Source organism: Epinephelus lanceolatus, chromosome 20 (genome assembly GCF_041903045.1).
Source record: "Epinephelus lanceolatus isolate andai-2023 chromosome 20, ASM4190304v1, whole genome shotgun sequence".
Classification (NCBI taxonomy): Eukaryota; Metazoa; Chordata; class Actinopteri; order Perciformes; family Serranidae; genus Epinephelus; species Epinephelus lanceolatus.
Window position 1 is genome coordinate 20,225,009 of NC_135753.1, and position 121,896 is coordinate 20,346,904.

Below are 121,896 nucleotides of genomic sequence, written 5' to 3' on the forward strand. Positions count from 1 at the left end.
AAAGTAGTCGCAGACCAGCTGTGTGATTTTCTCCATGATAATAATTTATTTGAGGAATTTCAGTCAGGATTTAGAGTGCATCATAGCACTGAGACAGCACTAGTTAAAATTACAAATGACCTTCTGATTGCTTCAGACAAAGGACTTGTCTCTGTATTTGTTTTATTAGATCTTAGTGCGGCGTTTGACACAATTGACCATCAAATTCTGCTACAGAGACTGGATCACTTAATTGGCCTAAAAGGTTCTGCACTAAGCTGGTTTAAATCTTATTTATCTGATCGTTTTCAGTTTGTTGACGTTCATAATGAATCATCCTTACGTACCAAAGTTTGTTGGATTACTGTAACTCTCTATTATCAGGTAGCTCTAGTAAGTCCTTAAAAACTCTCCAGCTAATTCAGAATGCAGCAGCACGTGTACTAACAGGAACTAAGAAACGAGATCATATTTCTCCTGTTTTAGCTTCTCTGCACTGGCTCTCTGTAAAATCCAGAATTGAATTTAAAATCCTACTGTTAACTTATAAAGCTCTAAATGGTCAAGCTCCGTCATATCTTAGAGAGCTCATAGTGCCATATTATCCCACCAGAACACTGCGCTCTGAGAACGCAGGGTTACTCATGGTCCCTAAAGTCTCCAAAAGTAGATCAGGAGCTAGAGCCTTCAGCTATCAGGCTCCTCTCCTGTGGAATCATCTTCCTGTTACGGTCCGGGAGGCAGACACCGTCTCCACATTTAAGACTAGACTTAAGACTTTCCTCTTTGATAAAGCTTATAGTTAGGGCTGGCTCAGGCTTGCCCTGTACCAGCCCCTAGTTAGGCTGACTTAGGCCTAGTCTGCCAGAGGACCCCGCTATAATACACCGGTTTCTTTTCTCTCTCTCTCTCTCTCTCTCTCTCTCTCTCTCTCTCTCTCTCTCTCTCTCTCTCTCTCTGTCTTATCTATTACTGCATCTTGCTAACTTGGCCATTCTGGATGTCACTAACTCGGCTTCTTCTCCGGAGCCTTTGTGCTCCACTGTCTATCAGATTAACTCATATCGCAGCGGTGCCTGGACAGCGTGACGTGTGTGGTTGTGCTGCTGCCGTGGTCCTGCCAGATGCCTCCTGCTGCTGCTGCCATCATTAGTCATTAGTCATACTTCTACTGTTATTATACACATATGACTATTGTCACACATGTATACTGCCAGATATTAATATATACTTTCAACATATTGTACCACAGTAGCCAGAACTATAACTATAATATTATTACTTTCAATAATGTTGTTGTAAGCTACTGTCATGACCCGTGAACCACCAGTGTGTTTGTTGGATTGTAAATAAAAAACAAACAAAAAAATAACTTTTGCTTTGTGTGATGCCACAGTACTTCACAATTAAATTATTTTATATAATCTAAAGACTTGCATTTATTACACACAGGGTGATGTCACATTATATTGCATCTCATCACGTAACTGTTCGTTCATTCATTCATTTTCCGTAACCGCTTTTCCTGTTGGTGGTTGCAGGGGTGCTGGAGCCTATCCCATCTGACATTGGGCGAGAGGCAGGGCAAATCCTTGACAGGTCACCAGACTATCACAGGGCTGACACGTAGAGACAGACAACCATTCACACTCACATTCTCACCTATGGACAATTTTGAGTCACCAGTTAACCTGCATGTCTTTGGATAATGGGAGGAAGCCGGAGTACCCCTAGAAAACTCATGCTGACACAGGGAGAACATGCAAACTCTGCACAGAGGGGCTCCCACACCTCAGGGTCCAATACAACACAATCTTGCCATAACCCTAGGGGAGCTCCGTAGTCATGCTACTTTGCATGTAGGATACACCAGTGTGTCCTCGCTTTAAGCTCCTCCAAAAGACTCCTTTCTCCTAATCTCCTAGAGGTGCAATCATGGAATTGGAAGATCCTTCATGATCGGGGATTGATTTCAGGGTCACGTGGGAAGAGAGGAGGCGAGTAAGCATAATTAAGCATAATGAACAGGACTGTTTGTCTGTCATCTGGCAGGTTTGTCCCACGCTCCAAGATCCAGTCAGTGTTACAGTGGTGTGGAAAGCTCATTCCTGTAAACACCTGACCAATCTTGTTAAAGCAGCAGATATGGTGGGGATGCAATGCAGCCAATAACCGTTTCTGAAACAAACCGAAGTCCCCGACCTCCTTCAGGATCTGCCCGAAGCTGCTCATAGCTGCTGAGAGTGCTCAGGGCCTATAATAAGGACCTCTGTTTTAGAGGCGTTCAGTTGGAGAAAATTCACTGCCATCCAGTCCTTAACTGCAGCTAGGCAATTATGCAGGGCAGATAATTTAGCTGATTCTGATGGTTTGCAGGACAAGTACAGCTGAGTGTCATCAGTGTAACAATGAAATTAAATATCATATTGTCTAATAATGTGGTCCAAGGGAAGCAAATACAAAAAGAATAAAATTGGACCAAGAATGGATCCCTGTGGCACTCCAAACATAGACCGGGCTTGAGATGATGTGAAACCATTGACAGACAGAAAATTTTCTATCTGAAAAGTATGAAGTGAACCACTGGAGGGCAGTTCCAGAGATACCAACCCAACCTGTTGTCTTTTAGTACGGTTGGCACAGGTCCACTGACTGTAAAAGCTGGTCTGTATAAAATAAGAAAAGTGGCAATAACATAGATAACGATAATATATGTAACTCTACATAACTTATGTAGCCATAAAATGCAGTCAGACCACTATAACTACCAGATATCTGGAATAGAGTCTATAATGGGAAAACAAAATGTGAGGCACAGTTAAAAGTCCAAGAGCAAAATATGCTTCAAGTTTAATCTTGACACCGATGACTGAGATCAGATGATACAACAAATGATTTTATAACAACTACACATATGCAGAATTTTATATATAAACAAAGTCAAATTATGAAAATATCAAAATCTTCTGTACAGGCAAAATAAATCTGACAGACTGTAGATAACCAACAAAAAACTTTATTTAATAGCTTACAAATGAAAAAGTTATTTATTTGAAGCTTTAAATTTTGGTGACTGCAGACTGATAAATCCATGTTAAATAAATCAGTTAGAAATCAGTTAACTGAAACAACAAGAAATTATAGTTGATAGTTTCATACCTGATTATGAATCAGGAAAAATAAACGATTACGATATTAAATGATTTCAGTACAAATTAATGCTTGTGTCCGTCGGTAGCACTGTAGCACTGTATCTGTTCGCAGCAGGTCCAATACCTGGTTTCCTAAAATTAATCAAAGAAAAAAGGATTATTAACACATAGAATAAACTTAAAATAGTTAATGTAATTTGAAGATATATGTATATATTTTCAAATCCAGCATAACTCACTTGAGCTCAGCGTGGTCCTGCAGTTCAACATTGAGGGTTTCAGGCAGTAGTAAAGAGAAACCTGCAGCAGCAATGGGGACGACACCGTATATCAGCATGGGGATGGTGTGATGGTAGACGCCCAGGAGCCTGATCAGTGGCGCAAGGATGCCCGCCACACGAGCACACGTGGAGTTTAGACCTACACCATTCTGCCTGAAAGAAGTCATAATGGACTCGTCAGGAATCAAACACTGATTGGGATGATTTTAGTAACTATAGATGAAATTTCAAGAAAATACATAGTGGGTTCCTATACAAACACAGATATGTACAAGGGGAAGAAGATAACAGATAAGAAGAAAAAGGCAGTAATAACTTTTAACTAACAATATCTTTTAAATTCCTGAATATTAAAGGATAACTTTGGCACCTTCTTAACCTGGACCACATTCCCTCATTCATCCTCATTCACATCAGCCTCTTTGATCAATCTACATGGGGAAACAGGCTCCAGCTTGAAAAATGCCAAAGTTATCCTTTAATTAGGGACCAAAGTGATATCATTACTGCGTAAAAAGGAGATTCGGGAAATTCAGGTGTAGGTTTTTAAATATGGAGTATTCATTGTTGTTAATGCAGTGTCCAGTGTTTAGTATTTACAGTGTAGTTACACAATATTAAAAAAGCAGTCTCTTGTTCACCCTCTTTTTAAGATACTAAGAACATCACTAAGTATTGGAAATGCAGTCTAGCGTTGCTATTTGTGGTATAATTACACATTTATCACAGTAAATGTCATTTAATAGAAAACTAAATGTATCTCAGTATTTAGACAGATATCAGTGTTACTATTTTTTGATGTAATCATCACAAGGAGCAGAAAAAGTGGCATTACCTTAAAATGGTTGGGTATAACTCTGCAGTGTAAACATAGGCTGTGTCGAAAGAGGCAGTAGCAGCAAATTTCCCTATTACGGCTATGATTGTTACCACCACAGGAAGATCTGATGGGTAAATAATATGTTATAAAACCATACACTGTACCTGTCAGATAAACACTGAAAAATTCACACCTTTATAACAAATGTTTTCAGATCATGAGAACATATCTGAGGTTTCGAACAAACCTTTTGGGATAGCAAGGACCAGGAGGCATGCAGCACCCCCAAAGAACAGGTAGCCTACTTGACATTTTCTCCTTCCAAGATGTTGAACTAGGGTCAAAACACTCAGGTTTGCTGGTACTTCGACAACACCAAAGATGAACTGTGTGAGGTAGATATTCAGGCCAAAACTGCCAACATTCAGGCTCAGTCCATAATACAGAAGACTTATTGAGAACCTAGTGTTGGAGAGTCAGAAATACGTTCAGTTAAACAGTATCATTGTGACAAATGTGTGCTATTAAACCTGTAGCTATTGCATATCATTGCTAAACATGACTGATGTATCTGTATAATGATCGCCAGACTGTCAAAGACAGTGGCATGAACAATAATCCTAATTAAAGAAGACGTACCAGTTGTAGCCCATTATGAAAGTACGTTTTCTCAAATACGATATTCGGAAGATGTCCAACATGTTTCTTCTCTCCACTGTTCCCTCCATTTCAAGCTAAAAAAGTAAGAGTTCAGTTTTTGAAAATGTTTACATATGACAAAAAGGTTTGTTATATTTTGGCAGAAGTCAAGGTGTGATGATGCAGCTCACCTTGTCCAGCAGATGTTCTGGGACCGTCTTCCCGTTAACCCTGGCTGCCCTCTGGAGCTCCTTCTGTGCCTCCACCTTCCTGCCATGGGTCATCAGCCAGCGAGCTGACTCTGGGAGAAACCTGATGGAACACAAGTTCAAAATGACAAACCATGACTGTGATGTTAGGCCCAGTTCAGACCAAAGATTCACGATGAGACAAAACCATTTTGGAATGTTGGAGAGAAAAGTTGCAGCGGTCTGAGCTCAGCTTATTATTGACTAACTTATTGGCACTTCTTACAGTCCATCTGATGCCCGTTTTGTTTCTGTTTTTCACCATTTCATCACTACTACAAATGCAACTGTAGCCAGTCCCCCAATCCCAAATGGATCCCTTACAGACTTGTTGACTCAAGCCCTAAGCCCTTACACACCTAGGACCAATTCCATTTCTTCCCTTTAGCCCTTGTCTTGGCCCTTCCCCTTGGTTTTGCACATTCACGTGAGGGGAAGTGGTGTCCCAATTCTCCATCAGGTTAAGAGCTAACCTGTCAGAGAATTGGGACACCACTTCCCCTCACGTGAACGTGCAAAACCAAGGGGAAGGGCCAAGACCAGGGCTAAGGGGAAGAAATGGAATTGGTCCTAGGTCTGTAAAGGGATCCATTTGGGATTGGGGGACTCTCACTATCACTATCCTCATTCATATTTTAAGAAGTGACAAATTATATTTAGCCACAAAATAAGCCTGAAAAGCTGGAAAGCAGAACAGAAGTACAGAGAGTTGTTGCATAGAGATGATACACCGTCTTATCTAGTTGCATTGGTGTGAACCAGCAGATTTTTAGAACTTTTCAGAACAGAACGTTGCAGGTAGTTGCATGTTTCAACTTGTCTCATTGCAAAACTTTGGTCTAAACTGGGCTTTAGAATTAAAACCTCTTTGTTTTGTGCTTGACGCACTTTATGAACTTGTTGAAGTATTGCACTCTGAGAGGCTGCTCACCAGTACAAGAATCCTAGGAGGAGGAGAATAGGACTGTAGAGCACCAGCTGCAGGATCCTCCAGTTGGGGGTTAAATAGGCAATGCCAGACAACAGCATCAGTCCAGCAGGAAAGAACAAAATGATGGACATTGTGCAAAGAGCAGACTTAGATGAGTGAGTCCACTCCACTCCTATAAAACAGATGATCACACATTATTTTATTTCAGTGGTAACAACAGTGTTGAGTTAATAGCCTTGCACTGATATGAATATTTATATATTTTTACAAATGTATGACTAACGGTTGCCTGCTCAGTGTCACAGTCATGCAGTGTGGAATTGAAGCTACTGATATAAAAGATGAAGAGGTGGAAGACATGATTCAAATCTTCCAGGTTTACTTTATATGCAGATGAGCTACAGGTGTCTCGGATGATCCTGATGTTAGGCATCCATGTCAACCCCCCCACCACTATCATCTCATTAGTTCTGATTTTAGCATTTCTATTTCATTCAGTGAGTGTCCTTAGTCACAGATGAACAGTATACTTACCCATCACAGATGTGTTCATTATAATGACACCTCCTGAACTCCCACAGAAAAATTTTAAGACCATGTAAACATAGATGTTTGGTGAGAAAGCAGCACCCACACCAGACAATAGTAGGACAAAGAGGCAGAGGAGGATTGCAAAGCGTCGCCCGAACCTACAAACAGAGAAGAGTATTTGTTGTAAAGGATACAAGGTGAATCTAAATACTATTTATCTTTCACTGTTTGCTTATCATAGAAGGAGATAGATTATTGGGTAGATGATCCCTTAAAGAAGTATTTCACCACTGAAAACACAGCTTTTCATGAAACTATGCTGTCTATGCAGTAAAAAGATGTAAATACTTTTGAAATTAGAGCTACTAAGGTCACCGACGTCAGAGGTGTATACTTAACATGACGTCAGAGGTGTATACTTAAAATTAACTTCACCTCCTTGTGGAAAAGATATTATGACGCCAAGAGAATGATCAGCTTGCTCCTCTGATAACAGGCATTGGTTGTGAGTCAATATGTGGATGGATGGTGAAGTAAATGCTAGACACAGTGGTTCTTGGGTAGGGTGTTTCAGGAATGTCAGGAAACCGGCAGGCAGAATTCAATGCGATCAATGTAAAGCGAGAAACTATAAATGAGGTGAGGTGACATTCCAACGATCTAGTTACATGATGTAACTAGATAGTTTTACAGGTAGACTGTAATTCAGTGTTATTCATCCACAGTCATTTATCATTTGATGAGAATTATTACAGCTCCTCCTGCGCTGCTGTTGTGCTTGTGCAGTGAACTAACCCTTTGCTGCCTAGAATAGTCAAATATCAATTGACCCTGCTTATCCAGGCCTAGTCATGGGGGCAGTAGGCTTAGCAAGGTAGTCCAGACGTCCCTCTTTGCAGCAATGTTTTTGAGGTGTTTTTAGGCCAGATGAGACATATATAATCCCTCTAGCATGTTCTGGCTCTACCCGAGGGTCTCCCACCTGTTGGACACGCCAAGAAAACCTCTTACAGGCATTGCCCAGGCGGAGCCTGGTCTGGGAGATTAGATGCCCAAACCACCTCAACTGGCCCCTTGCAATGTGAAGAAGCAGCGGCTCCACTCTGAGCTCCTTAGTCTATCTCTAGGGCTGGGCCCAGCCATCCTACGGAGAAAACTCATTTTGGCCGTGTGTACCCGCTATCTAATTCTTTTGGTCACTACCCAAATCTCATGACCATAGGTGAGGGTGGGAACATAGATGGACTGATAAATTGCGAGCCTTGTCTTCCAGCTCAGCTCCCCCTTCACCACAACAGTCTGGCGAAATACCTGCATCAATGCTGACACTGCACCAAACTGCCTGCCCATCTTGCGCTCAATTATACCCTCCATTGTACACAAGACACTGAGATACTAGAACTCCTTCGCTTGTGGCAGTAGGTTACTCCCAACTCCAAGGGGGCAGTCCACTTTTTTTTCCCAGCAGAGAACCATGCCCTTAAACTTGGAGACACTGAAGATCGTGGTTTAGGTTCAAATAATGTTGACTTTTGGTTTCACGAAGCCCAGTCTCACTCCCAAGTCTTTGAAATTCGGTGCTTGGGCAGTGACTTGCGGCGTCAGAAACCAACCAAAAAAGGCATCCATGAACTTTTGCCTGATATGCAGCCGGTTGCCATTATATTTTAACAGTGCTTGGCGGCATCAGGGGGGAAACGCGGCAGGACGGGGATGAAATGTCGCATCCCGAAAGAAACCTGTTCTACTTTACAAAGCCTAACCAAGCGTTTTTGTTGCCTAAACCTTATCACATGCTTTGAGGGAAAAAAATGTCAATTCATGGTGTTGTAGCAACGTAGTGCAAACGATAAATTTCCTGTGAAGGGGTAGACAATGCATGTAACAGACAGAACTTGACACAGCGTCCCACAACATCAACAACCAACACACCCAGGGTATCTTGCACATCGTATGTGGAAGTGGAAAGTCCATGACCAAGCACGTCAATATGTGACGAGGTCGGAGTGAGAATGTGTTGTTTCACATGGAACCTCCTGGGCTAAAGTCCTGTGTTTGTTTGTATGTTTTGTTTCTAGCTCTTCATACTAAGTCAGTCACTCTGAGCACCTAATATTGCTGACAATGGGTTTACATTGGGCTTAACCAAAAGCCAGGGTGTCTCATACAAATGCTAGAGAGTGTCTTGTGCATCTATATGTGATGCCGAGGGCCACTGACCAAGTTATTGTATTTGACAAGCTGGGAATGATGACGCGTTGGGTGACACCCACAAGTCTTGTACTTAACACAAATTATAATTATCAAGGTGACAGCTGCTGTGAAATCAAAATCCCCTTCAGTCATACAAAGAATGACAACTATTACTTACGTTGGAGGTTAAAGTGTATATGTTATTGGTCCTCACCTGTCAGAAATTGCCCCAAACGTCAGCGCTCCAAACAGAAAACCTGCCATGTAGATGGACTGTGAGGCCTCGATCCTACCGTTCTTGTCACAAACCAGATCAAACTGAAAAAAGAAAATGATGTTGAAAAGAGGAGAAAGGACAGTGGTGGACCAACATGAAAGTTCATGAAAGTGTCACCTGAGAAAAGTACAGATATCTTACCAGAAATTGACTTGAAGTTAAAGTCACCTATTAGAATATTACTTGTGTAAAAGTCTCAAAGTATCTGATATATATTGTACTTAAGAATCAAAGTGGTTTTGTGATATTAAATATACTTAAGTATTTAAAGTAAAAGTACAAGTGCTGTTAATAAAAAGCAAGCGATCAGAATTTTGAGAATTCCGAAGTTTATTTTCTCTTAAAATATAAACCAACTTAAAGGATTTCAAAAAACCTTTGACCTCTAGCACTGACACACAAATCTGTATCTCACTGAATTACTACCACCCTCTCTGCTGTGGGACTCCACTTTCTGCATCATGCAGTCAGCCTCATTGGCGAGTGAAATTCTACTCACATAGTTGCTAGCATGTAGCATCTAATCCAACATGCAGCCTGGTCTTGACTTTAAATGGAAAATTAACTGCTGCTTTGAAAGCACTTGTTTGTACTTACCCTTACATCATGAACCTATGACCTCATTTGCAAGCTAGGACCACTGATTCACCAAACCTGATTTTACTTTGTAGTAACGAAGTAATGAAGATGCTTAGGGGAAATGTGTTAGAGTAATAGTATATATTGTACTTCAGATATGTAGTGGAGTAAAAGTAAAAGTTGACAGATATTTAAAAACTTACATAAAGTACAAATACTTCCAAAAACATTTAAGCACTGTAACTATGTATTTTTCACTTTGTCTTACTTCACAGATCTTTTTTTTTTTTTTTTTTTTCCTACTTGTCTGCATTGGTCTTCATAGCTTAGCGCCACAAAAGGGTGTAAGCTTCTTGTGAAGACTGATGCACTGTTAATCTTGCAGTCAAGTATTTTATACCCATAATGCGTGGTTATGACCGTCACCCACCCTCCCTGGAGACTAGCCTAACAGCCTTTATTGGAAAAACTTCCTAATTTGAGCAAGAGAGGGCCGTGATACACCAAAGTGTGTCAAGGGGAAAGTAAGGAAACAAGCAAGGGGGAGGGTGCAAGTGCTTAAGTCCTAAGTTATATAGTGACAGTGCATGCGGAGAAGAAGGAGGAAAAACAAACAAACAAATAAACAAACAAACAAAAAAAAAAAAAAACGGGAGAAACAGGCAGTGTAGCTGATGTATTGTGGCCTTGAGGTGGTTGTGCTCCATGCAGATTATCAAAAATAAACATACACATGTCTACTATACTGTACTGAAAAACAAAAACAAAAGAGAAGTCTATACTGAACACCAAAAATGTGAGAGTCTTGGTGGAGGGGGAAAGCCCGATTGTAGAGAAGAGTTGCCAGCGCGGTGTGGTAGGTTTGAGAAGCAAGTGGGCCCCTTTGGAGTGATCCCATCGGTTCTTTGCGATGCGTCACGGAGCTGAAGTTTCGAACATGCATGCGTGTATTTGAACCCTCCCAATGTGTTTATGAAAACCATCACCAGGGTCCAGGGCCAGCCCTGCGGGGGAAGGGGGGCGGTAAGGCACCCCAAGACCGCAGGAGCACCCAGACCCCAAGACCAGGGAGCTGCAGAGGCCGCAGGACACCACGCAGGCCCAAGGACCCGGGGCGGCAATGGCCGGCACCCCCAGAGAGCCAGAGACACACCCTAGACAGGCTGGGCAGGAGGGCCCGCCCACCCACCGCCTGACGCAGACCGCCCCCAGGTGTATGTGGTGCTTTAAATTGGAGAACAGATAAGGATGGTCCAGGGGGCAGCATGGAGGGCTACCGGACACCACTGTCCCATAGCCTGCCCCATCATGAAGCCCCCCAATCCATCAGTGGTCTGCACCTCGAAGAGTGAGTGTATGTGGTGCATTAAAACTGTGGAATGTGTGGTAAGTGAACTAAATGTGGTTTAGGAGGCCAGGCCAGTGTAGGCCCGGCCCGAGGGCTGGAGGGATGGATGGGAGGGGCAAGAAGGTGGCGCCAACCAGACCCCGGCGCCGCGAGGCCCCCAGCGCCCATGGACAGCGGGCCAGGCGGGCCCCAAGGAAACCCAACGGGCCCCCACCCAACCCCGCCCCCCAAGCAACTGCAGCATCAGGCCCCCGCAATGGTCCCGACCTGGGCCACACCGCCCGCAGCAAATCGACCCCCAGCAGAAGAACGAGGCGCGCCACCAGGGTGCACGGACGACGGGCCCCACCCAGCCCCCCCGAACCCTGATGCGCAGGAACACAGGCCAACCCGCAACCCCGCCAGTACCCCCCCAGACCGCCACAGACCCAAAGCCAGACCCCCAGCCCATCCGACCCGCCCCCCACCGCCGGCCGCACACAAACGGGCAGGCCCACACTGCGCAGCATCAGAACACCCCCCGCGGGCAGCACCCAGACCCCACACCAGGCCCCCCAGCCTGGGGGAGGACCCCGGGCCCGCCCGAGGCCGGGAGAGAGGAGCAGGGAGGGACGGGGAGAGGGGGGAGGGAGGAGGGAGGGGGAAGGGCGGGAGCAGAGCGAACCACCAGGGGCTGAAACAGCCCCCCAGGGGGGACCGGCCACACCACCCCAGGCCCAGGGAGCACGAGGAGACCCTGCCCCCCCCCAGGCACACAGAGCGAGCAGTCCAGATGCACCCGCCCCCAGGGGAAACCGCCCGGCCCCGCGATCCCCCACAGAGCCAGGGAGCAGGCCCGGATTCAAGGGGGAGAAGGTGCACCTAACACATGCTTAAGACCTTGAGTTCTGATGAACCGCTGTGGTATATTGTGGTGAGAGAGATAGAGGGATTAGGGGTTACATCATTAACAGAAACACGTTACATATTACACAACTTTCTTTCACAACTCATCTTTCTTGAGTTGTAATATTTATATGTACAGGTGGCATATGCTCACAGGCTGAGTGGCACTATACAGACACGTTTAGTGAGTGAATAAATGGTGACCATTTTTCTGTAAAGTATGTTAATTGGTTTCTGTGGCCAGCAGATACTTTCTCCAGCGAAATATGTTCTACAAGGAGATTCAGCCAATGGTTGATGTTGAGGGTCTGTTTATCTTTCCAATTGACTAGGATTGTTTTCTTGGCGATGGCGAGAGCTACAAGAAGAGAGTTGCAGTGGCTGTTTGGGAGGTCAATTGTCATCAGGTCACCAATTAAGCACAGGTTGGGAGATAATGGGATCCTGCAGTCCAAAATGGAGGAGAGTTTTTGAGTGACTGTTGACCAGAAGTGCTGGACGGGTGAACATAACCAGAGTGCGTGAAAGTAGGTGTCTGCAGTGTTCTGAGTACACTGAGTGCATGTGTCAGATTGACTAAAGCCCATTCTATTCATCTTTTGTTGGGTGATGTGTGTTCTGTGGAGTACTTTAAATTGGATAAGTTGTATATTAGTGTGTCTTGTCATCTTAAATGTATTTTTGCATATCTGAGTCCAGAAGTCAGGGTCCGGTGATACACCCAGCTCTTTTTCCCATTTTAAAATTGGTAAATGTATAGAACTGGTCTTTGACAGTAATTTATAAATCTTAGAAAGGTTCTTCTTATTACTCGGAAAAAGCTTTGTAATATGTTTGGCAAATTCTGGTGGCTGCAAAGTGTCCTGAGGCGCTGGAATTCTCCTCTTGAGTGTTTTTATCAATTGTAAATATTGTAGAAAATTGCCATTTCTTATTTCAAAAGTTTGAAATAAGTTTGTGTATGTCATAAGTATACTGTCTTGGAAAAGGTGATGGAGATGAGTAACTCCCTTCATCTCCCATGTGCTAAAATGGAGAGGTCTTTTGTTAATTTCAAAATCCAGATTGTGTCAAATTGGAGAGAGCAAGCAAGGTTCTATCAGAGAGTTTGTGATTTCTAGTGTTTTCCACCAGGCTGATAAGGTGGAAGCAATCATTGGGTTCTTAAAACAGTTATGACATCTGAGTGTAGTGGTGATAAACGGGAGGTCAGAGAGTTTTATATTGTTGCAGTCCGCCTGTTCTAGTTCGAGCCAGGAGTTGTAGTCTTCGTTAGGATATAACCATTTCAATAGGTATTGTAGCTGGTTAGCTAAATAGTAATGTTTAAAGTTAGGAGCGTCCAATCCCCCTTCCAATTTGTTTTTCTGAAGGGTGCTTAGGCTAATTTTTGCTGTTTTGTTCTTTGAGTAGAATTTTATAATTGCAGAATCTAATGACAGGAACCATTTCGATGTGGGTGTGAATGGAATCATGGAAAAAAAATAGTTAATTTGGGGTAGAATTTTCATTTTAACTGTGGCTATTCGTCCCAGGAGGGAGATGGGAAGATTATTCCAGCGCTTCAGGTCACCACAGATCTTATCTAGCAGCGGGCTAAAGTTCAGGTGGACCAGGTCTGATAGTTTGGGTGAAATATTTATGCCTAGATATCTTATGTTGCCCACAGGGAGAGAAAATTTTTGGTCTGCAGGATTCCAAGAGTTCTCCGTTATTGGCAGTATTGTCGATTTGGACCAGTTGATGGAGTAGTCCGAAAGTTTAGAAAAATTTGTTATGAGATTAAATACTTCATGTAAAGACGATTTCGGTTCTTGTAGATAAAGTAAAATGTCATCGGCATATAGATTAATTTTATGCTCTGAATTGGCGGAATGGATACCTATGATCTTGCTGTTCTGACGGACTGCCATAGCCAATGGTTCGATGAATATTGCAAACAGTAGAGGTGAGAGTGGGCACCCTTGTCTGGTTCCTCTCTGCAAAATGAAGCTTTTAGATGTGATCCCGTTGGTGGTGACTGTGGCCTTAGGGGAATTATATAAGGCTGATACACAGTGGATAAATGACTCTCCAAAGCCAAATCCACTCAGGGTGGCAAATAGGAAGGACCAGTTGACCTTGTCGAAGGCTTTTTCTGCATCAAGTGACAGAATAATTGCTTTTGTATTAACGCGTTGTGCTTTACTTATCAGATTAAGAACTCTTCTGACATTATTACTTGAGTGTCTGCCATTAATGAAGCCCGTTTGATCATTATGAATTATTGATGCGATTATTTTCTCCAGTCTAGAAGCAAGTGCCTTTGAAATAATTTTGATATCACTGTTGATTAGTGATAGAGGACGGTAGCTAGAAGGAAGTGTGGGGTCTTTGTCTGGCTTTAGTAATAATTTGATTGATTTTTCTTTATTGCGTTGGAGCTGATTAGCCAAAAATTTTCCTGATTTGTTACTGTGTTCAAAATTATTATATCTTAGTTGCTGTATGATAAATTCAGTTTTCTTTGATAGAATATTGTCCAGTTGCGATTTTGTACACTGTAATTGGGTCCATACTTGATCACTTGGATTGTTTGCATATTCCTGTGTTAGTTGTTTAATTTTTTCCTCAATGTTTTTTTCTGCTTGCAATTCCTGTTTCTTCTTGTAGGAGGAGTATGATATAATTTTTCCTCTGATTACTGCCTTCCCAGTTTCCCATATTAAAGATGGAGATAAAGTTGGAGAGTCATTGTCTTCAAGAAAGTTTGCCCACTCCCGTCTCACCATTTTGTCAAAGTCTGGGTCTTTAAGTAATGAGATATTAAAGCGCCATGTTGGGGACCGTTTATGGATGGTTTCTGTTTGCAGATTGAGTGATATTGGTGCATGATCGCTGATAATGATCGGGTGTATTTTTGTGGTAATTTTTTGTGAGATGGAGTTATTTAAGAGAAAAAAGTCAATTCTTGAAAATGAGCGATGCACAGGAGAGAAGAAAGTATATTCCCTCTTCGATGGGTATTTGTGTCTCCAGCCATTGCCAAGCCCAAAATCATCCATGTATTCCTGTATTACCTTAGCCGATTGTGATTACTTTGTGTGTACTGAGTTACTAGATCGGTCTAATGAAGCATTTAGGACTGTGTTAAAGTCTCCTCCAATTATAGTTGTCGAGCTGTCTGATAGGTTAGATAGTAGAGAGAAGATTGTGTGAAAGAAGGCTGGATCATCATTATTGTATATAATTTGTTAAAGATTGTTGCCTGAATAAGGCAAGATTGTTGCCTGAATAATGATGTAGCGGCCTTCTGGGTCTGTTACCGTGCTGTTTAAAGTAAATGGTAGTCTCTTGTGGACCATGATAGAGACACTTCTTTGTCTGTTGTTATAGCAGGATGAAAAAATTTGATTAAAATTTGGATCTTTAAGAGATTTTTCTTCTGACTTTAGCAAGTGGGTTTCTTGTAGGAGAAAAATATCTGTTTTCAATTTTGTGACAAAGTCCATCACTTTAATTTTTTTCGCCTGTGAGCAGATGCCATGTACATTCCAGCAAACCAAGTTTAGGTGTGACATTGACAAAGTGGGGGTTTTATCATACTGTGTGTGGGTATGGAGAATAATCTGTGTGTGTTTCTATGTGAGTTTCTATCTGCGTGGATTTTGCATGAGTATGTGTAATTGTTAAGTGTATGTATTACAGTCAACCGATGTGTCATGGTGAAGCATCGCAGAGTTATGGAGCAGAGCATTAGAATATATACAAGCATGTTCAACAACCAGAAGCGCCTGTGCCTTGAGGTATTCACAAACCTGAAAAACAAAGGGGTTACATGGAGTGTATTTGTGTGTGAGGTTAGGGAGGGGGAGTGAGTGAGAGGGAGAGGGGGAGGGGGGGGGAGGGACATGAAGGAGGGAAAAAAATAGAGAAGTAAAGGGAGAATGCTGGGTGGGGTATGTGAAGTGTACATTCACACCCTGTGAGATTTTTTTTTTTTTTCCTTTTTTTCCTTTTCACTAAGTCAGTGTTGTATTCATTATATATACATATATATCCATATATCCACATGTACATACATATACGTCTGCATATATACATACATACATACATATATACCAGGGCCGCACGATTAATTGCATTGCAATCGCAGGAATGCTTAATTATCTGTTGCAGGAGAAATGTGTCAGAATACCATTTTGAATGAAATATACATACATATATTTATTTATTTCAAGAATAGTGCAGCCCCAATATATATATACATGCATACACACATCTTTTGGTCTTTTTTTTTTTTTTATTCCTTTTATAATACAATTAAGCTATGGTTCTACTTTGTTTTGTGGTTTTAGGGGCATTTATCTCACTTAGAAGAGCCATGGGGTGGTGGTAGAGTGGCGGAACAGCTGCCCATCTATGTATAATTTGTCGACCACAAGAGAGGTTCTATTTCCCTTCTGCCTGTGCTATTTTAAAATGGGATATAACACTTTCCGCCTCTCGTTGATTTCCCTGGGGAACTGATCGTTCATACCGAATGATGTGCCTTTTAGCTCTCGTCCTTTACTCTTAACGAGCATTTTCTGCTGATAATGTTCGAATTTGGCGATGATAGGACGAGGACGCTGACCTCCTCGGGGTCCGAGCCTGTGGACACGGTGAAAGGTGATGTTGTTGACAGTCTCCGTCGGGATACTTCACAGATCAAAGAAAGAAAGTAGGGGCATGGCAAGGAATTACAGTCTTATTACACAGAGCTGAGAGACTGAGGGTCTTGAGTCTACTAGGGGCCCTTAGCTGTTAGCTTGCTTACCTCTGACATAATGCTCGAACCACCTACGGGAGTCTCATAGTCCCATCCATTTATGCATCCTGTTGTAGTGTTAATCCCATATGCTTCAATAGTTTCCAAATCCAAATCCACAGGTGTGAACATTTTACAGCTTTCATACTTCCCATCCTTATTCACTGGGATGGTGAGATTTCTTCGTCTTTCATCCGTCAGGTTTGGCCCACGCTCCAAGATCCAGTCAGTGTTACAGTGATGTGGAAAGCTCACTCCTGCAAACACCTGACCGATCACATCAAAAGCAGCAAACATGGTGGGGATGCATAATGCAGCCAATAACCGTTTCTGAAACAAACCAAACTCCCCAACCTCCTTTAGGATCTGCCCGAAGCTGGTCATAGTGATGTGCAGCTAAATCTACCAATGTTCTCCTTCAGGGTGCAGTGTGGGAGATGGATGTGTCAGGTTTAACATGCAGTATATCTTATCTAATTTATTAATAGTTAACCCAGCACATTATGATTTTGATATGGCACTGGGTTTAACTCATCTTTTATCAGGGAACAACACTTGTTACAACTCCATCCAAGTTCATTTGGATAAACTAATAAAATGAGAAATAACACAGATAAAGGCAATACAGGGTAACTTTACTCACCTCAGCTTCAACTTGTAAAGCCATAAAATGCAGTGAGGATACTATCATTATCCAATATCTGGTATGGAGCCTTAATCAGGAGGGAACATGAGGTCAGGCATTGTCAAAAGTTAGAAAAATAAAACCCCCAGTTGGTAACAGAAGTTAACTGGGTGGGCCTCGACAAGGCTGCTTTTTCAAGATAAGAGCTCCCAGTTGGTAACAGGAGTTTCACAGGTGCTCCTATCAACATGTAGCTAAATTTGCAGTGCTTCCTTTTCAAAGGGCAATGTGAGAGACACTAACAGTATAACTGACCTTGGTCATTAATATTTAACTTATGTGTTATGTGGTACTTGCATTCATCTTTTAGTAGGAAACAACAGCTGATTCACTGTCCCGCCAATTGTAAAATTTGGTATAGTGTGTCAATAAATGAGCACCAATACAGATAATGACAATAACACCACTTAAGGGGAAGCACAAATTACATAACGCACTGGTTCCCAAGTGGAGGCTTGCGGTCCAAAAGTGTGTTGCGGATCCATTCTGAATGGACCACAACTGATTGTAAACGTGTCATATTTCTAAAAAGACACACTTTATTTTGAAGTATGGTGAATTTCAGGCACAAAGATTTTATTTTGAAGTCCCGTTTCCTGCTGTAGAGTGAGTGAATAACAACTACTTAACAGAGTCAGCAAACTAGCTCAACAACATGGCAAAACACAGTTCTGACACTGAATATAATAAACTGCGTGGACCTTGAACAAATAACTAAGGAGAAATCTGGACCCCGTGGCTGGACCAGTTGGGAACCACTGACATAAGATGCTAGCAGAGGGACCACAATGACATACAGGAGACAATGACAGAGGAAATAGTACAAACATAAATCAGACTACCAACACATTCAGACCTATAATATGTAGCCTATAACAGTAAAAACGAAAGGTTCAGTACAGTCAAAAACCAGAGCAGAAGAATCAATGAAGATGTGAAAAGACTGCTGAGGCTGCCACAGTGAAATCCCAATTGCTTAGTACAAAGTAGTCAAAAGCCTAGAAACATAAGGCCTTTCGAAGATCAGAAGATCAGCTGACAGTGGAGTTCAGAAACTGAAACATGAGCAAGACATAAAGACAAGAAGGTCAACTGTACACATCCCAAAAAAGTTAGAGTAGACAGTTCAAGCTTGAGAATATGATGTGAAAAGATACAATGACAAGGAAATTTCGTAGTTTTCTGGATAGTGAAGTGGTAAAAACGATGTCTGGAGTTGGGCCTGATGACTCCGGACCTCGCCCCATCGCCTTTGTTCAAACTCGTCTTCTTCCCTCAAATGTAACTTAGAATCAAGAAGGCAGTACTCAAGGAGTCACTGGAGACACTCAGGAACAGGTGCAATTGAGTTTAATTCATAGGCAACAACCCATACAACTCATGAGTCTGGCTCCGGAACCAGACTGAAGACTAGCTCTCTGCGCTTTTTCTTTTATGCTCGTGGAGATTCTTATGAGTCTCCACCTCATTTCCTTAATCCTTCCCACATGAGTTAGAACATAATGGTGTAATGCCCAGGCATGTCTGGATATGACTTCATAATGGATGAGTCAGAGCATAATAGTGTAATGCTTTGGGCCATCTGGACATGCACAGTCATGGTCTAACTTCCAATATGTTCGGTCCTAATCCTACCATAATTTAAAAAAAAAAAAATTCAATCACAGTATACCTAATAATGTTACCAGATCAGAGGTGACATATATTCAACACAGACTAAACATGTGGATGAGTGCATTGGTATGCATGAATCACAGTATGTGGTTGTTTTACACAATAACTATGGAGAAATCGGTGAAATATAACTTAGTACATTTACATTTACATTAACTCACATTAACACGATATTAGCCTATCAACATTAAAAATAGGTCTATATGAGCATCCGAAAATCTGTTTTACCACAAGATGGCTCCTCTGCAGTGGGCTTTCTTATTATTGTTTGACACTTTAACTTTGCAGTGCTGACAGTGAAAGCAAACGAATATGTCCACTCAATATTAAAGTCTGTATTTTCCTGTGAGACTTTTACGTTTATGGATTTGGAATCCATTGCTAGCCTAGGTGGGGAGGCTCAAGACTAGACTGAGGTACAACTGGAGAATGAAAGAATTTCTTTATGCCTACAACAATGATAAAGAAAAAGAAAAATGTATATAAAAAAAAAAGATGTTGATTTTCATGTGATTTTTTTTTTTTTTTTTTTTTTTTGTCAGAGCCACAAAGCCTTAGCCTTAACACGGCTAATCTTAAGTGCTGTATCTTGAGCAGCTGGACTTGCTTGAGTTTCTTGAAGACGTTTCACCTCTCACCCAAGAGGCTTCTTCAGTTTTAACGGACTGGTGGTGATTTCACAGGTTTTAACCCTGTGTGTGGGTGTGAACACATACAGAGTCGCTGAGGTCACATGTGAGCTCTGAGTTTCTCAGTTCAGTGCTGCTAGAAATGCTCAAATGTCTACATTGGGCAAACAAAACATCCACCCTGTAGGTACATGGCACAGCACAGGAGAGCCAGCTCCTCAGGTCAACACCCAGTGGTCCATTTACAGCTAAAGGACTGGGGCCAGGGAAAACAGATGGTACAAAAGAAAAGCTGGCCTGTGACACCACTTACAATTCAGTCTTGAGATCTCTCCCCAAACAGCTTAACACCCATTGACACCTGACCCTAATGACACACACGATGGTCAGGTGCGTCAACGACTCACATGTGACCCTAACGACTTTGAAACTCAAGAGCTCACAAGTGACCTCAACAACTCTACAAGGGTTCACACCCACACAGAGTTTAAAGCCTGCAACTCTGCACCAGTCACAACTGAAGAAGTGTCATGGATAAGAGGTGAAACGTTTCAAAGAAACTCAAGCAAGTACAGTTGCCTACAATATAGCACTTACGATGACCATGACCTAGATGAATCTTCATTAACACAGCTAATGTTACCTCATGGGTATTAACAAGTTTAGTTGTTTTGATTTAATTGTGAGTTTGTTGTGACCACTTCACAGTTGCTGCTGTGTTAGCTCGTGCTAACGTTTAACTGACCGTTCACTATCCCAGGGTGAATGGCTCTGGATACAGTCTTCCAGTGCTGATTCTGACCTGCATAATGGCAGCAACAGACATTGTGAGTTGGATAAGCTAGGACATCAGCTGAGTAGGCGGTCCTTCTATGTGGCCCAGGACACATGAGCAAACACACTGAAAGAATGTTGCAATATACGACCCAGAGCACCTTCCATTGTGGTCTGAGTGATTGGACTCATGATGCATTGAGGACACACTGGGTGCATTCCCATCTGTACTTAGAGCTGTCCACTTGTGATCTGATCACCCAAGACGCACGTTAATACGAGATGTATTTTTACGACTGTAAAAGCTGGTCTGTATAAAATAATAAAAGTGGCAATAACATAGATAATGATAATATATGTAACTCTACATAACATTTGTAGCCATAAAATGCAATCAGACCACTATAACTACCAGATATCTGGAACAGAGTCTATAATGGGAAAACATAAGGTGAGGCACAGTTAAAAGTCCAAGAGCAAAATATGCTTCAAGTTTAATCTTGACACAAATGACTGAGATCAGATGATACAACAAATGATTTTATAACAACTACACATATGCAGAATTTTAAATATAAACAAAGTCAAATTATGAAAATATCAAAATCTTCTGTAGAAGCAAAATAAATCTAACAGACTGTAGATTACCAACAAAAAACTTTATTTAATAACTTACAAACAGAGAGATATTTATGTGAAGCTTTAAATGTAGGTGACTGCACACTGATATATCCCTGTTAAATAAATATCTGTTAAATAAATCAATTATAAATCAGTTAATTGAAACAACAACAAATTGTAGTTGACAGTTTCATACCTGATTATAAATCAGGAAAAATAAACGATTACGATATTAAATGATTTCAGTACAAATTAATGCTTGTGTCCTTCGGTAATTTGAGTAGCACTGTATCTGTTCGCAGCAGGTCCAATACCTGGTTTCCTAAAATTAATCAAAGAAAAAAGGATTATTAACACATAGAATAAACTTAAAATAGTTAATGTAATTTGAAGATATATGTATATATTTTCAAATCCAGCATAACTCACTTGAGCTCAGCGTGGTCCTGCAGTTCAACATTGAGGGTTTCAGGCAGTAGCAAACAGAAACCTGCAGCAGCAATGGGGACGACACCGTATATCAGCATGGGGATGGTGTGATGGTAGACGCCCAGGAGCCTGATCAGTGGCGCAAGGATGCCCGCCACACGAGCACACGTGGAGTTTAGACCTACACCATTCTGCCTGAAAGAAGTCATAATGGACTCGTCAGGAATCAAACACTGATTGGGATGATTTTAGTAACTATAGATGAAATTTCAAGAAAATACATAGTGGGTTCCTATACAAACACAGATATGTACAAGGGGAAGAAGACAACAGATAAGAAGAAAAAGGCAGTAATAACTTTTAACTAACAATATCTTTTAAATTCCTGAATATTAAAGGATAACTTTGGCACCTTCTTAACCTGGACCACATTCCCTCATTCATCCTCATTCACATCAGCCTCTTTGATCAATCTACATGGGGAAACAGGCTCCAGCTTGAAAAATGCCAAAGCTATCCTTTAATTAGGGACCAAAGTGATATCATTACTGCGTAAAAAGGAGATTTAGGAAATTCAAGTATCAAACATGGAGTACTCATTGTTGTTAATGTAGTGTCCAGTGTTTGGTATTTACAGTGTAGTTACACAATATTAAAAAAGCAGTCAAAACTAAATGTATGCAGTATTTAGACAGATATCAGTGTTACTATTTTTTGGTGTAATCATCACAAGGAGCAGAAAAAGTGGCATTACCTTAAAATGGTTGGGTATAACTCTGCAGTGTAAACATAGGCTGTGCTGAAAGCGGCAGTAGCAGCAAATTTCCCCATTACAGCTATGATTGTTACCACCACAGGAAGATCTGATGGGTAAATATTATGTTACAAAACCATACACTGTTTACACCTTTACAACAAATGTTTTCAGATCATGAGAACATATCTGAGGTTTCGAACATACCTTTTGGGATAGCAAGGACCAGGAGGCATGCAGCACCCCCAAAGAACAGGTAGCCTACTTGACATTTTCTCCTTCCAAGATGTTGAACTAGGGTCAAAACACTCAGGTTTGCCGGTACTTCGACAACACCAAAGATGAACTGTGTGAGGTAGATATTCAGGCCGAAACTGCCAACATTCAGGCTCAGTCCATAATACAGAAGACTTATTGAGAACCTAGTGTTGGAGAGTCAGAAATACGTTCAGTTAAACAGTATCATTGTGACAAATGTGTGCTATTAAACCTGTAGCTATTGCATATCATTGCTAAACATGACTGATGTATCTGTATAATGATCGCCAGACTGTCAAAGACAGTGGCATGAACAATAATCCTAATTAAAGAAGACGTACCAGTTGTAGCCCATTATGAAAGTACGTTTTCTCAAATACGATATTCGGAAGATGTCCAACATGTTTCTTCTCTCCACTGTTCCCTCCATTTCAAGCTAAAAAAGTAAGAGTTCAGTTTTTGAAAATGTTTACATATGACAAAAAGGTTTGTTATATTTTGGCAGAAGTCAAGGTGTGATGATGCAGCTCACCTTGTCCAGCAGATGTTCTGGGACCGTCTTCCCGTTAACCCTGGCTGCCCTCTGGAGCTCCTTCTGTGCCTCCACCTTCCTGCCATGGGTCATCAGCCAGCGAGCTGACTCTGGGAGAAACCTGATGGAACACAAGTTCAAAATGACAAACCATGACTGTGATGTTAGGCCCAGTTCAGACCAAAGATTCACGATGAGACAAAACCATTTTGGAATGTTGGAGAGAAAAGTTGCAGCGGTCTGAGCTCAGCTTATTATTGACTAACTTATTGGCACTTCTTACAGTCCATCTGATGCCCGTTTTGTTTCTGTTTTTCACCATTTCATCACTACTACAAATGCAACTGTAGCCAGTCCCCCAATCCCAAATGGATCCCTTACAGACTTGTTGACTCAAGCCCTAAGCCCTTACACACCTAGGACCAATTCCATTTCTTCCCTTTAGCCCTTGTCTTGGCCCTTCCCCTTGGTTTTGCACATTCACATGAGGGGAAGTGGTGTCCCAATTCTCCATCAGGTTAAGAGCTAACCTGTCAGAGAATTGGGACACCACTTCCCCTCACGTGAACGTGCAAAACCAAGGGGAAGGGCCAAGACCAGGGCTAAGGGGAAGAAATGGAATTGGTCCTAGGTCTGTAAAGGGATCCATTTGGGATTGGGGGACTCTCACTATCACTATCCTCATTCATATTTTAAGAAGTGACAAATTATATTTAGCCACAAAATAAGCCTGAAAAGCTGGAAAGCAGAACAGAAGTACAGAGAGTTGTTGCATAGAGATGATACACCGTCTTATCTAGTTGCATTGGTGTGAACCAGCAGATTTTTAGAACTTTTCAGAACAGAACGTTGCAGGTAGTTGCATGTTTCAACTTGTCTCATTGCAAAACTTTGGTCTAAACTGGGCTTTAGAATTAAAACCTCTTTGTTTTGTGCTTGACGCACTTTATGAACTTGTTGAAGTATTGCACTCTGAGAGGCTGCTCACCAGTACAAGAATCCTAGGAGGAGGAGAATAGGACTGTAGAGCACCAGCTGCAGGATCCTCCAGTTGGGGGTTAAATAGGCAATGCCAGACAACAGCATCAGTCCAGCAGGAAAGAACAAAATGATGGACATTGTGCAAAGAGCAGACTTAGATGAGTGAGTCCACTCCACTCCTATAAAACAGATGATCACACATTATTTTATTTCAGTGGTAACAACAGTGTTGAGTTAATAGCCTTGCACTGATATGAATGTTTATATATTTTTACAAATGTATGACTAACGGTTGCCTGCTCAGTGTCACAGTCATGCAGTGTGGAATTGAAGCTACTGATAAAAAAGATGAAGAGGTGAAAGACACGATTCAAATCTTCCAGGTTTACTTTATATGCAGATGAGCTACAGGTGTCTCGGATGATCCTGATGTTAGGCATCCATGTCAACCCCCCCACCACTATCTTCTCTCTCATTAGTTCTGATTTTTAGCATTTCTATTTCATTCAATGAGTGTCCTTAGTCACAGATGAACAGTGTACTTACCCATCACAGATGTGTTCATTATAATGACACCTCCTGAACTCCCACAGAAAAATTTTAAGACCATGTAAACATAGATGTTTGGTGAGAAAGCAGCACCCACACCAGACAATAGTAGGACAAAGAAGCAGAGGAGGATTGCAAAGCGTCGCCCGAACCTACAAACAGAGAAGAGTATTTGTTTTGTTTTACAGGATACAAGGTGAATCTAAATACTATTTATCATTCACTGTTCGCTTGTCATAGAAGAAGATAGATTATTGGGTAGATGATCCCTTAAAGAAGTATTTCACCACTGAAAACACAGCTTTTCATGAAACTATGCTGTCTATGCAGTAAAACTTTTGAAATTGGTGCTATACGACCGAGAAAACAGAGGACTGTAGCATTTGCTTTCACCCGAGTGGTAGAAAACCCACAACTACCAAAATGCACTGCCCCAAGAGAGACCACCTGGCCACTTCAACACAGGAAACACATGACCACAGCCGTACCAACCATTAAGGTCACCGTCGTCAGAGGTGTATACTTAACATGACGTCAGAGGTGTATACTTAAAATTAACTTCACCTCCTTCTGGAAAAGATATTATGACGCCAAGAGAATGATTGACTTGCTCCTCTGAAAACAGGCATTGGTTGTGTGTCAATATGTGGGTGGATGGTGAAGTAAATGGAAACCGGCAGGCAGAATTTACTGCGATCAATGTAAAGCGAGAAACTATAAATGAGGTGAGGTGACATTCCATTGATCTAGTTACATGATGTTACTAGATAATTTTACAGGTAGACTGTAATTCAGTGTTATTATCCACAGTCATTTATCATTTGATGAGAATTATTACGGCTCCTTCTGCGCTGCTGTTGTGCTTGTGCAGTGAACTAACCCTTTGCTGCCTAGAATAGTCGAATATCAATTGACCCTGCTTATCCAGGCCTAGTCATGGGGGCAGTAGGCTTAGCAAGGTAGTCCAGACGTCCCTCTTTGCAGCAATGTTTTTGAGGTGTTTTTAGGCCAGATGAGACATATATAATCCCTCTAGCATGTTCTGGCTCTACCCGAGGGTCTCCCACCTGTTGGACACGCCAAGAAAACCTCTTACAGGCATTGCCCAGGCGGAGCCTGGTCTGGGAGATTAGATGCCCAAACCACCTCAACTGGCACCTTGCAATGTGAAGAAGCAGCGGCTCCACTCTGAGCTCCTTAGTCTATCTCTAGGGCTGGGCCCAGCCATCCTACGGAGAAAACTCATTTTGGCCGTGTGTACCCGCTATCTAATTCTTTTGGTCACTACCCAAATCTCATGACCATAGGTGAGGGTGGGAACATAGATGGACTGATAAATTGCGAGCCTTGTCTTCCAGCTCAGCTCCCCCTTCACCACAACAGTCTGGCGAAACACCTGCATCAATGCAGATGCTGCACTAAACTGCCTGCCCATCTTACGCTCCATTCTACCCTTAATTGTACACAAGACACTGAGATACTAGAACTCCTTCACTTGTGGCAGTAGGTTACTCCCAACTCCAAGGGGGCAGTCCACTTTTTTTTCCCAGCAGAGAACCATGCCCTTAAACTTGGAGACACTGAAGATCGTGGTTTAGGTTCAAATAATGTTGACTTTTGGTTTCACAAAGCCCAGTCTCACTCCCAAGTCTTTGAAATTCGGTGCTTGGGCAGTGACTTGCGGCGTCAGAAACCAACCAAAAAAGGCGTCCATTAACTTCTGCCTGATATGCAGCCTGTTGCCTTTACATTTGAACAGTGCTTGGCAGCGTTGGGGGGAAACGCGGCAGGACGGGGACGAAATGTCGCATCCCGTAAGATTCTAAAGCCAAAACCTGTCCTTCTTTACAAAACGTAACCAAGCGTTTTTGTTGCTTAAACCTTATCACATGCGTTGAGGGAAAAAAACATCAATTCATGGTGTTGTAGCGACGTAGTGCAAATGATAAATTTCCTGTGAAAAGGTAGACAATGCATGTAACAGACAGAACTTGACACAGCGTCCCACAACATCAACAACCAACGCACCCAGGGTATCTTGCACATCGTATGTGGACGTGGAAAGTCCATGACCAAGCACGTCAATATGTGACGAGGTCGGAGTGAGAATGTGTTGTTTCACATGGAACCTCCTGGGCTAAAGTCCTGTGTTTGTTTGTATGTTTTGTTTCTAGCTCTTCATACTAAGTCAGTCGCTCTGAGCACCTAATATTGCTGACAATGGGTTTACATTGGGCTTAACCAAAAGCCAGGGTGTCTCATACAAATGCTAGAGAGTGTCTTGTGCATCTATATGTGATGCCGAGGGCCACTGACCAAGTTATTGTATTTGACAAGCTGGGAATGACGACGCGTTGGGTGACACCCACAAGTCTTGTACTTAACACAAATTATAATTATCAAGGTGACAGCTGCTGTGAAATCAAAATCCCCTTCAGTCATACAAAGAATGACAACTATTACTTACGTTGGAGGTTAAAGTGTATATGTTATTGGTCCTCACCTGTCAGAAATTGCCCCAAACGTCAACGCTCCAAACAGAAAACCTGCCATGTAGATGGACTGTGAGGCCTCGATCATACCGTTCTTGCCACAAACCAGATCAAACTGAAAAGAGAAAAGGATTTTGAAAAGAGGAGAAAGGACAGTGGTGGACCAACATGAAAGTACATGAAAGTATCACCTGAGAAAAGTACAGATATCTTACCAGAAAATGACTTTGGTAGAAGTTAAAGTCACCTATTAGAATATTACTTGTGTAAAAGTCTCAAAGTATCTGATATATATTGTACTTAAGAATCAAAGTGGTTTTGTGATATTAAATGTTCTTAAGTATTTAAAGTAAAAGTACAAGTGCTGTTAATAAAAAGCAGGCGATTATTTTCTCTTAAAATGTAAACCAACTTAAAGGATTTCAAAAAACCTTTGACCTCTAGCACTGACACACAAATCTGTATCTCACTGAATTACTACCACCCTCTCTGCTGTGGGACTCCACTTTCTGCATCATGCAGTCAGCCTCATCGGCAACTACTACTCACATAGTTGCTAGCATGTAGCATCTAATCCAACATGCAGCCTGGTCTTGACTTTAAATGGAAAATTAACTGCTGCTTTGAAAGCACTTGTTTGTACTTACCCTTACGTCATGAACCTATGACCTCATTTGCAAGCTAGGACCACTGATTCACCAAACCTGATTTTATTTTGTAGTAACGAAGTAATGAAGATGCTTAGGGGAAATGTGTTAGAGTAATAGTATATATTGTACTTCAGATATGTAGTGGAGTAAAAGTAAAAGTTGACAGATATTTAAAGACTTATGTAAAGTACAAATACTCCCCAAAATATTTAAGTACAGTAACTAAGTATTATTACTTTGTCTTACTTCACAGATCAAAAACAGAGAGCAGGGGCATGGCAAGGAATTACAGTCCTAATACACAGAGCTGAGAGACTGAGAGACTGAGGGTCTTGAGTCTACTAGGGGCCCTTAGCTGTTAGCTTGCTTACCTCTGACATTATGCTCGAAGCACCTACAGGTGTCTCATAGTCCCATCCATCTGTGCATCCTGTTGTAGTGTTAATCCCATATGCTTCAATAGTTTCCAAATCCAAATCCACATCCACAGGTGTGAACATTTTACAGCTTTCATACTTCCCATCCTTATTCACTGGGATGGTGAGATTTCTTCGTCTTTCATCCGTCAGGTTTGGCCCACGCTCCAAGATCCAGTCAGTGTTACAGTGATGTGGAAAGCTCACTCCTGCAAACACCTGACCGATCACATCAAAAGCAGCAAATATGCTGGGGATGCATAATGCAGCCAATAACCGTTTCTGAAACAAACCAAACTCCCCAACCTCCTTTAGGATCTGCCCGAAGCTGCTCATAGTGATGTGCAGCTAAATTGATAGAGGTTCCGCATGAGAATGCAGTGTGGGAAATGGTTGTGCCATGCTCCATGTGCTATCAGTCAATGCACAGGCTAATATACCCCATCTTACTTATTAATATTTAACCCAGTACATTACATGAGTGTGATACAGCGCTGGATGTATAGCTGTTATCTCTTAGTACAGTTGGCTGTAAAAGGTAGTATGGGTAAAGTAATGAAATAAGCAGTAGCACAGAAAATGACAATATATCACTTCACTTACGTAGTTATAAAATGCACAGAGACCATCATCACTAACATATCTGTTATGGAGCCTAAAACAGGGGTAAAGACAAATTGAGGCCCAGTTGAAAGTCAGAGAACAAAATGTGTTTCAAGCTAAATCCTGACAGCACTAATCGAGATCAATTAAACAAATGATTTTAAAATATGCACATATGCAAAAATTTAATCCAAAATTCAATTATCAGTTTTTCTAAAACTTCTGTAGAAGCAATATACATCTTAAACAGACTGGAGAGAGCCAAAAAAAATCTATGTTTAATAGTTTTAATTCAGGTGACAGTAAAGAATCCCTGTTACCACACAGTGGATAATAAACACACTATTTCTCCTGAAAAACTAAAAAAAAGTATGATGTCTTTATAAATTACACTTACTGATTGACTACACAAGCACAAGGGAAATATTTAATAATTACTATATAAGCTTGATTTATGTCTTTTACCAGCTTTTTATTTCTTAAAAGCATTAATTAGCAATTCTATCTGAGGTAATGGCTTTTAAGTTACAGCCTACTATCAGGACAAAGCATTAAAATGTGAAATAAAGCTTTCTTATAAAGTAGTCTCTTCTAAATCACAATAATAAACTAGTAATAAAAGTAGTTATGGTGTTAATATTTTTAGGTGTCTCTTAAATCTATTATATATAAACTTTTCACCAGTGGTAAAACTTTCAACAAACAAACTGATAATAACTTAGCCTTGGTAAATTTAGCTTCATTTATGTAGCAGCTGTACTACAACCCTGTTCATACAAAGACCTTTACAGTGCAGGAAAAAAAGGATCACATGTTCAGCAGCATACAGAAAACTACCAGCTACACACATGTAGGTTCAAACACACAGCAATAAACGTAGAGTCAAGCATGCCCTTTTGGACCTGTTTGCCTGTAGTGACTGTCTGCACGATGCCGAAACCTGTTATGATCATGACCCGTAAACTTTGCTTAACCTGAGCTGCTGCGTCTGCAAGTTATGTGTTTTACTTTAACTGACATCCCATGATATACAGTAGATCAGGCCAGCCATTAGGAACTATGGAAAAAGGAGCAGTGTCCAACATTATGGTGATTATTAATACATAACATGTACAACATTTAAATTCCTTATAGATTTTATTGTTTTCCTTTAGTTACTGATATGTAATGTTACAAAACTGTACAAAACATACCACGCTCCCTGTTTTCCATTTCATTATAAGCATCATTTACATTAATTTTAAACAGCCGCATGTGTCACATGGAAAAATAGACAACATGCTCGATGAGCCGCACTGCTCATACGGGCTGTGTGACTGTTAACATGAGCAACAAAATTAAGAGGTTCCATGGCACACATATGCTGCTCAGTTAGGCCGTGTGTCCTGTTCACTGACATTTTTTGGGAGAACCGTTAGTAATGAAGCAAAGATGCTCCATCCCCATGTGTATTTCAGTGAATCACAATTTCATTTAATTTTCATTATCATTTTCATACAACATTTGCTGCCTAAGCTGCTGAGTGGCCAATTAATCGGTCATTTTTGAGAATAAATCAATTTCTAATAAACTTCCAGCTATGAAATGCACTAAAATGAATCTTTAACAGATCATGACATTAAAATAAATAATGTTTGACACTTAATAATTATGATTAGTTTGATTTCTGCATCCCAAACTATAATTAAAAACAGCAAAAATTGTAGTGTAATCTGTGTAGTTGGTAGACAGTTCATATATCTGATTATACATGAGGGGAAAAAAAAAAGATTATAATTTCGGTACAAATTAAAGTTTGTTCTCTTCAATAATTTGTTCAGCACTGTAACTGTTCACAGTAGGTCCATTCGCTGGTTTTCTAAATTTAAAAAAAGAAAAAATAATGATTAATAAATACAGTTGGTATATTTTGTATGTGTAGATTTATGTCAAATCCAGCATTTATACTCAGCTCACTTGAGTTCAGCGTGGTCCTGCAGTTCAACATTGAGGGTTTCAGGCAGTAGCAAACAGAAACCTGCAGCAGCAATGGGGACGATGCCGTATATCAGCATGGGGATGGTGTGATGGTAAACGTCCAGGAGCCTGATCAGTGGAGCAAGGATGCCCGCCACACGAGCACACATGGAGTTTACACCTACACCATTCTGCCTGAAAGAACGCACAATGGACTCATCAGGAATTAAACACTGATAAAGATGATTTTGGCAACTTTATAGATTAATCTTTAATTATTATGTAAACATGAGATACCAGTAGAATACTTGTGTACCTATACCAGACAAATATGTGGGCTACACACAGGGGAGGAAGGAGCAATATCAGGCAAATAAGGCAATGATATCAATATGCAAACAGATGAGTCACCAAGATTTTTTGTGTAATAAACACGAGGAGCAGAAAAAGTGGCATTACCTTAAAATGGTTGGGTATAACTCTGCAGTGTAAACATAGGCTGTGCTGAAACAGGCAGTAGCAGCAAATTTCCCCAGTACGGCTATGATTGTTACCACCACAGGAAGATCTGATGAGTAAATAATGCATGAGAAAAGCATGTGCTGTACCTGTCAGATAAATTGAAACCTTTATCACAAATATTTTCAGATTATAAATACATATCGGTAACACTTTTTTTTGAAGACCACATCATTAATGCGCTATGAGGGCATTTATAGTGAATTACAATGCCTTTATAATGCTCTATGACTGCACTCATAAACACACATGATGCTTGCTGGTGCACTACATCAACAGTCATAATGAATTATAAGTGTCTTATGGATACTCTTGACCAGTTATGAAGGTACACACCTCAACAATACCCTGTAGTAAGGACTCACAGTGTAACAGTCCATGCAGTGTTATAAGCTATCATTTTACGTGTTAAAGCGACACTTATCTTTTTGGAAATTTTACGCTTTTCTTTGTTTCGATTAAAATGCTATTAATAAGCTGATGGCACACTAAAATGTAAGTGAATTCCACCAGAAATAAAAACTCATAATTGTACCATTCTCATATGGTTGTAAGAAAACTCCAACCAATCATTGCATTTGGACTGAATGCAATGATTGGCTGAGCGTCCTGTCTGTTGTCCCCACGTGGAGGCCTCTGACTGATGTAACCGCTCACGTAACAACATGGACAGACATTTTTAGTTTGCCTCTAATGTAACATAGGCTATAACGTTATATGACAACACAGCATTCAGTTGCTAACAGTTAGCCTACTGTAGCCTTTTGGATAAAAGTGATTCGAATCATTGGGAAATGCACATTAAAAGAAATACAATTCCTGTGTGTTTCCATTAAATATACGGACTTTGGTGAAAACTACGAACTCGCGCAAGTTTTCCGCAGAACTGGAAACAAAACAAGTCTCGCATTCTTCTTCTACATTTTCTGGCGGTTGGCAACCAGCTTGTAAATGCATTACTGCCTTCCCGACCCGGAGTGTGGATATCACGATGGAGAGAGGTGCGCTACGTCAGACTTAATTCGAACATAACTGTTTCCATCCCCCATTTTGCGAATCAAAATTTTTTCGAATCAACCAAAACCCGGCTAAAGCGAGCATATTTTAGTTTGTGCGAATCAGGGGATTTTAATTCGAATTTTGGCGTTTCCATCATAATTTTCCGATGCGATACATCTAGATGCGCGTCTAAACAGGCTGATGGAAACATGGCTACTGACTCACATTGAGTTTTTAAAACTCCGGGGTTGCATTTGACAGGAACTGCCCATTGGTCCGACAGCCCATTGGTCCGACATCCCATTGTTCCAACCATATTAAACCCATTGTTCCGAAGTCCGTTCCGAAATCATCATGACGCCTTGTGCTTAAGGTCTGGTTAGTTTTAGGTACAAAAACCACTTGGTTAGGGTTAGGAAAAGATCATGGTGTGAGCCTGCTTCGCCTCAAGCCTTTCCCAGCTGACCCAGAGCCGGTTGCAGCGCACCATCAAGGCAGAAATACGCCCGCCGGGAGCCATTCAGCACCGCGGACCGTCAGACTAATGGGATGTCGGACCAATGACATGGACCCGCATTTGACTGTCTTGGTTGTAATGTTACATTCACGCTCCTCTTCCGTGTATCTAACGTTACCTTGCCAACACCTATGTCTATCATAGACTTAATGAGGACATAATGGAGGAGGGGGGAGTAGGCCTTTGGAGGGAGGTGGAGTTGCAGGAGGAGGGTGATGGGACTTTGGAGGGAGGCGGGAGTTGTGGATGTTCAAATTTTTTCTCAGTGCTATTGTGTGAAATGCAAGAAAGGTAAGAGTATCTTTAAGTAAAGTGACATACATGTCACATGTATTATAGACACATATTGATGTGTCTATAATAATGCATGCTTCAACATAATGTTTCATTACTGGTGCTACGTGTGATGCATTTTCATGTATTTAAAAGAATCCATGATGCATCATAACTGATTAATGTCTATTATACAACAGTTAGTTCCGGCCCTGCAATCTGATTGGTCGAGAGACAGTAAAACCGTGATGATATTGGAGTACAACATCACGGTTATTTCACTGTGTATGTATCACTCCGCCTCACAGCTGATTGCAATCAACAATCAAATCAAAACTGACGGTTAGTGTCAGTTAGGTCAGCAGGTGTGTTGTAGGCTAATTAATTCATCCACTGCCAAACAGCCAAAAATATGGATTTATTTCCTAAAATAAGTTTTGAATTGAACTATGAATGGTCATCAGAGGAAGATGAGGGAGAGGAGAAGCTGAATCCATCTGAGCACACATCCAGGTTTGTCAGTGTTTCATCAGCGGAGCTCAATGACTTGGAGAAAAGCAACATACTGTCAGATCAGAAGGCAGAGTTGTCTGTGCCTGTGAAGCGACAGTCCACCATGCAGTCACCAGAGACTTATTTCACTGGCTGCACAATTAATGGAAACGTGCAGATAAATGTGTGTAAAGAGTAAGTGCCTGGCGCACCATGTCTGCGTTACATAGCAACGGTAACAGCGGAGTCCTGAAGGAACTATTTTTGTTGGCGGAAGACAAATGAAATGCTTAAATTATCTATTTTGTCCTCATTTTTCAACATTTCTTAATCAGTTTTGCTTATTTAACTGTTGAACTGTTGTATAAAAGCAATATCACACTCTAGCTCGTGATGTTGTACTGTGATATCGTCACAGCTGTGTACAACATCACTCCCTCTCGTGTGATATTGCTTAATTGCACACTGGAGTAATTTGACAGTGTATCATGAGTCAGAGAGCTTTCGGTGAAAAAGATTTTGCAAAGACTGGGGATCTTGCAGCATCTCTAGTTGCAAGATCATTAGCTTCAAAAAGAAAAAAAATGGACAGAAATTGCTGCAGCCTCTGAAATCCCTGACAAGTATGCTATATGCTTTAGCTAGCTAGCTAACCACTGTCCCCATCAATCCATTAGTCTAATTGTAAGCTAACGTTAGCTACTTTTATGTTTGCAATTAGCCTACAAGCAAACCCAGAATTTCAGTTTAAGATTCCTAGCTTCACACACAACCACAAGTGGTTGCATAATGTGATTTTTTAAGTTAGCAATCTTTAGTTGAAACATAAGATAAGGACTTGGGCTAAGAGCAAACCTTCCAGTCGCCTAAATTAGTTTGCAAATAGCCTCTATGGTGATTAGCTTGCTGGCTATAGCATACTTACAGGGGATTTTGAGGGCTGCAGGAGGAGAAAGCAAAGGTGTGGAGTGAGAGAGTGGGGAATGAAAGAAGTGGACAGAAATTGCAGCAGCCTCCGAAATCCCCAGGACGTATGCTATATGCTATAGCTACCAAGCTAACCACTGCAGGGGCTACTTATGAGCAAATGTTAGCTATTGGAATGTTTGCTAGTAGCGTACGAGCTACAGCAAACTGTATGTTTCAGCTGAAGCCGGCTAGCTTCAAAAATTACGTTGTGTAACCACTTATATGACTAAAGCAAGAAATCTTAAGTTGAAATGTATGGTTAGCTTGTGGGCTGTTGCTATTATTCCAGTAGCTAACGTTAGCTTACAAGCAGCCTTCTTTGAAATGATGAAAAATGGTTAGCTATCCAGCCAGCTATAGCATATAGCCTATTTTTGAGGTGTATAGTATAGGTGTTTATAATGCATTACAAGCCCCATCAGTCAATCTCTAGTTTGTAACTAGTCAGGAGTATCTATAAGACATCTATAATTTTTATAACTGTTGATGTAGTGCATCAGGAAGCATCGTGTGTTTATGAGCACAGTCATAGAGCATTATAAATGCATTATAATGCACAAAGAATGTTCTTAGAATGCATTATACATGTGGTCTTCATAGAAATTGTTAGCAACATGTCTGAGGCTTGTAGATACCCTTTGGGATAGCAAGGACCGCGAGGCAAGCAGCACCTCCAAACAACAGGAAGCATGATTGACTTATTCTTCTTCCAAAATGCTGAATAAAAAACAAAACGCTCAGGTGTGCAGGAATTTCCACAGCACCGAAGATGAACTGTGTGAGGTAGATATTCAGGCCGAAACTGCCAACATTCAGGCTCAGTCCGTAATACAGAAGACTTGTTGAGAACCTATACCAGAGGTGGAGAGTCAGAGATGTGTTCAGTTACCCTACTACTTATAAACAGGATCACTGTGACAAATGTGAATTATTAACACTGTAGCTATTGCATATCATCGCAAAATACTATCTCATGTATAATGATCAACTGACAAAGACAATGGCATTACCAATAATCTTAATTAAAGAAGACGCACCAGTTGTAGCCCATAATTAAAGTACGTTTTCTCAAATACGATATTCGGAAGATGTCCAACATGTTTCTTCTTTCTAATGTTCCCTCCATCTCCAGCTAAACAAGTAAAAGTTAAGTTTCAGAAAATGTACACACATGACAAGAAGGTTTGTTATATTTTGGCAGAAATCAAAGTGTGTTTGATGCAGCTCACCTTTTCTAACAAATGCTCTGGGACCATCCTCCCGTTAACCTTGGCTGCCCTCCGGAGCTCCTTCTGTGCCTCCTCCTTCCTGCCGTGGGTCATCAGCCAGCGAGCTGACTCCGGAAGAAACCTAGTGGAACACAAGTTCAAAAATACAAGGTATTATTTAGATGTTATGATCAATACCTCCCCATTTTTATTACGTTCTGAGAGGCTACTCACCAATACAAAATTCCCAGGAGGAGGAGAATAGGACTGAAGAGTACCAGCTGCAGGATCCTCCAGTTGCGGATTAAATATGCAATGCCAGACAATAAAAGCAGTCCAACAGGAAAGAATATGAACATGACCACTGCACAAAGAGCAGCCTTTGATGGGTCAGTCCACTCCACCCCTGTAAACCAGATGATAATACACATATTTGTGTTATTTTATTTCAGTGAAAGACAGCCAGTTCTATACTCTCAATGCAGATGAGCAACAAGTTCGTGATAACCTTTAATTTGACGAGGTTTCTGTGACAGATGGACCAAGGTGATTTTAGCATTTCAGCAACCCCCACCCCTACCCCACCACCACCACTGCTGTACTTCTACTTTCTAATTCTACATACATTCTAAGGGTCTTTACTCACATACCAGCAGTGTACCTACCCATCACAGATATGTTCATCATAATGACACCTCCTGAAGTCCCACAGAAAAATTTGAAAACCATGTAAACGTAGATGTTTGGTGAGAAAGCAGCACCGACACCAAACAACAGTACGACAAAGAGGTCGAGTAGGATTGCACAGCGTCGCCCAAATCTGCAAACAGAGGAGAAAGAGCATTTGTTTTGTTTTGAAGGACACAAGGTGAATCTATAGACTGTTTATCATTAACTGTTTGCTTATCACTGAACAGTTTTGGTAGATGTCCACAGAGTTAACTGTTTTTGCATCTACTGTAGGTGTGTGTTTTAGGTATCAAGACACAGCAATTCTTTGCACTTGCAAAAGTGTCTTTCACTGACCTTTTCTTAAATGTAAAACGTCTCGATATCACAGTCTTTTATTTAGACTCTGAGGAGACCTTTCCTTAAGTTGATGATGCAACACATTCTCACCCCAAATTCGTCAATTACAGCAGCTTGGTTGCTAGCCCAACACACTGGTAACCCCAGTGCATGGCCCCTCAGCATTTTGGCCTTTGTCATCTTGGTTCTTTGGAGCCAGGAGTGACTGTATTTGGACAAAGCTGTGGAGGAGTGAGGGGTATCTGACTGACATCCTGTAGTGATGCCTCACAGACAGCCTGTCACTCAGGCCCCCCACCCTTAAATATGCATAACTTTGGGTCTTAATAAAAAAAACATTTTTGAACCAGGCTGTAAATATGTTTATTTCTGCTGTAAAGTTGGGCATTGTAACATAGGTGTCTATTAGGATTTACTTTGTTTTGGAGCCGGCCTCAAGTGGTCATTTGATGAGGTGCAGTTTTTGGCTCTTTCATATTGGCTTCATTTTTCAGCCTTGGAGGTTGCCACTTGGAGCTGACATGGACCCTCAATTGTACTATGAATAGAACAGCATGTGCGTCCACGTGATTACAGCTGTCCATGAACATTCAGTGTGGAAAGTAATGTCCAAGCCTTCGCAAGAATTAGAACTATCACATATACTCACCTCCACTTTATTGAGTACACCTTGCTAGTACTTGGTTGGACCCCTTTTGCCTTCAGAACTGCCTTAATTCTTCGTGTCATAGATTCTACAAGGTGCTAGAAACATTCCTCAGAGATTTTGGTCCATATTGACATGATGACATCATGATGACATCACACGATGCGAATCTCCTGTTCCACCACATCCCAAAGGTGCTCTATTGGATTGAGATCTGGTGACTGTGGAGGCCATTGGAGTACAGTGAACTCATTGTCATGTTCAAGAAACCAGTTCGAGATGATTTGAGCTTTGTGACATGGTGCGTTATCCTGCTGGAAGTAGCCGTCAGAAGATGGGTACACTGTGGTCATAAAGGGATGGACACGGTCAGCAACAATACTCAGTTAGGCTGTGGTGTTTAAACCATGCTCAGTTGGTACTAAGGGGCCCAAAGTGTGCCAATAAAATATCCCCCACACCATTACACCACCACTACCACCAGCCTGAACCCTTGATACAAGGCAGGATGGATCCATGCTTTCATGTTGTTTACACCAAATTCTGACCCTACCATCTGAATGTGGCAGCAGAAATCCAGACTCATCAGACCAGGCAATGTTTTCCAATCTTCTCTTGTCCAGTTTTGGTGAGCCTGTGTGAACTGTAGCCTCAGTTTCCTGTTGTTAGCTGACAGGAGCGGCACCCTGTGGTCTTCTGATGCTGTAGCCCATCTGCTTCAAGGTTCCATGTGCTGTTGGTTCAGAGATGGTCTTCTGCCTTGATTGTGACGAATGGTTATTTGAGGTACTGTTGCCTTTCTATCATCTTGAACCAGTCTGGCCATTCTCCTCTGACCTCTGGCATCAACAAGGCATTTTTGTTCAGAGAACTGCCGCTCACTGGAGCAGTTGTACAGGTGTAGCTAATAAAGTGGCCGGTGAGCGTACAATGGAGAGAAGGTGGAAGTGTATGTGTTATTGATCCTCACCTGTCCGAAATTGCCCCAAATACCAGTGCTCCAACCAGATAACCTGCCATGTAGACTGACTGTGAGGCCTCAATAAAACCACTCTTGTCACAAACCAGATCAAACTGAAAAGAGAAAAGGACTGTGAGAGGAGGAGAAAGGAAATTAATCAATCAAAGAAAGAGAGGAGGGCCATAGCAAGGAATTACAGTCTCAATACAAGGAACTGAAGAACCATAGGCATCTAAGCAATGAAGGGGGAGTAAAGTTATGGTGTTGCTGCCCTATTTTTCTCTTTGAAAGATTAAACTTATCATGATACAGTCCCCACAATCAGGTGATCTGAGGTATCTAAGCAGCCTATACCAATGATAATTTTATGATTTCAATAACCTATACATTTTTGGACCGCCCATTGAGTTGTTTCAGTTCCAACCCGTTGCTGAGCTTGCAGATGATCAATTGATTGGAGCACACTGACAACACAGAGCAGTGCAGGAGGCAGACAAACAGAGCTGAGCCTTTCCTCACAGTGCCAAAGTATCTTATTTGCACTTGTGTTAGTCTGACTCATTGAATGTAGACTGTGGCTATGAGCCTGCCATTGGGGCACTGATTTTGGCTGGCATTCCCCTGTCCTTCCACAGTCTCCATGTTACCATTTCAAAATCCCCTTCGCTACAGGAAACAACAACCACCACCTCAAATCTTACAACTTACACGCTAAAAAGGCAAGATTTGATAATGATTTGCATTGTGCAATAAGGCATGCTGGCTCTGTTCTTTCAGAAAATTGTTGTTAAGATCTACAACAAATAAAGCGACTTTCGTCTCTCAGGACTCTCACACCCGATGTTAATTTGTTTACTGGCACAGATAGTTTATTTGTTTATTTTAGAGTTTATTTGCTACGTCTTTTAACTCTAGCAGTGGCATGCGGCAGTGGAAATGAAAACTACTACTCATTTTTTTTCTTAGGTAAAACTATTAAATGAACACAGCACTTTAAAACATAATCAGGCACCCATGTGAGCAACAATTTGGACCCTATGGGTCTGAGTCTAGTAGGGACCCTGGTGTGGTTGCTTGCCTACCTCTGTCACAATGCTGGAAGCGCCTACGGATGCCTCATAGTCCCATCCATCTGTACATCCTGTTGTAGTGTTAATCCCATATGCTTCAATAGTTTCCAAATCCAAATCCACAGGTGTGAACATTTTACAGCTTTCAAAACTTCCATCCTCGTTCACTGGGATAGTGAGATTTTTTTGTCTTTCATCTGTCAGGTTTGGCCCACGCTCCAAGATCCAGTCAGTGTTACAGTGATGTGGAAAGCTCATTCCTGTAAACACCTGGCTAATTATATCGAAACCACAAAACACGCCGCAGATGCATAATGCAGCCAATAACTGTTTCTGAAACAAACCAAACTCCCCAACCTCCTTTAGGATCTGCCCGAAGGTGCTCATAGTGATGTGCGGCTAAATCTACCAATGTTCTCCTTCAGGGTGCAGTGTGGGAGATGGATGTGTCAGGTTTAACATGCAGTATATCTTATCTAATTTATTAATAGTTAACCCAGCACATTATGATTATGATATAGCCCTGGGTTTAACTCATCTTTTATCAGGGAACAACACTTGTTACAACTTCATCCACCGTAAAAGTTAATTTGGATAAACTAATAAAATGAGAAATAACACAGATAATGGCAATACAGGGTAACTTTACTCACCTCAGCTTCAACTTGTAAAGCCATAAAATGCAGTGAGGATACTATCACTATCCAATATCTGGTATGGAGCCTTAATCAGGAGGGAACATGAGGTCAGGCATTGTCAAAAGTTAGAAAAATAAAACCTCCAGTTGGTAACAGGAGTTAACTGGGTGGGCCTCGACAAGGCTGCTTTTTCAAGATAAGAGCTCCCAGTTGGTAACAGGAGTTTCACAGGTGCTCCTATCAACATGTAGCTAAATTTGCAGTGCTTCCTTTTCAAAGGGCAATGTGAGAGACACTAACAATATAACTGACCTTGGTCATTAATATTTAACTTAGCATAATTATGTGTTATGTGGTACTTGCATTCATCTTTTAGTAGGAAACAACAGCTGATTCACTGTCCCGCCAATTGTAAAATTTGGGATAGTGTGTCAATAAATGAGCACCAACACAGATAATGACAATAACACCACTTAAGGGGAAGCACAAATTACATAACGCACTGGTTCCCAAGTGAAGGCTCACGGTCCAAAAGTGTGTTGCGGATCCATTCTGAATGGACCACAAGTGACTTGTAAACGTGTCACATTTGTAAAAAGACACACTTTATTTTGAAGTATGGTGAATTTCAGGCACAAAGATTTTATTTTGAAGTCCCGTTTCCTGCTGTAGAGTGAGTGAATAACAACTACTTAACAGAGTCAGCAAACTAGCTCAACAACATGGCGAAACACAGTTCTGACACTGAATATAATAAACTGCGTGGACCTTGAACAAATAACTAAGGAGAAATCTGGACCCCGTGGCTGGACCAGTTGGGAACCACTGACATAAGATGCTAGCAGAGGGACCACAATGACATACAGGAGACAATGACAGAGGAAATAGTACAAACATAAATCAAACAGACTACCAACACATTCAGACCTACAATATGGAGCCTATAACAGTAAAAACGAAAGGTTCAGTACAGTCAAAAGCCAGAGCAGAAGAATCAATGAAGATGTGAAAAGACTGCTGAGGCTGCCACAGTGAAATCCCAATTGCCTCCTTGTGTGAACAAGGGGCAGTCGGTGGCATCAGTGCAGCAGTACAAGTATCTGGGCACTGTCTCAGATTACAAGTTGAATTTTGACGTGAACACTGACAGCATCTGTAAGAAGGCAAACCAACGGCCATTCTTTTTAAGGAAGACTTAAAAAGGAAGACGTTCAATGTAAATGGGACAATCATGCAATTGTTCTATTCTGCTTTTATTGAGTCCGTTCTTTCTTTTAACAGTGTCTGTTGGGTTTGGTAATCTGAGCCTTGAAAACAAGAACAAGTTGGAAAAAGTGGTCAAGTTGTGCTGTAAGGTCACTGGTGTTACTTTGAATAGCCTACAGCATCTGTATGAAGAGAGGGTCACCTCTAATGCTCGGTCAATTGTCTCACGCTCTCAACAACCCCCGCATGTTGAGTTTCAGATGCTTCCAACAGGGCGGAGATTTTGCCTCCTTAAATGTAGCACTAAGCTTTACAGATCATCCTTTGTTCCATCTGCTATCACGTATCTTATCCCTGACAGTGTGTAATTGGAGATTCTGTGTGTTATGTATTGTACTGTCTGTTTTATTTTACTTATGACTACTGTCTGTATCCCAAATTGACCCCCAGGGACATTAATACCTTACCTTACCTTACCTTACCTTACCTCGCCTCACCTCACCTCACCTCACCTCACGGGGGCAGCACTTGATGACAGGAATATTACACACACAGGCGATGTTACTGTTTACACATCAAGTCGACATGGAGCAGCATAAGCATTCATTTGCGGTTGTGTTTATGGCTATATAACACATGTAAATCCACCAGCTCTCAAGAAAAATATATATGTTTTTTTGCTACTAAATGTTCCACTATGTTCACCAGCTAGTCGCTAACTTTATGTGTCAAGGATGTCTTGATGTAATTAGTATCATTGTGATATGGCATATCAAAATGTGTTCATTATTTTCTATAACCGACCAAATGCCTTGGCGAGCATACTGTCCAGAGTATTAGAACAGATTCTTTTAGATAGGCTTCAAGCATACTTAATAACTACTGATAACCAATTTGGTTTTAAAAATAAACACAGCACAGATTTGTGTATATATGCTCTGAAGGAGGTTGTTAGTAAGTACAGTAGACATAACACTCCAGTGTTTATGTGTTTTCTGGATGCATCTAAAGCATTCGACCGTGTCAATCATTGTAAATTGTTTTTAAAATTGCAAGAGCGAGGGGTCCCTCCATATCTCATAAGGATCTTGCAATTTTGGTATTTACATCAAACGATGTGGGTCAAATGGGGTAGAACCACATCTGCATCATTCCTGGTGACCAATGGCGTTCGACAGGGTGTAATACTTTCACCTGTTCTTTTTAATTTATATATGGACGATCTTTTTAAAGAGTTAAAAGCATGTAAGACTGGATGTATGGTAGGGGGGAGTCTCATCAACCATCTGATGTATGGTGATGATATAGTTGTCCTGTCCTTGTAGTGCTGGTTTACAACAACCGCTCAGAGTGTGCTCGGGATATGGTGTGCAGTTCGACATTAAGTTTAACTCTTAAAAGAGTGTTGTGATGATTTTTAAAACTAAAGAATACCAGAAGTTGAACTTTACGTTGTTCCTTCTGTCTGATCAAGTACTAAATGTAGTGAATAAGGTAAGATACTTGGGTCACATCATCAGAGATGATTTATGTGATGATTATGATGATGTGCAGCGCCAGTGTTGTAAATTGTATGCGCCAGCGAACATGCTGGCACGCAAATTCCATATGTGCACTGATGATGTTAAAATAGTCCTCTTCAGATCTTACTGCACACCACTCTATACAGCACACTTGTGGTGTAGTTACAGTAAAGCCAAAATGAAAAAGCTTCAGGTGGCATATAACGATGCTTTTAGAATACTGCTTAAGCTTCCAAGGTGTACAAGTGCGAGCCAAATGTTTGTGAGCAGTAATGTCCCCACTTTTTATGCATTGTTGAGAAATTTTATGGTTAAATTTATCTGTAGACAATCTGACTCAGATAACAAAGTTATCCAGGTCCTGGTTGAGCCTGCATGGAGTGACACTACATATTCTTCCTGTTTCTGGAAGCACTGGAGTAAATGTTTGTATGTGTTTTAGCTATTGTAGCTTATGAATTTTTGTACTGTTTTTATTGTCATGATTGTTTCTCTGTCTGTTTTTTTTATTTGTGTCTATATGGACCATACTGGTCTGAAATAAAAATAAAGTATAAGATTCGACAGTCAACTCATTGCAACCGAAATACATACAGAGGGAAAACATCCACAGGAAAAGACAAACACAGTGTTCATTATTCAATAATACCTTCAGGTGAGAAAACTCAAATAAGTGCATAGCAAATATACATACAGTACAGGCCAAAAGTTTGGACACACCTTCTCATTCAATGCGTTTTCTTTATTTTCATGACTATTTACATTGTAGATTCTCACTGAAGGCATCAAAACTATGAATGAACACATGTGGAGTTATGTACTTAACAAAAAAAGGTGAAATAACTGAAAACATGTTTTATATTCTAGTTTCTTCAAAATAGCCACCCTTTGCTCTGATTACTGCTTTGCACACTCTTGGCATTCTCTCCATGAGCTTCAAGAGGTAGTCACCTGAAATGGTTTCCACTTCACAGGTGTGCCTTATCAGGGTTAATTAGTGGAATTTCTTGCTTTATCAATGGGGTTGGGACCATCAGTTGTGTTGTGCAGAAGTCAGGTTAATACACAGCCGACAGCCCTATTGGACAACTGTTAAAATTCATATTATGGCAAGAACCAATCAGCTAACTAAAGAAAAACCAGTGGCCATCATTACTTTAAGAAATGAAGGTCAGTCAGTCCGGAAAATTGCAAAAACTTTAAATGTGTCCCCAAGTGGAGTCGCAAAAACCATCAAGCGCTACAACCAAACTGGCACACATGAGGACCGACCCAGGAAAGGAAGACCAAGAGTCACCTCTGCTTCTGAGGATAAGTTCATCCGAGTCACCAGCCTCAGAAATCGCAAGTTAACAGCAGCTCAGATCAGAGACCAGATGAATGCCACACAGAGTTCTAGCAGCAGACCCATCTCTAGAACAACTGTTAAGAGGAGACTGCGCCAATCAGGCCTTCATGGTCAAATAGCTGCTAGAAAACCACTGCTAAGGAGAGGCAACAAGCAGAAGAGATTTGTTTGGGCCAAGAAACACAAGGAATGGACATTAGACCAGTGGAAATCTGTGCTTTGGTCTGATGAGTCCAAATTTGAGATCTTTGGTTCCAACCGCCGTGTCTTTGTGAGACGCAGAAAAGGTGAACGGATGGATTCCACATGCCTGGTTCCCACTGTGAAGCATGGAGGAGGAGGTGTGATGGTGTGGGGGTGTTTTGCTGGTGACACTGTTGGGGATTTATTCAAAATTGAAGGCACACTGAACCAGCATGGCTACCACAGCATCCTGCAGCGACATGCCATCCCATCCGGTTTGCGTTTAGTTGGACGATCATTTATTTTTCAACAGGACAATGACCCCAAACACACCTCCAGGCTGTGTAAGGGCTATTTGACCAAGAAGGAGAGTGATGGAGTGCTGCGGCAGATGACCTGGCCTCCACAGTCACCGGACCTGAACCCAATCCAGATGGTTTGGGGTGAGCTGGACCGCAGAGTGAAGGCAAAGGGGCCAACAAGTGCTAAACACCTCTGGGAACTCCTTCAAGACTGTTGGAAAACCATTTCAGGTGACTACCTCTTGAAGCTCATGGAGAGAATGCCAAGAGTGTGCAAAGCAGTAATCAGAGCAAAGGGTGGCTATTTTGAAGAAACTAGAATATAAAACATGTTTTCAGTTATTTCACCTTTTTTTGTTAAGTACATAACTCCACATGTGTTCATTCATAGTTTTGATGCCTTCAGTGAGAATCTACAATGTAAATAGTCATGAAAATAAAGAAAACGCATTGAATGAGAAGGTGTGTCCAAACTTTTGGCCTGTACTGTATATATAATTTAATGTGTTGACAAATCCCAGCTTTAAAACGGTCTACAACTTCTGTGGTAGTAAAACATTTTTAACAGATTTTAACAACAAAAAATAAAATTATGTTAAACACGATTCTGTGAAAAGCAACACGTCCATATAAATTACATCTTTGTGCTCTTTCCTGAATTTTCCTCTTTCGTAACAGATCCCATCTCAGGACCATTCTCAAGTTTTCTGTAATGAAAAACAAAAATATCATTATTTAATTGCTCTTAGTTTTCTGTAAGCAGAATAAGCACTCTGCTTCGAAAGAATTCTTCAACTCACTTGAGTTCAGCGTGGTCCTGCAGTTCAACATTCAGGGTTTCAGGCAGTAATAAAGAGGAACCTGCAGCAACAATGGGGACGCTGCCATATATCAGCATGGGGATGGTGGAATGGTGGGTGCCCAGAAGCCTGATCAGTGGAGCGAGGATGCCCGCCACACGAGCACACATGGAGTTTAGACCTACACCATTCTGCCTACCAGTATACATAATGGACTTGTCAGCAACATGTAACAATAGCAAACGGATTTATGCGTTACCTCTGGGACATTACCTACCTTACCTTAGAGTGGTGGGGTATAATTCTGCAGTATAGACATAGATAATGGCAAAACTGGCAGTGGCAGCGAATTTTCCCAGTACGGCTATGACTGTGACCACCACAGGAAGGTCTGATGGACAAATAATAAATCAGACAAAAACACATACAAATTTGTGACACATATAAATCAAGTATACATGTAAATGCAAAGACAGATTACAACATACTATTATTAATATTATAATATCATTATTGTACAAATTACCTTCAGGAACACCAAGTATCCCAAGACAAGCAGCGCCTCCAAACAACAGGGTCCCTGATAGAATCAATTTCCTCCCAAAGCGCTGGATAAGAGGCAAACTGCCCAGACGTGCAGGAACTTCTACTGCACCAAAGATGAACTGTGTGAGGTAGATATTCACTCCGAAATTACCAACATTCAGGCTCAGTCCATAGAATAGCAGACTTGTTGCAAACCTATAAACAGAGTGGAAGACATATCTTCAGGTATGACTGTAGATGTGGTTGAAAGGTAGTTGTGGTTGAAATGAATACTCACCACACGAAGCTCATTATGATTGCACGTTTTCTCAGATATGATAACCTGAAGATGTCCAACATGCTTCCTCTTTTGGATGTTTCCTCGACCTCCAGCTAAACAGTGCAGGTGGAATATATTAACATTTTTTCGGGGCTTTATGGTGTTTGGTATTGGGTGTAGCCAAAGTGAGTTTGACACAGCTCACCTTGTCTAGCAGATCTTCCGGGACCTTCCTCCCGTTCACCTTGGCTGCCCTGTGGACTTCCTTTATAGCCTGCTCCTTCCTGCCCTGGGTGATGAGCCAGCGAGCTGACTCTGGGAGAATCCTAATTGACATACAGGTCAACGATCATGAACTACCCATAATGTACACTTTCTTTAATTTTTTCTATGGCTAAAATCAACCCAGTCTCACTCCGAAGTCATCGAAATCTGGCGCTTGGGTGGTGACTTGCGGTGTCAGACACTGACGAAGATAGCTGTCCTTTAACGTCAGCATGATATGTGGCCGGTTGCCATTATAGGTTAATGGGACTCGATGGCTTCAGGGGAAAACACAGTATGACAAGAACAAAAGTTAAGGCGGGGAAAGTCTGAGTAAGGCAGGTGGGAGAGGTGGTGGATGGGTCCAACAAACATCGACCTTCACCTGGGAGAGCAGTGTTCATGTCCAGGCATAACAGGCATAATTTGACACAGCCTCCCAGAACGTTGTCAACCAAAGCACCCAGGGTACCTTTCATGTTGTATCTGGACGTGGAAGGTCCATGACCAAACGTCGATATGTGACGAAGTCAGAGTGAGAATGTGTTGCTAAAATGGAGATTCACATCTGAAACATTACAACCAAGTGGTCTAAGTGGCTGCTGACCAGTAAAAGATTCCCAGGACAAGCAGAAGAGGGCAGTATAGCACCAGCTGCAGGATCCTCCAGTTGCGGATCAAATAGGCCATTCCAGACAACAGCATCAGTCCCAGAGGATAAGTAGAGTGGCAGATGATGGTGCAGAATGCAAACTTGGAGGAGTCACTCCACTCTCCACCTTCAAAGCAATAACACAGACAGAAATGGTATCATTTAAAGTTAACCACAGAAAAGAAGCAAGCAACATTATACTCCCTTCTCTTTTTATTAATTCAACTGTATTTAGACAACTTTCAGTCAAATGTATGCATGCTTCCGTAATGCAAAAGTAGCAGGTAAAGGCAAGTACAAACCAAGCAGCAACCTCTGGGGCTGTAAATTAAGCTAATTTGGAAGTGCCAAAAGCTGCAGTTCCCCTAATGGCCACAAGCCAGTCAATCCCCATAGACCCCCATGTTAAAATGACAACTTTACAGCAGAAATAAACATGTTTACAGCCTGGTACAAAAAAACAGTTTTGTCTCTATAGCTAATTTCCCCCTTAATGACATCTGTACAGGGGATTTTACATATATATAACTCAGTGGCTGGCCAAGTGACAGGCTGTCTGCCGATTTTGTCCTTATCTTTTTAGTAGATCCACCCCTCACTCCTCCACAGCGCCAGCCTCTCACCCAAATTTGGCCACTTCTGGCTCCAAAAAATCAAGATGGCGACGACGAGTTTTAATGAAGGCTTCATGTTTAAAGTGGTGCACATGTTAAGAGGAAATAAACTTAATCTCAAAATTCCAACCACTTGCTTTTTTTATTAACAGCATTTACTTAAACTTTTACTTTCAAAACTTAACTACATTTAATATCATAAAATTACTTAAAGACTTTTACTCAAGTAACATTTTAATAGGTGACTTTAACTTCTACCAAAGTGCTTTTCTGCTGAGATAGCTGTACTTTTATTCAAGTATAGCTTCCAGGTGCTTCAGCCACCACTGGCAACTTGCAGGTCAAACCATCAACCATCAGTGACTTCCTGTTGAATTTTCCAAATAACGCTCTGGGTATGCACCTTGCTAAATTAAGGCACTTTGTTTTGCTTTTGGCGCCCCCTGGTGGTGGTATGAAAAAGATACTGTGGTAGACAGCAATGCAATGCAATGTTTGCAAATTAAAGAAATCTATCATTTGAATGCAGTCACCGTTTGTAGTAACAATAATGCTTTTTAAATGGCAAAATCTTCCTAAAGGAGAAATGAAGCCATTTTTTTCTGAAGCCCAGACAACCCATGGTTCAAGACAGACCCAGACAGAAATTTAAATCCTGAACATTTTACCTACCTATCACAAATGCATTCACAAGAACGCCTGAAACGGAGATGCCACCTAAAAATTTGAGGACCATATAAACATAGATGTTGGGTGAGAAAGCAGTTCCAGCACCAAACAGCATTAGGAGAAGTAGTGACAGCAAGACCACGAAGCGCCGGCCAAACCTATAAAGAGTAGAGAAGAGCTGTATAAGGATGTATATAAATGTTTTCCAGCTATATGTTGAGCACCATATGCACTGCTCAAAAAAGAAAAAAAAAGAGAACACTTAAATCACACATTAGATCTGAACGAATTAATCAAGTTGAAAATCTGTACTGATGTAAATTATATGATTTGTTGACAAAACAACGTAGCAACTGTCAATAAAACCCCAAATCATCAACCCACTGAGGGCTGGATTCAAAATCACTGAAAATCAAAGTAAAAAATTGAAATCACAGGTTGATCCAACTTGTGTGAATTTTATCACGTCAACTCATAATGTGACTCAATAGTGTGTACGGCCCCCGGGTGCCTGTATGCACTCCTGACAACGTCTGAGCATGCTTCTGATGAGTCAGCGTATGGTGTCCTGGGGGATCTCCTCCCAGACCTGAGTCAGGGCATCAGTGAGCGCGTTTACATGCACACTAATAAACCGATCATTATCTGATTTCTGGAGTTACCTGATTATTCAAGTGGTCATGTAAACAGCATAATCCGATAGGCTTTATTAGATAAAAGCCATTATCTGATTATGAGAAATCAGATAAACACACCTAGCTTTTTCCCCAATAGTCAGATTATTCAGTGCATGTATACCCTTTAATCTGGTTTCTTTCGGGTTTTGCTATTTTATACTCCCTCTCCACTACATTTTAGAGGGAAATATTGTACTTTCTACTCCACTACGTTATTCTGACAGCTTTTGTTTCCTTTCAGATAAAGATTTTACACAAAATAATATATTTTTATACTCTGTGTTTAAATTGTCACTTTTATTTTATCTCACTTATATGTTATGCACTTTGTGTGACAAGTTTATATACAGTACACTTGTATATTGCACTTTGCAGTACTTTTACTCCGAATCTACCCAAAGTATGTAAAATTGGCTCCACATTGATAAACTACACATTAGAATGCTCTCACATGTATTTGTTAATGATAAAAACAAACAGTACTGTAAGAATATAAGCTATCAGAATGATGAGTGCTTTACTTTGCAAATATATGACTTGCATACTTTGAGGTTTTTCAAGGATATGTGTACCTGCTGTAACAGGAAGTTTGAGTTTTATGTCATGTACTTGAGGAGAAATCCAACTGAAGGACTGAATCATGTAAACCAGGTTTTTCTGATTATCAGATTATTGAAGTGCACGTAAACGCGTCAAATCGGATTATTACCATTACCTGATTATTCCCAGTTATCTGATTATTGTGCGCATGTAACCGTGCTCAGTGAGCTCCTGGACAGTCCATGGCTGTACTTGCCAGCGTTGAATGCACGGTACATAATGTCCCGTAGGTGCTCAATTGGATTTAGGTCAGGGTGATGAAAGGGCCAGTCAATGGCATCAATGCCTTCGTCATCCAGGAACTGCCTACACACTCTGGCCACATGAGGCCAGGCATTGTCCGGCACCAGGAGGAACCCAGGTCCTATTACACCAGCGTAAGGTCTGACAATCACTTTGAGGATTTCATCCTGCTACCTCACAGCAGTCAGGTTACCATTGGCTATGACACAAAGGTCTGTGTGACCTTCTGAGGATATGCCTCCCCAGACCATCACTGACCTACCGTTAAACCAGTCATGCTGGATGATGTTACAGGCAGCATAACGGTCACCACGGCGTCTCCAGACTCTTTCACACCTGTCACATGTGCTCAGTGTGAACCTGCTCTCATCTGTGAAGTGAACAGGGCACCAATGGTGGACCTGCCAGTTCTGGTGTTCTCTGGCAAATGACAATGGTGCTGCATGGTGCTGGGCTGTGAGCACAGGTCCCACTAGAGGGCACTGGAACCTCATGGAGTCTGTTTCTGACAGTTTGGTCAGAAACATGCACACCAGTAGCCTGCTGGAGGTCATTCTGTAGAGCTCTGGCAGTGCTCCTCCTGTTCCTCCTCCTCACACAGAGGAGCAGATACCGGTCCTTCTGCTGGATTGATGTCCTTCTATGGCCCTGTCCAGCTCTCCTCGTGTTATAGCCGGTCTTCTGGTGATGACTGGGCTGCAGGTACCGCCTCATGCTACCAGTAGTGACATGGACACTAGCAGAACACAAAACTAGACAAGAATCAATGAGGAAGAATGAGGAGAGACCAATTGTCTGCGGCCACCACATGTAAAACCATTCCCTTTTTAGAGGTTGTCTTGCTTTTGCCTCTCCATTGCACCTGTTGTCACTTTCATCTGCACCAAAGCAGGTGAAACTGATTCACAATCACTTGTGATCCTAAATGGACAGATTGATATCCCAGAAGTTTATCTGACTTAGTGTTAAACTGTGACGATTAAGCGTTCCCTTAATTTTCTTGAGCAGAGTAGTTCATTTTAGCAAATTCACAGCACATAAAGAAGTTTCTTTGAAAGCAAACTTGTTTCTGTTCAATTTTTAGTTACAACTGGAGTAAAGGTGGGAGTAAATGTGTACCTGTCAGCCATCTGCCCCAACACCAGCGCTCCTACCAGGAGACCGGCCATGTAGATGGACTGTGAAACTTCAATAAAGCTGCTCCTTACACACACCAGATTGAACTGATAACAGGAAGCATGGTGGAACGAGACCAAAGAAAAACATACTAAATTTAATTTGTTAGTTTTTAGATTTCCATTTTCACAGACTTAATAGTAGGAAAAAAACAGCCTCACATAAATTACAAGAACAAAGAAATACATTTAATGGAACAGTAAAGTGTGTTAAACAAGTATCACTTACATCTGTGAAAATGCTGGAGGCTCCTTTGGGTCCCTCAAAATCTGTTCCATTTATGCATCCTGTTGTAGTGTTAATCCCATATGCTTGAATAGTTTCCAAATCCAAATCCACAGGTGTGAACATTTTACAGCTTTCATACTTTCCATCCTTGTTGACCGGGATGGTAAGATTTCTTCGTCTCTCATCTGTCAGGTTCGGCCCACGCTCCAAGATCCAGTCAGTGTTACAGTGATGCGGAAAGATCATTCCCGTAAACACCTGACCGATCACATCATAAGCTACAAATATGCTGGGGATGCATAGTAAAGCCACTAACCGTTTCTGAAACAAACCAAACTCCCCAACCTCCTTTAGGATCTGCCTGAAGTTGCTCATATTGATGACTGAATGTTCTCCGAGTGCAGACAGAGACGTAAAAAGGTCTGGCATTAAGCAACATCCTGCCAACAAAAGTCAACTTGACTGTCATCCTGCAAGTTAATGTTTAACAGTCAATCACTGTGTTTTTATGACTTTGCAAGCTGCTATCAGGCTACAGAAATATTAAATAATGGCATGTCAGGATACCTCAGGCTGAAGTCCAGCAGCTCAGGATTTTAAACTACTATGGGTAGTTTTCTCAAGCAAAGTCTGCACTTAATATTAAGTGTGTATAAAGGGCTCAAAGAGTCTTATCAGGAACGCTATTCAAAGTCTAGGTTGAGTGGATACATGGCCTAGATCTCCAATCCAGCAGCTCAGACATTTTCTCTCTATCTGTCTTACAAGCGTCACTGTAGTGCAGTGGTTGGCATTGTTGCCTCACAGCAAGAGGGTTTCCAGTTCAAACCCAGGATGAAGGGTTCAAACCCTGGGGTTGGGGAGTCCTTCTGTGTGGAGTTGCATTGGTTTTCTCGGGGTACTCCGGCTTCCTCCCACAGTCCAAAGACATGCAGTTGAATTGGTGACTCTAAGTTGAGAGTAGGTGTGAATGTGAGTGTGAATAGTCGTCTGTCTCTATGTGTCTGGTGACCTGTCCAAGACGTAGGCTCCAGACTCCCCGAAACCATAACAGGATAAGCGGTTACGGAAATGAATGAAAGAATGTCTTACAGACTGCAACATGAGCAGGGCCACTACTACAAAAACCCAAAGGAGCCCATGTAACACAAGGTGACAGGGTCCAACGACCGTTGGGGTCATACTGCATATGGAGTCATAAACAGGCTGTACCTTGTCAGAATTAGCATATATATAAATATGCTTGTCCACTACATTTTTGAATAAAATATTTTTCCTCCCCATTTTCCTGAGATCACAGTTATGATCTGTTTCTGAGGGCAAAATTGTGCTTAAGAGATCTAACTTTGTGTAATTGCTACATTTTAAAAAATGCCACTCTGGCAATTTAAAAGCCCTATGGACCTAATATCTCTATCAATTATTTCAACACCAGTCAGCCTGTGCAGACAGTTGTGTCATGTGTTCTGTAACTCTGAAAGAGCTTTGTCATAGCTGGGAAAGCAAACTCATGATGTAATCAGGGTCATTTCAACTCAGGGATTTTGATTTTGCTCCAATTTTTCACAAAGATCTGAGACTTCCTCTGTGCACTCACAGCTTATTTCTCTCAATCTGTGGTTGCAAATTTGTTAAAATCTTTAGTAGTGAGCACTTCTCAATTTCTAAGATAATCCATCCACCTGACAGGTGTGGTATTTGCTTCAGACAAAAGAATCAGTCAGTATCTGGAGTTGGTGCAGATGCTGGATGTGGAGGTCCTGTACTGGTGTGTGTGGTTGCGCCGTAATTTCTCGGAAGCCACACCGCACGGCTTATGGTATTAAAATGAACACAAATCTCACTGGCAACAACTTGGCAAAACCTCTGCCAGTTGTACACTCCTTCAAAACGTGACACTGAGACACTGTGACATTTGGCATGTGTTGTGTGATAAAACTGTAAATTTTAGAGTGGCTTTTTACTGAGACCATATGAAGGCAGGCATGTAGTCATGCTGTATAACCAGCATCTTGATGTCACACCTGTCAGGTGGATGGAAATTTTAACTTAAAACCAACATACCTGGTAAATGACCATGTCTCCCAAGCTTTATGTCCCGAAATACATAACACAAGCTATTTTTACACTCATACATTTAGACTTGTGTAGACTATATTGTATTATATACTAAGGTTGTAACATAGATATGTGGTAATTATTAAATACATGGGTTATTTTTGTGTGACAAAGTTAAAAGGTAATAACAATGGTATATTTAGAAAAGTAATGGCTTATCCTGTTAGGGGTCACAGGGGGACTGGAGCCTATTGCAGCTGACATTGGGCAAGAGGCAGGGTACACCCTGGACAGGTCACCAATCTCTCACAGGGCTGACACAGAGTGTCTGTCTGTATGTGTCAGCCCTGTGATAGTCTGGTTAATGTTTAAATAGCAGGACATAACACTTTCTCTGGGTGGAAGGATTGTAAAAGGACAATTGTAGCAATAAAGACATTGATGACAGTAAACTTGAAGGCAGCAAAAGCAAAAGTGCTCACGTTTGAAACGGTGAAACAGCTGCAAAATAAGAATTACTATTAGAGGAAATATAACGCTTACTTACCTAAAGTTGCTGTGAAGTCAGTTCAGTGTAGGTGCCTGGTCCTCTCTGCAAAATTCATTTTTATAAACATTTATTTATTTATTCACAGGAACAGTTTACTCAAAATGACTTGTGGTGGTGCACATTTTAAAAAATCAGAAAGTGCTTGGAGGAGGCTGATATGCTCATTCTTTATTGATTAAAAATAATCAAGAGAAACATGCTTTGAACTCTAAAACGATCCAAAATAGAGCAAATGAAAGAATGAAAAAACTAAAAACAGGTGGAAAATTCAAATATATTACAGCCTTGATGAGTTATTGCCTGGACAAACTGTTTTTGCTGATCATCTGTTCAGTTGCTACAGCTTTGTTAGACTACATATAAGCCGGACAGAAGAGATGGTTGGAGAGAGGATGAGAACAAAGCCATTAGGTCTTCAACTCCGTTAGAAGCAGGGCTCAATCAACGCAACACACACACACACACACACACACACACACACACACACACACACACACACACACACACACTCAGACGCACACTCACACATTATCCTGTGCTTGTCTGCAGACAGCTGCAGACTAAACCAGGAGAATGGCACCAAATACTGCAGTTGAGAAACTTAAAGTAACATTGGGTTGCTGACTGTTGTCGCTCCACTTGGAGGAGAACACAGGGTCGACACACCTGTATATCTTTATTCAGGTATCTTCACGTGTCACAAGAACTACAATTCAAACACACTGAAAATCTGAATCAAATCCTCAATGTTACATCAAAAAAAAAAAAAAAAAAAAACCCACAAAGAAAAAAAAAACACTTGGTCGTTTTCAATTTAAGGCTAGCGTAAAATTTTAACATGTTTAAAGTCAAAATACAAAAATGTCCTCCTAACATTGTATCTGCAAGCAAAAATAATGCATTCATTTTCATTCAATATGGCATCTGGAGGGTTATGACATTTTCACGTCACCTAATGAAACAGTAAAACCTTGCTGGCATTTCTGATCTACACATTAGAGCAGTATTAAACGAACCTCCCACTGCCGTCGGTGCCAAAAACTGCGAGTTGAACATTCAGTATCAAACCGTGTCACTAATACACAAAAACATCCAGAGGCTAGGCTGTAAGGATGTGACTGCACTGATAACGGCCTTCTGCATCTGAATCACATTTCTGATCGTTCATAACGTCTACAATCACAGCTGTAGGACGTAAAATCTTCATTTTAGCCGTTTAAAAGATGATTAACAAGTGATAAAGCAGCTTCACGACTTCAGAGGTGGATTAAAATAAGTACTGTAAACAGCCTCCACTTGGTATTATTAAGAGCTGGAGACAGATTTGCTGTCACTCAGGTCAAAATTGGGGGAACTTCAAGGTGGCATTAAAGCAGTGCATCAGGACAGCTGTAGCTCCACGGTAAAATATATTCAAACTTCTCAAAAGGCAAAAAGTGAAAACCTTTTTCTTCTTAATGTAAAGATGCGTCATACACGACAGAGTAAGTAACAGTATGTCCAACAGGATGAGTTCAAAGCCAAATTTGCGGTGTCGTCGTCTTCCTTCGCGCATGGCTACAACCCACAGTCGTGTCATAGGACAGAAACAAGGCCGAGAGTGAAACACCCAGTATAAAAACAAATCAAAGCCAAATGTCATTATTTACAGACTAGAGGTTAAATCAAGTACTTATGTTTCATCCACATAAACAAAAATGCACTTAAGTCTTTTTTTTCCTTCCAAATTTAAGAAACTGATTCCAAACAGACACAAACTAATACCAACAGACAGACACATCTGCTCATACAACACGTGTGGTTTCAGCTGACGCGAGACGTTTTCACTTTATTATAATTTTAACATATAATCAGGCCAGTGTCCTGTGTGAAATGAGAGGAGGCAAATTTAGAAACGGTAAAAATGAAGACAGAAGTTTTTCCCTAATCATCTAAGTTTCACAAATTAGGAACATTTGTTGACCTTAATATCAATTTGAATTACTGGACAATCTGTATGTGTAATAATTTCACACCAGCTCCATTAAATTGTCTCACAGTTATCGCTTTCATCAGGAGACTGTGCTTTTAATCACTCTGGTTGTATCAATATTTAAAAGGATAAGACTGGAAATATTCACAACTTTCTGAATTGTGTTGTTGTTGCCCAAATACTATTAACGATATATAACCGGGTATGTTTACATGCACATTAATATTCCACTATTATTCCAAATATGACAGTATTCTGAATTTGAGACAGGTCATGTAAAGACACAGATTCTGAATTTATCGTTTTTTAATCAAGACATGTGGGATATACTGGTATTATTCAGGTTTTATTAGCATTTGGGCACGTATATAGTGAATTTGGAATCTCAACTGAGGTTTTTACCTCAGTTTTTACTTGTCTGTTTCTCGTCGGCTCTGTGCATTGTCATGGATATGTTGTACACAAACCAACTTGTCAACAGTTTGCAGTGCTGGGATAGAGATGCAAGAACAGCCCACATTTCTGGTCAAGAAAAAAGAAACACACCTAAATTTAAACACTGTATAAGACTTGAATATCAACAATTTGTTGGCTATGCACAAAAATCGAAACGCCGGCCTTTTCAAGAAGGTGGTTGAAGAAATGAAAGATGGAGGCTGCGTTCACTGGTCCAACCGGTCCGCCACTGGTGGAAAATTTTTAAAAAATTTGATTTTGTAGTAAAGAAGCTCCACTGTTCTACATTTTGACGTGATAAGCGACATGTTAGAGCATGTTAATAGGAATATTGGTTGAATATTCACTTTCATTAGTCATTAACAGCTTAGTAGGATTCTTTCAAAATAAGGGCGGAAAACGGAGTATCTCGTGCATGTAAACGTAGTAATTGAGCGACACCTTTGTTCATGAGGAGCATGGGCACTGTCTTTATTCTGGGTCAATCCCACATACACCATCCTGCTGCTGTGGTCACTAGAGCGCCAAATGTATTAATCCGCAGCTGAAAATAGTCCCCAACAAATAAACTACTTAATTTTGTTTGAGTAATATTTGATAAAAGCTACAGTGCCCAGCTGTTTTAAGAAATTATTTATATACAGACTATGTTGGTTTTGGTCTTTTCACTGCGTTTGTCGACAATAAGAAAACAGAATAAAACTAGCCTTACCCTTTAAAGATTGTTACTGATAGGAGTGTTCACATCGTTCTGATGGAGTGGTTTCACGCTACATTTGTTAAGTACATTAGTCCCCTAAATTAGAACTCTAGTTGGCATTACAAGCTGCATCTTACCTCCTCTCAAAATAAAGTAAAAAGTTTAACACAAGCAGTTGAAACCACATTTGTACATTTCAGACAACATAATGCTCCATATGGTAACTGGGGACGTCCCCAAAAAACGTGCATTCAGTAGTTCTGATGAATATAAGGCATTGTTACACTTATCAGGATTCAAGGGCGTTAGTTCAGATTGTGCAAATGCATCACATATTAGAGAGAAAAAAATAATGACAAGATGAGGGAGACCAGAATGGAAAACTGTTTGTTGTAGATATTTGCATCCTTCTACATATACGCTGTAAACTTTTTTTTGAGTGATTCTTATACTGTACGCTCTGATACTTCAGCCGACCACATCATTCGACGAGGCGTCGTCGTATAATCCTATGGGTGACAAAACGGTACTGTTTTCTTTGGCAGTAGTGGTTTCTTTACAGCCATCGAAAGAAAAAATGCATTTAACTATTTTTTTTTTTTTAAATTTTCACATTTTTTAGGCAAGTCACGGTCCCAGGTAGTACAACAGTTTAACTAATGCTGAGCTGAGCAAAGCCCATCAATTTGACGTCATCTGGTATTTCAGATCCCTCGATTCCAGAGGCCTGTGAAAATAAGAGGGAGGAAGAAAAAGTAGTGAGCAGAAAAGACAGTGCAGAAGGAGAAGAAGACTCCAGATGCCAAGTTTGTTTCAAAATATTACAAAAATGAGCCTTGCAAAGACACAGATATGCAGATTTAGTGATGAACACTGAACATAAACTCTATAAGGCACCTTTAATCTTATACAGCAATGCTTGCTGGAAATACCTGTGCTATATTTTTCTTTTAAACATACTCAGTGAACTACTATGGTTTACAGATGAAGGTGTCGCACTCACCAGTTTGAAAGTGACATTTTTATTGGCTTGAGGCTCATCAACTATTTTCTGCAAATTTGCAGCAACTGGAAAAAAAAGACGTTTTAGCCCAAAGAAAAGAAAAAACAGGTAATGTGTTGTGTGTGTTCACAGAGAGAGGACAATATGAGACAATGTGAGACTGAGAAAATGTTTGTGTGTGCTGCACTGCAAATGACCCAGAGAGAGAGGAGAAGGAATACTTCACCCCCCAAAAGACCACTTTTCAATTACACACCCAATGTTACATTGAATTTGTGAAGATTTTTTTTCTCACATGCCTCTGGTGAACGTAGAATCCCAAAACACGGTTCAGTCAGGACCACTTTAGTCAAAGAAAACTTTATTTCCATATGGGGTATAATATTTGGTGGTATGGCTCTGTCCTGGGGCCTCTCTGCTTTTCCATGGGCCGATGCAGAAAGCCTGTTCCATGCACCAACGTGAAAAGCCTAAGGTGGAGAGAGCACACCTCTCTGCCCTTCCACGTGCAAACGAGGAAAGCCCGAGACAGAGAGACCAAACCTCCCTGCCCTTCCATGCGCCTACAAGGAAGCTTGCAAAGGATGCAGCAACAGTAGGCAGGATAAAGCAGTTTAAATAGGGGCTCTGAATGAGATTCACCAGTTGGTTGCATAGAAAGAAATCATGTGATCTATCAGCTGACTCCCTTCCATCAATCAGCTGCTCCATCACAACTCCTCCATTGACAAACAAAAAAAAAAAAGGAGAAAAAAAAGAAAAAAAAGAAAAAGAAAGTAATTTTACTTGCTGCTGGTCTACCAATGTCTTGATCGGACGTTTGTTTGTATTATTGTGTGACTTTGGTGAATCAGAACTAACTCACCATGGTTAAGCACTAACACGAACAAACTACCAATCAAGGCAGCAGTAGACCAGCGGCTCCCATGTTCAGCAAGTAAAAGGATTGTTTTTTGTCAGTGGAGCCTGGCTTTGAAGACAGCACACTTTCTGTTCAGTATTGTTTGGGAAGTACTGAGCACTCGACTGGATAAAAGAGACTTGGACTTCCCTGCACGACTTGTGTGAGAGTTTGTAAACAGATGTTTTGATATAGTTTTGCCGTTGTTACACGCAGCCCTTCATGACTTCATTTCACTAAGATTTTTATCTTTGTTTTGGATTTTTTATTCACCATAAAGGCATGCGAGAAAAACGTTTTCTTTACAAATGCAATGTAACACAGGATGAGTGTTCCTTTACCCCTCCGATAATTATTCTGAAATATAACATTGTGTGTCGGGGCAGCTTAATTGCTTACCTATTACTAAGTCCCTCCCGTCCACCAGACCTGCTGACACTAACTCCTGGGACACACCATCAGCTGTGTCTGGAAAGTCAGAGCATAAGAAACAGGTTTTTGACAGGTGGACAAAATATCTGTATTTAAAACAGCAACAACAACAAAAACAAATCTTAACAGTGTCAAAATGGCTGGTTTCTCTTACGGTTTTAAAAATACATCGAGAACTGCACTCCTTAAAACACAAACAGCTGCGTTTTAGCACCTTGTTCTCAGTGCTGATAAATATAGAAATTAGCTGCTTTTGGTTTTCCAGATTAGGCCTCTGTATTTATTTTGGCTACTGTGATGGAAAGCTGACACAGAAAAATAACTTCAACAAAACATGAGGAATTTATATTATCATTTTCTCTTACTAATTACCCAAAATGTGGCATTTGTAGCCAGTAACATTAACCTTGGCATTTTTTAAACTTACCTCTCCCTGGCATGAATTCAAAGCGGATGTCATTTAGCTCCTTCTTTGAATTTCTGAAGAGATTAAAGAAAGAGAGACCTGATCAGGAGTTAAGTTCATCATTTTAGCTTAATAAAACTTAAAAGACTTATTCCATTCAACTGAAAGTGCAATATATACTGTATATGAAAACAAAGACATCAAGTATGCAGACATGATGGAACTCTGACTAACCATTCACCCGCTGGTTTACTGATTTGTCTGTTGCAAAAGAAAAAAACATACCTTAACCTTAATACCAAACTAATGGGAGCCTTGACATTCCCTGAGGTGGCTTGCACCTGTCAGAAAACAGACATTTGATTAGAATGAAAGCTTTAAATATAACTCACATTTCTACAGGAGTATGACAGAAGTTAGAGGTTAACAGATGATAGACACATTTCAACAGAGTATATTGGAAGAAAAAGAAACTAGGTCAAACTAACCTGTGTGGGAGCAGCAGCAGCAGCAGCGGGTACACCTGGTGTGGGAGATGTAGCCTGGGCAGTGGGTTGAGTGTTGACTGGTGTGGGCTGCAGTGGAATCTGACCTGCAGCCTGAGGTAGTTCTGCCTGACCCGCGGCCATCGGCTGGAGTTGACTACTTAAAGGCTCAGGAGTCTGGAAAACCTGAAGGAGGAATACCATCAAATGGTCACGACTATGACATGTGGCTTGTGATTTATTCGAGCTGATGCTGTATTTAAGTGAATGCACGCAAAAACAGTGAAATGTTGAGACACTCTGGTGTAAATGATTTCCCTTTCTCACCAAAATTAGCTTATGTATGCTGTTTTTTTTTAAACTCAGGTAAAGTGGCTAAAAATAGGCTTTAGACTCTTTTCCATTGCCAGTAGCCCAGAGCTGTGAACACGGTACTGCAGCAGACAAGCATGCCTTTCTGTGTGTGCATTTTTTTTTATGTGTCATGTTCGATGTCACGTACAGGCCGGAAAATAGGATAGTAAACAGTAGAAAACACTGCAGCATATTTTCTGCCGTCTCTCCATCATGTTGGCCTGTAGTCGTAGTGTTCAAACCCCCACAGACAGGACAGGCTGGTTGTACATTTGCATGCACAAAGTATTTCCATCTTACCCTTATTCTGAGAAAGACAATATTCCTAATAAGCTCTTTACTTGGCTAATGAACATTATTAATCCACTGATATTCCCATTTACATGCAGCCGTGCCCTAACATTGTTTATCACATCAAAATATGGAACAGTGCAGCCTGGAATTGCTTGAGCCATTTTGCTTCTTCATGTCAAAATACAGTTTTTTCAAAGTTTTCCAACGGTGGAAGACTTGTCTGACCGCTCCCTCATTCATTCTTTCAACCATCTTCCTAAAAGGTCTATAAAAGGCTATAGAGACAGGACGACATGCAAGGGACCGCAGGCTGGAGTCGAACCCAAAGCCGCTGAGGCAAGAGCATTGCCTTTGTACGTAGGATGCCAGCTCTACCCACTGAGCCAATGGATTCCCTGTGTGTTGCAATATTTAAACCAGTTGATATCCAAGTCTTTCATGTTTATCTTAGCCTTGCAAATTACTGGCTAATTAGTGCGTGTACAAGGCACCCCCGTGATAATGCACAGAGCTGAGCATAAACAGGCAAGAGGCCATGTGATGCAAACTGAAGTAAAAAACAAAACTGAGATGCATATTTTGAGTGCACTGTATACATGTCCAAAGAATGCTCCTAAATCCCCAAATTACTGGCATATCCCAAATGTCTTAATTCAGAATTCCCAACCTAAATATGGTCTTTACATGACCCATATCAAGTTTCATACATTTGGAATAACAGTAAAATATTAGTGTGCATTGAGATGTAGTCAATGCACTTATTCATTACACACTGTAGCATGATGACTAAATGATCTTAACTCGAGGTCCACTCTTTAAAGAAGGTCAGACTTTGTAGATTAAAACCTGCATTGTGACATTTCATGAATCCCATAAAACAGACATTTTAGATAGTTTGCCAAGGTCTGACAGTGTATAAAAAAACACACCACTTCTACTCTGAAGAAAGAAAGTTTAAATCTCACCTCAGAGTTCTGTGATCCCTCCTTCACTCTTGGTGACTGTTAAAAACAGATGAAAGAAGTTAACACTCAGAGAAGGATCTCACTGTGATGGCTTTAAACAAAGCAAAAACAGCATGCATGACTGTGAGGAACACACAGAAGCAAGAGGGTTAAATGGATTAAAACGGGTCACTTGTTTACTTTCCTCATTTATTGGTCCACTTGGTTTATCATTATCTCCTTTAAGGTGAATGCAGTGATGTCATTAGAGTGGGAAGAGCTGATAATACTTCAATTACACGTCACTATCAGGTGCTGATATGGTTGGGAGATATGTCTGTATATAGTGAGAGGACAGAAATATGTCAACCAGTAGAGATGTAACTACACAGTTACTGGCAGGGTAGCAATCATTGTTATGTATCACTGGGTGTTAGGTATAATATTGCAAATCAATAACAAGGTCTGATTTATGAGAATATGGATTTTTGAATCAATCTGATGAAGTACTTCCTGTCGATAATTTTTTTTTTTTGGTTTATTTCCAGAGAATTTACTCCATCTCTGTATAATCATGACAAAAAATTCACATTAATGGAATATTTTTATCATATAGCCCACCTTAAGGTGAGGGTAATTGAATTGTAAACGAGTGACAATACATTCTATCATTGCAGATTTGTTTGTAGCTTTAGATTTGAAAAGCAGAGAAGCGGCATAAGTAAACACAAAATCAGGAGAACATCACACAGTTATGGTAATTCTCTTTATCTGCAAAACAAAAGAAGTGTTTAAACCAACTCCAAGGAGCATAGAGTTGGACAGAAGCCCCACATGCCCAGACAAGCTGACATGACTGAGGGGATATGATGTGGCGTCTGGCCGCAGTCAAAATCACATCAGCACAGGAATCTGCTGTATAACTAAATAAACAAATAAATAAATAAATAAAAAATAAAAATACAGAGCCTGGGGAAGGGGTAATATTCTGGGAAAAAACTCAGAATTTCTGAGATTAATGTGATAAAGTTAATGAAAAAATAATCAAAATTTTGGGCAAAAACTCAAATATGCTATTATAATGTCATAAAACTGCGAACATTCTCTGAGATTTAAAGCAGCTGTGCGGAACTTTTTACCATTTATAAAACTGTCCCTAGTTCGTATCACCCCCCCTTGAAGATCCGCATATTTATTTGAACCCAACAGCGACAAAAAAGCCTTTCTCTATATGGCTATTTAGCGTAGCCTCGGTCGGGTCGGACACAGCGGAAGTCAGCAAACCAGAATACAGCACCCGGAGGCGGAATTAAGTCTGCACGCCCACAGCAGCCCGCAGCCATTAAAGCACAGAAGAAGAAGGAGCCGTGTTTACAAGTAGGATTTAATAAACAGGCTAACTGACGTGTAGTAGGGAGTGGTGAATGATTTCGGACACATTGCACACTCTTGTACAGTAGGTGGTGGTATGCACCTGGAAGTTGTTTGCGATCCGCCAATAAATTGAAAGAAGAAGAAGAGCTGTGTTTACAGAGAGTGTTTTTCAAGTAAGTGGTACGCAACGGGCATTGCTGAACACATAACAGTTTTACCAGATGTATCTATAAGGACTTGGTTGTACTTTCGATGTCATGGAAGATAAAGAAGGAGCACCATCTAAAAGAAAAAGAACAGAAGAAGGCTCAACGGGACAGTGATAGGGCTCGATCCCAAACGCGTGTAAACCTTGGTCGGGCATTCACCAAGTGGAGAGAGCTGAGAGATTTGAAAGGTTCTAAAACTGATCCCGAGTTGGCCCTTTTCCTAATCGAGAGGTATGTCATTTTTGTTTTTATTTAGAGAATATACCGCAACTTGTTATACGTTGTTTGTTTCACTTCAATATATGATGACATGGAAGTTATAAGCCAGCTAAATGTAACGTTAGCTGATGTGAACTTTTGTCTAGTAACGTTACAACAAACGCCACAAAATTATCTGTGACTGTGACCATGAACACAAATATACAGCAGGCAGTTGTCCTCAGTTTTTAAGAAATTCAGAGCTACACCAGAACATTTATGATTTTCCTCTCGCTCTACAAAACAAATGCATGCGGTAATTGCCGGTTACAGTCGAGATTTTACGAATGAAGCCGAATGCTGGCGGCAGTTGGAATTTTACGACACCAGGCTGTGGGTGTCGTACCGCTTTGACCAAAGGGGGCGCTATAATCGACAAAAATGTAAAGTTCCGCACAGCTGCTTTAAGTCACATATTTATACAATTTTTTTATTGTTTTTTTTAAATTGTGGGGGGTTTTTTTGCAGTCAAGGAACCACATCTCTTTACTTTGCAAGGTTGGATCAACTTCATTACACCGCAGACGTCACCGGTAAACAGGAAATACCAGACATTCAACATCCTAAAATATTTAGCTTGTGAATGACCGTTGTTTGAACATCCAAGCAGGGTGTCCTGTTATGGTTCTGAAGTGCGGGGTGTTACCTGGCAATCAGCTGGACCGCCTTCCTGTGGACTCCCTAGCAACATTGAGATGTGATGTCAACACAAACTGGCCTATTCAGCGATCCTACACAGTACATATTCAGCAGCTTTATACATAATAAAACTGAAAATAATGAATCAACAAAGTCTAAAAATAATAAACCAAGGTTGAATCACACGGGACACAAACCCTGATCTCATGGGTGAAATTCCTGTGCCTGACCCATTCATCCACCCATGTCCACGCTGCATGGACTTTGTCTCTTTCTATTACGTCACCTTGCTTTTTAGCAAAAAGCCTTAAGGGCATTTTTCTCGTAAATGTACCACTTTAATCTAACAGAATATCCATGTTTTTTTTTTCTTGGAAATTTACGACTTAAATCCCGGAAATTCTGAGTTGTGTCTCTGAAAATTACACCCCTCCCCCGACCTTATATTTATTGATTTATTTACTAATAATGGCCCTAATCCCCTGTCATCGATGAGTAACTTACTGAGGAAATTTTGAGAAATCATTCAGTAGAGCTGGTGTGAGCATTAGAAGTTCAGTTTGCCAACAAGTAGCCAGTAAAACAGCATCAAAGCAGCAGAGATGTGGTAAAATTTAAATCCCCTGTTTGTCATTAGTGCTCTTATTGAAAATCACTTACAGGATTGATAAGTAATTTGCCTTGTATTGATTAAAGGTGATTTGGTCAGTATAGATAAAAAGTGATTATGAAAGAGAAATGGTAATACGGATGGCTTCCAGGAAAGGTAACTCTCACTTCTTTGGTTAAATAATGCTCCTTACAAACAAGGTCTCTGACAATTTTCTATTTTCCAAATTTTCAGGAAGAAATTGTGGAAATGCTTCTGCATGTAATGTCCACTATGGTGACATAGTAACAAAGGTGTTGTGAACTTTCTCTTCTCAACATACCAATTGCATAACATAGCTTGATAATTACTAGTTGTCTTCCAGTGGGTAAATGTAAACTTACATAATGCTAAGTCAAACACAGTCACTACTATCTGGAGGGTATGAGTTTAGCTGTCTGTTGATTTACTCTGGTAAAATCAAGAATCATTCCCAAAAAGACAAAGGTCAAGATGTGACCTGTTAATCTGGTTAATCAAACCTGTAAAAATAAACTTTAATATCAGAGCACGTGTACAGTATCCACATACTTCTCCTAATGCATGTCTACAGTCCTCACTGTAACAACAAAAGGTTATTCTCCACCTTCCTGTCTCCCTACAAAGTCTTTCCTGCCCTAATAGCTGTCACGTGCTCCCTAGCTACCATGTTCAGAGAGAGTCCTTCCTTGTTAGGGGAATGCCATCTGTATTATGGTGGCAAGTGAACAACCCTGGACGCAGGCAGCTCGAGTGGGTAGGAGAAGCGCACTTGTCGCCTGGTGGCACTAACAGGCTTCACCTGCTGCTCCTTGGCCGTCAGACAGAACATACACACATACGGGAGACTCAGTGGGGAGACAATGGACAGACATGCTACTGCACAGACATGAGAATGACAAGTGAAACATTGTGCAGACATTAAAAGACAAAGACATGGAGTGTATAACAGAAGTGTTGATGCCTGCGTCATCTCACCCTCAAGGCAGCAACAGCTGCTTTGCCCTCTTCACTTTCCTCATCCAGCTCATCGTCACTCCATTCCCATTCGCCGTCCTCCGTTTTATGCAGCCGACCGCTTGAGCCTGGCACTCGACGTACCTGACAACACATATGTACACAACTGGGTAGGGCTGTGTACTGGCAAGAATCTGGCAACATGATATGGATTACAATACAGAGGTTATGATTCAACATATTGTTTTGCAGTCAGAACAATGAGATCTGTCCTTGCATTTATCACAGTCCCTGTAACAGCTGACATCATAGCACTACGTTTTGAGCAATGTGAACAAATTTTCACTGTAGCAGTAAAAAAAAGAAACAGAGAATGAGAATCAATGCAGTGTCACAAAACACAACATCATGATACTCAAGCACAAAGTGCAAATTTAACCTTTGACGTCTTACCCTTTTCGATCTCTCTCCTATTGTGGGCGCCCTCTGAAGCAACCTCTCATGTAAATACTCATGAGTCTGTCAAAAGAGGAAAGAATAACACGGCTGTTACTCTAAATCCTCTATATGTGTTTATTCTGTTATCCGATTAAGTTTTGTGTTAATCAGAAAATGAGCTGCAACCCATAATGTGCTTTACTAAGACTTATAGCTACACTGGATTCCTGTCAAATGTGGAATTATGATAATGTACAGCAAGTGGGTCATTATTGCAAGAAGAACTATGACAGCGATTAGATTAGATTAGATTAGATTCAGATAACAGAAAATACAAAAATTAAAGATCGTAGAACACTATAATCGACCAATCAGAATCAAATATTCAACAAAGCCATGTAATAATTACATTTTAATCCTTAAACAACTCTGCTCTACCATATTCTGCATCAGTGAGTCACTGACCCCGTACAGGTCCACTAGACCTCTCAGGTCATCACAGGTTTGCTCCGGTCAAAGTGCAATACTTGTGGTGACCAAGCATTTGCTGTCCTGGATGATCTGTTCAGTAAATTTTTAACCCTCTGGTGCAGTCGAATCGCATGACCGATTTAAGATGACGTAGCAGCAAGACTCCCTTTCAACTTATGTTGAAAGTGCGAACTTCAAACTATATACCAATTTTAAATTGTGTTGATAGGCCAAGTAAAACCAGACTTATGATAAATCATTTCCGCCATGCTTGTTCCTGAATACTGTCATAACATTTGGTTATGACAATATAGGAACAAGCGGTAGAAATGGTCAATTCTAAGGAAAGTGCTCACAAGCAGAAAGTGCTTGCAAGCAACAACAAAAAAAACCACGACATCCCTTTTGCTATTGGTGGTGTTTTTGTGTGATTTTAGGGTCCAATGTGTTAACACAGTATGTCAAAATAAAAAAATAACTGTAAAATCACACAAGTGAGGTTGTGCTGAAAAAAATGACAACAAAAGGGCAAGGTAAATAGTTTTTAAGGGGAAATTTAAAGGTTAAATCAAAGGTAGTAAAAAACAGCCAATTATACCCTTGACCCCAGAGGGTTAAATCTCATCTCAAGATTTTTTTACTCTACAAGACATGTTATTAATGCTGCTTATTTTTGATTTAGATATTCCTCCCAATGTTTGGTATTGTTATTTTAATGTTTTGTTATCCTTCTTTGGTAAAATGCTACAAAAATTAAGTTTTCATTGACTTTTTTCCTCAAATTGTGGATATTTCATTTGGGGTTACAATTTCAAACAAATTGTCGATAATCAAACTCTTGTTTCTGACAGATTTCACCAACAGAACGGCAAATCAATAATCATATGCTTGATATCCATTTAATTCCCTTCTGCTCATTTGTACCAGAGGTCTATCTGTTCTTAAACCATCAGCCTGCCCTCTGCTGTACAAACAGCATACTGCACTTCTTGCTGCTGACCAGTGTCATGTGCTGCAAACCAACTGGTTGTATTTGGGCGGTGTGACATGCTGAGCCAGCACTCTAGTTGTTCCAGTTGCTAGGGTACTGGGCAACCGGAGGCTGGAGTTAGACTGCTTATCCCTGCTTTTGTTTGAAACGGCTCTGTATGTTCAATAATGAGAAGAATGCTGCAACGGCCTCAGCTTGGGTCAGTCACACTGACAAGTTGAGCCAAGAGAGAAGTGGCCTTGCTCACACAAACGCCTCAGGGAGAGAGGCTTTATTGGTTTGTTTGCAGCTCTTGATGCCTCTTTCTCCTGCATGAAACCCTCCTTTAATTGTTTCTTAACTTCTGGTGCTAAAAAACAACCTTTAGTCATTAAGATCAGCTTAATATTAAACAGAGACCATACTGAGGCCACTCAGATCCAATCAGATCTGCAGACTTGGACCTTTACTCATCAACCAGCTCAACTGGTGCCTCAAACAGGGATGATGCTGACTCATTGTGTAGCTAATTGAGTCTCAGGCCCACAGGGAGCGCAAACACCTACCTTTGCTTTCTGAAAGAATTTATGCTTCAACAACTCTGAGGATGTCGGCCTGAAAAACAGCACAATAAATGAGTTCTATTCATTTGAGCTTTTATACTCCCAATAATAGAGACAACAGAAACCAGGGAAGCACAGTGAAACAAAGAGCTGTGGTCAGGACAATACAAGCAATATGCTGCTTTGTTTAACATGTGCCAAGTAGTGCAAATCAGTTGAAATTGATTGTTCATGACCTCACGTCACATGCTTGTTTTGTAATTAGCACTTAATTTCCATATGAAGCCTTCGATTAAACATACGTACTGAAAGCCAATGTTAAGCATTAAGTGTTATATGAGACTCTATGTAAAGGCATTACAGTCAGCACCTTTTCTCTGGGTCCTTCTGTAGACACATGGAGATCATCTTCCTGAAGGATTTGCCGTATTTCTTCACCATCTCCTTGTCTGCGATGCCGGTCTCCAAGGTGGGGGGGTCATTCTGCAGCGTCAGCATCAAGACCTGAACACACCAGAAACACACTTACTCAAATGTCACAATGGCATAAAACTTTGGTATCTCATCGGCTGCATCCACAGAAGGCATCCAAAGAGGGACTGACTTTGCATTTGTTGTAAAATGTTCAGTCAGCAACTTTTATAAAAAAAACTTTGTCATATTACCTGAAAATGTCACTATATCCTGACAGTAGTATATGAGACCTGAAAAAATCTGGCTCCTCAGCCTCCTCCTAGAGCTCCTTATGGCATTTGCAAGAATCCATGTCACCGAAATGACAACAACCAATCAGAGCCATGAGGAGTCTCTAAAGCCCCCTTTCCGCTTCACAAGAAACTCACAAGAAACTCTCTAACACCCGCTAACATCTGACTTTTGTATGTAATGGAAAAGGTTACATCGTCATTCATACTCGGGTCAAATGACCGTGCAACAGTCACGGGTATTTATCGGCTCTGGCACCAATTGGAATTGATGGAATATGACACATGGGGTCGTGTCGTGGAGTTTGCATGTTCTCCCCATGTCAGCGTGGTTTTTCTCCGGGATACTTCAGCTTCCTCTCACAGTGCAAAGACATGCAGGTTGGGGATAGGTCAATTGGTGACTCTAAATTGTCCGTAGGTGTGAATGGTTGTCTGTCTCTATGTATCAGCCCTGTGATATTCTGGTGACCTGTCCAGGGTGTACCCTGCCTCTTGCCCAATGTCAGCTGGGATAGGCTCCAGCACACCCGCGACCCTCAAGAGGATAAGCGGTTACGAAAATGGATGGATGACACCCAGGTGGTCATACTAATTTTAGCTCCTTTACCAGCAAGATACCGTCTGTCTCAGTCCAACCAGCTCACAAAAATTGTTCCAAATTAGCCTACTGATGTCATCAGTAGGTGTCATAGTCTACAGCAGTGTTTCTCAACTGGTCCAGCCACGGGTCCAGATTAGTCCTCAGTCATTAGTTCAAGGTCCACACAGTTGAACATAATCAGCGTCATACTTGCATTTGGCCATGTCGACAAGTTAGTTTGCTGTCCATTAGTCACTCACTCTACTGCAGAAAATGGCCCTTCAAAATAAAAGTTCTGTGCTGGATATTCACTGTACTTAAAGATAAAGCGTGTTGTTTTTACAAACTTGACACATTTGCGAGTCACTTGCCGTCCATTCAGAATAGACAACCCACCAGTTGGGAACCACTGGTCTACAGGTTGGAACGAGAGGATGGAGAGGGCAATAATGGAGAGGACAAGAAACTGTTAGGGAAAAAAAGTGTGCAGTGGTCTCATTAATAGTTGGTCCATGCTTGTTTCCAGGATAAAAACAAACATCTGTAATAACACAATAAAAGCTTGTAGGTAACAAAGGCAATCTGCCATGTTTCTACTACAGTTTACTGCAGTTGTGTGTATTTTAACGCCCTCCGTTGACAACACATGCTCGATTACAATGGTTCCTCTCAAAACTGGTGGAAACATGGGCTGGTTAGCTGGATGGCACCAAGGTTCCAAGAGTCCTGAATGGAACCGGTTCAAGAAGTACAGCTAATCTGATGGAAAGGGGGTGTGAGTAAAGCTCAGTATCTTCAGTACACAGCTTCAGTAGGACCTTTGTAAACACAATGACTGTGAAACAATTACCAGCGATGGAAAAAGCTGCCCATCCCTCCTTTGCCAACCACACATACATACAGTACATACAGTAGACGAAAGAAGAGTCTTCCTTGTTACTTGTTGCACAACATGTGCTTGAGCAGTGATTGACACTGCGTTAGACACTCCTCCAAGCTCTGATTGGAAGTTGTCATTCAGGTGCAGCACATTCTTGCACATGCCATCAGGAGCACTAAGAGGATCCAGAGGAACCAGATTTTTTTCACAGATTTTCTGTCTCATGTACTACTGTCAGGATATTATTTCAGTTGCAGCAAATAGGACACAAAGTTCTATTATGAAAAATCAACTACTGAACCTTTGACTCCACATTTCTAGGTAAGCTCCACAGTGTTCTCACCTTCATTGGCGGGTATTTGTGATAAGGTGCGGCCCCCGTGGCAAGCTCAATGGCTGTGATCCCAAAACTCCAAATATCTGCTTTGAAATCGTAACCCCTCACCTGTGGAAGCAGAATCGTATCACACATCAAAAACATCAGCTGTGTTCATGGAATAATTTGGTTCACTCTTGGAGCAGACAGCAAAGAGTTAAAAATGGGCTAAGATTCGTCATTCGTAACCTTCAAGTTCAGGTATCAGAGTCTTATTGTATGGTCGCTTTCTCATATCAAAGATGATGAGGTATGGCTTCAAGTTTTCAATGTCTACAACAGAGTCAGTAAGAAATAAAAATGTCTGCTATGTTACCTTCACTGCCAAGCAACACTGAATGTCTATTTTTGCCTGCCAAAACAAAGTTGCGTCTGATTGTTTTTTGTTGTCATGGTTATGTCTTGGCTCCATAACTAACCTGCTCCATGACCTCTGGGGCCATCCAGCATGGTGTTCCCACAAACGTCTTGCGCACTTTATTTCGAGTGATGTCACCACCTGTGGATAGAAAGGCACTGACGCCAAAGTCTAGAAGGAAAGGAAGGAACGAGAGGAGAATAAGTTAGATAAACACGCTCAAAGGACCCAAAGCACTAAGTCAATAAAGGTATTGCCAAGTAAGTTAATGTCCCTCCGCAGACAAGGCTTCTTGTGTATAAATATACTGAAACAACTACTTCTTCACACCTAATCTGGGTCACTAGTGACAGGTGCTGAAAGGTGGTGCTGCCTCGAGGGTACATACCTGCAATTTGCACTGAACCATCATCCCCAAGGAGAATGTTTCCAGCCTTAAGATCTCTGTGAAAGACAACACATGAATTTATACATTGAATAAACGCCTCTTTCAAGTGCTCCAGTAGTTCAAACAATGAACATGAACAATTGAGACATTTAAAGTCAGAGTAATGACACAGAGTTATTCATTTTTACTTTAGCTCTACTCCCATCTTATGCAAACTTTGGATCTACTCTTTGATATGTTCTGATAACTTGTCAAAAAAAGAGATATTATCCATCTTGGTACAATAAAAAGGCTTTACAGCTTTCATCTCTCTATCACTGTTTTTTGTACATTTTATTGGCACCACACACAGTCCATAGTTAATTTGTTCATCTCTTTTCAGCCTCCCCTGGTGGTGATAAGACGATTCAGCAGGGACAGCTGTCTGACTGCCTGCCTGCCTGCCTCCGTGCGCACTCGCACACAATTGCACAGACTGCCACACAGAATGAATACTGCCACCTCACCAGCCAGACAGAGTTGTCATGGCAACAGACTCTCAGAGATAAAGTCGAAGGGTCAAGTGAAAGGCGAGGAAATAAAAAGTAAGGATGGCGGCGGTGTCACGGAGGACAGCAGTCAGCTCTTTCAGCTGTCCAAGCTTTAAGGAAGTGAATGTACATTTTAAGAGAGTATAATGGGAGAAAGACCTCGACAGGACTACGAACAAAAAGCGGCACAACCTCAGAACACCGTCAGCCATTACACCACCTTCAACAATTTCTAACAGATATCATTTGCACAAATTACCCTGAGACGGATCTTTAAACTGCACTGACAGGCAGACAAATGATTCAAAAGAGATGCAGTCTCGACAGCGGCGCAGTTCACCGTGCTACCAGATGGGGGCACTGGAGTAAAGAGCTTGCAGCTTCAGCTGACAGATAAATGCTGTTGGATAGTTCCAGCAAACAAATTGGTCTCAATGAAGGTAAAAATAGACTGGTCTTTGGAGTACTGGTTTGGAGATGAGACATGACTCAGCTTCCAAGAAACAAAGGCTCACTTTACCACTTTATAGCATATAATTGAATCCATACAGACTATACACTCATGCCAAATACCATGTACATGGGAGGCAAAAGCTGCAGAGATAATTGTAGTGGTTGGATGAGTCTTGTAATCCCTCATAGAATTACTTGCTTACAACTTGAATGCATGCCGAAACTTACCCTTGATTACTGTAAAAGCTTTTACCTGGCTTCCTGAACGCATCCTGAGGGTTTGCAGCAAAAAAGAAGTTGAGGAGGTGGAGTCTGCAGTTTGGCTTAAGCACCCCTTCTTCTGTAGCTACAAGACGTATAGTCTTTACAAGCAACCCACTCAAGACACACAAAGTGCTGAAGGGACTCAAGAGTTTGCAGGTCGCAGTTCAGATCTTCGTTCAAATGCTGCTGAATACTGGAGTGTGGAGGCCTCTTTGCCGAGAGTGCTCAAGTAAAATACGACAGATCTCGTAGCGACAGGGGCAGGGAGTGGCAGACAGTGAGCCACAGAGGGAGGAATACAGCATATGTGACATATTAGGACCACTGGCTGAAAGCAAAACATGGGGATTCCCACTGGAGGACAAAACAACTGCTGGGATGATACAACTACCCAGAGACAGACTGGGATACTGCACAGGACAAGGTGTTAGTGGACTCTATCAGTGCCTTCTCTAAAAGTGTTTTCAGTAATCAGCTCAGGCAGAAAGAGCTATCTGTGTACAACATGCAGCAAAACTTTGATGTGCATTTCTGTCTAGACGAGTTCAATTGCGTAACTGTCACACAGGGGATGATGCAGAGGAAGGGAAAAGGTGGATGAAAAACGGACATGACAGCCTTTGCTGGCAGCTTTGAAAGACCACCGTAAGCAATGTCTGCTGCTGTACAGACGTCCCTGCTGCCCGCCTCTCTGGCTTGTCCCAATGTCACTTTACTGCCCTGTCGAACAGCTAGGTGACATCAGGTCACAGTATCTTTCAGTTTCTTGCATTCGCTGCTTTTGCTTAAAAGAGCATGCTCATTCTCCACCTTGGGTGTTTGCACGTACAACAAGGATGATTGACATGTTGTAATTTGAGATGTTGCTTTTTAAGGATTCGAGGGGAGGTGCAGAGGGAGGTTGACCACCTGAGGCTGAAAGGCAAGTTTGGGAGTATCCTAAAATACTTTTCCTGGTTTACACATCCCCCGTCCCCTCTCTCAGTGGGTCCAGTCATGTCTTCTGGCGCTTGTGATTCAGGGTTTAGCCTGTGCTAATAATGTCCTGTATTTTAATGAGGTATTGTGGGTTCAGTCCAGGCCAATTAACCACTCTGGCCATGTCACAAGACCTGCTGACTTACCATCTCACTTCCCACATTTGTCCAAGAAAAATACTGGGCTGCATTCTGCTTCTACATCGGGAAACATGCCAGGAAGTTATAAAAAATCCAGCCCAATGGACGATTTACTCTGACTCAGTTTAGAGATTTTAAACATATCGAACAAGATTAAGAGTCTACTGTCATTAGGGTTAGATACTGTTTAAATAATTATGATACCAGTACCAATGCCAGTACTTTTAAAGTGATAACAGTACTTCATTTGAAATAATCCTTCCACATCTTATGCATTTATTTTTTCAGACACCACAGGTTTTCATTTTAGTGGTATCACAGAACGTTGAACTGCTAACTCCATCAAATACGCCACGCTTGACTTCACCACTCTACAGACTGCATGGGTTGCAGCTGCTTCAGTAGTGGGTCAATCACAAGTCATTAAATTGAACACTTGTAGTGATTGGCTGCTACCAAAACCATACAGATAGTCTTTGTTTTACTAGATCCAGGTACAAAGAGGATTAAATGCAGGTAGCGTTTGATGGGATAAGTTTCCATTCTACTTGGCACTGGGTTATTTCAGTCAATACCATAAAGGTATAAGGTACCTACCAGTCATGCTATCAGCTCAATATACAGTTTTCACTATTTTAGTTTAGCATGCTAGCTTTACAGGTATTTGGTCTAAAACAAAATTAATGGCATTTCAGTAAAAGTCCAAGAGTTGTTAGTAGGGGTAACAGACAACTGTAACAGATTGTGTTATATGGGCATTTAATATTTTCTCTTATCGACTGCAGACCCCTAGACTGCAACAAATCGAAATTCTATCGTGGTAGACTTTGTAGTACTGGCAAATATCATATTATTTACCAAAGAATATATATAATATTGTATCGGGATGAGACTGGTGAATTTACACCCCTAGTTGTTAGATGTTTCAGATAAAACCACAACTGGGAACCTCCTGGTGGCGCTAGATGACAATCAGGGGATCACCAGAGTCAATAGGATCTTCTAGAAACCATGAAGATACTGAGATACTTCATCTGATAAGTGAAAACTTTGACTCGCTGATGGCATTAGATAAAGTGTCACGGGACCACTGAAGTCATTAAGATTAATTCTCAAACCACCGTGGATATCTGTACCAAATTACACAGCATGACCAAAGTGGAGGACTGACCGCCAATGTGGCGCATAATCAAGATCAAGACTTGAAAGGATCGAGTCATAAAAATAAATTTATTGATGTTGTTACATAAATGAATCAGTGAGTGACTTTTGGGGCTCAAAGAGCTTTTGTTCCACATACTACGTCAATGAATTTTATGTGAATAAGGAGCTTAAAGCTTTTAATCAGAAGCTGCCATAGGGTCTTCAGATATGTCTCTTTGTGATGTAATCAGCTTGTTCAGATTCACAAAATAAAACTAATCTCTGAGAAGCAATCTCTTAGTATTACTTTACGGTGGATTTTGGATTTAAGATGCTCCACTCTGATTCAAGACCACGAAGCTGCATCATTCACACAGAGTGATCAAGACGATCTGATTGAGTCCCTCCTGCACTCATTCAAGAACCATGAAGGCTTTGGTTCACTGCAGCAGATTGAAATGCTCCGAGAAAAAGGCTGCAGAGTGCAGACAGTCATTAACATTCACAGGAGAGGAAGAGGAGGAGGAGGAGGGAGGAGGTGGTGACACAATGCACCATGCAAGTTCAAAGAAATACTGTAGCGGAGAGGGGAAAAAAGCCAACCTGCAGTTTAACTCCCAACTCCTACTAGTGATCCAGCCACATCTCACAATAGTAGGTGTGATTAAGCCAGAAGAATGGCCATTTTATGCTTATTTCTATACGTTAAATCACATTTAAGGCTATCAAACATGTTTCCAGAAACAAAAATATTATTGAAAAATGAACAAGATATGTGTGGTCTCTCTGTATTTATGACCTGCTGAAATGATAGCCAGGCAGTAGCCAGGTGGAAACAGCCACGGTATGAAACTGTCAAGAAGATTGATCATTCTCATCTGGCAGCTCCTGCACCTTGCAGCTCCGCCGGGTCACCTCCTGTGACATCACATCCTGGTGCCAGGCTCACAGTGCCCCTAACAGGGCTGTAAAAGAGGGTTTATGAGACACCCCGTGGGTCTCCCACGAGGACAAATACCTTGTCTCTTTTAGCTGTGCCTTTTTTTTTTGACCACAGAACTATCTACCTTTGGATTCTTCATTTTGATTGCTTTCCCCAGACTGCTGATTTTCAATCTCATCTGTTTTTCCAAATCAATTTTTATTTCTTATTTTGTCAATTTTCCTTTAATCCAAAGCAAGAAGCTCTCCCAGACGCTCCCAGGGGCAGCATAACTACAGCCATTACCCGATCATTACTAAACCACATACCGAGTAATTTGCTGGGCAGAGCCCTCCCATGTACCCTCAGTAGAGATGTGAGGTTTCAGAGATGTGTAAGGCAAAGAGCTCCCCACAATAGGGCTTCCCGAAAATTAACATGCTGATTTTCTGAGATTCAACTGACACAGTCCACACTATCTTTCTTCTACCTGCTGCTCAAGTTAGAGGACAAGTGTCACCTTTGAATCACTGACTTTCCGAGCTGATGTGAATGTGGAGGTGGAGCAGTTCGCTGTCTTGTGGTAAATGTCTCCAGTTGAGGCTACAGCCCAGGCCGCAAGACTCTAATTGCTTTTCTGCCGTCCTGGGCTGGATGGAACATATCATGTGACACTTTCCCTCTTTCTGCCTCCTCATCAAGCCTCGCCCCCTTGACTCTCTCCATCACCCCTGCCCCTGAGGCTCCGACTCATATGATCTAGCTTACACAGGAGGAACGCGCACAGCCATATGTGCACGTTTACGTCAGCAGACACCGATCAACTAACCGTGGCCTCTCCAGTCATGCATGCAATCAGCAGGTGGGGGGGGGGGTTACCTCAAGATATCTTTTTCACAAGTCACACCTTAGAGTATGGGGTGGACAGAAGTGATAAATGATCTATTAATGATTCCTTAATGTCTCCTTGGACAGGGCAGAGAGCTGAAGGCAAGTTTTACTCAGGAAAAACATTTCCGGCTCTCCGGCACTGACCGATAACCCTGACACATTATGCTTAGAGTGGATACTTAGATGCCGCAGCAGAGGTATACCGCAGTGCATTTTCCTTCTAATTAACACAGTAATTTAAACTGTGTAATTCCATACATCTGCCTAAAGTTTCTATAGGACACAGCAGCTTTCTAATTCAGTCGTAATGAGTTGATACTTCGTCTACACATCCCTATTCCAAGTCCACGGTCAAAATTTTCAATCAAGCCTCTCTCTCTGTTTCTCATTGGCATGCTACACTGAAAGCTCCTGAGCACTTAACCAAGCCAAAAAGTTATGCATTATTTACACATGTAGCCTGTCCCGGGCTATATGTGTGCCACTGGGAGAAAAGAGGAGACGTGGAGGAGCGTGAGTAATGAATATTAAATACAAAAGGGGCGGTGCGATGACTTCTACAGCCAGTGTGTCGACTGGGTTCATCGTATCAGCTCAAAGTGCCGGGACTTAGCCAGGTCTTGAACTGGCTTAGAAGAGAGCTTTCGGGATCACATTTCCTGTGGCACGCAAATCTGCCATTCACACATTCCACTAATGCATATTCATACCTTAACTCTTAGAGATTATCAGGCCAGGCGTGGTAGTCTACTTAAAGATTTCTTGCAGCAACTTAAAGTTTTTGCAGTTTCATTAATACACTGAGGGCCTGTCTTGTTTGTACAGCTTTAGAATTAATGGTGTATACAGGAAATTAGTTTGATTTTTCATTCATAACCATACTTTAGTGGTTAGCTATAAACAAGTCATTACTGTTTCTTCTTCTGGAGCACTTGTCGCAGCCCCTTTGGAAAAGTATATGGCCTCATCTTAATACAGATCCCCTGACCTTTTAGTGTGAAAGTGGCTGTCTAAAATGTAATTTCCTTGGTACAGTCGTATGTCTAGAAGAATACCAATCACTTTTGTGTATTAAACTTTGCATTAAACCATGAACTATGGCCATGAATTTATTTGCCGTTTTGACTAAGACAGGAAATATCTCACTGAAAAATGGAAAGAGTGTGAAGGCAACAGATACCACATAATGAGAAGCGGCACATAATGATATGATTAGTCACCGTAATATATAAAAACAGACACTTATGCTAATAAGTACATTAATTAACCCAGAGATTTGGCATTTGCAAAGTCTATATTTAAAGATGTCTGCATATGAGGAATGTTTTAATAAACGCGAAGACATAATATGAAATGTGTATCTTAACAACACTTTGTCTAAAAAAAAATCTAAAAAAAGATATAATAATATAAAAAGTCTCATTAAAATACAACTTTGATCTGGGGCTGGGCGATAAATGATCACTACATAACTGTTCTTGCTAGACATATGACAAATGTTTGATATAATTAAAATAAAATCCAACAGAAGAGGGGCACTAATGCACCTTAAACGCTAGTTGCCACCTGCTATTTAACAGAAGAATAAGTAATAGAGGAAGAAGAGACTAGCCACCAAGCTAATGCGTACAGTAACGTTAGAGCGCCAGAACAACATTCAACACGCTCATAAAGTTACTTTAGTATGATTGTTCAGACCATGGAACACAGCAGTAGGCTACCCAATGACTGTATCTGCCACACAAAAATGATTTGACATTTATTGTGATAAGTATCAATACTGACTGATGAAAAAAAAAAAGACATAATAACATTTTGGCCATATAGCTCAGCCCTTCATTTCTGACTGGTTTAAACAATTAACACTGACTGAATTCTAACCGGGAGAATTTTCAACTGGTTGCAATCTGCAAATCTCACCACTAGGTGCCACTAAATCCCCCTAAATCTTACACACTGAAACTTTAAATTTCTATAATACGCTGTATCTGGATTAGTTTGCTCACAAAAAAGTGCCAACACAGACACTCCACTATAATAAAACAATGTCCCATTTAGTCAAGGTAGGGGACATAATATTAGTTTGACAAGACAAAGTTTCTGCCTCATAAACCCTCAAGGTGAAGTCTGATAAAGCCTCTGTGCTTCATGGTAATAGAAAGTCCTGTGTCATTTTTATTACAGTACCAGAATGGAAGGCTGTGAGTCTCGTTACCTGTGGATCTGTCCGTTCTTGTGTAGATACTCCAGGCCTTCAAGCACGTCTTTCAGCACCGTGGCTATGCTGGCCTCATCCAATACGCCTGTCTTGTGTTCGCCTCGTGAGATGATATGCTTGATCACGTCCAGTACGGAGCCTGGATAAAAACCACAGGAAAGTGGTTAAGTAAAAGAATTAATGGCATGCTTCATATCTCTCTGCTGAAAACTACATTTGTCAACATCGATGTCAGAGAGAAATGAAAACTATCCAGCAGTTGACCTCTTTTAAGGATTACTGGGTAAATAAATTGTATTGTTTCTGCCTATCTAGTTCCTGCGTCAATGAGAAAGTCACCTCGGGATAGCCTATATCATTTGTTAAGTCAACTCTAATCCAAAATTATTTATGAAAACACATACTTCCTGTTGGATTGGCGGACATTTAGTCAAGACGATTTGTGTATAATCTTATATTGTTTGGATAAATCAAATTATGGGTACACAAAGACCTTTTTTCCAGTTCCAGCAAGATAGATTTTATTGAAGGAAAAAACAAATGATTTAGCTGTGTTAAAACAAAAGTTCTTCAATCATAAACACCACCATGACCTTTTGATATGGCCAAGGCAAAACAAACCTATGCTGGATAGAGAGAAATCAGAACATTTGTTACCATGTATTCTTTAATGGGTAACTCTACCATTAAAGATAATTTATGTTGTGCAATTTATGATATTAAGAAGTAAAGTCAGTATCTACACAGATAGACAGCTGTCTCAGTGACTGAACAGAAACAAGACTTGAATTTATGACATCATTAGGGGACATATTTTGGAATTGGTATATTGACTTTAAGTCTGATTGACTTTGTAGACTCACAGGATTTTTGTTTGAGGTTTTCCACCCAAATGAGTTTCACTGCAAATCCACCACTGCTCCCCTCTCCCAAGGAGTTTCCCAAGGTTCAGTTCTTGGCCCTCTTCTCTTCATCCTGTACATTCTTCCCCTTGGTTGAATAATACGCCATCATGGACTTCAGTTTCACTGCTTTGCCGTTGACAATCACCTCCACATCTCCACCAAAGCCATCACTCCTGCCACTCACTCTACTCTCCCCAACTGCATCACTGAAATAAAATCCTGGCCTCAAACCAACTTCCTAAATCTTAACTGTGCTAAATCTGAGTCATCATCATCGGCCCCAAAGTAACTAAGTAAGTAAGTAAGTAAGTAAATTTTATTTATATAGCACTTCTCACAGAGAGGACTCACAAAGTGCTTCACAAGATAAAATACAAAAAAATACAATAACAGAAACAATGCAAAATACACTAAAACAAATAAAAAGTAAAGTGCAGCGAAATACAGAGATGATACAATGGACAATTAATGGAACGCAAGCCTAAACAGATGTGTTTTTAACTGCTTTTTAAAAATGTCCACGGAAGAGGCCGCTCTCAGCTCATGAGGTAGTGCATTCCACCATTTCGGTGCAACAGCCTTAAAGGCTCTATCACCTTTCGTCTTTAATCTTGTGTGTGGGACAGTAAGTAGGTGGCCTTCAGTGGACCGCAGTGACCCCAATGTCCTTAACCTATGTGTCATCTTTGATCCAACCCTCTCCTTTGACCAACATATCAAACACATCACCAAAACAGCCTTACTCCATCTCAGAAACATTGCCCGCCTCAGTCCATCCCTCTCCTTTTCAGCTGCAGAGGCTCACTCACACATTCATCACTTCCAGACTGGACTGCTGCAATAGTCTCCTCTACAGTTAATTATCCGAAACTCTCAAGAAACCGCAATATATCCAGAACTCTTCTCAACATCTTCTCACACACTCTTGCGCCCGTGACCACATTACCCCCATCATTCACAACCTCCACTGGCTCCCCATCCCCCAATGTATCCACTTCAAACTTATTTCATTTTTCTTTTGTTGTTCATTTTCTCTGTAAACCATCTGTGAGTATTCAGAAAAGCACAACATAAATCCAATGTATTATTATTATCATTATTAGTACATAACAGTCAGTTTCTCTGCAGTCCAGTTTAACTTCAAATTCAAAAATACAAACTGAGCACTACAGGTTGGTCTAATTGTTTCAGGGTGCACGTGCCTTCAATGCCTTTGGAATTGGCCAGAGATCTGAGTGAAAGATAAGTGTGCATTTGAGGTTACAAGTTCAACTGTTGCTTTGTCTTCAGCTGCCCAGGCTGAATGGAGAACTAGCGTAGCTGTGCTCACTGACCCTGCAGGTCACCATGTCTCCCTCAGCCTGGCTTCTGCTAAATAAAGGGAGCGCTCTGGATGAAAAGTCCAACTGCTGTCAGTGTATGATCTCCTTTGTGCCACTTTTCACAGAATAAAGAACATCCCTCTGAAAAGAGCTTCAGTATTTGCATTCGGTATGACAGAAAATTGGGCGACAGTGGTGAATGGGGACAAAGCAGAGAAGCAAAAAGAATGCGACTTGCCTGTCAAGCTGTATTGTGCTGCAGTGATACACAAACACACTGCCACACTGTCTGTCCCTCCCTCACACACCCTCAGCCTCACACACACACACAGAGCAGCACTTGCAAACAAATGCTGGAAATGGCCTTTCAAGGTCCTAAAAGCCTGTCCACGATACAATTCCAGGACTTAATTGATTGTGTTTTAGCAACTGTGCCAAGCTAGGGGTGCAAAGATATCCATTTGCTCAATCACTTCAGGATGTCCTCGCCTGCAGCGCTCAGTCGAGCTCAGCATTACCCAGGGGAGGCGACGATGACGGGCCACCTGAGACTAGACAGTGTTATTGCAGAGAGTCTTAGACACAGCGACACACAGAGGCAGAGTGAGAGGAGAGTGAGGGAGGGACGGTGGGTTCAACGGGTTCGTCGTGCGGTGACAGCACACGAAAGAAAATGTGATTCAGCAGTGAGGGAGAGAGACCCATTCAAAGAGAGGACAGGACAGATGAGCAAAGGCGGGAAAAGCAGCCTAGATATGTGTCTGAGTGTGTGAGATAGCATATATGTGAGCGAGTGAATTGGCAAGGAGCGAGAGGAGAGTGTAAGACGAGTGCAGCCTCATGTCTCTGATGTGACAGCTCTTTGAAGCTCATTGAGAAAAGGCAGCCTGTCTGACGTTTTTTTCCCCCTCTGTTCTCCGCACACTGTTCCCTCCGCTCTCTCAATGCTTCTGCACTCAGTCTGATGTTCATCTCCTTGTCTGAAATGGTGGGAGGGAGGAAAGGTAGTGACAAGAAGTGACAGGTGACAATGGAGAAGCTGCTGAGGGAAGGAGGATAGCTGAACAGAGCTACAACCGAGTGTGGGGAAGATGGAGTCCTAATGAGCCAACAAATAAAGGTGTGATGAGGAAGTGAGGAAGGAGCTAATGTGCAGGAACTTATCCTTTCCCACTTAACTGGATATGAAAATTTACAGCCCTGCTTTATGTATAACCATTAAAGAAATAGTTTGATACTTTGGGAAATATACACATTTGCTTTCTGCCAAGAGTTAGATGAAAAGATTGATACTGATGGCTGTAAAGTGAGTGGTATCGATCTTCTCACTCAACTCTGAGCAACAGCAAATGATCCCCAAAATGTCAAACTTTCTTTAAAAAGAAGAAAGAAAATGTTGATAAAGGAAGAGGGTAAAGCAAGAGAAACCGTGTATAGTTCCTTTTCCAGACAAGTCTCCTTTAAGCTGAGATGGCACCGAGGGGAGAACATTTCTAAGTGCACACACACAGCATGACGTGAGCTTTGGGGGATCACTAAATGCCAGTCTTGTCAGCCTCTTTCAAATTCATCTGATTGAACTCTTCACGCCTCATTAGGCTGTTTCAACATGCTGACACTGACTGACAGGTTAACAATCCAAAAGGTTCATTTTGCATGGGAACGACTACGGCTTCCAAGACAAATGACACCTGTTGGCTTGGTTTGAATGGTGCCTGTCCAAGCCCCCAGAGGAAGAGTTTATACAAATCACAGGGGATAAATTGAGTCTTGACAGTGCAGCACACTATAGAGCAGGCAAAAACTCTGGGAAATGCCAAATCATCATTTCAGTTACATGCTGGATTAGTCAAATCTCTCTCTCTCTCGCTCTTTCTCAGGATTTCAAACAAAACTTGTGAAAGTGTAAAAGCTCCACTTCATCTTTTCGGTCTCCTGGTCAGAGCAGGAGGTTTGGGACTGAGCAGGAGGATGAGAGAGTAAAAAAGGGAGGAGAGGAGGGAGGAGTGGGGAAGTGGACCAAGGAGATAGGAGCTGGTGCCAACTGTGCTAAAGGCCGACAGGGAATGCCAAGCAAAGTTGGAGGGGGAGAGGGAGGGCGGGGCAGGGGAGGGGCTGTGGAGAGGCACAGGTGGTGCAGAAACAAGGTGTAGAAGAGAGGACTGACAGACTGAGAGATGTCTCTATTTTCTTGGGGGGAAAAGGATGAGATACAGAAGGGAACAAAGGTAATTTTGCAAGTTAGAATTAGGGGTGTAAATCACAATTTATATCAGGATATGATATTTTATTGATTCTTTGGACAACGATATGATATTTGCAGATATCACAATGAATAAACATATGATTGCGATTCGATTTTATTCCACGTTATGTCCTGCTTACCATTGCCTGCCTGCAATGGACCACACTGTCTCAATGTTTAGGAAGGAGGTGCACTTGGACAGAAATCGAGACACAGATGTGCCATGGGGGTTTCAAAAGAAAGGTGTATCTTAAAAATGATATGTATCAATGTGTTAACTTTGCGTCAATCATTTTGGATCGTCAATCATTGATTTGACACATCGATCCCGATCGATGTACTGTTACGCCCCTAGCTAGAATTTCATTGTCTTATTTCTGTGAACCTGGAGTCACCAACAAAGCTGCCTGTCAGCATTTTGGCAACAGTTAAAGGCCACATCATGATGTGACAAATCCACTGGCTCCAAACTTGACAGAGTCTTTTCATATGCAAAATCGAAACAGTCAATAACAATCTGCCTTTAGTTGGATTCCACTCTGAGTGGCATTCGATTGAGCTCGGCGGCAGTGGAGTCGGTCGCTGAAGGCTGCACATTAATCTCCAGGGAACACATTCCTCCGCTTGCTTTGGCATGACTCATATTTTGTCCCAGTGGGTTTCAGTGGATGTCTCTCCAATGCGTGCTCAGTCAGTGACGGACTATGTGGTGCTCTAATGAAACAGTTGTTCATATGTCACATTCAGAACAGGAATTTCCTGAAAAGCCCTGCACTGCGCACCGATCATTAAACTCAGCTCTACAGGTTAGGCCTTGAACGGATTTACCGGAGAGGGAGGCAGTCTTGATTGAAGATTAGGCTTTTCAGAGCTTTACTCATTTGGATGAACAACGTATGACATAAAGTCTTGAAGACATGGTATCTAAGAGGCGTTGCCATTAACTTGTGAACAATTTGCAAAAGTGGTTCAAGAGTTTAACAGTGTCAGATATGACAGTAAGACTCTTACCTTGGGGACTGTCAAAACTTTTAATCCACTGATGTTTTTATGTAATATGCATCAGTATGTATGCAACGGTGGCCTTTTATAAGCTTTTACAAGCTAAACAACTTTCAATCACACACAAGATCAAAAAGTGGTTGTAGGCATGTGTCAGTGGCATATGCCGATTGTTAAGGCAATGATACACCAGGTGCTCAGTCGGCCATTGGTCAATGTCAGGCCATCAGTCATCATCTGTCACCCTACTTTTTGTGGTGCGTTCCGCACCGCTAGCTTTAGTCGGCCCTTGTTGGCATTAGTTGCAGAGCAAGCGGAGCTTGTTGGTGAGTAAAATCACACTAACTGACAGTTCAGCTCAGCGCATGAGAAAAGAAACCGAAGTGAGGAAAGCAAACAAACAGCTAAAGTCAAGAGGGTGTGTGATCCAAACAAACTTGTTATATAAGGTTAGATTATTACTGAGCTCTTTAGCGGAAATGATTTGTAAGTGTTTGTGTTATCATAACTAGCGCAAGGTAAATATTTGTTCTTTCAACATCAGGTTGTGTTGTTAATGAACTAACTGGCTAACTAGCATCTTGGATCGATCCTGTGGGTTTTCTGGTTTCCCTTTCTGAATGCTGAATGCAGAGTACCAGTTATTTCCTCTCATGTAGATGCAGAACATATGTGCTAGTTGGCTGTTAACTGCAGTCTTTCCAGTGTGTTCAAGTACAACTTTCTTACCAAGACACAGGTGACATAAAGCAACATTTAGTGGTGCCTGGGCCGATAGAGGTACATCGCTGTTATCAGAGGTGAGTAACACGTGCCAGTGAAAGACCAGTCAGGCACAGTAAAGTTGGTATTCATACTTCTACCACTTGAAGTGTCAGAGGATAGCTGTTTCGGCCATTTCTGCATTTTGTGCAGAGATCTTTTTTGACTATTCTGTTTAGTTGCTAGCTAGAAGCAGAGTGAGGATTGCTGGCACAACATCACCTTCTTCCAAAGCGCATGGAGAGGGGAAAATGTCTGAAGAGATAAAACTCCAGCCACATTTGTAGGACAACTGTCAAGACAACTTCAATGCCACAAGCCTAAACATGTTGGTCTAACAATAAAGTTGATCTGTATACTACTAGTCTCGCTAGCTAGTTTTCACATATTCTTAACCTCTACATGTGGTCTAAAGGTCCTACAGCTGTAGGTATGGTCTGGAGGAGGTGAGTCGTGTGAAGTCGTCCTGTCATGGGTAACACAAAAAAACATCTATATCTATCTACAAACAATTTTTTTCAAATAAGCTGAGCTACTTCACAGTCTTTTCACATACCCCATGGCAACTGCTGCAGTACGCCCGGGGGTAAAAGTATCATGCTGCACTGGTATCTGCCAGTGCAACATGAGTGACATACCTACTCTAAGTGGCATTCCGATAGTCAACCACTAAGAAATGGTATATGCCAAAACAAGAGTAGCATACCATCAGTTAATTCTGTATTGTGGCTCAATAAAACATAGCTTATCCAGACATGTAAGTATTTAGGCGATTGTTTAGCAACTTTTCCAGCAAACTACTAAGCTCTCATCTGTAGCAAATGTAAAAATATTGCTAAACCAGTGTAATCTAGTGGTCTAACAACATTCTTCTATTAAGAATGAAACCTGTTCTATAGGAATGTATTCTGCTGCTTCATCATATGGCACTTTACAAACAAACATTGCTGATGTAAAAACATGTCAGTGCTTTGTTAGATCAACTGTTGAGCTGTTAACAGTCTTTCAACAGCAGAAGACACAAGACAGGATGGAGTCGGAGGGTGGAGGGTTTCTTACGCTCCATCAAGCCAGAGGAGCAGACAGCGGTTGGCCTTCCTCTGGGCTGGTATGCTCTGCCCTGTGGAGTGATGGTCTATAAACCCGACCTCATTTGAGGTCTGTCTCCATGGCAGACGTCGCCATGGCCATCATTTAATTACTCCGCACAATAAAACTCAACATCAAGGGCCTCTGTTTAACTAGGATAAGGGGAACGGGAGAGGCCATCTTAAGTGGTGTCAGCTCCCACTGTGAGGCTGGCCGTCTGCTCAAGCGTTGCTTGGTGGGCACTGTGCCCCCGGGCCCAGCTGCAAGGCGGCTGCCAAGCAGCTCATGACTTGAGTGTATCCGAGGGAGCCAGGCGTGCCACCTGGGCACTATCCGTTACAGTGGGACGCTGTTTACACAGGAATAAGGAAGGGTAGAAACAGAGTGTAAATGTTTAGCGTGTGGATGTATCTGTGTACACTTGTATAATTACGTGTGTGAGACTGAAAGCAGGATTAAGAGAAGAATGACTGACCATTTTTTGACTCTTTGTAAACAAAAGGCCATTACACTTATCTCTGAAGACGGTGCTTAATGCTTGTTAAATGTGTGGTACAGGACGCTTTCATCTACATGCTGTTTGTGTCAAAGAGCCCTCACACACTCGTTGTAAAAGCTTGTCTCCCTCACAGTCTGATCCAGAACCACAAATACTCCACTTGTTGGTGAAAATTAAAATGAACAAAACAATGACAAGCAAATGAAATCGTTGCATTTTGAGGTCTATTTCTCCATGGTGGCCTCCTCTTCATGCTCCTCTCACTAGTTAATTGCAGCACTGCCACATGGGTGCCATGACGCCGGCCTGCGGGCTGTTATTACCTCTGCCCTGTCATTAGCTCCTGCACTGTTACTGAGTTAAAGCCCGGAAAGAGCTGCAGCTCACATGGGACACAATGAGGATCAGTGCTGTCACATTCCCTACAATCACAGTTAACATCACCAGCAGCAAGTAGCCCATCTCTTCCTACTGCCCCTCTCTCATCATGAGGGGCCCTGCCAAACATTCTGGACCCCCCAGATGATAACCAAAACATATCTGTTGTGTTAACAAAACTAATTTAACTGTGGCTTAAAACAGTGCTCCAAGCTAGTGCACAAAAAGTGTACATCTTTTTTTTTTGCCTGTCTGGGATCTAGACATTCAAATGGACGAGCAAAAGAAAAGGTCAGTGTAATATAACTCTGACACATGATGGAAGAAGACAGCCTTGGAAGACATTTGCACTTACCACCACTGAGCAGCTTCATGACCAGCCACAGCTCATCCTTCACCACGAACGAGGTGTAGTAAGACACAATGTTGGGGTGGTGGCACTGGCTCATGGCCTGGATCTCTTTCTGTTAGAGGAAGAAAAAGACAGAGACAGATTCAAATTAATTAGAAATGTACAAAGCATTTCGATGATCTAATGACATACCATTTGACCTGACAGCGCTGGAAGAATCTGACACTTTGCCACATCATCATTTAGTGGAAATTGATTAAAGTTTTATAGCAGAGCCAATATATCTTTATTATTAATATCCTTATTAGTCTCACTTCTGAAGCAGCAAAGGACCATTTTAGTGCTCTTACCAGTTGTAGTGGTTGTGAAATGACCCGTAAAACACAAAATATACATTTCCTTATGTTTCATCCAAGGCAGATACCATGCCCAGCCATTCTCATTTGGTGCCCACGAAAAGGTATGAGAAAAGCCTGGAGGCAATAAACCAAACACAGGCACAATAAATGTGTATGCCTTTAATGCTGCAGCTATTCTTAAGATTTAGTGTGATACTCAAGATCTTAATGACGTCAGTAGACAGAAGAGAAATAGGCTAGGTCAGTATAACGCATATCTATGCAGAAGTGAAAAAACAGCTGCGATTCAGCCCTTTATACAGCTGTAAGCTAGCTCTCTCTCTCTCTTTCTCTCTCTCTCTCTGTGTGTGTGTGTGTGTATGTGCGTGAGAGAGGGTGAGAGAGTTTGGAAAGCAGGAGAGCTGAGGTAATGCTGGCGCAGAAGTCTAATCCGTCACTTCAGCAACAGTCCTAAAGTCATTTGAGGATAGACAAGCTTCCTAAGAAAGAGAAAATCTTTCTGACTCCAGAGTTGGGACCACTGATTCACAGAGGGTTTGCTTCTGTTTCTGTACTTACTTGACAAATGACTGAACCTGTTACTGGAGCTCCAAACTAATGCACAGTATCTCTGTACATGTTGCCATAGTTACGTCTATAACTGAAGGCCTAACCGCTCTTCAAGAATGTCTAAGAGTTATGTTATATCACTTAAAACTATTGATTGTGTATCTTACAAATATTTAGTGAACTTGTTTAATGGGTATTTATCTGTACTATAGTACTCCTAGGGCTGGGTATAAAATTACAATAGCACTACCAGTTGCAGAGATCTTAAAGTGATACCAATGCCAATGGAGTACCTTATTCAATACCCATGATGTTAATTGAGTAGCGTGTAGTTTCGCCATGCATTTAAACATGTTTGTGGCATCCTGCCAAACCGAACTGCCGAGTCCTTTGCATACACCACACTCGACCCCACCACAGACTGTAAGGGTTGAAGCTGCTGCTGCGGGAGTGTGAGCTCCAAGTCAGGGGCAGTTGTGAGATTCTGCATGGCAACACACACATAGCAACACGGCTAACTGTTAGCATCATGCAGCTAAAGTTACCTAAAGGTAATAAAGGTTTTTAACGACAGAGTCGAGACGTTTCGGTGTCAGTGTGAGTTTGCTAGGATCATTTAAATGCTTGGGGTTTTGGATGTTAGCTGCTGCTGCTGTGTTAGCTCATGGTAACCGAAGTCTTGGATTAGCGAGTGACCTTGTTTACTGGTAAATTTCAGTCGCATGCATTTGGGGTTTTGAAATGACGTCAGGTAGCTGTTGAAAAAACAGGACGGGAATATGTAGCTGTCCACCTGAACACCTCTTTCTTAATTTTCATTTCAGTTGACATCAGGAGGACAATGGCAGAGATGGCAGCAACAGAAAGTTTGCTGATCCAGCGGGGAGTCGGGACGGTGTAAAGATCAGACCCTTTGTGCAAAAAGGGTCAGTAGCAGGTATCGTTTGACTAGAGATGTTTCGATACTACTTGGTGCTGAGTTATTCTGGTCGAACTGGGTAACAAGTACAGATACCCAGCCCTAGGTGCTACATTCAGGAAAAAAAGTAGTACCATTAATCAAACTGAGAAGCACAATTTTATTGAAAACTCAAATATAGTCTAACTAAGAGTTGAAAGAATGAGTCGATTAATAGATTAGTAAATTGAATGTCACTGACATCCCTGCTTAGTGACGTAAAAGGTTATCACGCAGAGTATAAAGTACAACAGCAACCTTCCACAGGAACACATTTTACATTTAAAGTTAAGTAAAGCACTGGAGAAAATACAATCATTTGACATCCTACCCATATCTAAGTAGTGATCAATGTCAAATTCCCCTATTTGTGCCAAGTACAAAGACGTCCAGGGTGTGTTTAGACATTACATCTTATTGTGTATTTCCCTCCTTTTCCCAGTCTTTGTGCTAAGCTGTACTAAACATGTGCCAGATCTGCAGTATCTCTGTACTGGATGCACTGAGGTGAAATCAATACTGTCCTCCTCATCTAATTATGGATTTTACCACAAACTACCATATTTCCCAAAATTTCAGAGTGTTATTCAAAACAGCTTTTGAGTGTTGCACCATGACAGGTGCGCCACAAGCCTGTTAACTGAGGAACCTTAACACCGCTGCTGAAAACATTTGTTAAAGGCATTAATCAATAGATGCTTGTGGGTCAAACCGTAAGCCTGATGTTCCATCAGCATAAATGCTTAGCTTACACAATGTGCATTAGCAGCAGTATGCCTCCGCTGCAGAGTCATCACTATCGAGCCCATGGCCTTCACTGAGTGCCTTTGCCGAGAGAGGCAGGTGACATCATGATGCCATTTAGAAAGCACTTGACAAAAGAGGGTTAAGAGCATGAACTGAGTCATAATAGGGTGGATACAGACTGTGCGTGAAACAGTCATTGGACTATGACAAGTATAGACATGTTTAAATGCACACAGATATGTAGAGGACAATAGTGTCAGTCAAAGATTTTCAGAGCACTGAGGTTTCATTCAGATTGAGCAGCAACAACCTTTTGACCAACAGGTGAGCCTACACACCACTCTGCTTCCCAACTAAAGCCGTTTTTGATTATCAAGCAGTCTAATAACTTCCAGTCTGTCGGGCCAGACGGTGAGCTCTGTGGGTCGTCTCCCCTATCATTCTTTCTCTGGATACTACAGGCTGAGAGAGAACAATAATGATATAGCCTGTTGGCTGCTAACTGGCTTCACTGGAGCCTAACCCCCCTCTGTTCTCAGCACAGTGGAAGAGGAAGGTCATCACAGCTCTGTGGGCCAGGGTAACCCCAGAAAAGAAAAACAATAGGATAACAGGGAGGATATCGTGCTCTGGCAGTTGGCAGGTTTTCCCATCTTTTCCAGCAGACAATGTGCGAATCAGAGAGACTCTTTGTTGTGGGGATTAGGTCACTGTAAACCTATGCTGCGGCAAAGACAGTGGAAATGTTCTCACCGCTCAAAGCCATTCACATTACTTCTTTCTGCCTAACCTTCAGTGTAAAACCTTTGACATTAAATGAAATTTTGCTTTGTGAAAATATTTTTGCAGGATATCTCGGTGCTGACTGGAAAACAAAGACATTTAACAGTATTTCTGCATGATGACACAGCTATGAACAGACACAGAGAAATACTCCTCCCAGTCTTTGTTTTGGCTTTTGTGTCTGGTTGCTGCAATGACCTCATCCTAATACACAAGACATTTAGGGCAGTTTCATTCAAACAATCCAACCTGCAAACCACAGGCGACACACCTGTCTGCCACTATACACAAAGCCTCCACCAACACAAACGCTTTCACTCTCTCATGATAAAATTTTGATGACAGCAGCAGATGAAACACTTAGGGTAACCTGTGTGGGACATCATTGTAAAGTGATTTTTTCATAATGACCATCTGTGTTACACTCATAAGCTGCATACAATTAGCATAGTATATTTCTCCCTCAACACTACTTCTGCATGAGTTAGCTGTATACTGTAACATCTATCAGAGGAATTTTTTCAGGGCTACACCCGTCTCAGATTTTGTCAGTCAAATCAGATTTGGCTGTTCAATATGAATATTTGCCCTTTTTTTTTTCTTCTTCCAGGAAGTTTTAAAGTTTGAACGGGCTCAGCAGGATGCTCACAGTAACAGCAGCATTCACCGTACTAATAGTGAAAAAAGTTACCTGCATTAAGGACAGATCGGAAATGCACGACAACATATTTTGCAGACACTAGATTTTAAACAAAAGCCAGAAACTGTGGGTCGCATTAAGTTGCAGTGCGCTGTAATTTCACCACTTCTAAGCAGAAGAGAGAAGAAAAAATTATCTCAGAGCTTTATTGTGTGAAGCCTCTCCTCCTCCAGGCCGCTGCATTGTGTCCGCAGCTCTCTGTATCACAGACTAGCGTGAAAGTCAAGAGCCCTCACCCCATAGCAAAAACTGGGGACCAAACGTCCCTAGAAGTACACTGCACAGCAAACCGACTAGCAGAAAAATACGACTTAAAGCACTCTCAGACGACTGAGAAGTCTCTGACTGATGATTGAAGTCTCCGACTTTCAGGGGGCAGCCCTAATTTTTTTTTTTATGAACAGTTAAGCCCCAAAAGAAAACTAGAATTATCGCTTTGTCAATGTATGCCTCCACGACCCCATCAAGTTGCAGTTACAGTTTATTTACAGTTTACAGTATCCATGTTTTCACAGACATGGATGCTTCACACAGAAGATCTATACGATCAGCAAAGTTTCAAGGTGGGCACCCAAAAAAAAAAAAAAAAAATCTCTCCTGTTCCCGAGTTATGATGTTGAGTAATGGCTAAAGAGGTGTTTCTGCAGGAAATTAGTATCCTATTAGACATTTGTGTAAAATTTTGTCATGATTAGCATATGAATTCTTGAGTTATGGCCAAAAACATGTTTTGTGAGGTCACAGTGACCTTGACCTTTGACTTCCGACCACCAAATTCTGATCAGTTCATTCTTGAGTCCAAGTGGACGGTTGTGCCAAATTTGAGGAAATTCCCTTAAGATGTTCTTGAGATACCACGTTCACAAGTATGTGATGGACGAGATCACAGTGACCTTGGCTTTTAACTAGCAACCACTAAATAAATCATCCTTGGCTCAAAGTGAATGTTTGTGCAAAATTTGATGACACTCCCTCAAGGTGTTGAGATATCGTGTTCCCGAGAATGATACAAGGATATAGTGACCTTGACCTTTGACTACCAAAATCTAATCAGTTAATCCTCAACTCAAAGTGGACATTGGTGCCAAATATGAAAAAAAAAAAAAAAAAAAAAAAAATAAAAAAAAAATCAAGGCATTCTTGAGATATCACGTTCTTGAGAATGAGACAGGTTCACAGTGACCTTGACCTTTGGCCTATGACTACCAAAATCTAATCAGTTCATTGATAATCCAAGTAGACATTTATGCCAAATTCTCAAAAGGCATTCTTGAGATATCACATTCACGATAATGGGATGGACGGACGACCAAAAAACATGATGCCTCTGGCCACAGGTATCGCCGGTGCAGAGGCATAAAAATCAAGGCAATGTTCTGAATGCTATGCTACTATTCTTGGTTTGTTGTTCAACACATAGCATTTGAATATCGTTATTTTGTCAGAAGTCAATCAACAAATTAGCCTATGAATAAGAAACTGACAAGGAATATATTTTATAGTACAATAAAATTAGTTTTTGTTTGTTAGTTTTGTTTAGAAAGAACTGTCAACTCTGTTGCTATCTTCAGTCTGACACTGCATCCACTCTGACCAGTCACTGGAGACCAATGAATCCACCTCAATCTAATCTTATTTTAAATCGACACTGATGCGTAGCCATGCCAACATACTGTTTTTGCCTGAGGTTGAAGAGTGGAGCAGAGCACCAAAATAAACCACGATGTTGTACAGTATTAAGAAAACACGTCGTTTATTTTAATCCAACAGCCTCAATAGTAGCATCTATCTTGTCTATAGCGGTGGCCATTGTTGTTATCCCTCCTCCTTTGTTCTGGTACACATCTTAACAACAGCATTAGTCCTGTCCATAGCAGTGATTGGCTAATCGTTACTCCCCGCACTGCACTCATTTGATCAATTGCTTTATTAACTGACAAACCTGTTGTTTCATGCCATGATGCCAGATGAATCTGTCAACTCAGTGGAGTCGGCGGATTCGAAGGCCAAAACCCAGGCAATACATACACCTGTTAAACAATACATGCCAAAAGGTTGACATATTTTCTCTCAATCTTAACTTCATCTTTTTTGCCGAGGACCAGCAGGCAGACTGCAGGCGGAAAATTCAGATCAATAACATCAGACCAGACATCCATCCCCTCATTCCACCCATCTAATAAAACGATCTTTCTCTCCCTAATGGAAATCACATTGGTTTATAGAGTCAGTAACCTTTGTCTGATATCTCTCTGACATGTCAATACAAATTACTGTTTTTTCTACAAAGCCTGAGTAAAATAGGCCATTCATTGAGACATGACTGATGTCACTTTGGTTTATGTATTAAGCAGAACTGGGACTGGCCTATTCTATTTTGTTATGGGTCTATAAATTCATGTTAAAGCCCTTCAAGATCCAAGCTAAACACTAAATCCCTTCAGTAGGTTTCCATACAGATTCCTCAGGCAATAGACCACACCATACCCACAGCTTTTTCTGTATTAGGCCTGATCTTTGCAGTATTTGGCGTGTCGGAGGACCTTGAAACTGAGCAAAAAAATAAATGACCTATTGTCACAAACTGAATACAGTGCTGGGTCACAAACTGGTGCCACAGAATCACACTGATGGCAGACACACAGAGAGGCCACTATAGAAGCAATGTTACGTCATTATCAGTTACTCAGAGCCTAACACACACTTCCAGTATGACCCAATCTCACTGCAGCACGCACACATCTACACACACGCAATAAACTACTGAAGAATGGAGACACTGCCGATCTGCAATTGATGAGGAAACTGACAAAACGTTCATGTTTATGCGGAGAGCACGAATATGCCTCTGAATCACTTCCTTTAGCGTGCTTCAGTGTTCCTTTACCATAAATAACTACTTTTACCAAAACACACCCAATATGTTTATCAGGTCGCTGTGATCTGAAGGTGTTTTATAGTGATTTCAAGCCAAAAATCGATTGGTACTGTGTTGTGAATAAGCCATAACCACATAGGAGCACTCATAATTTCTCTCATAAGTATCAATGAATAATTAAAGCCAACAGTCGTAACAATTGTGTAATTATGCAAGAGGATATTCAAACTGCAATGCATGCAAGTTGTAAACAAACCTCCTCCACATCCAGCTCCAATCACTCAAAAGTGCCTGTCCATCAAACTGCTGTGCCAGGAATAACTACAACATACCACTGCATATAAAGACATGACAGACATGACAGATTGTTACTTTCCTGACATTACAGAATTTAACAGGTGAGCTTTAAGAACGGCTTCTTTAAAACTCTTTGCATCCTCTTTAAAAGCTGCTACTTTAGGGAAGTGATCTGGGTTCAATTTAATGCTTCCTCGCTGCTTAACCGGGTACCCAGCAGGCTGTGGAATTGGAGGGGTGGGGGGGCCACTGGCAGGAAATCTGACCTCGCTGTATTCCATGTGACCGCCTGCTCCGAGAATCCGGGAGCAGCATTCCCCTGATTCATCCTCCAGAAATCGGGGGTGGGGGGTGGGGTGGTGGTGGTGGTGGTGGTGGGGGGGGGGTTCTTCCTCGGTATAGTATTGCCAGCGAGTAGTGAGAAATCTGCCAGTGATCTCTGGCCATAATCTTCCATGAATATGTATAGGCTTACACAATATTTATTTCCCACAGGTTACTTTCACAGACTTTTGGATGACAGCTAGGAGCAAGGACTGGAAAAATCCATCAATCACACTTCTGGTCTAAGTTAACAGCAGCGCATTTCCCAGTGTCAGACAAAAACCTGACATCTGGTGTATATGGTGCAAAAAATAAAGGCCAGCTATCAGGCAGGTTTCCCCAGGCCATGTATTGTGACATCTTTCTCAACTGTTTGACAAATACATATTGTGCATAAAAAACTCTCCAAACCCAGAACACAAGCCACAAACGAGCACCTAATCATCTGTATGTGCAGGGGCGTTTGATATAATCCCACCACTTCTTGAGCTCAGTCGTAAACCGCATGTCACACAGTAAATGATGTGCTGAGCTCGGGTACGAGATTGCATTGGGGTATAAAGACATCATACGGTCTGCAGAAGATGTCCCACGGTGGTCTAATAGTTTCCTGGCAGTAAGTGGAGTCCTTCTGCAGAGAACAACCAGAATAGTGTTTGAAGTGACAGAGATGATTGGAGGGAGGGTTTGGAGAAAACGAGTAATGAAAAGCAGAGGTGGAACTAACTCCATCCACACGCACAGACAACAGAGACAAAGCCCTAAATGAAATCTCGTGCTGCGAGGTTATAACTCCCTTTGATCACGCATAAAAAGTAGTAAGGTCATGAAAATGTTCCAAAGTCTACTGAAATCACATTTAGTCATCCCTTTTTGGGGCTAAAATAAAGCCAACGTGTTTTTTAAGTCTATTATTCTGCATTTCTTATTATTTAAAAGGAAAAAAGTCTTTGGGGAAATATCAGGAATGCTCATTTTCCGTTTTGGCCGGCTTGAGGGGCGTGTCGGTGTTTGATTGACAGCAGCTGGCAAGCTGCCAGACTGCCAGTGTTACACAGCGGGGTACGAGAGACAGAGTAAATAAACTTGCGCTGTAGCCTGCATGTCATCAGCGGACAGCATGTTGATATGGGTATTGAAAAGTGAGGACCAAACCAGCATCTCACTCAACCAAAGTGACATTAAAAAGGTACGTTAACAGGCTGGTTAATGTGCTGCAGCTGAGCAGCTAATATAATTAGCATTCTAGCCTGAAAACTGACGTTAGCAGTGCACTTTCACCCACTGAATGTTTGCTTGGGTGCTCGTTCAACAAGGTGCAGGACAAGACGCATGTTCATGTTTGTAAGTAAGATAAGAAGGAGACTTTTGCAGGAAAGAGTCTGTGGGTCTTGTGCGGAGTAGCAGGCTGCTGTCTGACTCACTGTAAGCGTCAGCTCTACTTATTATGTTACTACTGTATTCAAGATTTGATTGGCTGTAGCAGACAAAAAAAATATGCAATTCAATTTCAGCTGGACTTTTAATCTAATATGCATTTACTCGCAGAGTTGTGTGTGCGTCTTACCAGAAGTTCGTCCATACTAGTCTGGCACTTCTCGAGATTGATGCGTTTGATGGCCACCTTTTCCTTGCGTGGTAAACAGTAGGCTGCCTGAACCACTGCTGTGGCCCCACTCCCTAAAACACACAGGAAAAAAAACACCTTAATTATGATTCACTATAGCCAAACAGTAGTGATATTAGAAATACAAGACTGTCAGTGCTGTTGTACAGTAGAACCCAACTTTGGCACATACACTACATTCATTTTAGTTACATCCTCAGGCTGTCCGGGCTTCTTTTAATTGTTTGCCTTTTCCCTAACCCCTGTCTACATCCAAAAAATAATGGCTACTGTAGGAAAATAAGCCTAACTTTTATCCTTACTTCAAAATCCTCCAGAGTTCAACAAGGTTACGCGGAGTTCTGCTTTGACAGTTCATCCGATTTCTCTTTGGCACAGCTTAACTGTCTCTTCATCAATTATGAATCAGCTTTCCCAAATCCCGCCTGATGAAGCGGGACTGATTGGGGCCGGTGACTCTGCTAAACGAGACATCCCCCGGGAGGCGTCGGTGGGAGGTTTATGCCAGAGAAGACCAAAGCCTGATTCTTATACAGTTTAGACATTTCCCTTTTCATATCCTTGGCACAGTCTGAAGATTTTGTTCACTGTTCATTGAAAACTGGCGGTTTTTCTTTACACCAAATGCCACGATCCAGAGGTAGCTCTAAAAATAGGAGGATTCAAGGATCCAAAGGTTTATCTGCCACATACACACCTAATATATGTAGCAAAGTGCATGTGGCCTCCTCCTACAGTTGTGTGAATAAAGGAACAATGTTGCTAATCAGTTTTCCATATGTGCATTTTACGAACGTTTCAATACTCGGACACTTTAAATCTTCCCAAGTTTTCCATGCCACCTGGTCTAAAAGTTGGATCACAGCATGACTGAGAAGTCTAGTTGATAACACCCTAACTACTATTTTAATGTACAAGCAAACAACACATAGATTACAATCTGATTAAAGCTTAAATCCTACAACAGAGGGCTAATCTTTATTTTGAATAATGTGTGATAGTCAGATAAAAGCTTGTAATATCCTCCCCAGGAGAGGTGCGCCTGTTGTTCCTGTTTCGTGTGAGGTCACTTCACTGCCCCCTCAATGCTCTTATTTAACGCCATGCACGCACACGACTGTTTCCACAAGACCTCTGGAGTATACGTGATGCTGAGCAATGCTGGGAGCACATTGTCCTCTGGCAACAGGCTTTGGTGAGTGAAAGAGCGAGCGGTGAGTCGGTCCGCCCTCCAGTAAGCTTTTCCTAACCTCCTGTGCCCTCATCTTAGCTATGCCCAAATATTAACAAAGTGCTCATTGTTTGGAGTTTTCATTGAGCCAGTGGTGTAGGGAGGGTTTTAAAAATGGCTACATTGAAGAAAAAAAAACATTTCCCTGAATTTAATTAAAAAGTAAAGTTGTCCCTGAAGACGTGACCGCTTTTTATTTAACTGTTTTCATTCAAGATAATTATGACTTCAGGCTGTGTGAGAGAAGCAGAGAATGAAACAGCATAACACTATTCAACATAGCTGAGACTGAGTTTAATCACAAGCTCTTACTTTTTATAATGCGAGAGTTTGTTTGCAGTCACATGACTACAATGACCTGAAATTCAAAGGGTTAGATGAACCTGTACACAACAAGTATCGTCAGAAATTGAAATTCATATTGGATGCGATTCATACAAAATGAAGACCTATTTGCCCTGTGTGGACGCGATCATCATTGAAAACGACCTCATCCTTCAGACCTCCTACAACACTGCAAGCCAAAAGAAAGCGTACAAGAGTCTAGAGGACTACATAGACTATTTTGTGTGCTGTTGGGTCCATGACCTCGGAACCAAGGTAGTATTAAAACTGCTTGCGCTTGAGCATTACCGTCTTTTATATTTCAACTCTGTACATGGATACACTGCTAGCATCAGGCTACTAGCTAACTAACTAGCGGGTCGGGTGTTCCTAGGGGTACTTTGGAGTACTGCAGGGGGCACATGAGGGTTTTGTAAAAGTAAATTTAAAAAATATCAGTCATGCATGATTCCGAAATTAATTATACTATAAGTGGAGCAAGTGAAAATGTATGTTTGAGAGACCTCATTTTATGTATTTAATATTCCTATTTTTAATGCAATCATCGTAATCAAGTTTGTTTGTTCCCTTTCAACCAAAAATGTTTTGTTCTGGTCAGGGGATAGCCAAATTGACAGATAAAACATTTCAAAAGGCGGTAAGTTATTAAAAAAAGTTTGAAAACCACTCTCCTCGTTCAACTGGGCTGGTTAAACGCCATAAAAAACCTGGGGTTGTTGCCAAAATTATAGAGGACTTGTCATGACACATGGTAATTACATGGCACTCAAGACATGTTTAACTCAAGGCTTTATTGTAAATGTTTACATTTCATGTTAGTTGAACCCATTCCTCCAGACTTGGGCCGAAAGTTTTTGATCCACGTCTGACGTCATTTCTCTGAGGTTATTTTTATTTGTACTTCACCCCTTTACATATTACTGTTTTTGGGAGTCAAACAGGGTGTCTACAGGTATCAGACAGTTCAAATTATTGCTTTTTAAGACCCTTTCAAGACAACTTTTAACCAAATTTAGGACAGAATTTTGGAAAAAATCATGTTTCACTGATTAAAGCATCGCAGGTAAGCATTGCAGGCAAGTCGTATATATGGGGTCTCGCGCAGAGGTTATGTAGGAATATGGTTAATACAGTAAGATTTCATAACATTTTGCCAACAGGTAAGTGCATGTATGAAGTAAAATGACAGTATTATAGTTTTCAAAAGGTTTGTAACATTAGAAATTTGGACTTTTATATAGAAAAGCCTCACTCATTTTCATGAAAACAAATCAAAAGATGCATAAATGAAAATTAGATCAAATGTTTGTAGCAGTTAAGACCTCACAAATGTCAAATTTAAGACTATATAATGACTGTTGCAACATTGAAATTAAGACATTTTAAGACTTCTTAAGGACCAATCAACTGGAACAGCTATAAACAGCTCAAATCATAGGTATTTGTGCAGCGTTGGTAGTTGCTGCCTCCAGTTGCTTGCCCTCCATCTAGACAGCACACCAAGGTATGACGTCATACGCAAGAAGCTTTAAACACCAAACTCCTTGTAATTTCCTGTAACTGACAGACAGTAACAGCCACCTTAATCACCATGAATATGCTGCGTGTGAAAGCCTACTTTCTACAGCTGTAGTGGGTGCCATCTATTGACTGGCAACCTCTAATAATGTGTTGCTGGCCTTGCTCAACTCTTCAGCATCCAAAGTGATCACAGCTCACTCAGCCATTGCTCAAAACTAAGGGGCTGACCAGGGCTGTAAATATATCCTTCAGTCCCCCTCCAACCACCACCACCACCTCTACCTCCACCACCAATACCAAACAAACCTCTGGAGGCTGGCCAGTGATAGGGAGCTCAGCCCTGGCTTGACCACAGGGAGCCAGTTACCCTGTACACATTGGAGTGTAAATTCCTCCACACAAACAAACAGCCAGTCGTCAGGGGTGGCTGGACAAGCTGGAGAGCATGTGTGCTCGTATGTGTGTGTTGGGGAGGGCGTAGGGGGGTGAAAAGGGAGGAAATTGTTGGGTTTGCAGCAGGCAAGGTCAGGGGGCACCAAGGTTGTGCTGGACAGTTAGACTAAAGAAGCCCAATCGAGCAGCCAGTTGGGACCTTGAGTTAATATAGACCTGATGCTCTTTGATATTTGCTATTTCCAAGCTTAGCACAAGGTTATTCTGCTCAGAGTGGTCATGTCTCAACCATTTGTATCCAGTTACATATCAAATACCTCAGGGGTTCTTTGATGTTTTAATCAAAGCTGTATATTGTTTACTTATATTATGATGAACTTATAAAATAAGCCATACACAGTCACATCAACATCATCACCGCCCTGTCCATCTGAATGTGAGGAACACAAAAGAGCCATCCACACACGGCTTTTAAAAAGTAAGGCCAACATCTAATTTGCTTAACAGTTTGGCGCAGACATCAAGGCTGCATTTCAAACAGTAGGTATTTCTTTTTTTCTTTTGTAAATTACTTAAAAATGATCAGATTACAAACAGAGCAGGGGTCAGCTCTTTACAAAGACAGATAAAAAAAACTCCATCTGTCAATATTCTCTATTTCTTGCGGCCCAGCAACAAGATTCAACTTGTTTTGGAAGTGGACGGCTAAATCAAATCTATATATTAAGTTACCAAATTAGGCAAAATCAAATGAAGATGATCCAGCTGCCAGCTGAAAATGTGGCGTTTTGACGTAGCTGAGGGATACTAAGATATGCGCGCCTTTTAGGCTTGTTGATTTCTTGTCTTTGTTTGCATCTTATTTCCATTTCATATTTCCTAGTGTTGTTAACATTTTAAGACAAAAAAAAAACCCAGGGAAAAAATATCTAACTAATTACAGTATGCAGCTGCTCTTATTTTCTTTTGTGTGTGTCAGAAGCCAAAATAAACCCAAAACATGTCAAGAAAACCTCTAAAAAGCACATGCTCTGCAGAGGATTCCTTTTCTGTTCCCGGTACTTAACATTTAAAATTATCCCAGCAATTATTCAAGAGTTAGCACTGATCTCTGATCTCAGATCTCAGTTTTCTTAACTGATATGGTTGTGAGCTTTACAAATACCAAGACCTCAATTTACTGTGAGAATTTTTCCGACTTCTAAAACACGTTTAGCTGCAAGTTTCACTCTGCAATTTGTGCTTTATTGTCTTTCCACACATTTTGCTTGAACGTTCACTCTATATGTGCGACAATCTGTTACAGCTCTAAATGCAGAGGTACTTTAGATAGCGAAAGAAGTTGCAGACAGGGTGAGACAACTTTTCTCTTTCCCTCTTGTGGGGGAGAAATTGACAAAACAATCATGATCTTTGAGAAAGTAGCACCTGTTGTCTGTAAGCATGTTTCCTCAAAACAAATCCAGCTTTGCATGAGAAGCCTTATACGCATTATACTATAAGCTGGCAATGTGTGAATGGGACATGCAAGAGTTTTTTCGTCACAATGGACTTATCTGTTTAACCCTAAATACTCCAGTGAGGGCTTGCCATTCACCCGCAAGCTGACATGTTTGCTCTTAAAAGGATATGACATACGAATATAGAATGTTTGCAGTCCTCCTATTATGGTGCATCTGTATAAAGTCTGTTTGTTACATAATCAAGATAGCAAAACACAAAGGAATAGTAAACGGCATAATAAGCTTATCTAGGATGCAGACAAAGCAACAGCATTATAATTAAAATCATTAAAGCGGCTCAAAGACCATTAAAATACCAAGAAGCAATTTAAATCTCAAGGTTTCATTAAAGAGCTGTTACTCATGAGGTGTGGACTCCAAATAAATGATACCTCACAATATTGAGCCAAAGTTTGCCTCATGAAAAAGTGAAAATATTTCACTAGGTACGGAGACAGATGAGTCACTGTTCTAGTTCATTTTTCTTACCCACAAGAAAGTACATAGTATCCAGCACAATAATATCTTATCAGATTAGCTCAGCCTTGAATTAGCTTCCTAATGGAGTTGGTCACGAGCAGAGTGGCAGCAGCTCCCAGTTTGCCTTTCCTGCCCTCACCGTCAGCCACCTTTTATTACATTTCCTCTGCATACCTGGCTGACATTCCACACATTATTCAAAGGTACAATGAGAAATGTCACACATGATACCGCAGGGTGCAGTGTAATAAAAACTAATCTGGCCCAACTTTGAAGCTGACATTAAGCTAGATAAATGTTATCCTCGGGGTTGCTCGCAACTGTTAGAAGTTTCCCGGAACATAAACATATTGAAGCTTTTTAAACCCATCAGAGGGACACGACAAGCAGCAGGGAGGAAACATGGTTGCCCGTGGATACAAACAGTGGGAGCAGAAAGTTTCCAGTCCACATTTGCCAATATGAATGATCCAAAGTTTGATCCAGAATGAGAAAGCAAGCTGTGGTGCTTTTTTTTTTTCCTACGGGCTCTGTCCAGTATAATCCAATGCTCAGTGCGGTGAAATGAATGGGTGTGAACTGTGTAATAACATGTCCTCTTCCCCTGGGGAAGTTACCAAAACAATAGCTCTGCTGGGCATGCTGGGTATGCAGGGCCATCCTCCGAACACCAACCTTCCAGCTGAGCAGAAGATCTGGAGGCAACATCTTAGACTGTCTCCCCAACAGTAGTTTCTGTTAGAGGTGAGTTGGGGTCTGGGAGCTTGTTGTAGTAGTTTAGCTCAGCGAAAGGTTACCTGTTGAAGTTTTAAATACTGCAAGTAGAGCTAATCAGTCGATCTAATGATGAGTCCATCAAGAGAGAAATAATCAGCAACTATTTTGATAAAAAATAGTTTATAGTTATGGTCGTTATTTGAAGTAAAATGCCAAATATGTCCTGTTTTCAGCTTCCTTTTGTCGTATGTGATAAAAAAACCTTTTGTGGCTTTTGTGTTTTTAATACATCTTATATGTGGACTTCTTGCACTGAGGGCCTTAAATCACAACTTAATACAAGTGTGTGAACATACTGTACTAACATGCTGTATTTTGGTGGGATATTAACTGACTGTGAGAAAAACTATCACATTAAAACCTACTATTTTATTCAATTGTTGATGCCATAAGCAGTTAAAACATCAGTACCACTGCAAGTAATGACAGAGAGACACGATCAAAGAAAGATCTAAATTAAAAAGCCTATTTATATCAACTTCCTAATACAAACAGTAGCGGAATTAGTCGTAATTTAAAGCACTCAATACAGCATTTGTGTTTACCCACCCTCCTCCCCAAACACACACTCCAAAACACCAACACAGCCCACCCCTGACTGTTGTGCAACCTCGAGAATATGCCATCCAAACATTGACCACACTGCTGGCTTTGCAGCTCAAGCAATTTCTCCCTCTTGAAGCTTCTATCTTAGGGTTGTTTCAAAGTAGTTCAATTCTCTGCTGCGATTTAGGAGGGCATATATGTTTTGGGAAAACGTGATGGCAAATGTCAAGATGGTAACCTGAGGAAAACGATGTCAGGAAGAGACTCTGATTCAGTGCAGTCCCCAGTCTACACAACAGCTACAGCTCTACACAGTATCTTCATTTAGAGTAAAAGCCAATAACTCCTCATCATCTAAACATGTTAAGTAATTGGAAGAAACCAATCACTGATATAGAAGGAGGCCTGAAAGAGAAAACTGCAACAACTTAGACCTAAAGCTCAGAAGGTGATCAAGCAAAGACTCTAAGCACAGAGAGAGAGAACTCCACAGGACTGTTTGCAAGGTTTAATATGAACAGACACAGATGCCAAACAGGAGGAGTGTTCTTGTTCAACTTGTGTTCACGAGGAGCCTGGGAACACAACCTCACACAGAGGGTTCGGCTAATTTAGATGATATACAAGGTTGACCGACTGCTTCAGATTTAAAGCACAACTGGTAATCAGTTTTCAGCAATTTATAAAACAAGGGGAAGAGGCCGGGCTGAGTGCACAATTCATTTCCACGGCTAAATTGATAATCATAACCCCTTGCCCTCAGCATGCCACAGCCAGAGCTTGAAATAGCCTGACCAGCTTCAAACCTATGCTGACAACTTGTGTCAAACACTGAGTCGGAAAATGCCACAGAATTGGTTTCTATACAAGAGGGGCTTTATAAATTGCAGGGCGTTATCTTGTACGGTGCTCCAGATCAAATTTTACAAAAAACTGAAAATGTAGAAATGGTTTAAAGTTAAATCCAGGACTTTTAAAAATATACAAAATGGTTAATTAAGGGCCTGCAGAATGGACCCTCTATAAACACACAGATTCCCTGTAGAGGAAGCCAGCACCACTTAGGTAAAGTAAACCAGAGGCACAAACTAGCTGATTTGAGAGGACAATACTTTACTTATGTGTTACACACTCCTTCTTATTCTCCTCCTTGCTCCGAAACAAAGTCGGCCAAAGGTAGAACAGGGTCGGGTCTTTACGGGGTGGCAACATTTCAAGGCCTCAACAGTAAAGCTGTCATTCCTCAGACCTGCCAACCTGTAAGCCATCCTGAGGACTGGCTGAGGGCTTGACACTGCAAAGGAAAGGTGTTATACCTCCTGTCACACTGGAGGAAATGTGGCCATGCAAACAAAGCAATCATTGTGCAAAAACTAACATGGTTGGAGGTTCAGTGCAGACTGGTTTGAATTAAGTATTACTGATGATGTTACTCAGCAAATTATCAAATGACTTTTCCCATTTTCTGCGAGAGACGTGGGTAGAAGCCATTTAATACTGATTAATCCTCTCCAAAGAGCTCTCGCATAACTGGATTAATTCAGGCAGTAAATTGCCCAAAACAATACCCTACTCTGGGAAGGACCGTGAGGTATAATCTCTGGACTCTGCATTGGCAACACTAGTGTTTTGGAAGAAGTTCTGTACTTGAATATCCAGTGTATTTTAATGGGAATGGGTGTGAACACAGGGACAGTATAAAAGTTTATCACCTACAGTAACGTTACGTAGCTGGTACTTTGCTTTAGCATTTGCAATGTAACTAATGTGTTCCCCAAATGAAAATATAACGTTGTAAGTGTGTTATATGTAATGTCACTTCTGCTTTAAAGCTACCCAGCAGGTTGGATTTAGTCTGATATACCAAAGCTGGCAAATGTAAATGAGATATAGTGAATATTATTAAAATTTAATAGATACGACGCCCTCTATCCAGAGTGTATAAGAAATTGTTAAGCTAGCTGTTCACATAAATAACCGACTTCTTAATGAAAGCATGTATTTCCAGCAAATAGTCAGTGCCTGACTAGACTAACGTTATAACGCTCGTTTACGACTTCGGCATAGCCCCAGCGGACGGGGTAACCGCTCTCACTGGAAACATTCCACTGACTCACAAACACCGCCCGGCTAGGATTGCCAAGTTGCCAAAAGGATGAAGTTAACCGAGCTCCAGGGAAAGAAGATGCCTTCTGCTCGCTTTACACTTGGAAGATATTAGCTAGCCGTGATAAGCCCCCTTTTTACGAAGCTAGCCGCAGAATCTCTCAGACTGTCGGTTAACACATAACGTTACGCGAAGCTAACAAGCTAAGGATCACATACCAATCACCTCGTGTAGCTCATAATCATCTTTGTTGATGGACCAGGGTTGGGAGCTCAGGTCCTCCGACATGGCTGAGGAGTGTGCTGAGGCCGTGCTATCTGTAGAAAGGTCGTGAATCCAAAGACTGTGCGTAAAAAGAAGTCAAAGTAATCCAAACAGGACCAACAAGGGCGACACTTCCCCTTCTTTGCGAATCCTGCAGCACTCCTGTCATTCCCAAAGTTTGACACGAGCGTAGCAGCCCCGCCTACCGCATTCCTACTGAGCTAATGTGGACCTTCGCGGCGGACATGTTGAGTGTGGGCGGTTAGACCGCACTGTGCCCCGGACTCACTGTAGTTACTGAAGACGCAGGGGTGGCGGTTTAAAACGTCAGCTACACACAACCTTTAGCTTTATATCTTTTACACGTAATTATTTGTCTGAATTTTACTTTCTGGGTAAAACAAGCACTGCAGGAAATAATATTAGGTAAAACGTGCCGGAAGGAAACGAGCCGTTAACCGTTCCGCCACACTTTTAATGGCGGGCTGTTGAAACCTTTCCTACTACTTTTATGCCCGGAGTCAGGCCTTGCAGGCATTCCTTCTTCTCACACTGCAACCGTAAATAAATAAATAAACAAATAATTTTGTTGAAATGTAATTATTAAAATATGAATAATAAGAAGAAAAAAATACATTGATATTACACATAAATAAAATATAAATGAATAAATTAGCTAACTATTGTGGCAAGCCCTTTTAGCTTGGCTATTGGCTATAAAAACAGTTTTACCATATAAAAACAATTGATATAAAAATATTTTAGTTGCCCCTTTATCTAGAATAATAAGGATGTTATATACAAAAATAAATCACTTTTTTATTGCTCATGGTTTGATTATGAAATGTTGTTGGTAAACAAAAATGATATGTTACTGTCATATTAAAAATAAAAAAATTCACCCTCCTTAAAGCTACAAATATTTTTACTTGAGCCTCCCTAAGTGACCAGCTTAAAATGCATGACCTTCCCTACCTTTTTTTAAATATTGTATTGATAATGAAGTTTAAAAAAAAGTATCCTTTAAAATGTTAGATTGAATGTACCCAGCTGCGATTTTTTTTTTTGAAAGATTTAGCTAAATATAGATTTAATATGCTTTTGTAATTCAGATTGAGACACAATATTTAATTTATTCTTTCACTATGATCATTCAATTGTATTTTGGACAGATGTGCAATACTTTATAGATAGGAAAATTGACTCTAATATACATTTTAATGTGTTTGATGTGATGTTATATTTTGTGTTCTATAGGGTGGATAGAAATATTACCGGTATTATTCAGCTTCTGGTCATTTTTAGTAAATTCCATCTCCACAAATTGATGTGGTCTGATTCCAAACCCTGCTTTCATCAGTTTATTGTTGAACTCAAACAGTAAGGCACCTCACAAAGAGATGAAAACAAGAATAAAAAATCCATTAAGACTTTCAGTATTTTAAAGGAAGTACACACTGAATTGTCAGTTAACTAATTGTGAAAGGACTATTAATACCTCTGGCATGCTGTTGTTTCCTTGTATGAAAATGGTTGTATAGCCTATCTTTTTAATATAAATAAAGTTTTTGAAGGAAAAATATATACACATAATTCTGTGCTAACATCAGCACATAGCACTATCAATAAACAGTTTCATTTCTGGAGCACATTAAGGTATTTAATAGGCTGTGAAGTGCAGCCTGACACGCAATACTCAGGGAACAGAATCACTCACAATTAGATTGTGAAAAGGGGCGTGTCGCTCCAGGAACATCCTGCTCTCTGATTGGACAGCACCGCATATGCTACTCTGTGATTGGATGCTCATTTAACTGTGCACTAAGCCATAACAGTTCCTCTTTGCAGCATTCAATTAGTGACACCTCTGTTGGTTAATTTCATAACCTGCAGGACTTTGCACAAATGCGACACACTCTGGACAACACCTGAACATACTATACATTTCATGACTGTACAAATCCTTTTTTAAATAAAAATAAAACTGCACATGACAAATGTGTGAAAATTTATTTTGAGAAAATAAAATACAGACCATTTATCAAAGGTAGAATTAATTCACTTTATAAAACAGCTCTAAAAAAGACCACATCAAAAGTACAAAATCATATATAAAGACATTGTGGTGACAGACAGAGAAAGTGACAGAGAAAGGCAGTCAGTAAAAAATTAACAAGTGGAATAATCACAACATCTCTTCCTCTTCAGCTCCAATCTCTTGTAGAAGTCGACTCACAAGAGGAAGTGGCCAGCACAAGAAAAAACTCCACAGAACCTTCACTGAGCATTTGGTAAATGCTGCCCCAAATACAAACACATCCTCCTCTGCAATATACCTCACATAAATACAAAACAGCGCCAGGCACAACTTGTGTTATTCTTGTTCTGACATAATAATGGCTGTGTAAAGTGAGAACTTTGCTGATATCTTTGTGCAGCTTGACTTTCATAGTGACAATATACAAATCAAGAAACACATACAGAAGCACTATAATATATACTGTATACACACAGTAACTGATGAGTGCAGTCAGAAGCCAGCAGGATGTAGATCACAAGCAACAGCACTTCAACCTGTGATGTTTGGCCATCGTCCAAAATCCCCTTTGATGGAATAAAAAGGCACGTTTAAAAACTCCATTAACTGCCTGGTCCTTGGTTACGGCAGCGAGAGCGCCTTGGCCAGCCGTACCCAGAACCAGCTCTGTGTCAAAGGCTTGGTGTAGTCGCATATGGTGAGGAAGCGCAAGATGCTGGGGAACGGCTTTGTCATTGGCTTGTATTTCACTGGAATAAGCCGTTTATTTCGAGCTCCTGAAACAGCACAGAGAATAAAAAGGTAAGCTACGTGCATGCGCCGGCATTACGGTGGAAAAAGAATGATAGAGCTGTTTTACATGACAAAAATGTTGCTTACCGGGACAGAGGCTGAGAGCAAACTTGGTCTGAAAGTCACAGGCGTCGCTGTCGAGGTATTCATCAGAAACCACCACCACCATCCGCTTACACCTGCACATAAGGTCACGCCATATTTAGGGAGATTTTCAGACAAAGAACGCAGATATCTTGCTCTCGGCCTGCTTTTTAGATCTTAATTTAAAATGAAACCGTTAATAACAAGGTTAAGCTTTCTGCCACAACTGAACCTTTCATGTCTTTTCTCTCTATGTTCTCATACAGTCTATTAGAATATATTTGTTAACTGTTAATCAACAGCAGGCCTGGTTCACATCCTGTGCCTACATACATTAGTCTGTGCTGCACCAGAATACAGTTCTGGTACTGTTATGCTACTGCTGCAGTATTTTACAGCTTTATCATGCACATAACTGCACATATTTCTTTAAGGTCACTTTTATTTTATTCTTGTTTATTCTATTAAGGTATATATTGTAGTTAAATGTCACACTTACAGCCTCAGCACAGAGGCAATATATATTTTATTTTTTAATATTTTTATATCTTTAGTAGTTTAACACTGTAACATAATGCACATTCTATTTTTTTATTTTTATTTTAATGTACATGTTCATTTCCATTTTATTTTATTGCTTTATATTTATATACTCTTATTTCTTATAATTCTCTGGTCTTTGCATCTGAGTAACTACAACAAAACAAAACAACAAAAATCTAAATCTAAAAATCTGACTCATACTGCTGAAATGGAAGGAACAATTTTCTCCAACCTTTAAGTTCAAGATTAAAGACCTTACAAACCATCTGACTTTAGAGATAATTAGCTATTCAACAAGAGGGCGTGCTCAGAAATTTTATGTTACCTGACCACCCTTTTTAACCAGTATAGAAAAATATGCACACCACTGATATTGCAGTCTTATGAAGTGACCCTATAATAGATAGTACTTACTACTCATCTTTAAATTGATTTATGTATTATTTTAATTATACATATTTTTCATTTTATTATTATATTTTTATCATTTTAATTTATTATTTAAATGTTATTTTAATTGTCTGTTGCACTTTTTACATTTATTGTGTGTCTCAACTATGATTTTTGTCACAATTAATTTATTTACATGTACTTGTAATTGTTTATGTGGTTGATTCTGTCTGATTGGTGAATGGTACAGTGAGGATGGGGCTCTGTTGGGGGGTATATTGTATTTTTCCTGTTGTATCTGTGATTTAGTCCATTTTGTATGACTTAAAATACCAATAAAAAGACTGAAAAAATAAATAAATAAAAACAGAGTTCGTGCGCATTCCAGCAATACCTGAAAAGCACAGGGTCATGCAAAGCGTGCGTGCTCTGGCTGCCATGTTTGTTCTTACAGGCCAAAGCAACAGAATAGACCCAGACATGATTAACACATGTCGATATCCCACCTCTTCTCAATGAGTTCACTCGTGATGGTCCACACACAGGAGCCCGGGAGGACGTCTCTGTCGAACACACACAGCTTCAGCCTGCACTCCGTCTGCTCCAGCTCGCGGATCATCTCGTGGACAAACTCAAAGTCGCTCTGGCAGTAGCAGATGAAGGCATCAAACAGCTCAGGGGCACCTGGATTCAGTTAGATTCAAGTCAATAACTTTATTTATCCCTATAAAGCCACTATTGCATAACTGCATGCGACCCAGAACAAAATATACACACAATAAAATTTGGGGGGGGGGGGGGGGGGGGGGGAGTAGTGTTCATCAGAAGTGAAATATATTCCACAGAAGCAAAACATGGGCGTGATTAGGAAACTTCAAGACTGCGCACAGGAACGGTGCAGCAGTACAGCCTTGAGCGATTAGAGCTTTAGATAACTTGTCAGATTAGTAGGCGAGATGAAGCTTTTCCTGTGTAATGCCTTACCACAGAAAATGCTGCTATCATTATCTCATGTCTTACTTGAGCAAATGCTAATATAATGTAACCGCACTACAGGGTCATAATATTTTTGCCACCACATGACAGTTAGGGGGTATGTCCGCTGAACATGACAGGTAGCATGGAAAAAGTTAAAGAACAGTAAAAGCTTTTGATTGTTGGTAACCTTAAAATAAGTATTTCTAATATTGAAGCTTTCTGTTATCACTCATTTCATCCGATATGCATTTATGCAAACTTATAATCTGTTCTCTTGGTGTTGAACAGACGACAGCTGTGCACTCGCCCTCTAACAAGTCAGGCGCAATATATGTACACCAACTTTTAGCTCATAAATTAATCATAACATGCATTTCAGCTTGTTTATTCAAATACAAGAGTTCAAAGTGCAGCGTAACACACTGAATGTGATTTGTTACTTTAAGTATCAATAGTTAGAGCTGTATTAAACATTCAGAGCAGATCTAATGTTTCAGAGTCTGACTGTCTGCACACGGTTCTCAACATGGAGGTGGCTGAGCCGGTGGCTAGCAACTAACGGTGCTAACAGCGCCAACAGCATTAAAAACAGCAACAGTGCTGACACGTAATCACAAAGCTCGCTATCCACTATCTGGCTTGCCGTAGTGGAGTGAAGCGTGTCTCTGATCTGTTCTACAAGCAAAGAGACCCACGGTGTGTTCAAGGACTTTCTGGAGAACTTGATACATGATGCTATCACCTAATCACACCAGGCACATTAAGAGGAAGACCGACACCACTGAGGATGTGGTGTATGCTCTGAAGAGGCAGGTACACACTGTACGGCTTCAGAGGATAAATAGATCTGTTGGTGATTAATATCAAACAATCTGGTCTGCATAACACAAGTTTATACTTGAGTTGTCTTGGCAACATATCATATAGGTCACAAAATAGGAGGCTACTGAAAATGCTACGGATGATATTATTAATTGTGTGGCATATTTCCCACCAAGCTGAGATTTTTATCTGCCTGACAACTCCACGTGATACCAAAAAAACGTTACGGCTACCATAAACAATAGGTGCTTTGCTTTGATATCAGTGTTAACCGCCACATGAATGCAATGCAGAGTGGCGGCGATTAACTAGCCACTGGGATACACACACAATGACTCACATGCGCTAACATGCACGCACCACTGGACCGTCTACCTCAACAACAAACAGAGACGCCCAGGTTACAGCACACACAGAGGTAGCGTGACTTTATTATCTGCTCAGGATGCCGTTACTTCACTATATCTTTACATAGCAAATAGTTTTGGCTGCTGTATTAATGCTCTGAGTGTCATATACAGCTCCTTTAAAGTACTTATCATGCAAAGTGACCTTATTCAGGAACATTAAATTGTGTGTTTGCACAGTGGTTAGCAATGCTGCCTCACAACAAGAGGGTTTCTGGTTGGGGGAGCCCTCTGTGTGGAGTTGGCATGTCTCCCCTGTGTCAGTGTGGGTTTACTGTGGGTACTCTGGCTTCCTCCCTCCAAAGATATGTAGGTTAACTGGTGACTCTTTATTACAGGTGCTTTAACATGTCTTTATCCGCTGTAAGGGTCCAAGGACAGAGGGATGTCGTATGCTGTAAAGCCCTCTGAGGCAAACTGTGATTTGTGATATTGGGCTTTATAAATAAAATTAAATTCAAGTGATGCAATAATGTTGGACTGCAAGTTTTGTTTGGATTTTCTTTTTTTTTTGTGATGATAATGGAAACAAAAATAAAACTTAAACAAACACTGACCCTCGGGGTCGTCCTCCAGGGTGATACCGAACCTCTCTGGGGTGCGAGGGAGGCAGCTGTCCACCTCTGGGACCTGAAGTGGGGGCTCGGCCTTCTTCTTCTGGTTGTCAAGATACTTCCTGACATCCTCATCTGATGACACACACACACACACACACACACACACACACACACATTGGGCACATAACACAAGTTTGCATACAGTCAGTGGAGGGAGATGTTACAGGAAGTGGACTGAATCATTTGGAAAAGTACTATGAGTACACATTTAGCTGTAAAGCCCATTACATATATTGAAGCAGGTATTTCTTCACACAGTAAACTCCTAAATATGTGTTTTACTTTTTGCAATGAGGGAATTCAGGCATGTGAATCACCTCCTGGAGTTCACAGGTGCTGGGCAGGCGATAAAACAGGCTTAGGCTACACATATTGTCATACTGTGCACTTATACTAGGAGATAAGCATTTAAAAACACGTCTTTAAAGACACACACGCACCTATCAGAGGACGCAGATCCTCCACTATGTCTTTCCTCTCCACTTCGTCTGACAGTATCGACAGCAGCTTCCCCACCGTGGCGTCCGAGCAGCGGGCCTGCCAGTCCTCCAGCACCGCCTTGGTGGGGTTTACACACGACTCATAGTTCTTTATCTCCAGGTAAGTGCAGCCCATGGCCTCCGCTACAGCCATCCAGTCCGGGGCCACAGTGCTCCTGGGGTTAAGGTACAGTCCCAGCTGTTTCCTCACGCGCACATTCAGGGCGACGAGAGGAACCGTCCACAAGTCCACTTCTGGGTCCTTACACGCCATGTCGGAGAGTTTCCGGAGACGACAGAGAGTTAAACATACAAAAACATTACAGCGAAAGTCTGCGTGACTTTTGATTACTGAGTTGTCCCACACTTCGCTTGATAACAGAACAAGGAAGTGATGCAAAATCCTGCGGGCTACGTCACATGGAGGAGGAGGGTTGTCTTCACTGTTTACCTCCTCACACCAGCCACATTAGTGCACTTCCACAAAACTACAGGTACTGTTTTACTGGCATTAACGCTTTGCTGACCAGAAACGAAATCATTTTTTAGACATATGTGACTACCTTGCAGCAGTTGGCACCACAAGAAAATATTGGTGTAAAAAAAGAGTTGGTTAATAATGTGTTTCTGTTCTCCTTTCATATCTAGATTCATAACTGCTCTGGCAAGCTCAGCTCGACCCCCTTCCTCTGACAGTATAATAAATAACTGAAATCACGATGTCAAGTGTTTTTAATTTAATGCATTACATAACAAAAATCACACAAGAAAAACTCAAACACAAAAAGCCCCCCTATGAAAATGTCAAAAATGTCTAACTGCAGCTACAGATCCACAGCACTAAAACTGAAAACCACAGTGTGGCTTTCACAGTAGCTGCAGTCTGACAGGAAACCAGCCCATAAAAGGTGCTTCACAAGGCGGATACATTTCGAGAACTGATGGCACGCACGTACATCAGACTATTTCAAATATTCAAGCAAAAGTAAGAACATCCATTTCCTCAAATCCTCATCCGGCAACTTCCCTCAATCAGTGCGTCAGTGCACGACACAGATTTTACAGCAACAGTCTGAGTTTGCATCACTGGAGCGTCCATCCTCTGAGCCTCTGTCCTCATGTTTGATGGCCTCAAAGCAAACACTACAGGTTTTTGCTTCTGGAGAAATAGAAGTCGATGCCTCTGTCCCGGTGTTGTTTGGGAGTGTGAGACGGGCCCTTCCTTCCTCTGGGTGAAGGCCCTGCGCCACTCTGGGAATTAAAGGAATCAAACATTTACGGTGATTTTGCAAAATAAAACAGTGAGGCAACTTTTTTCATTTAGAGTAGAATAAGAACAATAAAGCTGGGGTAGGCAGTTTTTGTAAAGGGTAAACATATAAGCAACAGAATTTAAAAATACACCCTCCACTCGGGATGCACGATATATCGAGCAGCTAAATAGTGTGACATTAAATAGCACCAGACTGCTTTCATTTACTTAACAAGGGCAGCATCTACGCACCTGACACAGTGTGTGGTGGTACATGTAGCTTTAAACTAGGTTTGTGTGCTGCCAGTTAACAGAAGAAGAAGAAGAAGAACTGCAGCACGCTGTCTAGAGGGCAAAACATGTCGCGGTGTGGACATCTTTCACAATTCCAGAGGAAAACAACAGGATTGCGCCAAGGGTCTGATCTCCGACTGTGCAACACAGGTTAGACGCAATGCTGAAGGACCGTCTCCAGCATGTTAGCATGAGCTAATTAGCAGCAGCGGCTAACATCCAACACCAAGCTTTTTAATGGCTCGACTGTCGTTTAACTTAATAATAACCGACATGTGATGGTTAGCGATTATTTGTATTGTGCGAGACACAGCCACTTATTTGAGTGTTAAGTGTTGAGTGAGGTAAATCAATAGCGCATTGCTGTTCTACTTGGTAGTTGTAGTCTATCGTGGAACGGTGAGACCTGCCAATGTTCATATGAGTCAGCTGTCAGTGTTTGTCTCTCTCTCGGTTTATCAGACCACAAATGTGACAGGAGGGGGGGCGGGCAGAAGCTTCAGGGATGGACCTTCAGATGGCGGCTGTAGTGGCTTGAAATCAGCAGTTATAGTGGGCCGCTGACCAGCAGCAGCACCAGATCTAACCCTTCATGGGCAAACTGTGTAAGGACAGCAACAGATTGGGAAAGTCGGAGCTGTCCATTCCCCAGATGCCAGCTGAATTCAAGTTGCTGCAGCTGCTGACTGAGGATCCGTCTCAGGAGCTGCTGCCTGCTCTCCTCCCGGCGAGCTGGTCTGTAGCAGCAGGGACTGAGGCAGAGGACATGCTGTGATTTGTATTAGCAACATTTTCTCTCCATCTCTGAAACGCTTTGCTGATATTGACACATATTTTGGTCCGCGTATTGCCAGACTCTCTTTCTGATTAGTCCATCTTTCCTTTTTCAGGTTTCTTTGCAGTATAGGCAGTTATTGCCAATTGAAATAGCAACTTCCACTGCAGGATTCTCCTCCACTGCATCAGGCTTTGACCATCTGAAGAAATGCCCAGATGCACATGCATCTGCATTTGTGGAACAGTCAATAGGAAACACTCTCTTTGAAACGACCTGTGACTGGCCAAAGTCTCCCGTCACGAGCTAGATTTTCTAAAGCCTGAAAACAGAGCCAGTGATCTCCAAGACAACTTGAATTACATAATGCTCAAAGTTCTTTGGGGGAAATATTGTCCACTGATGCCAAAATAAAACTGCTGACCACAGCTTTAAGTGCTCTTGTTTGCCAGTGGTACAAAGAGTATTAAAATCCTTTACTTTAGCAGACGTGCCGATACTTTACTGTAAAAATGTCTATTACAAGTTAAATCCTGCATTCAAAATCAGACCTTATTAAAGTTAAAGAAGTGGTATCTGCAAAATATACTTTAAGCATCAAATGTACAAGTATTCCTTATGCAGAAAAGCAGCTAATGTACAGTATCATTAGACTGTTGATTGATTCATCAATGTGTCATTTATCAATTAGGGATCCTTCCAAAAGGTCACAAGATAAATCTGAGGGGTCATGACCTTTTTAGACATTCAACAAGTCTTTAAATTAAAACATTTGAGAAGTTTAACGGGGAAATCTCTTTGGTGGAACTGCCATCAACTTACAAACCCAACCACACACACACTGATTTTTTGTAAGAGGTAGCTGTCAAGAAAGGTTTGGGAACCACTGGTTTAATATTTAACAATACTTTGTATTTTGCAGGCGTATCTTAGATTGTTTCAGGTCAAATGTTGACCTGAAAATTAACATGTCATTTATCTGTTTGATAAATGTAGTGGAATAAGAAGTGCAACATATAATAGCTATCACAACATCAGCACTAATTCATACTTTCCACTTCCCTTTTCTCCAACACCCACCGGCTTCTTGTTAACGTGTCTGCTCCATTCAGGCGCCATGACGATGGGGGTGGGGTAGGTCTCACCAAGAGACACTCGAGCATGTGACAGTGAAGCAGTGCTGAGGGTCCACGGCGTGTGCACGTCTGCTCCCCTGATCCCCTGCAGCTCAGGAACCCACTGCCGCACATAGTCACCCTAAAGCAGACGCATGGTTAGGTAACCAAGTAATAAATCAATTAATTCCATATCGCAGCCTGGTTTCATCACCACTATGTAACAGCAATATTAAACACAAAGTGTGACTCAGACATTTTGTGTTGTAGTCTTAACAATGGCCAGATAAAAGTCAAAGGGAAGTGAAACTAACAGTTCATGCATCTTCACAAACATACATTGTTGTCGTAGTCGAGGCCTTGCTTGATCATGTTGAACTTCCTGTTCTCTCTGGGGTCATTTCCTATGCCAGCGCTGTAAAGCCAGTTGCCGTAGTTGCTGCAGACATCATGGTCAATCTTTAAGGGAAAAATTTAAAATGAAGAGGATGAGGCACTTGGTTGACTTGAGGTTGATCATATTTCAATGAAAAGAAAAGGGGTAAGTATGTAAAGGCTAAATATTTCACACCATCTCCATTATGAAATAATATATTGCTTTATTAATTATGCCCTTAATATACACCATTTCACTTTTCAAAAGTTAAAACCCACTTACCAGAAGGGATTCAAACCACTCAGCTCCCATCCTCCAGTCTAGGCCCAGGTCCTTGGTGAGGAAGCTAGCAACATTTTGCCGCCCCCTGTTGGACATGAAGCCCGTCAGAGCCAGCTCTCTCATGTTGGCATCCACGAAGGGCACTCCTGTCCGTCCCTCTGTGATTACAAATCATACATATTTGCACATACTGATACACACACCTTTTAAATTTACTTTTATGAGAGAATATTTATCGAACAATGAGGAAGAAATGGTGCAAACCTTTCCACGCATCGAAAAGCTTCCTGTCCTTTTTCCATGGGATGGATTTGTCTTGAAGTCCTGAGATAAAATCACCATGAATTTACATTCATTAATATCGTGTAAAAATTAGCTGAAGACTTGAGCTTATTTTACCTTTGATCTGAAACAGTCTGTTTCCATACTTGGCGCCTACAAACTTGAAGTAATCCCTCCACAAAAGCTCAAAAATGACCCTGAAAGACAGAAACATTTGTGTTATTTGTGACTAAATAGTTGTCTATGATAGAATAAATGTTATTTCTATTGTTTTGTATCTCACTCATCAAAGTATTCCAGTCATTTCTAACTCCAGACTCACCAGTATGTGCTCTGATTGGCTGTCCGCTCCCTCTCATACTGCTGGATCTGATGATAAATATACCTGGGTGAAATGCAACCCATTGCCAGCCTGCAGAATGCCAGGAGGACCGTTAGTGATGTATTTATAGGATTGGAACATCAAACTGTAGTAAGCATTCAGCAGTGGAGGAAATGACACAGTAACACTCACCAGGGTGCAAATTTAGTGGAATAATCCGCACCAATCAATCCATTACGAGTCTCCTTGTAAGCTGCAACAGCATTCTGCAAACAGACAACATATATTCATTACACCTAGAAGATAATCCATCACCATGAGTTTCCTTTGCCATTTTATAAGCAGTTACTAGTGATGTTTGTGATGAAGTTGTACTCACAGTGTCCCAGAAATAATGTTTGAGTCTAGCAAGAGCTTGACTTTCACCACCACTGCAGGGGAAGGCTGAGCGAGGATCAGCCGCAGGCTCTAGAAAAATAAAACAAGAGAAGCATTTCAGCATCCGACTGATCTCATATGCGTTAAACACTCCCTGATGTGCATTAAGACACAAAGAATCGTAAAAGCTTAATCATATACATGGAAATTGAGCCAGTGTGCTGCTGCTGCTGGCAGTAAATCTGGGCTCAGCAGTCTGCCTATTGAATTCTGAAAGTAGCAGCAGTGTGGATTTCCTTAATAGAGGCGCCGCATAAAAGCAATTTGTGCTTCCTTATTGCCAGCAGCATGTAAAGACATTTACACAAAAGTCAATTTAATAAGCGCATAAAATAAATGTACAGGAATTTGTCTCGGTGATACTGAGAAACATTTCAGCAATTTTGCAGAACACGAAAGACACAAAGGGAGAATAAAACAGTTTGGATTGAGCAGATAAAACATTAGGATCATTTACCTGTCTGTTGCAGGTCCTCTGTTGTGGGAATGGCTCCTTCCTCCAGCCCTGCAGGGAGAGGCTTTAGCTGCTCAGGAGTCGGGAACAGAGGCCTCACCCTGCTCTGGGTCTCCACTGCCTTCCTGAACTGAGTGTACACATCAGGCAGCCTAACAGACCGGGAAGGAATGTTACAAGATATTCTAATAACTTAACCATTTTAAAAGGTCCAGTCTGTAAGATTTAGGGGGATTTAGTGACACCTGGTGGTGAGGATTGTAGATAGCAACCAGCTGAAACTTCTCCTGGTTAGAATTCCTTCAGTGTTCATTGCTAGGAGGCCTTTACGAGCTGAATTTTCCGCAGAGGTCTCTTTCTGTAAATGACCCAAATGTTCAGTAGTTGGCGTGTTAAAGTTGCATTTGTAACGTAATTATGTTGCCTTTATTTTGTTATTTCCTGTGAACAAGGAAAAATTAAGTCGGAGATAAACAAAATGGAAAATGAAAAAGTAATAAGGACGAACGGAAAGAGTTTAGCGCCAGTCGAGAGGACAACAAAGTATTAAATGCATTTATTAGTGTCTAATTGTTTAATAATTTAGAATTTTTGGTATAATTGCTAACTTGCTAACTAGTTTCGTGCATTGTTTTGTCTTCCGTTTGGTTAATTTCTGTTCAGCTCTACATAGGTCCATGGAGTTAATTGAGAACAAATTAAACTGCCTTAGACCATCAGTCCAGTTTTGTATCATTTTGACTGGGACGCTACACTTTCTCTCAAAAACAAACAGATCTGGGCTCTCATTTATAAACATTGCATATGCACAAAACGAGGCCTGAAAGAGGTATACGTCACTTCCCACAGAAAGTTGTGATCTATAAAAATATTCCTTTTATGTCATTATGTCCCCCTGAATCCTACACATTGGACCTTTACTTTACATCACTCATAAAAATGTAAGAATCTAAAACAAGCAGAACCTGAATGCTTTGTCCCACACAAGCCATATTCTCTCTCACCTGGATATGTGGTGAAAAGGAATATCCTCTCTGTGGTACAGCGTAGACCCCCAGCAGGTGTGAACTTTGACCTTCATCTGTGCACAAACATCCCTCACTCGTTTTTCGACATTCAGTTCTTCTGAAGTTACCTGGGGCACGAGCACACGAGGGAAAGACTGTCAAAATCAACAGACCATGCAATAAAGTCATGATACTTGCAACAAGAGGAAGACTGTTAAAATCTACCTCTTCATGGAAAGCCACACTGCTGACAGAGCCCAGCTGCTTGATGAGGTCAGCAACTACCTCCTCTGGCTTACCCTGTCTCACCACGAGGTTACTGTCACACATAAAAACAAACACACACACACAAAATAGGTCCCAGTTAATACCATGCCAGGCAAGCTGCATCCTGGGTAAAAAGGTAGTAACTTCCCCCACGCTGACCTGTAAAAACAGTGTGTGCAGCACCCATGTTAGCATAAACATAACCCTCTATAAACTCAGGTGTTTCCTGAGTCTGTTACATCTGTATTATTCCTAGAAAGCTGGGGACAAGGTCTGCACAAGTGTCACAGCACACATTCACATTCAGTGCTGAACTGTGGAGAAAGTCAGCGTTAAATGAAGCAGTGGAATTGAGGTCATACACAGAAAGACTAGCCAGCAAACAGCAGTTTAGTTACCTGCCCTTGTTGAGCAATGTGTTTCTGAGGTCCCTGATACTCTCCAGTAAGAAGCGCAGACGGAAAGGCCCAGTCTTTGGTAGGTTATAGTTGTATGTCCCCACATAATGTCTGGGGTCGAAGCAGTACAAGGGGACAATGTGCTCTGCATTTCTTTGAGCCCAATGGAAAAGCTGCATGTGAATAAAACAAAATAAGGGTTATACAATCATCTTTTAGGAACATTTATCATGACATGATTACAGAAAACACTTGAATATAATTTTTCAGTTACATTGAAAATAAAAAGAGAGTAAATAAATAAAAAGTAGGTAAGTAGAAAGTAAAAAATGAATTTTTTTTTTTTTTTAAAAGTCCAACCGGAAGTTGACATTACCATTCACTAGTATGGCTGACTGTTGGCCTGTAGTTTTTGTCCCACACAAAGTTAGACAAAAATTACACGGTGGGGATAAAAGGCGGTTCGAGAACACTATTTTGAAATAATATGTGCAGTTTTTGAGAACAATTCAAGTTTCTGCTCATTTAAATTAAAGAAGAGGCTTTTATTCTCAAGGAACCAAAACCGGAAGTATCACTGTTGTTACTGCCTACGTAACGAACGTAGCTTGATGCTAGTAGCAAACAAATTACATAATATGCTAAAAATGTGCCCGTAATGGCGGCAATAAAGCAAATATTACACTTTATGCACATTATTTACAACGAGTGCGTTTAATTTTAAGTTACAAATGTGCTCTGAAATGAAATAACGATGAATTTAATTCAACTTTAAACTCGTAACAGCTTCTCTTACCTCGTTATCGTGGAGCCGCAGGTCGTTTCTCAGTAAACATATGACTGTACGGGAGGTCGACATATTTATCGTTGTCAATAAGACAGCAGTGATTCACTAATGTATCTCAAAGACAACGACGGACTCAGGGCAGCGTCCTCCGGTGTGTATAGGTCTTCAGTGCTGCTGCTCGTGCACAGTGAGTCCGTCACGTTTCCAAACACGACGTTACAAAACCAACAAAACACGAGGTTTTATAAGGTGGTTGTACAACAGCTGCATCGCCTCAAGATAAAGCTTATATATACAGTTTATACCAACACAATTACTCCTGATTCGGTGCTTTTAATAATGTACATTGTTTTTACTCCACTTGATTTATTTTACATCATAAATTACTGTGCAGATTTAGATCATTCAAAATATAATCAGCTGGTAGCTACATTCATTAGTGTTGGGAAGGTTGTTTTTAAAAGTAACAGGGTACAGATTACTAGATAACATGTTAACAATTTGAATTACTTAAAGTAATGCAATGTATTACATTTGATTACTTTCTGATTACTTTTCTTTTTTGCATTTCTTTTATCAAAATTTGTCAGGTTCCCATT

The 121,896-nt window shown here is 41.2% G+C and overlaps 7 protein-coding genes across 7 annotated transcripts; all 7 read right to left on the bottom strand.

The window, feature by feature from the left end:
- Positions 1 to 2,790: 2,790 nt before the first annotated feature.
- On the bottom strand, positions 2,791 to 17,108 carry LOC144458892 (solute carrier family 22 member 13-like). Its single transcript, XM_078162701.1, has 10 exons — positions 16,662 to 17,108; positions 8,989 to 9,092; positions 6,585 to 6,739; positions 6,051 to 6,222; positions 5,063 to 5,183; positions 4,872 to 4,966; positions 4,480 to 4,694; positions 4,248 to 4,356; positions 3,371 to 3,565; positions 2,791 to 3,263 (listed from the first exon to the last, which is right to left on the bottom strand). The coding sequence occupies exons 1-10, from the start codon at positions 17,034 to 17,036 to the stop codon at positions 3,185 to 3,187; spliced, it is 1,620 nt and encodes a 539-aa protein (XP_078018827.1). The 5' UTR covers positions 17,037 to 17,108; the 3' UTR covers positions 2,791 to 3,184.
- Positions 17,109 to 20,883: 3,775 nt separating this feature from the next.
- Positions 20,884 to 28,574, bottom strand: LOC117264870 (solute carrier family 22 member 13-like). The gene is made up of 10 exons (XM_078162629.1): positions 28,052 to 28,574; positions 27,042 to 27,145; positions 24,536 to 24,690; positions 23,997 to 24,168; positions 23,009 to 23,129; positions 22,818 to 22,912; positions 22,426 to 22,640; positions 22,219 to 22,327; positions 21,465 to 21,659; positions 20,884 to 21,357 (listed from the first exon to the last, which is right to left on the bottom strand). The coding sequence occupies exons 1-10, from the start codon at positions 28,430 to 28,432 to the stop codon at positions 21,288 to 21,290; spliced, it is 1,617 nt and encodes a 538-aa protein (XP_078018755.1). The 5' UTR covers positions 28,433 to 28,574; the 3' UTR covers positions 20,884 to 21,287.
- A 1,247-nt stretch (positions 28,575 to 29,821) lies between these two features.
- Positions 29,822 to 39,851, bottom strand: LOC117264873 (solute carrier family 22 member 13-like). Its single transcript, XM_033639168.2, has 10 exons — positions 39,351 to 39,851; positions 38,278 to 38,381; positions 36,298 to 36,452; positions 35,867 to 36,038; positions 35,654 to 35,774; positions 35,462 to 35,556; positions 35,060 to 35,274; positions 31,115 to 31,223; positions 30,656 to 30,850; positions 29,822 to 30,557 (listed from the first exon to the last, which is right to left on the bottom strand). The coding sequence occupies exons 1-10, from the start codon at positions 39,723 to 39,725 to the stop codon at positions 30,488 to 30,490; spliced, it is 1,611 nt and encodes a 536-aa protein (XP_033495059.2). The 5' UTR covers positions 39,726 to 39,851; the 3' UTR covers positions 29,822 to 30,487.
- Positions 39,852 to 44,992: 5,141 nt separating this feature from the next.
- LOC117264871 (solute carrier family 22 member 13-like) lies at positions 44,993 to 51,726 on the bottom strand. Its single transcript, XM_033639166.2, has 10 exons — positions 51,267 to 51,726; positions 50,982 to 51,085; positions 48,346 to 48,500; positions 47,015 to 47,186; positions 46,349 to 46,469; positions 46,162 to 46,256; positions 45,865 to 46,079; positions 45,621 to 45,729; positions 45,339 to 45,533; positions 44,993 to 45,245 (listed from the first exon to the last, which is right to left on the bottom strand). The coding sequence occupies exons 1-10, from the start codon at positions 51,693 to 51,695 to the stop codon at positions 45,173 to 45,175; spliced, it is 1,668 nt and encodes a 555-aa protein (XP_033495057.2). The 5' UTR covers positions 51,696 to 51,726; the 3' UTR covers positions 44,993 to 45,172.
- Positions 51,727 to 57,506: 5,780 nt separating this feature from the next.
- Positions 57,507 to 106,265, bottom strand: oxsr1b (oxidative stress responsive kinase 1b). Its single transcript, XM_033638827.2, has 18 exons — positions 106,053 to 106,265; positions 96,873 to 96,985; positions 87,714 to 87,822; positions 79,154 to 79,295; positions 71,618 to 71,673; positions 71,291 to 71,400; positions 70,839 to 70,940; positions 68,699 to 68,832; positions 68,332 to 68,380; positions 66,340 to 66,405; positions 65,908 to 66,030; positions 61,843 to 61,878; positions 60,233 to 60,415; positions 60,030 to 60,085; positions 59,766 to 59,818; positions 59,306 to 59,374; positions 58,006 to 58,070; positions 57,507 to 57,729 (listed from the first exon to the last, which is right to left on the bottom strand). The coding sequence occupies exons 1-18, from the start codon at positions 106,120 to 106,122 to the stop codon at positions 57,655 to 57,657; spliced, it is 1,611 nt and encodes a 536-aa protein (XP_033494718.1). The 5' UTR covers positions 106,123 to 106,265; the 3' UTR covers positions 57,507 to 57,654.
- Positions 106,266 to 108,089: 1,824 nt separating this feature from the next.
- Positions 108,090 to 113,937, bottom strand: myd88 (MYD88 innate immune signal transduction adaptor). Its single transcript, XM_033638920.2, has 5 exons — positions 113,210 to 113,937; positions 112,710 to 112,841; positions 110,452 to 110,629; positions 109,016 to 109,107; positions 108,090 to 108,912 (listed from the first exon to the last, which is right to left on the bottom strand). The coding sequence occupies exons 1-5, from the start codon at positions 113,520 to 113,522 to the stop codon at positions 108,758 to 108,760; spliced, it is 870 nt and encodes a 289-aa protein (XP_033494811.1). The 5' UTR covers positions 113,523 to 113,937; the 3' UTR covers positions 108,090 to 108,757.
- A 33-nt stretch (positions 113,938 to 113,970) lies between these two features.
- cry-dash (cryptochrome DASH) lies at positions 113,971 to 121,517 on the bottom strand. The gene is made up of 14 exons (XM_033638919.2): positions 121,307 to 121,517; positions 120,511 to 120,683; positions 120,071 to 120,164; positions 119,843 to 119,973; positions 118,842 to 118,990; positions 118,326 to 118,414; positions 118,139 to 118,212; positions 117,947 to 118,036; positions 117,742 to 117,821; positions 117,607 to 117,666; positions 117,343 to 117,500; positions 117,024 to 117,143; positions 116,650 to 116,826; positions 113,971 to 114,499 (listed from the first exon to the last, which is right to left on the bottom strand). Exons 1-14 carry the CDS (start codon positions 121,367 to 121,369, stop codon positions 114,392 to 114,394), a joined length of 1,566 nt encoding a protein of 521 aa, XP_033494810.2. The 5' UTR covers positions 121,370 to 121,517; the 3' UTR covers positions 113,971 to 114,391.
- Positions 121,518 to 121,896: the final 379 nt, after the last annotated feature.

What these genes read in the sequence shown, in the direction of transcription:
- LOC117264870 (XM_078162629.1), bottom strand. Translation starts at nt 28,432, where the DNA reads ATGAGCAGCTTCGGGCAGATCCTAAAGGAGGTTGGGGAGTTTGGTTTG. An exon ending in TTATACCCAACCATTTTAAG is followed by an intron (nt 21,660 to 22,218) that starts GTAATGCCACTT and finishes GACTTCTTTCAG; the next exon opens with GCAGAATGGTGTAGGTCTAA. An exon ending in CAGGACCACGCTGAGCTCAA is followed by an intron (nt 21,358 to 21,464) that starts GTGAGTTATGCT and finishes GATTAATTTTAG; the next exon opens with GAAACCAGGTATTGGACCTG.
- myd88 (XM_033638920.2), bottom strand. Translation starts at nt 113,522, where the DNA reads ATGGCGTGTAAGGACCCAGAAGTGGACTTGTGGACGGTTCCTCTCGTC. An exon ending in GGATCTGCGTCCTCTGATAG is followed by an intron (nt 112,842 to 113,209) that starts GTGCGTGTGTGT and finishes GTGTGTCATCAG; the next exon opens with ATGAGGATGTCAGGAAGTAT. An exon ending in CCTGGAGGACGACCCCGAGG is followed by an intron (nt 110,630 to 112,709) that starts GTCAGTGTTTGT and finishes AACTGAATCCAG; the next exon opens with GTGCCCCTGAGCTGTTTGAT.
- LOC117264871 (XM_033639166.2), bottom strand. Translation starts at nt 51,695, where the DNA reads ATGCCAGACCTTTTTACGTCTCTGTCTGCACTCGGAGAACATTCAGTC. An exon ending in ATCATAATGAGCTTCGTGTG is followed by an intron (nt 46,080 to 46,161) that starts GTGAGTATTCAT and finishes CTCTGTTTATAG; the next exon opens with GTTTGCAACAAGTCTGCTAT. An exon ending in CAGGACCACGCTGAACTCAA is followed by an intron (nt 45,246 to 45,338) that starts GTGAGTTGAAGA and finishes TTTTCATTACAG; the next exon opens with AAAACTTGAGAATGGTCCTG.
- cry-dash (XM_033638919.2), bottom strand. Translation starts at nt 121,369, where the DNA reads ATGTCGACCTCCCGTACAGTCATATGTTTACTGAGAAACGACCTGCGG. An exon ending in AGAGGACCTGCAACAGACAG is followed by an intron (nt 118,415 to 118,841) that starts GTAAATGATCCT and finishes TTATTTTTCTAG; the next exon opens with AGCCTGCGGCTGATCCTCGC. An exon ending in GCCAATCAGAGCACATACTG is followed by an intron (nt 117,822 to 117,946) that starts GTGAGTCTGGAG and finishes TCTGTCTTTCAG; the next exon opens with GGTCATTTTTGAGCTTTTGT.
- oxsr1b (XM_033638827.2), bottom strand. Translation starts at nt 106,122, where the DNA reads ATGTCGGAGGACCTGAGCTCCCAACCCTGGTCCATCAACAAAGATGAT. An exon ending in CTAGTATGGACGAACTTCTG is followed by an intron (nt 87,823 to 96,872) that starts GTAAGACGCACA and finishes TTCCTCTAACAG; the next exon opens with AAAGAGATCCAGGCCATGAG. An exon ending in AGTTTGGTATTAAGGTTAAG is followed by an intron (nt 59,819 to 60,029) that starts GTATGTTTTTTT and finishes TAATCTCTTCAG; the next exon opens with AAATTCAAAGAAGGAGCTAA.
- LOC117264873 (XM_033639168.2), bottom strand. Translation starts at nt 39,725, where the DNA reads ATGAGCACCTTCGGGCAGATCCTAAAGGAGGTTGGGGAGTTTGGTTTG. An exon ending in CTCCTGGGAATTTTGTATTG is followed by an intron (nt 35,775 to 35,866) that starts GTGAGTAGCCTC and finishes GTGTTCCACTAG; the next exon opens with GTTTCTTCCGGAGTCAGCTC. An exon ending in TTATACCCAACCATTTTAAG is followed by an intron (nt 30,851 to 31,114) that starts GTAATGCCACTT and finishes GCGTTCTTTCAG; the next exon opens with GCAGAATGGTGTAGGTGTAA.
- LOC144458892 (XM_078162701.1), bottom strand. Translation starts at nt 17,036, where the DNA reads ATGACCAGCTTCGGGCAGATCCTAAAGGAGGTTGGGGAGTTTGGTTTG. An exon ending in TTATACCCAACCATTTTAAG is followed by an intron (nt 3,566 to 4,247) that starts GTAATGCCACTT and finishes GACTTCTTTCAG; the next exon opens with GCAGAATGGTGTAGGTCTAA. An exon ending in CAGGACCACGCTGAGCTCAA is followed by an intron (nt 3,264 to 3,370) that starts GTGAGTTATGCT and finishes GATTAATTTTAG; the next exon opens with GAAACCAGGTATTGGACCTG.